General features: G+C 47.2%; 4 protein-coding genes and 1 long non-coding RNA gene across 10 annotated transcripts; 3 read left to right on the top strand and 2 right to left on the bottom strand.

Moving 5' to 3' along the window:
- Positions 1 to 253: 253 nt before the first annotated feature.
- On the top strand, positions 254 to 1,583 carry LOC1273328 (uncharacterized). The gene is made up of 2 exons (XR_009764752.1): positions 254 to 1,228; positions 1,312 to 1,583. It is a non-coding gene; the product is annotated as an uncharacterized LOC1273328 (long non-coding RNA).
- A 269-nt stretch (positions 1,584 to 1,852) lies between these two features.
- Positions 1,853 to 2,250, bottom strand: LOC1273329 (uncharacterized). Of its 2 annotated transcripts, none has more exons than XM_312295.5 (2): positions 2,146 to 2,250; positions 1,853 to 2,060 (listed from the first exon to the last, which is right to left on the bottom strand). In XM_312295.5, exon 2 carries the CDS (start codon positions 2,055 to 2,057, stop codon positions 1,878 to 1,880), a length of 180 nt encoding a protein of 59 aa, XP_312295.4. In that variant the 5' UTR covers positions 2,058 to 2,060; positions 2,146 to 2,250; the 3' UTR covers positions 1,853 to 1,877. The 2 variants fall into 2 exon arrangements, with proteins under 2 accessions (XP_312295.4, XP_061499715.1); XM_061643731.1 differs by having other exon boundaries at positions 2,133 to 2,213.
- An 850-nt stretch (positions 2,251 to 3,100) lies between these two features.
- On the top strand, positions 3,101 to 3,875 carry LOC1273330 (NADH dehydrogenase [ubiquinone] 1 beta subcomplex subunit 2, mitochondrial). Its single transcript, XM_312296.6, has 3 exons — positions 3,101 to 3,326; positions 3,483 to 3,606; positions 3,689 to 3,875. The coding sequence occupies exons 1-3, from the start codon at positions 3,217 to 3,219 to the stop codon at positions 3,761 to 3,763; spliced, it is 309 nt and encodes a 102-aa protein (XP_312296.5). The 5' UTR covers positions 3,101 to 3,216; the 3' UTR covers positions 3,764 to 3,875.
- A 32,605-nt stretch (positions 3,876 to 36,480) lies between these two features.
- Positions 36,481 to 133,159, top strand: LOC1273332 (hemicentin-1). 5 transcript variants are annotated; one of them, XM_061643728.1, is made up of 11 exons: positions 36,481 to 36,608; positions 70,339 to 71,221; positions 95,678 to 95,794; positions 103,158 to 103,358; positions 116,360 to 116,500; positions 116,635 to 116,766; positions 122,871 to 122,968; positions 123,489 to 123,869; positions 124,705 to 124,913; positions 126,290 to 126,348; positions 126,802 to 133,159. In XM_061643728.1, exons 2-11 carry the CDS (start codon positions 70,858 to 70,860, stop codon positions 126,930 to 126,932), a joined length of 1,833 nt encoding a protein of 610 aa, XP_061499712.1. In that variant the 5' UTR covers positions 36,481 to 36,608; positions 70,339 to 70,857; the 3' UTR covers positions 126,933 to 133,159. The 5 variants fall into 5 exon arrangements, with proteins under 5 accessions (XP_061499712.1, XP_061499710.1, XP_061499713.1 ...); XM_061643726.1 differs by having other exon boundaries at positions 36,481 to 36,748; positions 70,342 to 71,221; XM_061643729.1 differs by having other exon boundaries at positions 36,481 to 36,748; positions 123,492 to 123,869.
- LOC3290656 (retinitis pigmentosa 1-like 1 protein) lies at positions 56,989 to 60,715 on the bottom strand. Its single transcript, XM_563520.5, has 3 exons — positions 60,502 to 60,715; positions 60,170 to 60,419; positions 56,989 to 60,103 (listed from the first exon to the last, which is right to left on the bottom strand). The coding sequence occupies exons 1-3, from the start codon at positions 60,544 to 60,546 to the stop codon at positions 58,152 to 58,154; spliced, it is 2,247 nt and encodes a 748-aa protein (XP_563520.5). The 5' UTR covers positions 60,547 to 60,715; the 3' UTR covers positions 56,989 to 58,151.
- Positions 133,160 to 144,179: the final 11,020 nt, after the last annotated feature.

The raw sequence follows: 144,179 nt of genomic DNA, 5'->3' as shown, positions 1-144,179 counted from the left end.
GCCATTACATGGGGAAGTGAGGAAAAACGTACAGGAAGAGAGTGTGGAGGGAAATTGTTTTTCCGCTTACGGTCTCATAAAATTAATCGTTTTACAGTCCAATAAAATGGATCGGGTTAAAATTTCATCACAAAATGCTTTTTGAACAGACAGACGCTAAAGAGAGGGGGGGGGGGGGTGGGAGAAGGTTGGGGAGTTAGTATTTGTGCTCATTCACCGATCAGCTATCATCGCCGTAGTTCCCCTTTCTCTCTCTCTATCACTCCACAGTGTGCAATCGTCCTGTTTCCGCGAGCTAGCAAAACCAAAATTGCATTATTCATTTGGGTTTAGTTAATCCAAACTCGGCGTTGCTGCGTTTTCATCGGGTTTGCCCCTTCCCCATGCCACTCTCGCTCTCCTGTCATCATCAGCATCATCATCATCGCCACCCGGATACCACAGGCCGGAGATACATAAATTAGTTTCAAATTGATTACGGAACACACCGACACAGTGGGGGGCAGTAAGGGATGGTTTTCCGGGGCAGTGCCATGATTAAAACGATCCAAACGATCCTTTAAAAAAAGCTCATAAACACACACATCCACAACGGGGCAGAGAGAGAGTTGGGTGGTGTGTGTTCGCAACGGATAATATTACCCAAAAATGGACAGACGCTTTCCAACGGATGGGGCGGGAGGGAAAATTTGTCGAAATCAAATTTACAAACTGCTTTCCGGGTTGTGCCAATTGTGTGTGTTTGTGTCTGTGTGTGTGAGCCTCGAACCGGATTAGGCCGTTCGCGTTTTATCGCTGCCAAATCGGATCGCTTTAAGCCCGTTATCGCTGTTCAAACTGCCCCGTCCCACATTTTCGGTGCTTTTTCGTTCGCACTGTGCCAGATCCTAGTTTGTGGGACGATTAGACACGAGATTATTAATTAAAATTCGATATTGCACCATTGCCCCCCCCCCCCACACACCGTTTACTGTGTGCGCAGTATTCGGTGTTTGAAGTCGGTGTGTATGGATTTGATTGGACGGCAACAGGCGCGGAGGCTGCTGATAAGCTTTGACATTATTTTCACCGCGATTATGAGATCCGCCGGAGCTGTGCTGTGTGTATTTGTGGGATCGCCAGCTGCCCTCGCTCGCTATAAAATAAAATGCACTCGCTGCTGGGTTCGATTATTACATCGAGGTTGCAAACCATCTAACCCATTGCATCGCAAATCCATCCAGCTGCAGTAAGTGTTACGCTTGAAGAATTTCGGAATTTAGTTAGTAAAATAATCCCACCAAACTCTGTTCTGCTTGGCTGTGATTTTAGCCGAAAATGAAATTGCTGTGGTTGGTCGTGTTGCTGGTGGCCCTGGTGTGCGGCACTTACGGGCAGGAGTGCCCCAAAGGCTTCAATGCGCAGCAAGGCAAGTGCGTAGCGCAGCGCCCGGTGCACGGTGACTGTCCGCCCAACTCCAAGTACGACCTCAACCAGAATCTGTGCGTTTACACCTGAGTGATGGGGCTGATCCTTCCCGGGCTTGTGTGTGTGTGTGTGGAGAGCATGGTGTGATTGAATAAATTTACCTTTATACCCCGAAACTCAAACAGTGTCTCGCTCGAATGGGGACCAGCAAAGTTTCCGCTCACCACGAGGTCACAGTGTCCTGGGAGCGATCCGAAACGGTTGATGGAATGTTTGCAGTTTCGTTACGGCACGTTTGGCGCCGGGAGCAGTTTGATGCGATGGGGTTAGTGTGGTTAATGGATGGAATGTCTTGTCCTGCCAGCGACGGGCTGACCCAACGGCACCGTTCGATCATACTTCTTTCCTGACCAAGCAACTCCATGAAAAGAACACCGCGAGCATGTTACTCCTGTACGGTTGCTTTATTTCTAGTTGTGGACGCACAGGTTAACCTTTGCGCTGTAGGTGGATCCCTTCGGGCAGTCGCCGTGCACCGGGCGCTGCGTAACGCACTTGTTGTTCTGTGACTTGAAGCCTTTCGGGCAGGCGTCACCCGCAATCATGCCGACGAGCGCGAGCAGGAAGGTGATGAGCCACAGGAATTTCATTTTCTAAAACAAACGACAAGAGCGCGAACACAATAATGGTGAGCTGGTTGGGACTGGGGAATTCTCAATTTGCACTTGCCAAACTTACTTGGTTATTATTTTACTACTGGGTATGCGGGGAAGGACCGGCTACAATCGCTGCTGAACTGTCCAAATTTGATAATGTGGTTTATTTGGGCGTGTTGATGCTTTTATACCGGCGAGACTTGTTTTGATTGCCAAACAGCCGAAATTTACTTGGCCAACCAATGTTGTTGGTTTTATTATCAGAGGAACAGGCAGAAGAACCATTTCTTCGGGGTGGATTTTTCTAGTTTGGTCAGCTGTTCTTGACCCGCTGATAAGGGGGCGTGGATCGGCGCAAACAATACCCAAAAAAAAAACAGGGGTGTTCAAAGGGTTGCGCAATTTGTGCCATAACAAACCACCAAATACGATGAATTGGGATGGTTTTTGTGTCCAAAATATTGAAAAAAAATATCATCCACACACGCACAGAACATTCGAATTCAACGGCTTTCTCAAAAACGTTGCTACCTGTTGGTACTAAAAAGCTGTTATACGCTGCAGGGTATGCAATTTGCAACATTCAATGTATACCTGAATGTATGCAACTTGCGTCGGATAGAAAAAAACAACGACGCTAGTGCCAGCTGCCGGATAATACATGTACTACTACGCTCGAAAGTATGCAATTCGATATACTTCGTACCGCCCTTGAAGCTATGCAATCCGCACAACACTCAACGGTCAAAATTCCAACAGCAACGAAAAAATTCAAATTTCTCCGGACAGGGGGCGCCACGCGACGGTTGCTACAAAATTTGAAACCCTTTTTTGCGAAACGTGGACGTTTTGCGTAAAGTTTTAAGGAAACTGTACGTTTTGAATGAATTTCTGTAATTTTGGGTGCTGTTTTTTGAGATTTTTGAGCATATTTTGCAGTTTTTTCACAACGAACTGCTCGATCTGCTGGACTGTAATCGAGTAGCTGCCCGAACGGTGTCGAGCTGCCACTCGAATGGTTCTTGGGCATGGAAACGTCAAACGCGGGCTGTCAAAGTGGCAGCTGGTTGTCACTTGTTTGTTGTTTTTGTGAGGAGAGGAATTTCGAGAAACCGTGTTTGCGTGAAATTTTCGGGAGCTGCACGGTGCAAAAATGCTGGCTTCCCGGGCACTGCTGGTCGGAAGATTGCTGCAACGCAGCGCCGCTGCCGCGAAGGTCAACCCCACCGGTCTGCGCAACCAGATCGTGCGCCATGGCCACGAGTAAGTGTGATCCGGCCACAGTGGCCACCGCGTTCCGCATTATGTAATTATAATTACCGTTTTTCCTTTCCTGGGCGCCCGGCGTATCCTTGAAATGGTCATTGGCGGATTGCTGGAAACGTGAATCTGCATCGTCGCACTTCTCCGCACGGGCAGCTGGTCGTATCGAGTGAACGGCCCGAAGCCGGAGATGCTGGCCCGCGTCGGTGCACAGGTCGCCGGCGGATTCATGTGGTGGTGGGTGCTTTGGCATCTCTTCCACGAGTACGAACACATTACGGTACGTAATCTGACTGCGGGTGTCTCAATGCAATGCGCCAGCGGCCCCTGGATGATGTTGTGTGTTTCGTTTTCCCCTGCAGGGTGAATTCGACTATCCGGATCCGTCCTCGTGGACCAACGCCGAGCTGGGCATCCCGGCGGACGATGTCGAGTAGGGGAGTTCCCTCACTGCCTGCAAACTCCGTGCTTCAATTCTGTGCTTTTTAGAACAACATCCAGCAAGATTCGGTTGTAAATAAACAGTGGCGACTGTAGCGTTAACTGGAACACGGGTGTTGCCGGAACGTATCTATTCCCGTGTTTGAAGGCGGTGGAGGCGTGTCTCCTGGACGGCGTCGCATATCCTGCCCCTGTGTCTGCTACAACGACCGGGTATGACTGAGAAAACTTACCATCTCGCTCGGTAATCGTCTTTTCTGCTTGGCCTGCTGGATTATACGCACATTTGCTACACTCTTCCGTTGAACCATAGAGGGACCGGTACCTCTATCTCTTTACACCAGACTTCTGAGAACGTCATCGTGCTGCCCAGTCATCATTATCGATACCTCGTTGCCATTTATTTTTATAATTTATACCGGTCAAAGTTGTGCCTTGGGGCAGATATGATGAAATCCTAGAACATGATGTCGATCACCCGTCGCTCTATGCAGCAGTTCTGGTAAGTCATGCGCTTGCTTTGATCCGAGCGTTCCATGAACGTTCACCTCGTTCAGTGCCAGATCTGTGATGTCGAGGACGCTCAAAGCATCCGAAAGCTTCTCCACTCTTTACTGATTCGTTTCGCAACTTCTTTTCCTCTCGGAGGATCCATTTCCAACCGTCCATTTTGCAGAAATAGGCTCGTGATTCGACTATTCTAAATTCCGTAGCAAGACAAGGTTCATACCTGCTCTGCCTTTCAGCAATACTTCATGGACCCCTGTAACACCCGTCTGTAATACAAGGACGAATCGGGAACCAGTTACGAGTCTATGCACGATTCCCCAACCCTCAACAAACTCAATACCTTGACCCGGCTAACCCTAAGGGATTGCTTGGATCAGCCCTTCCGGGCGTGTACGAACCAACCCGTATCCATTACTCTACCAAGCTACCATAAATAAATCTCCATGTAATAGAATTATGATCGCCACATCGCTCACCTCGCCTCCGGCATCCCCCGCAGACACCTCGTAACCAATATGTCCCACCTACCCACCCGATCCGCTCAAAACTCATCTCGCACGTGTCAATCATGTGCGAAGAATGCTGACACGACCATCCCATCCCATGCCCCAGCCGTCCATCGATTAGCAAACTGTTTAGCAAATGACCACCGGGTCAAAAACCATCAAATCCCACCATCCCATCAATCTTGGCCCGGCAGCTGGACACTTTCCTGGCATTCAAGGCCACATGCCCACACGCTTGTCCATTGCTTGAAAGCAAACAACATCGTCTTCGGGGCTCATCTTTCATGCGCGCTGCCGACGGACATCCGATATCCGATTCCTCGATGAACACGACCCCGGATCCATTTTTGGGGATATATTGGCTGGCGCTGAGACCTAATTGAATAAATTACTCGATTATTGATGAGCGGACGCGAAACAGCGAGAGCCTGTTGCCAAGGGGACACCGCAATTCTGTTCCCCTGCACTGCACGTTCGGTGGATCATCATGGCCTGCTCGGTCAGTCAGTCAGGGCTTGTGTTTCGGCTATGAAAGATTGACGAGAAAGTAATATCCTCATCGTCCGGTGGGATTTGAACGCTTCCGCGTCTCATCTTATTGATTCCCGGTCAAGATGATTGTGTCCGACCCTTCTTGAAAGGCGCACACCATTATTGAAAACGTGTTCCCCGCTCAGGCTCGGAATAGAGAGATATGTCGTCAAACAAACAAACAAAAAAGTTCACATGGTTTATGTATGAACACGGACAGTCACCATCCGTCACACTGGAATTGCATTATTTATGCTTTTTTTTCCCTTCCCACGTTTCCCAGAACCATTGCCCGCTCGAAACACCAAAAAGAGGGCTCTTTGGAGTGGGACCAGTCAGCAGTCATTTTAAAACACATGACCTTTTTGCGGGACTCTGGGAATAAATTACAACTCGTTGTCGTTGCCTTACATGGACGCTAAATGTGCATCGTGGGCAAGGAAGAATTAGCCACTTTTCAACACCAATCCCAGACAGCTGACCACACGAATCGTCCCAATGGTACCCGGCACTAGTCCTTGAGGGCACTAGATAAATTACATTTACGTTTTTTGGAGTAAATTAAAATGTTCAATTAAAAGAGTCAACCGGACAACCGTGCCTGGGGGATGTGCGAGGATGTGCGGGACTCGATAAATCCTAGATAATCAATGGACACGGTAAGGTGGTAACAGAACCCCACCACACATAGAACGGCCATGTTGGGCAAATTGGAACAGCTAAGTAGTTCTTAATTTGTGCCGATCGGAATCAACCGGATGAAGGTGGCGACCACCCCATTTCCGACGGTTCCAGGTGAGCCGCTGGGCGGTGGGTGTGATTGGTGAAAGTTGTTCAATTAAATTTTGCTTTTAGTGCATCCCGTCCGTTTCGTCGTGCGGGCAGCATCCGGCTGGGTGCAGCAACACCAGAACAGGAGCACCAGATGGGCCATGGGTGCGGGTGAGCGGGGGCTATAGATTACAGGTTTTGCGGTTTCATCGGGACCGGGCAAACGAAGATAGTTTGGCCCGAAATTGGAGTATGTGTTCGGTTTATTTATTGAACCGATTTGCCATTTTATACAGATTGACTTTTTCTCCAGTGGGAGGGGGGTTCGAGACCGGGGAGAGTTGGGTCGTTTCGAGGGATCGTTTTATTCGGGTTTTCACTTTATTACGAGTTGACTGTTTGTGACCATTGGAAATCTGTTTGAAGTGGTGTGGTTTAGAGGGTTTTACAAGTTTTTATTCCTTTTTGTCAGTCTACAGCTTTCTCTAGTTTCAGTACTCGGTCTTGCAAGTGAAAGTGCTCTTTTTATTACTTTGTTCTTTGTAAAATGTTGTTTTATTATTTTTCCAGTTCTGTGTTGTTTTATCTCTATTTCTCTGATCTTCTTTTGTTATAAAAGTTCTTCTTCTTCTTCTTTTTTCTTCCTTTTTTTGATTCTTCATATGTTTTCTTCTTCCTCTTTTTCTTATTTTGTTTCGTTTCCTTCGTTTGCTTCGTTTACTTTTTCATCTTTTTTTTCTGGTTTCTTTCTGTTTTCATTACTACTATTGCTATTTCTATCACTATTTTTCTCTACTTTGCCTTCTTTTCTTCTTCTTCATGTTCTTCACCTTCAGCACGATTTTCTTATTCGACTACCACCACCACCACCACCAATACTACTGCTACAACCACTAACTTCATATTTTTTCCCCCTTTTAAAAATATTCCTTGACTGTTTTGCTTTTCAATTCTTATTGGGAGTTCTGTGCGATACTCGGAGCCGATCGGACGTGTTTACGAGAGACTCTACTGAGGGCAATACACAGTGTTATCAGCTATCGTTAGTTTGAAGCAACGACCTTCGTTGCTGTTTTTTTTTTCTGGGTGAGAGAAAGAGACACTCACCTGGAAACTGGAAGATTGAAGAGTATAGAATTTCTCTCGCTTAAACAGCGCTGCCTCTCGTGGCGCGCACAAGCAAGTGCTGAAACAGGTTTTTTTTTCTCTTTCTAATTGATATTGTAAGTAGAAACACTTTATCTAATTTTTCAAACGATTTAACACCATGGGAGGACCAGGCACTGCCTGGGGGGAATATCCCACAACTCCACCGAATATTAGAGGTAGACAAGCACCTATATGGATGGATGGAGAAGATAGACTGGGAGAATTATTATACCTTGTTCTGAGTCCCAACGAGAAGTCTGTTTTACCGAAAAATCCATTCATAATTGAAAAAAGTCTAACCAACCACGCCGGGAATATTGAACCCTGCAAGCCAATCGACAAAGGTTCGAAATATCTGGTGAAGACCAGAAGCCGAGCTCAATTTGAAAAGCTTCAAAGCTTAACAAAACTCATCGACGGTACCAGTGTCAATATTATAGCGCACCCATACTTAAACAGTGTTCAGTGCGTTATCGTATGTAATAGCTTAGAAGGTCTTTCAGACGATGATATCCTATCTGAAATGAAGGAACAAAAAGTAGTGTCAGTGAAGCGTTTTTTGCGTAAGGAAAATGGTGAAATTAAACCAACTAACTCTTTCCTTTTAAAAATAGACGCTGTTCAAGTCCCACATGAAATACGGGTAGGATGTTTGGTTGTAAAAACCCGAACATATTATCCTCGACCAATGATTTGTACACAATGTCTCATCATAGGCCACACTAAAAATAGATGCAATCATGAAACTTGTTGCGCAAATTGCGGTGAAAAAGAACACGGAGTCTGCTCTTCTCCCATCAAATGCAAAAACTGTTCGGGTAGCCATGTTTCACTTAGTAGATCCTGCCCAACGTACATAGACGAACAAATGATAATCAAAATTAAAATCGACAACAGCATCTCTTATACAGAGGCCAAATCCGTCTTTGAAAACAAAAGAGCCCATTCGGTAAACGAGAGAATACAAAACGCACAACAAGAATCTGTGAAAGATCAAATTATAGCGGATTTGAAAAAAAAAGTAGCCCAACTCGAAGAAAAAATGGACATCTTTTTGAAAGCTAATGACAAACTGCAAAAAGATAATGACAAGCTCAAACACATGTATCTGCAAACAATCAAACCAAAAACTAATACTAACACTACATCCGAACCCATCGACAGCTCAGATAACGAAAATACTGCACCGACGCGATCCCACGCACACATCGTAAACCTTGCAAGCAACCTTAACACGCAGATAGATACTGATAACGGAGACAATGCCTACGATAAACCGATACAAAAACGCAAAGTTGACTCATACTCATCCACAGACGAACAACACAGCGATAAAACTATACCGAATACGGACGAAAACAGCTCTGAATTTGTTAAACCGAAAACAACTAGACGCCCGAAAAATCGCAAAACGGACTAATTTGAAATTTATATCTGATCAGCCTTTGATAATAATGATTTGCTATTTCTTCATATGACTTTCAATTCGATTCAAAAAATAATAATATAGATATTTCTCCATATATTATTTCTTGGAATATCAGAGGCATGAACAAAAATATTGACGAACTTAAAATATTAATCAACAAACATAATCCCTCTTTTATCGCTCTTCAAGAAACAAACCATAAGCCTAATACTCTACACCATAGTCCACTGAACAATTACACGTGGAGATTTCATAACAAACCAACACTTCAACACAGCGTGTGTCTAGGTGTTAGAAAGAACATTTCGCACACACAGCTTAACATCTCATCCGACCTTCCACTAATAGCTATCTCTACAAAAGTACCATTTGATATTACCATAGTTTCTGCATACTTCCCTAATAAAATGCACCCCACAAACGAACTTTCTTTATACTTAACACAAACTCTTAACCAAATAAATGGCCCAATACTACTTGTAGGCGATTTAAATGCTTCTAACACGTATTGGAGTAATACACGAACTAACACTAGAGGAAAAGTTCTCCATAACCTTTTTGACCTGAACAATTTACAAGTAATAAAAAACTCGTCACCCACTCGCATATCTCCAAGCGACGGCACAGGATCATGCATTGATCATTGCGTTGTGTCGTCTTGTTCCACTGAACAATTCAGCTTGGTAGTAGAGGAGGATTTGCACGGTAGTGATCACTTCCCCATCCTCATTTTCGATAAGCATGGGGATACGCGGCCAAAGTTGCGACCACGTTGGAAATATAATGAGGCTGATTGGTCTAGTTATCGTTTCCTTATCGACAGGGCTATTGATGGGTCAGCACTGCTTTCGGTTGATAGTTTTTGCAGTATTATTCTTATGGCAGCAGAACTAAGCATCCCACGAACGTCAGGCAAAATTCCCAAAAAGTCGGTACCATGGTGGAATGACTCGGTTGAAAAAGCAATAACAGCACGAAGAAAAGCTCTACGGAAATTGAGGAAAGCCAGCACTATCAGTAACAACCCGAATACTTCATACCTAGCTTTGAAGTACCAAGAAGCAAACCAGATAGCCAAAAATGAAATAGAAAAAGCAAAAAAAGTAAGTTGGGAAAAATTCGTCACAAGCATTGACCCATCTCTTTCATGCAAAGAAGTTTGGAGTATGGTGAAAAATTTGACAGGAAATAGTCAGTTCTCATTTCCAACACTGTTGAACAACAACGAACCAATCACTTCTCCATCCTGCATTGCAGAACATTTTGCACAACATTTCTATGAGGCATCTGCAACTTCTAAATACTCAGCTACCTTCATTCAACGCCACAAATCTAAAACTATATCATCCATATCATTTGTTGATACAAAAAATCAATCGTATAACAAACCATTTTCCACAGAAGAACTAATCTGGGCTTTGAGAAAATGTAGAGGAAACTCTGCGGGTATAGACGATATCGGCTATCCACTCCTCAAGCAGCTTCCTGAGCGTGCATTACACTGCCTTCTAGAAATATATAACAACATATGGAGGACAGGTGAAATTCCAAATAATTGGAAAACTAGTCTGATCGTCTCAATTCCAAAGGCAGAAAAAGACAGCTTAAGTGTAGACAGTTATCGACCAATCTCTTTGCTGTGTTGTATGAGTAAAGTCCTGGAACGTTTAGTCAATCGACGACTAATTCAGGAGCTAGAGAGCAGAAATCTGTTAAGTGACAAACAGCACGCTTACAGAATCGGCCGTGGTACAGAGACTTATTTTGCTTGTTTAGAAAACGTTCTCACTGAGGCTAAAAATAAAAATTATCACACTGATTGTGCAGTTGTTGACCTATCAAAGGCCTTCGATCGTACCTGGCGTCCGGCGATCCTTGAGCAATTGAAGAAATGGGGATTTGGAGGAAGTTTACCGCGCTTTATAAAAAATTTCCTAACAGACCGGACCTGTAAAGTACTGATTGGATCATATACCTCTAACATCAAGGTTTTGGAGAACGGTGTCCCTCAAGGTGCTATATTATCACCTACGCTTTTTCTAATAAACATGGAGTCTTTATTACAAACGATACCTACTAATATAGACACATTCATTTATGCTGATGACATTATACTAATTACTTCGGACAAATCTGAAACAAAAAATAGAACCAAACTACAAAAAGCGCTCAATAAACTTCATCATTGGTGCTGCTTGACAGGTCATGATCTATCAACAACAAAAAGTAAAATTCTACATATATGCAATAAATCACACAAACGAACACTTAAACCTATAAAAATTAAATACGATATAATTCCAAACGCAAGAGCAGTCAAAATTTTAGGAGTTATCATTGACTCAAGGTTAAAATTTCGACAACACCTTCTCTACGTTAAAAAAATGATCAAAAGCAGATTAAATATTCTGCATATGTTAGGTTGTGGAAATAAGAGATCGGCAAGACGCACACTTCTCACTATTTTTAACAGTTGGTTTGTTCCAAAATTATTGTACGGCATTGAATTCATTACCATGGGCGATGCCAACTTTGGCTGCAAGCTAGCCCCAATGTACCACTCTGCTCTGAAAAAAATTACAGGTGCTTTTATCACTAGCCCAAACACCGCAGTACTTTGTGAAAGTGGACAATTACCTCTCGACCATGTTGTAGTCCTTAAAATAGTAAACCTAGCTGGCAGACTCATTGAAAAAGGAATCGAAGCAAATTCTTTTGTAGATAGAGCCAACAAGGTGTTAAAACAACTAACAGGTCACAGCATGCCCAACATAGCTAGACTCACAAGCTGTTCGACTAGACCTTGGTACGACAAAATCCCCACAATCGACTGGACATTGCAAAAACTAAGCAATCACGAACAACAAATAGTACAAAACTGTCAAATGCTCATCGCCAACAAATATAAAATATATAACAAAATTTATACTGATGGCTCGGTCTACAACAGTTCTGCGGGCTGTGGCATAACATCGCCAAATGCTCGCTGTAGCATTAAGCTTCCGGAGAACACATCAATATTCTCAGCAGAGGCTATTGCTATTATGATAGCAACTGAAGAAGCGACCGTAAATGACAGACCTAACGTTATTTTCACAGATAGCGCTAGTGTTCTGAAGGCATTAGAGAAAGGATCCTTACGAAACCCCTACATACAAACTATCGAATCACTATCAAAAGACAGGTCAATCGAATTCTGTTGGATACCAGGGCATAAAGGAATCGCAGGAAACGAAGTAGCTGACCGTCTTGCGAATGAAGGTAGGATGATCAAAGATCATGTAGATGGAACTATCTCTAGAAGCGATGCATCCTTGTGGTGGAAAGGGGTAATAAATCAGAGCTGGCAAAACATTTGGAACAAATCACCCATTACCAACCTTAAAAAAATAAAACAAACCACGGCACCTTGGAACGATCCACTAGATCACAGTGATCAAAGAGTGGTAACAAGGTTGAGAATTGGACACACCCGACTTACACATACATACAAACTAAAAAAGGAATCACCGTTAATCTGCCCATTTTGTGGGTGTGATACAACGGTGGAACACATTTTAATTAATTGTTTTGGATATTCCGCAGAAAGGCAGAAACACAGACTTGGAGATCATTTGGATATTGTACTTTCCAACAATTACAAGGAAATTGAAAAACTTTTGAATTTTTTAAAGGAAACCAATCTCTACAAACAAGTGTAGCAAATATGGATAAAAATATTTATAAAAACATAATTGAAATGAAAAAAGCACTAGAATTAACAAACATTTTCAACTTTCACCAGTACCATAATAACTCTTGTAATTTTTTTTTCTCTTTTTCTTGAACTTTTAATTTATTCTTTTTTTTGTATCTCAAATAGTATTAGCGATTTCTGAATTTTAAATTACGAGAGGCGAATGCTAAAAAGCCTCGTAAAAAAATAAAACAACAACAACAACAATTCTTATAAAAAAAAACGATAAAAATCTATTTCCTACGCCACCATCTGTCTGGAAAAGGAAAGTTCTCAAATGCAATCACAGCCAACCAATACATACACACCCACACCCACCGGCAAACCCCCAAGGAACCGGCCAGACAAACACGCTCGAGCATAAAACTTTCCCGTAAGCCCTCGCGGGTGGTACTGGTGCTGGATAACAAGTGAGAGTTTTCCACCACCCACCCATCGTTTATTGAACTTTCTTTGATAAGTACGACGAACCAACAGCAACCAACAGCACCGCTACCGGCACGGGATGAAAAAGAAGCACCCAAGACGCCGGCACCAAACCGACGACTGCTGCACCTAGTTTCCCGAAATGCAACTCCCGGTGCGGAGGGGGGGGGGGGGAGGAAGTTGCCGCTGTTCTGCACGAAACGAGAAACTAAGTATCGAATAAAATTTATGCACTTTTGATTAATTTATAGCGCCCACAGCCACCGCTACCACAAGAGGGATTGCTCCGGTGCTCCGGTGGGATTAAGAGACACACACACTCCCTTTAGTGGGTGTCTATGGAAGACCTGCGAAAAGTTCTGCCACAGCCAACACCAACCAACGCACAGGACCTCCCCGTGCCGTGGCTTATCGCTATATGACGAGGTTGCCGAATGGCGACACAGTCGCAAAAACCTTCGCGGTAATGAGAAGTAAGCGCTCGAAAGCGGATAAACACGGGACGTTGCCCCGCAATCACTGGAGAGTGAGGGAATTGGATTTATTTGCCCCGCGTTTGTCGGTCGGTCGGTGGATTTGCTTCTTTCCGATGCCGGGAGGAAGGTGGCAATTGGTTGCTGTAGCCGTAGCCGAGCGGAAGGCCAAGACAGTTTTCAATTCCACCGAACCGTGCAGACCGAACCGGTCCGGCGTGGTTGTTTGGCCGTCGCACGATAAGAGGACGCCTCTGTACAGCGGCGTTTGTTAATCCACCTCCGGAAAAGGAACCGAGCGCCCTGTGGCCGGCAGTGGTTTTGTATGGAGACGGGTGATGATTGTGCGTTCGTTGTGCACTTCGTTTAAGCTTCTCCCTCCCCCCCAAGTCCTACCAACCGGGTGACCGGGACGGACCGCATAATGAATCACATCCCAAAACCCACACACACACACACACACACACACACAGCCACCGCAGCGGGCAGGACAGGAAGTATTATTGATGGGCTGTGGGGTTTTTGAAAAACAATCCAATTTTTCATCGGCCCGTGCAGCGGGTGCTGCGGTTGTTTAAAATCATTGTTAAATATTAACACATTCCCATTGAATTCACCCGCCCCGCAGGTGCTGCCGCCCCTCTTCCCCGCCCAGGATCACCCCACAGTGTCTCCGTGTTGATTAATGTACCGGAATAAGGTCGCAGCACAACTGCACGCTCCGTTTTTCATTGCATTTAGTTGTTTTAATTTATTGTATGACAAACGATCACAATTTCATCACAAAAAGTCTACCAATCGGTTGTTTTTTTTTGCGTGGGTCCTGTTACTTCCTGCCTGTGTGTGTGTGTTTGTGTAGTCACATTTAAAATTTATATCTCTTACCGATTGTTTGTGTTGCCGGAATCAATTCGCTCGATCCGGGGACCCGCTAACAAACAACAACTGAACTGAAAATCGATTCATAAATAAAACAATCCCGGGAGCTGGGATGTGCGCGGAAATGCAATTACCTCCCCACTCAAAAAAAGAAAAAAAAAAACAAAACATGAAAGGCAAAAAGCATCCAAAACCTTTTTAAGAAAACAGCCCCCAAAAAAGAAGCAAAAACAGCAATGAGCAAATGATGCTTCGTGCGCGTAAGCCGGGGGGATGTGCCGGAGAAGAAGGCATTCATTGCACGCGGGGTAGCAACAACAAAAAAAACAGGCCGTTTGCAAAATTAAAGAGGATATTTTGGAGAAAATCCACTTCCCAGCTTCACCTAAAACCTCAAGCCAATGCTACCAATAATTCACCCACATACATTCACCCGGCGGCCCATCGATAAGAGGGCCAGTTGATTGAAGAGAGAGAAGAAGAGCACTCCTTGCAAGAAGTGTAAAGAGAAAGCGACCGAGAATAAAAAGGAAGGAACTGAATTTCCCGAAAATCTCCCCTTTTTTTCCTGTCAAAAGAAAACTTGGTGCGCACCGAACTTGTGTGCCATTTGCATTGGCCAAACTCCTCGCCCGCGAAGCATGGCAACGCGGCGGGTGGTTGGCGTACCCCGTACCCCGCATTGTGTGTCGTGGATTTCGATCGAGAATTGCGATTGACTTTTATCCATCGATTTTCTCTTCAACCTTCCGTGACCTGGCTGATTCCATGCTCTGCCATGGCCAACAACCGGGTTTTGGGCCCGCGCGTCGTGCTCTGTGCACTTATCTTTCGAGACAATTTCAACGAGAGCTCGAGAGCTAGAGTTTTCCACGGCACACACAGAGAGGGAGCACGGCATAAATAAGCCACTCGTCACGGAGACCGGATTCGTGCAGCGTACAAAAAGGCCCCGGGTTACCGAGCAGCACGTGGATGGCAGGTGCGGGAGCAAAAAGGTTCTAAGGCAGCAGACAGACACGCGCAAGGAAGCAGCGAAGGTAGCGCAAAGCACACTCTTGACGAACGCACAGGGCGAAGCAGGCCGCAAGTACGCCCGTACGCGGTGTGTACAGATTCGATCCGAAGTGATTTTTAAGGACTATCATCATAATCATTTTCTCGTGAGAGCGGTGGCGAGAGGGCGTGTAGAGGCGTTTTATGCAACCAAAAAAAAGGAAGGCTTCCTTTGCGTAGCACCGTACCCTGCGCCTTGCTTTTTTCATTTAAATAACATATTTCGAAGGTGCTTCTCGTTCTGTGTGTGAAGGGGTCGTCTGCCTTTTGCTTTCAAGCATGCTCTTGAGAAGCTGAGCACACAAACGCCCGCTCGTGAAGGCCCGTGGAGACACTGCCACAAGAAGACATTTTGCTTCAATTGTATGTGTCATGTGTGAGCGAGTTAAAAAGAAACGGAAAGAAAATGCGAAACAGCCGCCTACCCATCATTATCCTGCGAAGCGGCGCCTAAAGGTATGCAATTATTAGCGCGTGCGATACGATATTGCAATTTGCTTCTTGGAACGACGAGGCGGGGCGCCGCGATTTGTCGATTGACAGAATTATGAGCAAGATGTGTGATTAAATCATTTCCACTTAAGCGGTCTTCGGGCGAAAACGGAGCACCGGAAAACATAAATGAATCCGTGCTCGGGGCACTTGTGGGCAATACTTTTTTCTCGGCCAGGCCGGGTGACTTGTAACCGATGGACCGATGCGATACGACCCCGATGTGCACAGAGATTACGGAGAGCGCAGCCAATGAAATTGCTAGACATGACCCCTCGTGTTGTTCGACTTCTTTCACAAACACACAATGGGAAGTAGTTCATTTGTTCCCCGAGGAAAACCGGCACCGGCTTCCGTTGTGCAACTGGTGCAACAACGGCCGGGTCGAGGGCGATCGGTGAAATCAAATTATCAGCCCCACTCTTGCCAGTTGTCCCGAAATGGGACACCGGTGAAATCAGTTTTAAATTGAAAATCGGTGGCAAAGGAAAGCAACAAAAAAAGAAACAAGGCACGCTGTCCAAATGTTGCCCAGCACACCCCGCTGTACTGTGGGAAAAGGGAATCCATGGTCCCCATTTCACTGTAACATCACGTATTTTATCTATCCTCTTTGCCTCTCTCTCTCTCTCTCTTTCTCTCCGTCTTTGGTTGCATCCGGTGTGTGTGTGCGATACCAAATCTTTCCAAGATACCAAGAGAACACCCGGTACCGCCCGACAGTGCAGGACGTATCGACAAAACATTAAACACGGCGAAACAGGGTGTGCTGGGTTGGGTCGAGCTCTCCGGCGGGTCCATTGCAATGCAGCCGAGCGCACCGGGTGCACCAGGTTGGCAATAATTTCCTCCTCTTTATGGGCGTGTTCCGGGGATGCGACGGGCAGGAGTAGGAAATTGTTTTTCCAAGTGTGTCCAGCGTTCAGGTTCTATCCTTCCGTTCGGTGATCGAGTTTCGCGCCTGGTGTACGGGTGCACAAGCGATCCTGGGCTTTTCGGCTGCAAATGTGCAATCGCTTTGTGGAACTGCTGCTGCCCGTTCACTGCAACAAGTAGTGACTGTTGTTTTATTTATAAAGAACTCTCTCGCCTTGCGGGAGATTAAAGACGGCGCAAAGATAGGGTTCTGTGCTTTAAGGCATAAATCTAGGCGTAGAAGGGCAATAGCTCACCTTTCCGAATGTTTGTGCTATTGTTTCCGGTAGCGCATCTCGAAGGGCGGGTGCAAAATACGGGTTTTCTGCAGGTAAAACAATCCTCTTCTTGCTCCGTTGGGGGCTATAAAAGCGGTCCAATGTTGTTTCTAGCCGGCCCCAGCGTTCCGTTTCGCTGCCAACGCGCTTAACGCTTCACCTGACCTGACGGTTTGTGTTGTTGGTTTTGCGTCTAGTTTTAGAAGGTTTTGTGCAGCACCCAAATCTGCCTAGCTCCGGTGCTACGGCCTCCAATCGACGGGCAATTAATTCGATACACAAAACACACCCACCAACTTATCACGATCGATGGCCCGTTAATCATGGTAATCAGCAATCAACACACTACGAGAACCGGCCAAATGGCCTGCTTGTCGGCATCAAACGCAAATGTCGGTGGGGAGGGGCCGAGGGACCTGTGAGAACCGATGCCAGCTGACTGAGTGTCTTTGTTGGTTTCCACTTTTGATTTCCACCGAACGAAACGTAAACTCCACAAACGAACGACATGTACCGGCTAGCGTTGTGAGGTGTAACTGTTGCGAAAAGGTCTGCGTTTAATTTTATCAAATGATTGAGTGGACCATCGGCAACGTCCATCGGAGTCGGACATTTTCACCAACCTGATCGATTGATTCGGTCCTTTCGACACGGGATCGCGTATGAATACGATTTATTAGCAGGCCCCACTGCCCTCTTACCTCGTTTGAAGACGCTCGTTTTGGTGCGAAAGTATCGCTCATGCCTTACCGGCGAACGATGATGAATGGATATTAATTATTCTGGCAGTCGTGCAAACTTTCGCACAAAACGCGTGTATGCGTTCAATACGCGCACCCTGGCTTTCCCTTTCTTTGTGTGTCCGGCGGTGGAAAAGGGGGCAGAGAATGACAAGCGCCAACAGCAGCGCTTGTCTGACAAATCACTCGCGCAGAAAAGTGCGCTTACTTCTTCGCCTACACGCCTCCAAAAAACAATGCTCCGCACGCAAAGATAGGACGAAAATCATGCACACACACACATACACGCACATGCTGATGGTGAAAGCTCAGTGAGTGGTGGAAAACTTTTAGCCCCAAAACCATTCATTTAGCCCGCTCGCTCGCCTTGCCGCCATCTCAGCAGTTGCGGTTGACAAGGGAAGCGTGCTTTTGGCGCACTCATCACGCAACGCAAATCTAGTTGGTAAATTCGTATTCTATTGAAATCCCCAAGCTACCTTCCTTTAACGTCTACCCGTGGCTTCTGTGGCGAAAGTTCCCCACAAAGTCATCGTACTAAATACTCCCGACTGCCGATTGCACCTTAAGACGTTCAGCGAGATAGAGGAACTGGGCAGAAGCAAGCAGCTCCTTTCGGCTGCAGTATGCAACAATATACAGGGCCGGCGAAGACGAATGGGCGATGCGGGAGGGAGAGAGAGTGCTAAACTTTCCTTAAGCTCTCATTTGCAGAACGCACACTGCACGTCGCGTGGGGAACCACAGCTTCTTGGTTTGTGCAGCAGCTGCATCGCTGCACACGACGACGACAGCGACTCGACAACGGAAAGGAAAAAAGCATCTCACCGATCAAGTGGAAAGCAGGTGCAGGATGCAAATGAAAGGTTTTTGAAATAAATAACACTTTTGCCGGTCGATGCCGCGGCAAAACGCAGCAAAACGCGAAGAAAGTAAGAACAACTTAACGCGACTTACTGCACAAACTAACATGCTGCAACCGGTTCTTTCATTGCTGTGACAAACAAGCGCTTATCATTTTCTTTGAAACTTCACACACACGCACACATACACACATTTTTCTTGTTCTAAAAACACTTCAAGAAAGTGTGACGTATTTGTGAAACTGGAAATAGTTCGTTTGCGTGCCATCAGAAGCTTAATAATCCACGTCCAATCCTTTCCACTGTCGCGCTAAAACCTTCCTCACAAGTCGATGTATGTGTGTTACTGTGAGCGCCCGCTAATCATCATTAACAAACATGGCGCGGGCCACCCTATCACGCGTGATCAGAACAAATGGGCAATATCAATAAAGATATTTCTTGTCGCGCTCGGCAAGGACGATCGGCCATGTCCGGCACCGAGCTCTTAATCTGCACCGTAGCGCCATGCGACCGGCCGGAGAAAGAAGCTTCCCCGCCAGCATGAAGCGCCTGGCCCCCATTCACACCGGCCAAATAACGTGCCAGCGACGATGACAAATGGGACCTCATTCAGAAGGTGGACCCATTGCAAAAGAAAACACGGATCATTACGGATTGTTGTACACCGAAAATGTCTCGCTCGCTCCACTATCCCTCCTGCACACACACACACACGGTTTCACCCGCGAAAGATGATTGAGTAGTGCTTCGCTACACGGTGGCAAATGTTTCGTCCATTAGTCATTTGACGCGTCCATTAGAGGATCTGGGACGCGCCCGGACCCGGCCCAACTTCGCGTTTTCGCGCTTTTCCGTGCCGTCCAATGACAAACATCCTGCTCGCCGCGTACCCCGCACCTGCCTGCACCTGGCACTCTCCGAGGTGGACTGGTACATTGTTCCCGAAGCTGCTCTACCCTGCCCGTCAACGCCAGAAAGTATGCAGTATGTTTCAACAGCGAGCATAAATTAAAACTTTTCGCACAAAACTTTATCATCATCCCGAGAGCGGAGTCGGCGAAGCGTTCGCGGCAGCTCGTCCAAGGAGTCGGACATCAGCTTAACAGCAGCAGCAGCAAAAAAGGGAAAAAAGAAAACACCCTCGCTGTTCCCGATCGTATGAAAACTTTCCCCTCACCCGCAGCAGCAGAGTGTGCGCGGGACGGACGATGGGGCAAAAAGTTCCGCGCGGAAGCGTGGAAGCTTTAATTATGAACTTCGATAGTGACAAATCGCTTCCAATTTATTGCTCCTGACAGGGAAGTGGGGGGGGGGGGGCAAAGTATCGACACACACATATACTGTTGTCAGTGAGGAAACTTTCGCCCCTCCTCCATCACCCAAGGTCATCCTTCTTGGGACTTGGCACGTTTGAAAAGGACGTCCGCCGTTGTTCGTTCTGCGTTGTTGGAGCTTTGTGCTTGATCGGGTGTCGTTAGGGCCGGTTCCAAGGAATTGGTTAGTGAATGGTACAACAGCAACAGTACGCAATGGATGTAAAACATCATAGCTCGTAAGGGTAAACGATCTTTTTTGTTGCATCGCTTCGATCGGATGTGGTACAAAAACTAAGGACACATTCATGAAACTTTTCATCGGTGATTATAAGTATTTCTCCCTTTAAGCTGAATCAGCATCTACGAATACGGTATTGTTCCGAGAAAAGCATCCGCAAAAGTGTCATTTTAAAAATGAGCCCCTGCTGGGACGCGATTAGCAGTGCCACTGGGAGACGCGCGGGGAGCATTATCCTATTAAACACAAACACATTCCCCCCCGATGGCTGCCTTTGTTCTGGATGGGATTTAGAGTTTTGACTGTTGCTGCGTTTTTTTTTTGCACTGCTACTGCATCCCGCATCCGAGCGAATCCCGTCGAAAGTTGTAGTCTGTTTTGCTTTGAAGCAGCTGAATACGCCCGATTAGAGGGTTTGCTGGCAGCCGACTGGATAGTTTTGTCGGGGTTTTTGAGAGGCTTAAAATTTGCCCCAGCGCTGTTGTTTGAGTTTTGGGGAAGGAAATTATACGCCAACGAGTAGAGAGCGGGAACGTTGCAGCCGAACAGGAGGAAGAGAGGGTCTTGCAATTCTATTGTAAAGCGAGTGAAGCGATACTTTCTCGTTTCATATTTGGTTCCATTGGTTCCACTTATTATCACACATTTCGGAGTTTTCACATCAATGTTCCGCATACAAATCATACAGGATTCTAACAGGAATAGGAAGCATGCGACAAATCCCTGCCGACACTCCTACCCATAAAACAACACCAAAGTGAACTATAAACCAACCGTATGGGCTCGCTTAATATGAGCATGCAATGTCGTACCCAGCCCTTTTGCAGTGATTTGATTCAACAACCGTCTTTGAAATGTGATCCCACCCGGGGACGCTCTTTTAAGTGCTTAAAGAATGGCAAAAATGCTAATATCGGTTTATGGCACCCATCCGATTGTGTGTCACCTGCAGGGAAATCAAAGCCTTGGCAAAGAAAAAAAAATAGAACGATAATCCCTGCGTCATCGGAGCGCATCAAACGAATGAATGTGCCTTTCGCTCCTTTCTGCCAGCAGCATCCTATCGTAGGAAACTGAATACGAAAAGGGGGAAGGAAATTCTACGATGCCTGGAAACTCAATCGTACCCAAAAATTGGTCCACTTCAAAATCAGGATTCCTTTCTGAAAGGTTGGCATTCTCTTCCCCTAAAAAGGACTCATACACACGCGTGTTGGTGTTGATGATGGTCGATAGATCGTGTGCAGTAAATCTTTGATTAGGGAACGCTTTAGGGCGAGGACGATTTCCACCAAGACGCTGTCTGCCACTGGGTTCTTGCCGCTGGTGCGCACAAGATGAGGAATAAAATATTATCGTAAAAAGACAAAGGCTCACTCCGCTTTCATCCCCGGCGCGCACGACGTTTCGACTTCAAACGTAATTTCATCGCTTTGCCTCTTAAACTCTCTCTCTCTCCCTCTGCCTCCCTCCCGCCAGCTGACGCAAACGAGATTTATCACGCATTATGAATGCATTTAGTGCTTTATTAGCCATTATTGCCGCTCTCATTTTCACGGCTATCACGCCGAGCAGTAGGTGTGCCAGAGTGGTCCGTTTCGTTCCGTTCCGTTTCCGGCGAACGTACGGTCGGGCTCGACTGGGCTACAAGATTTGATGCATGGCTGAGTTCTGCTCTTTCGCCCAATCAGTTTGTGTCTTTGATGTTTTCCATCCCATCTTCCCCTTTCTACCCTCCTGGCCGGTTGTGCCGAATCACGTTGGCGGGCAGGGAACAAACGGGCTAGATGGACAGGGAACACTTCTGCCGGACGGACGCAAGCGCCGCACGATGTTCTGGGCAATTAGATTAATTATACATTCCTCGGTGGTATCGAGTTTCCTTCCGGTCCGGAGAGCACATCGATCGAGCGCTACTAGTTGGAAAATTCCGATGCATTTGCATCAGCATCTATAGATTCGCACAGTAATACAGGCAGTGTGAGGGTTTTGTCTTCTTGTTATAAAATGAGTTATAATGTTCAGCTGAAATCGCTAATAAATTTGGTTTGATATTCTCTATCAATGTATGTATTTAGAACCGTAATTTAATTTACCGAATGGATGTTGGAGAGTGAATAATGTTCAGCTAATTCAGGACAAGAACTATTCGATCATTCTGAGATGCGTTGCTGTTGCCATGCATGCGGCGATGGCTGCATTATTCAGAAGCTAAAGAAAACTTGCCAGAAGAACTCGGTGCGGAGCAGTTCTTCTGCATCGTTCACGTTCCGCTTCGTGCCAGCAAACATGACGCATCTGCACTGAAGTGTTGCTAGTTTGCAGGAACAAACGAGAAGAACACTCACTCACACGGGAGGACAAATTTCTTGCACACACACACAACGCTTCACTAGAAGAAGCAACGAGAGGATAGTGAAGTGGCTGTAAAATGGTACTAAATAATGTTTTCCATTCGTTTCCTCCCCGGAACAAGCGACAGCGCGCTTCGAGAGGGTTGCGCCGAGGTTGCTAGCCTGATGACTGATGACGACGACGACAACGACGACGACCAGAACGATGTTGATGTCGCTGGTCGGTGGGAAAGCGTGCAGATGCAAGTGTGAGATAAATTTATATTTACATGGGGCAGCGATTGCAGTGGTGGGTTATGTTGCACCGATTCATTCTGCAGTGAGGGAACGAAATTGAACAAACGAAGTTTGATGTGAGGCGGTGAGGTGGCATTTGAATGGACAATAAAATTATTTACCGTGTTAATGAAGTGTGGCGTGATTTGTTTTTATTCGGCATCATTAAGTATCGGTAAGTGATGATTATTACGTGCCGTGTTTTGATCGCACCGTCGAGTGAGGTTGCGAAGGGTAGCTATTAAAAATCTGCCATGTAATTGATATATGTTGCGATATCGAGCAAACGTGCACTTCAGTCGTGGTTTATGGTTTTTAACAATAAAAACGAACATCTTTGGCCGTCCAATCGCAACGGCCACGGCTAAAAAGTCTTCTGATGTAATGCAAATTGCATAGCTTTGGGCGTGTTGTTTGAACCATCGGTTATGTTCAGGAAACTGCCTAGTCGTAAAACATTTTTCGCATCGTTTTCGGGATACTGTTAACAGCTTGTTCATCCCATCCCATTGCGCACGATCGAAACAATAGAATGCAATAAAAACGCCATCGTCAAAATATGATTCTACGCCTATTGACCGCAATAAAACCGTCCGTATTTCAATCACCGGCCATCATCGGGTGTTTTACGACGTTGTGCTGTTGTGTTGTTTAAGATTAACTCTCCGCGCACCGATTGTCCCGATCAAATCGTCAATCACTGTGTTCGATCGTTGTACTACCTTTTTGGGCCCATTTATGTAAGAAACGCCTGGCCTTCGTATATATAGTACCCTTGTTGATTTATTTACCCCACCAACTAAACCATAAAGGGCCCGTTGCTTGCAAAAACAGTTGCTTTATGGGGCTCCACAACAATAATGGGACCGCTCATGTTTGACGAACCAATCCCACACTTGTTAGTGCAACTTCACTCAACGTCAGCAGAAGCTTTCATGCGCCAGCGTCTCAGCCGTGCCTCTCGGGGTAGTTATCTAGCCGGGATATAGTTATCTATTCATTCGAGATGTATTTCCCCGAAGGACACTTCCTTAGCGCTGTTCCACCGTTTCTGCCCCACTGACCGTCATCTTGAATGATGTCCTAATAAAGCTCACAGCACCGAAAGGACATTCCGGCAAGAAAAGAAAAAAAGAACTCCCTCCAAGCTAATGTAGCGCGCACGATGATGGTGTCGTTTTGGAGCGAAGAGAAAATTACTACCCAATCCGTTCGTCCTGCACCGCACTTTTCTCACCGCTGGCATCTCGGTCACCATTCGCGTTTCGAGGGGAAGTGCCAGAAGCTGACACCGGACTAATGGCAGGACAGGAAAATGAGCCATACACGGGTGACGCCATGGTGATCGTGATTTATTGCATTCTTCTCGCACGACAGATCGTTTCCCTTTCCGTTCATCGACACACACGCACACACACACACACACCCATTCCGAGAGTTGCAAACATTCGCAAAACTTAATTTGCCGTTTGCCGTACACAAACAGCATCGTCTGCCGTCTGTGGCTTCACTCCCGCTCCGGAAATTGGCCACCGATTAGTTGGATGTCAGCTTCCGTCCAGCGCTCGCTCGGCACAACTTCAAACACTCGTTACGACAAATCAAATACGCGCCCCTTCTCTCTGCGTGTGGGTGTGTCCTTGGATTCCTTCTTCTAGGCGCTAATGACTACCGCAAAGCGAGCTGGGTTGCAAAGTTCCGCCACCGTAAAATATGCGGCCAACTTTCATTAATGCAGCCACTCGTCACTGTCAAACCGAAGGGAACCGCTCCCCGGCAATGGTCATTGTAAATTATGCATCTCGTTGAATGGCTGTGTGTGTGTGTGTGCGGATGGGTGCGTGAGGCAGTCCCGCCGTCAAATGGTTTCGATATGTTGCCGTGACTTTTCACCGTTCAAGGCTCATTAAAATCCTTCCCGTCCCGGCTCGAACCGGCGTAAGTCGCGCGAAAAGCTTGATGGGAAAATGGAAAATGGCTCGTTTCCCTTGACGACACGACAGCCTCCGCCCGAGCGCGGTCGCACGAAAACGGGGGAGAAAAGAACGATCATTATCATTGCTTGTGTTATCTCATTAGGGCCCCCCCTTCTGTGCGCGAACGCTCCGATAGTTCCCAGCGCGTACGGTGGAAAAACGCACCAGTGGGTTGGGAGCCCGAGCGTTGGGGCAAAGAAGTGCAGTAGATTTCTTAAAAACCTCGTCCCTTCTTTCACTGGCTGATGGGGAAAGAAATTGAGAAGAAAATCAAGTACGGAAAAAGTCGTAACTAACGACGAACTATCGTCGCACGCGCAGGACATTGTGTGAGCTTTGGTAGATGAGGATGGGAGACAAAAAATCGCTGAGAGCACGCAAAAAAACGCGTATCGTTTCATCGCACACAGAGAGAGGATTTTATCAGCGCCCTTCCCCATTGCTACACCGTTGTTCCCCGTCGTACCAATGTCGACGGAAGCTCAACCATTTCTTGAAACTTCACTTTACACGCAAGCAATGGTAGAAAGGAGCACGAACGTTGCCTCATTTCTACAGCGATACAACGAACCGTTGCCCCTATTTCTATAGACACCAGCACATTACAGGATTCTATTTCCCTCTGTACGGACAGTAACTCTCCCATCTCACTGCACACTCCGGGGTTGGTGAAAGCTGCATCGCACCCGGTTGCACCCGGGCAGAAACTGCTGCAAGCGATTACGAGTAATTATCTTCCTGTTGTGAAAGGATTCCGGGATTTTCTGTTTGTATCCCACGGCTGGTCTGGGGTGGCGAACGCCTCCCCCTCCCCCCCGCCTGCTCGAGCAATCCAGGGGTGCAGAAATGTGCAAGTGCAGCGATCGATGGCGCGCGGTGCGGGAAAAATCCGGTGCAAATTTAGCTGCGCTTCGGTTGTCAACCAAGGCAGGATTTATGCTCGACCAGGTGCTCAAATGAAGCACCTGATGAATCACACTCACCCACACACATCAAATGGACGTACTAAATCAACCCGGAGTGAGTAGATGAAATGAAGCTTTTTGTCGAGGGAAATCGAATAAAATGCTGTTTTGATTTGTAAAAGGGCACTGTAGACACTGTAAATTTAAATGTAAATTTACTCATTTGATAAATTTAAGAACATTGAAAATGTAGTAAAAGACACCAATCCGTTTCTATATTGACTGATGAAACCTGCTAAACGCCAAAAGGTATGCAAATTACTGCTTGTTGCTGCTTGTTATGCCTTCCGATATGATTTTTAACAATTATTAAAAAGGTTCGACTCGATGCTACCATAACTGAACCATTCAAAGTAATGCATTCCAAGCAACGTTTTGCTTGTTGTAAATTAATCTCTACACTGTTGTTGCCGCATCCCTTTAAGGCTTAAGCCGTAACAACGAGCTTTGTGTTGCTCGATTTCCTTCGAACAGTAGTTACCTCGCTGAACTTGAGCACGTCAGCTCCATCGAACGGTTCTGGCAGGTGAAACTCAACCTTCCACCTGCCCAAGGAGTGTGCATGGTATTTTATTTTTTGCTGTCGTTTTGCGAACGCCCGGAACCGATTCGATCGCATGCAGCCACACAGAAAACTCTCAACGGTCACGGGGTAGTTTTTTCCCTGCTCGTCGGGACTTCTTTTCGCGTCCTGGACAGATGATGCCGTGTGCGACCATTGCCATTGCACGGACAGAAGTAAGGAGTATTTAACCGGTACAACGACCGCTATTCCATTGTTTTGAAGCAAACGAACGCCCTGTTCGATTTGCCGTCGCGGGATGCCGTTGGGCACGGATTAGCATCGGATTAGTCCCGCCCTACTTCTCTCCCGGCTTTATCGGTGTCCATTTTCTCGTTGCTGTTTTTTTTTTTCTCCACAACATCGATCTATTTTCTCAGTTTTGTCTCGGTTGACCAGGGGCTGTAGTACGCGCGCCGGAAGCGAAACACGCCAAAATTGGGAAATGAATTGACGTTAAATCGAATCGGTTAGCGGTAGCCATTGCCCATCCGCGTGGTCATTTGTCACAATCCGATTAGTTTGTTGGCAAACTGGGTTCGGCAAACCATTGGCGGCTGTGGTTTTGCTTGACTCTCTCTCTCTCTCTCTCTTTATCTCTCTCTCTCTTTCTCTTTCTCTCTCTCTCTCTCTCTCTCTCTCTCTCTCTCTCTCTCAAATTAAAGGGCACGCGAACCGTCATCCTGCACTAAGCTTCTCATGTACAACATCGGATCGCTTCTTGTTTAACTTGCAACCGATTCTTTGGCGGTTTGTATGAAGCATTGCCTTCATTCAACTTTCCCGTACGTACGAAGCAGATATTTCAAAATTGCCCCACACATTGACACAGGCCTTTGTGTGCATGTGTAGCGTAACCAGCCGGAATCCGGAATAATGGGTGCATTCCTGGGGCGCAACGATTGTTCCCACCTGCCGGGAGCTTTTATGCGAAACGGCATCGCCGAACAATTATGATTGAATTTTGCAGCCCTCAAAAGGATCCCATCGCCTCGCCAACGCGAAGAAAGACTTCTCCTCCACAAAGCGGTCGAGGGCTTGCCAGTTAGCTACAATGCGAGCCGCGGACAAAAGCTCGACTTGATTGAGAAAATGCAGTGTTGGAAGAAAAATAGGCGAACAGCCGTACCCCCGAGGGGACACGTGCGGGCTTCCTCGGTAGCAAGTGGTTGGAAAGGAAAGGAGCAGTGGTTGGCAGTCCCCTTCCCCTCCCGTCTCGCCCAATCGAAGCAGCTTTTCTTTAATAACTCTCGCGGAACGTGCTTCATCAGCAGCAAGCCGGTAAGGTGACGTTCGCGCGTTGGGTAGCGAACAAAGTTGCACATTTTAGCATAATACCTGTATTGTGTGGCTGGTGTAGAGCGAAACTTTTTGCCACGGAAATGGTGTGACGCCGAGGCTTGGAGCGAGCGTCATCGAGGCCACACGATGACAATGGGGGAAAAATTGACTGCTCCGTCGTGACCAATGCGAACTTGTAACGAGTGGTTAAAATATTAAGTAATGCATTGCAAAAATTAGCCATTAGATCGTTGGCCTTGTTTTTCGAAGCAGGGTGGCTTTTGTGACTCTCCATGTTTCGGGGCTTTCCACGGGCATTCATTGGCAGCTGCCAACTTTTTCCGGCATTGGGAAATGATCGATTCAAACCATGTGCTTCGTGGTGTTGATTGGGGAAGGAGGTAGCGACGCGATGAGTTGGCAAAAAGAAGGCTCGCCATTCAGCTGCTTCTCCCTCGCAGTGGGTGCAAAGTTGGGGAAACAAATTTTTCCTTGCGTTTTCTGCTGCAACCCAATCACACCCTACCGGGAACTCTTTCCCGTATTTTATTATGTTTCGAATTTTATTTTTCCGCTTCAAAGGAATTGTTTGAGTTTCGTTTCCCACTAAAAGCGACGCTAGGTTGAGCATTATGTGAACAGTTCTTAGAAGCTCGTTGGTAAAATACTTCTTACGATTTCGGGGCGAATGTATTCTTTAACCTCGTTGCATCTAAGCGACAAGCTTCGCCCGGTTTTCGATTCACGACCAATCGGTTGCGGACAACGCCGCGATAAAGACGCGTATTTATGGTCTCCTAATTCTGGCGTGATTTTTATTATAGCTGATTTATTCATGACACTTTTGCTGCCCTACCGTTCGGTCAACTCGCGAGCGAAGATGGCGAAAGTGCACTTTTACCCCCAGGCCAAAGGGAAAACATCGATGAAACCCAGAACGAGAGCCGCCACGAAGCCCCATCACTTTGCGCTCATAAAATATACACACAGCACACTGTGTCTCGGTAGAATAAATCTCAATTTGATGATTGACGAGATTTATGTAGCGTTCTGGTCGGTTGGTTGGTTGGGTGGCCTTGTAGCAGCGATTTGTTCCGTTTGCGAGGTAATGGTTGTAAAATTTTCAATCTGCACCCCAGTCTAGGTTGGTTGCCATTTCGCTGGAGCCGAATCACCGCATTTAATGTGGCGTTGGCACGCATTCACTGTCTAGTTGAGGCTTCTTTTGCAGGAATCGTTTGCTATGCTTAAAAGGCAAAACGCTAAACTTCGGACTGATTTGCATAATCCTTTTGATTGGGAGCGGGGCGGAAAGACAAACAGCAAATCAATAAACACGAATATTCTTCAAAATAAAACTTTTTGGTAGGTGCTTTGCAGGGATGAAAGCGACAAATAATAGTCGAACGTGGTTGGATTCAAAACTATGGATGGGTTTCTCATGAACATTGGAAAAGCAAGAAAGAAAATGCACGCTGCGTATACCACTAACCACCGTCGCTAATGGAATGCGACAAGCAAATTAACTGTTTTTTATTAGAATGAGGATGAGTTACATCAGTGAAGCGTAAAAGCATCGAATAAAGGATACGCTTTGAATGGTGGATAATCTATTCAGGACTCGCATTAGTATTGAAATAAAAACCAGTTTTACAGCAAGCCGCCTTCCAGTATAGTCAATCGGAGCAAACTATCATCAATTTATAGCTTTTAACCATTTGCTCCGATGTCCATTAGCTTACTGAGCGCTGAGATGGAAGCCGCTCAGGCAGGCACAAACTGGAAACCTGTTCGACGTATTATGTTGCTTCCATTCCATCCATTAGCGAGCAATTGTTGCTCTGAAGGACTTGTGATAGTGTACTGAAATGGGATGAAATAGATTTCCGATACATTTTTAAATCCCATTTTGCATTCGTTTCAAACGACTCTGTGGGCTCTGTGGTAAGCATTACCTTTTCGCATTGTACTACGCTTTCTTGAATGCATTAATTAGAATGTTCCAACGTAAGTGTGATATTTCTAATTCTTGTTTTTGTTTATAGCATAAAACAGAGGCAGCTTTTTGATACTGTTTTACTATATCCAACTACGTCTGGGAATAATAATTTATTTAGGAGTGAAACAATTATTTGTAACTACATTAATAAGACGCTTCCACCGCTGCAGCTCTTAGTGCAAGTTGTTTTCGCAAACATCACAAATGCATCTGGCTTCCTGCCTGCAAAGGATTTAAACTGACTTTGGTCCATATGGGCTCCTTCGTCATTGGCACTAGTCTCTTTTCCAATTGGATTCCAATATTTATCTTTTCCATTCTAGAAATGAGAATTAAGGCCTACATGGATCGGTAGGGATGGGATGACAAACTCATCATCATCTGATCATCTGATAATGAAAACTAAGATTTGTTTCTGCTTTTAACACCGCAATAACTTGCATTATCTTGCTCTTGAATGTATAATAGTTGCTGCATTTATATCAATTTAAATAATAAACTATGCTTCCCTAGCACGATGTACACAGAATGACGGAGGACAGATCGGCTACCGGATAGGGGCAAGTACAGTAATTAAATCGATATTTAGGTCATTGTGACAATTGAGATCGTTAGCGGCACCGTTAAAACACGAGCTTTGCAAACCATTTTGCCTGGATTTAGCCGATTTCGCAATTATTGTTAACCTATTTCGTGAAACATGTTTAAGTTTGTATGATACTCCACGCTTTCAGCGGGCCAATTCAAATCCGCCCAAACCGTTCTGTAACGGCGTCATGTATTTACAGCAAAATGGATGTAAAATAGACCACCAGATCGATTTGATCCCGAGATATTGTTTTTACGTGACGAGATTCCCATCTTCTTCCCGCTAGAATTTGTCTCCGCTCAAGTCGTCGCAACACAGAGCAGCTTCTTTCACAAGCTGCCACCTAACCAAGGTAAGGTAGATACCTGAAATCGATCTGTGAACACCATGCACTTACCTGAAACGGCTATTACGACCCTCGCGTAAAAATTACACCGTCCATGAATGTGTGTGTCGCGGTTTCAAATGACTACCAAAATAGAGGGGAAAAGAGAAAGCGAAAAACGAAAGAAACATAACGAAAGTTGCACACCAAAACAACGCAACCGAAGCAAACCGATGCTGAACGGAGCACTTATGTGGTTGAAGAAGGCACCGACCCCTGTAACCACAGGGAACATCCCCCCCCCTCCCCCCAAGTCGCATCGGGTGATGTGGAAAATATTGAAAATTCATGTACTAAACAACTTTACCGACGGGAGTTTATTGTCGTCACTTTCGATGCAATAAAGTGGCGAAAACGGTGGGTTGGGTGAGTGGAAGTGATGTGTCACACGGTGGCGTGGGGGGCATGGGTTTGGGCGTTGCGAGTGTGTTAGCATAATAATAACAATGATAATAAAATAACACACCAACAACGTGCCCCATTCGGGGCGTAACATACCCATTGAACGAGGGAAGCATGAGAGGAGAGGCAGCATGAACGGAGCGGGGCAAGGTGGCAAAAATAATAGTAATAATACTAAAAAGTATGTGTAGCACACTCGCGTGCACCGTTTGCGTCACGCGGGGCAGGCGACAGCGGTACAAGAACGCGCCGTTTCTCGGGGATGGTTTTCAATTTTTATAGGTTATGTTTAAGCTCCATTTCCGCCCAGTGCTTGGTTTATTTTCTCTCATCCGCTCGTTTTCGGCTTCTTCTTGGTGGTTGGTGTTTGCGTTCTTAGCGACAATAAAGCGTCTTCTACACGCTGTTTTTCTTTCTGCCAGCACTGTTTTTACCAGCACTTGTTTTGAGCACTTTACCTTTTCCCGGATCTATAGTGAAGTCGTTCCATTGGAGGGAAAAATAAAAAAAACGAAAAAAACAACACACTCTCTCTCAAAACCTACGCACACACACACCGCACCGGAAGATAAAGCCGCCCCAAATCCATCCCATCGGAACGGTTTTACGGTAGGTGAAACATTAATGGCTCATTTGCAATGACTTTATCATTATGGCGAAGCAGCGAAGTCGATTTAAACTTTGCACCAGCCGGAAGTTAAGGAAAAACAAAGCTCCCTGGAAGAAAAAGAAAAAAAAACAAACACAGACGACAAGTTATTTGTTCAGTTCGAGCAGTCGCGACAAAATTGGACAAGCGGGCGGTGTTGCAAACCAAAAAAATGGATAACAAAAAAACAACAACAGCAAGCCCAAACTTCATTATGCAGCGTTGAATTTGGGGGGATCAGCTGCCCGAGCGGGTGGGAAATTTGTAAATGAGATTTAGGTGTTGTTCTTGTTGCTGTCGGTACTTTTTAAATTTGAAACTTTCCCATAACTTTACTTGTTGCTCCATACGAGTTGTGTCATTTTCCGGACAGTGTAAAGCGCTACACGACGCGGCTGCCGTATCACATCAAACACCGACGCGATGACAAATTGTCGTAAACAGCAAGTCGCACGGAATTGTGCCGCTTCAAGCAGGGATCGCAGATAGGATAACGTTTCACAAACATTCAACAGCACCAGCTAAGGAGTAAACTTTTACAAAAAATAAACAAGTAAAAGAGAGGATTTATGTAAAGCGCCTAAAGGGGAGGCGCATTTTTTCATCTTCGGTTAAATAAAACCCTCCAAGCAAAGAGTGCAAACGGAATGTCGGTCTGTGTGCGTGTGTGTGTGTGTGTGAGAGCGCATAATGTGTTTATTGCATCATAAAAATAAATTGGTAATTGCTGGCAGAAAGAAAAACGGCTCCGAAAGGAAATGTTTTGAGAAAATGACACCCTGCGATGAGGAGAAAGGGCGGCAAACGTACGCGCGGCGGAAAGGGGGTTACCGTTTGTCGCGATTGTCTTTCCGTTGGACGGCTAGATTGGAGACGATCTGTAGCTCTGTGTTGCTTCGACGAATTATACGGCGTCGCTAACGAGCCTGGAGGGCAACAAATGGTGGAAGCAGCAACAACTCAAATTTCGCCCTGCCGCTGCTTAGCTGGATTGTTGGTGCGTTTTGGAATCGATGGAAACAAATTCCAGCTCCACCGCACTCTTCCCCTTTTCAGGCCACAATCACAATTCAGGCATTCAATCATTTCCTTGCACGCACTGTTTCGAAGAGTTATGCTTTGGCAGCAACAGCAGCAGCATAAAAAAATACACATTTTATTGTTTTACTACCTTTTTGGCCTACCAGCCAAAACCATTCAAACGTTGCTTTGGCGGTGAATTTTTCACTCGCCCCTTCCGCCCTTGCTTTAATGGATTAAGACGAAACATACCGAAATGGGCGCAGGGTAGCTGAAGATGGCGAGCAGCGAAAGCATCAAACGGTGGCCGAAAAAAAGGAAACTGGGACGGGTGCGGAAGGGGCAGTAAAAATGAAATCGAAAGTTGCTTATGATTCATGCTGGCAGTGAAAATTTGTTCGGCTAAACATAAAGCCACGGTGCGATTAGCGGCGGCGGCGGTGCCGAGCTTGTCTTGGGGAGGAAAGGACTTGGAAATAAAAGACGAAATAACAAGAAGGGAAAAAAACACACACACAATCATACACACCAAACCTAAAAAAGAACGCCAGCAGCCGAAATGTTTCGCATGTTTTAAGGCTTTGTTTTGCGGGCGTGATTTATCCCGCTTAGCCGTTAGTTCCGTTTCCCGTCCTGGCGCATTTTTGAGGTGAAATCAAAGCCGAAAATCATTGACGCTTTCCGTAAAGCCGGTTGGGGTTTGTTAGCCAGTTTTTGCACCCGCCCATTCGAGGGGGAGGGGATGGAAAATAATGGGAGAGCGCTGGGAGAGGGAAGAAAACGCTAGCTATTAAACGATTTCGGATAGAGGCAAGAATTTATTGCTCCGGGTACTGTTAGCATTCCGGACGAGATATCCGGTAGCCGGGGAGCGAGAAAGCGAGTTAAAAACGGGTTTTATTTCTTAGCCGCTTTGCTCGACCGAGGATTGAGAAGGAATTTGGGAAAAGTTTTTCCCCCCTCAAAAGCCCGTTGATTCGTGCGCGCCAGCTTCGGGAGGGTTTGGTTTTATTTCGAAGCCAAAGCGGACGCATCGGATTCGGGCAGGAGTTGATAATGTTAACGCGTTTATTGTCGGTCGGCAGGAGCCGGATGGATGATAAACTCGCTCGCCCATCTTATCCGATTGGGATAGAGCTGAGCAGGATAAGTCAGGTTCTGATTTTCTGATCCCAGCCCTGCAAATTATTTTGTGTTGTGTTGTATGTTCAATAATAAACTAAACCAACTGTGTGAAGACAACAATGCTCATTGAACGTGTAAAATGAGGTTGAAAACACTGCCCATTTACTTTTCATGCAAAAACCACAACCATCATCGATTACGCACACAAACGCACACATCATGCGCGTTGTAGAATCGTTTAGGCACAGGCCAAGCGTGATACCACAGTTTCCAATACTTCGTCCAATCGGCCGAACAATGTTTCGACAGTGAAATTGACTGTGGAAAATATTATTTGCCCAAACAATAATACCCAGCCGCACCGTTTCCTTGCGCGGCGGTACAATGGGAGGGTGCCCGGATTGGTGTTTGATTTCGCGTGTAACTTTGCCTCTGCCGCACATCAAACCATTGCATCAGCCCGTCGTCGGTAAAAAAGCGTATCAAACAAGAAAGAGAGCACACCAAAAGTACGGTTCGAATAAACAAAACCCATCGCAGCATCGCCGTCAACGGGTGCCGGTGTTGTTTCCATCCGGTGGTGGTGTGCCTTCGGTGCGTTTGCTGCCGCTTTGTTTGCTCGCGCAGCGGGTAACACGCGTTAACGCACCGATTTATGCTGTGGTGAATGATTGAAAGTGTGTGTGTGTGTGTGTGTGTGTGTGTTTTTTTTGTAGCGCTGTGTTGTGAACAATGCTCGCCATTTGTGGTTTCGCCGCCATTGTGGTTAGAGCTGATTCTCTAATTCTCTGGGCACGAGGCGGTTCGGTGCGCGGCAAACCAAGCTCATCGATGTCAGTCAGTGGGTTTAGTTTGTTAAACATCGTGCGGAAGAGAGAAAAATAAAGAAAGCGATAGTGTGTCGGTGCGGGCGTGTGATTCCAGTGTGCAACTCGAGCCACAATAGAACGTTCGCCGGTTGCTGTCGGACGGCGCTTTGTTTGCGATGCAATTTAAACTAAATTCAATTTCTAGCAGTGCGTCGGAATATGGTTGAATTTACTGGACAAGTGGGAAAACACATGCATTTATGGAGTGCCTGTACGAGGGCGAAGAGGAAAAATATTATTTTGATTAAGCGCAAAAGCAAATCTCGAAAATACGCCTAAATGTATGCAATGAAATGTGATTGCAACACGTTAAGCGCAAATGGGCGTGATTTTATCTACCATCACTTGGCGGGCCAACATTTTACAACCTTTTTCAAACACTTTCGTCAGATATAAACACAGCACCGATTGATTGTTTAAGCTTCGAGCAGGTTTTGATTTGTTCCTCCATAAAACACCAGGCTGCTCCATCGCACGCCGTCGCCCCGCCTGTAGAATGTGTCCACGGGGTACATTACCGATCTACTTGTGCGATGATCAAACAAAGCTTTATCGCATGCAAAATGGCAAAAAAAGGCGGCCACCAATCAGCACCAGTGAGGGAGGGAGGGAGGGAGGACGGTGGACGCCACCCCGCCAATGAAAATCCACCGATAATGATCAATGTGTGATCGGCGTTAGCGCACCAAAAAAAAAAAAACCGACGCGTTAAGTACCGCTGGCGGCGGCGAGGAGAGACACGCAGAAAAAGAACACGAAAACACCTCTCCTCTTCTCGCTCCCCCAGTGCTTACACTATGCAGGGATTTAAAGCTTATTTATTGAATTATAAAATATATGATGCATGCGTTTGCGTTCGCACTGCACCGATGGTGGTGGGCGCGTGTGTGAGTGTGTTTGCTTTCGGCGCGTGTTTTATGGCTGCTGTTGGCACGGCGATAGCTGCAGTGTGGTACGCAAGCAGTGGGTGAAAGGAGGCGACGGCTTGTTTGCTTTATCAGATTGCAAGCTGTGATTGAAATTATTTACTCGTGTTCGTAAAAAAAAAGGTCCCACTCCACGCTTCGTCCGGTTGAGCGATAAGCCGCGAAAGCCGGCGGGGATGAGCGAATATCATTTAAAGGAATTGGGGTAGTGTGGGGGATTCTTTTTTTTTTGCGACACCCAGCTGTGATGCGGATGCTTTCTTTTGATGCCGGCTCGGTGTTGATGGGAGGATTTGCGGTGTGTTCAATGGGAACATCGGATTAAGAGAGAAAGGGAGAGCGCACCGAGTGGCGCCAGTTGCTGTTCTTAACCGCACGCACGGTGGCTATAATGATGCTGAGCTGCTGATAAAAGTGGGAGATTAATTTAAATTAAATGTTACCTCGAAAGAATACCCCGAGCATTGCATGCATGTCCATTAACGGCGTATTATTTCAACTCTTTACGATTCTCTGTTTTCCGTAAAAAGCTATTCCATTTTACACGCAACAGAACAAAAGATAATCATACCGGGGTTCAAGATTGATGCAACCCTTATCAAAATCGACCGTTCACTTTCCCCTTTTTCGAACAGCAAGGAATGAATCGTTCCGCCCCGAGATGAATCGTTCACCGTTCCGATTCATCTTCCTACACATTGCGGATGAACCAAAACAAGCGAAGGACAGGCAAACGCTTCCCGAACGGCATGCGCACATTTTCCGAAGCGCTCAGTTTCCGCCCGCCTCGCAATTCGCAGACTTCGGCTTTCGCGGAAGCAAAATTCCAGCGCGTGAAGCGTTGCGCTCTCCCGCGTGCTCCGTTTTCACCTCGGCAGTGGACTCTCACGCCAAACGCGTGTGCCACACACACACGCACAGCACATCGTGCCGTGGTCGGAAAAATCTCTTCCCTTCGGGAAAAACGCGTACCCGACACGGGCCACTGGCAGTGGGTTGTTTTTCCTCCACCAGCTGTCAGTTGACGTCGAAACGTTCGCCGATACGGTTCCGCCCGCGTCAGTGCGCTCAGTGCAAAGCGAAAGCCATTTTTCCCAGACGGCCCCGTTCTGGCCCCGCATCGGACACGGTCCACCGTTGGCCAACGGTGTGGTACGCGTTCCTCGCCATAAAGTGCGCCCGCTGTGGCGTCTCATCCACTATCCTTTGCTCGTTCTAATGTATCATCGCCCTTGCTAGGGTAGCTAGTAAGCCGATTTTCTCCGAACACGGTAACGAGCTGAGCAGTGCCGGTAAGTGTGGGTGTGTGTGGTAAACGGTGAAAAGAGTGTGTGCGATACAGCGAACAACCCTAGCCCAAAGTCACATGCTAGCAAACGCTAACACGACACAAACTGACACGGCAGGCGACACGGCGCAAGGGCGGTGGGCGGTACTCTCTACTCAGGGCACAGGAATAATACGGATTAAGTGATTAAGCAAAGTGTTGCTTCGGTTTGGCAAAGCAAGGTGGGCGGGGGGATTTGTTTTGCCTTTCACCCGAAAAAATGGTACCGTTTGCCGTGCACGAATGAGGGCTGGGCACTAGGCGGGGTGGAATAGAAAAAAAAAACACGCAGAAAGGTAGTTGCTTCGCGCCAAAGGAAAGTGGAATATTTACGGATGGAAATCGAGTCTGAAGTGGCGATGAAAATCATTTTCTTTGTACCATATTCCTTACTTGATTGTGCGATTGTGTGTGTGTGTGTTTGCGAGTGCGAGAGTGTGTAAATCTCGTCTGCTAGTGCTTTTCCGGTGGTTCATAATTCATCTGCTCCGTGCGCTTTCTGCCAACAAAAACACAGCCCGCGCGAAAGCGACCCTCCTCACCGAGGAAAACGCGTTACGCGCAATGCGAGAGAGGGCCAGGGCCGCAAGACCCTTTTTTGCAACGCAAACCAAATTTATCAGGATGTGTATCAGTATGTGCAAGAGTATGTGTGTGTGTGTGTGTGTGTGTGTATTTGTGCTGTGCGTGATTTATGGAAGGAACGTGTCCTGCGGTCGCCGACCATGCCATGGTGGTGTTGACGACGAGCGTGGGACCCGCCGCGTAAAGTGAATAAGTGAACCCCATTTTCCAACGCACGTGGAAAATCTGTCAACACTCCTGCACCACTGCCGGCGGCGACCTTCGCACCGCCCACCCGCTCGTGTAAAGCAATTTTCATATAAATCAGTCCCAAGCGCTGCAGGACCGGGAAGCAGAGCCACTTTCCTTGCAAGTTTGCGCTGTCGTGGTGGAGCATGATACGGGCATGATATTACAATAAATTTCCGACAAAACAACACGCTTCGCAACTGGCGGGTGAATAAAACATGCATCGGCAGAACATTCAACCAAACCAACTCGCACGAGGTGAGCATTCCCAGTGCGTGTGGAAGCATGGAAGAAAATGCCGCTGGAAAACACTGGAGAACAGCCGTGCCTTGGCGCAGTTTGCTCGGCAAAGTGAAAGCAAATAACTTGCCGAAAACCATTAAGCACACTTAAAACGACACCATCCGTTTTTGGAGAAGAACACAGTACACCCCCGCGCCTCGCTGTGTCTGCGTGCTGTTGCGCCGTCGCTCCGTAATGATGATAATAACTTGCCGCACGGACCATTTGTGGTGGTGGGTGTAAAAAAAGAAACAAAAGAAATGTTTGAAGTGAAAAGTGGAACCCAAATTAAAAGAAAACAGCTCAAACAGGGACCCGAGTCCCCGTCTCTCTCTGTCCTGTGTGCGGTCGCGTGCCTTCGCGTCGGCCCCGCAGCACACAACAAAAAAAAAGCAGAAACGTTCGAAAACTGTAAGACACGCAGTGGAGTGTAAAATTTCATCGCAGTAAAGCGGTTGCTGTTGCTTGCAAGCTGTCCTCTTCCCCCTCGCCCCCCCCCCCCCTCCCCTCAACTAACGCGCACAAATTGTTGCGCGAGCGATTGTGCCATTTTGCGTGTGGCGCTGTGTGACTCGGTCACCAAGATCGTTAGCATAAACAAAAGTGCCCCCCGTTTAGTGCGTGTGCGCGCGGGTGAATTTTGCGAGCCGGCCCCACCCCGTCTCCCTGCCTATCGTCCTCGTTGAATTCGAAAGCTTCAAAGAAAAGGGGGAAAACGGCCTCAAGCTTCCTGTCCCTTCTCCCCAACGATTTGCTGCCCAGAAGCCCTGTTCGTTAGTGCGTGGCACTTTCTTTCACGCTTGTGTTTGTGTTTCGGTCGCGTTTACGGTCCGTTGCGTTTTTGTTTTAGTTTACTATCCGTACCGTCAAATTTGCGTTCCTTCATCCCCTGCTTGGAGCGTTTTTTGCACTTTTGCCAAGCCAGCCAGCCTGCGGTCGATAGCGCTTCAGCCGAGGGGCGATCGAGGCGATATGCCAGCGGCAGCGTTTTCCACGAGAGAAGGGGGACAATCTGTAACGCGGAGATTTGATTTCCGGTGCCCGCAGCGACAAAAAGTCATCGCCATCAGTAGACCGCAGGGTGGAAAATTGCGATCAAAAAAAAGGTTAGTATACAAAAAGCGTGAGCTGTTTGATTGAATGAACGGGCAGAAACAATTTTCTCATTACAAGATCGGTCAAATATGCGTCTCAAAATAGCTTGAGCATGGTGTGGAGCAAAGAGTATGGGGGTGACACTTTTCCTAAAACTTTCAACAAAGTTTCAAAAACCGGTTCCAATCGGGTTAATTTTGCTTTGGTTTTTGTTGTTGCTCTGCTGCACAACGATTCGCGGAAGGTTAGGCTAAAATTACACCGCTTTCCACTCAACTCAACCGGAAGCGGTGCGTTAAAATAGATCTTGTTTGTTTTTAAAGGGGCGGTCGTTTTAACTGGAGCAATGAAAACGTGCGAGCGCGTGGTGCGGATTGCATACCTCAATCTGGCACCTGTTGTTGGCTGCACGAGAAAATGGTTCTATTTTCGTAGATCCTCCACCAACCTGCTTGACACGTTGCGAACACTGTCTTCATTAGCACCAAACGGCAAAGATTTCTCTCTCTCTCTCTCTCTCTCTCTCTCTTTCTCTCTCTCTCTATCTCTGCCTTTCTCTCGTGACACAGCCCCGCATATTTACAAAGCGACGTTGTGCGCCGAGCGAAAGTCAATTCGTTACTGGCATGTTCCGATCCTCCTCCACTAATCGCTCAATTTCACTTGCAAAGCGACTTCCCGAAGCGCTGAACAACAAACAAATAGGCGCACGTACAAAAAAAAAAAGAGAAGGAGCAAATAACTTTGCTCCATCATTGCGCGCCTTGATTGTTTGGGCAATGGGGGAAAGGCAAAAGTTTAAACAGATTGCCTTTAAGTCGGATACACAGCCGGGACGACGGGACAGATAGTGATGGCGGTCCGGTTGGCGGAGAAGAACGGGCCAAAAAGTTCACCTGAGCAAGCAGCGAAAATGCCAAATGCGGGACACACACACACATACACACTCAAAGCACACTCCTACACAGTGGGGCCGGTGTTGAGTCGCTGAAAAATCAAAAAGCCATCGGCTACGGGCTAAGCGAGGAGGCGCGCTTAAGATGATGATTGCTCCGCCTGCAACTTGTTGTTTTGCTGCCTCGCGACGATCAAGGACGGCCATCAACTTTGGCCGTAAAATCAACAGAACACCACAGGCAGCTCAGTGTGCTCACGAATTGGCTTCACCGGTGACCGATTTGCCGTTTGCTTTCGCCATTTTTGCTATCCCTCAACGTTGAACAATGATTGGATAGGCGCGCGTTTTTGGGTATGGACGCGAGAGCCATAAAATGTTGCACTCTTTTCGTTGGAGCGCACTTTAGTACCCGGGGTTGTGTAGGAAGGCTTTTAAGGATAAATTTATGCAAGCAAGTTACAAAGCCTGAGGCGCTCTCTCTCTCTCTCTCTCTCTCTCTCTCTCTCTCTCTCTCTCGCCTGCTCACGGTTGCGTATTGTTTTATGTAACCACTTTCGGAAAACGAAAAGCGCCCACTTTGCATAAGCTTTTAAACAAATTGAAGTATGATTTGAAGGAATCAACATTTCTTACTTTTTACATCGGTACCTTCTCTTGCCACCGGTTTCCGCTACAGGTGAACAATAATTAGAGACAAACAGTGTCTTGAATCTCGACACGCATCATTACCGCCGGTACAAGGGCATGCTCCAACACCGATATCTATCATGGCGCTACTGGCATCAACTCTAAGGCACGTGTAGTTGTAATGGGAACGAAGGCATCACAGTTTACCCACCATCCCATTTACCATTCGTATCGTGTTATCTCGCGAGCAGAACGTCAGAAAATGGGTTTTCTTACCCAACCCACTCCGCAGCAGCGCAAAGATAACACGCTAAGTGAAGACGGCGCCCTGACGGCTCAACGAGGGAAGCCTGAGCAGACTGCGACGATGCTAATTGAAAATTGACATTTAAAATCATCAGCCTTCGTGAATCAACAAACTGCCAAGCATCCGGCCGCCGCACGCCGTGTGCTTCGTAGCGAACGTTTTCGGTCGCAGGGACGTAATCGGGAAAAAGTGCCACGCAAGTGCTGGAGGCTGTATTTGGGAGGGGTGAGGAGTGTGGGCGACCTAGGTTGCGCCCAACTTGGGCGGACATGTTGAGAATATACACACAGTTGCTACGTTGCTTGTAGGCGAGCTTCGGCAAAAGTTGTCCTCTGCCGTGCTGCTTCATCGCGTGCGGCTTGGCGCAATGGCTCGAGGCTTTCTGTGAGGAGTGTTCTTGTGCCTTCTCACTACTTGCAGGGTGAAGTGGTTCGGTGTAACAACTATGACGCTGCCTCAAGACGGCCGCGATGACGTACGGGAGTGGTTTTGTTGTTTTTGCTTTGGAGTTGCGATGGGTTAGTTTGCACGCAACACAAAGACATCGCGCCGGTGGTGCTGCTGCTTGCTTAAATCAAGCATAAAGACGCTCATACGGTTGTACTGAGAATGGCAGCATGGTTATGGCACAATTTCGGTAGAGATTCTTCACCACAGTTGCGATTCAATCAAGGCTAGGGCTGGAGGTGTGTTGAAGGAAGCAGTTTTTGGCAGCAGGACAAAACGCTACACCCGCCAGGCGCGAGTGTAACCTGTGCCGTGTATGAATATTATGATGACGTGGTTGGCATGTTGTGGCATGCTGTTGCGCGCTATGTCGTACATGGGCATCCGATTCAACGATGCTAGTGATACTCGTATCCTCCATATTCTCTTGTTTTCGAGGCATTCAAAGCATTGATGAAAGCATTTCCCTTCAGGACAGACTGTTTTTTGTTATGGAGGGAAACAAAAGGAATGAATTTACTGAGAGTTTTAAACTACGATGGATTTTGTTTCAACTGACACATCGATCAACACAAAAATACAAAACAATTGGCAATATTTTGGTGGGATAAATGTACGGTGCAATTTGTATCGGTAAAGATTTTTTTTTAATTCAATACAATGCTTAACAAAAGAAAAAAGGAATGCATACGTCAACATATTATGATTTAAATGCACTATACATTTTCAAACACTTCTCATGTTACCATTGAATACTACTCACTATCGAAAACAATACATTTTTCCTGACAGCTCTGATGAACGCATAATAATGGTGTTGCCCTTTTGTGTTAAAATGATAACATTGAATGTATTTCTGGTGCTTGTGTCTGTGAGAACAATACGAGTGCTCAAACATATCATGATTTTTTTTTTAAATTATGAAGATTATGTGTGAACGTGTATATTTTCTGTACCTATTAATGGTGCCATCGATATAAAAGAGAAAATAGTAAAGTGTGTACATCAGTTGCATTTTATTACATTTGTGGAGAATACACATTTATTAAGTTTGGTAGAACTAGTTAATTTGGCCCGGTTGCAGGGTTTCGCCACAGAACCTAAGACGTCTTCAGACTGACTGAAGGACACATTTAACTGTTTTCATGCAAACATGTAGATAAGCAATCCTGCTCTCTTTTGATGTCTTTTTACTTATATTATAACCGTGTTGCTATCTTGGTATAGGTTTCCATCCAATTCTTATCCCGGTTTATAGCCCTTCCATATTTTTGACTTATTTACAAATGTTAGTGTTTCCATCACATTAGCAATCTTGGTTCACTTTCTTTTTCAGTATGTTTGACTATCGGCTGGACTCGTGGTGCAGTCGTCAACTCGTTCGGCTTAACCACATGCCGATCATGGGTTTAAGTTCCAGCATGACTTCCTATTTACCTGCTATGGGTTATCAAAAGGTCACTAAAAACCAAGCCCAGGCACAGGCAGGCCTTGGCCGACAACGGTTATTGTGGCAAAGAAGAAGATGTTTGACTACTATATCATACTATTAAATGTCGTGACATATGGGTCCGAGTCTTCCTTCCACAGGGCTCACTGTTACGGCTTATTATTGACCCGTGCCCCATCTTCTGCAAGACTATTTGTGTACCAAGCAACCATGGATATTCAGGAGTGCTAAATGCTAATAAAAACAATTAAACTAACTTAATTGAACTGTGTTGCTTCATCATGTGCGCATGTAAAAAAAAAACCATGACCCAGGAATGTCCTTATTCCGTGTATATTATTGTCCCATTACTTTTCCCAATAGGAGTTGCAGTTCATTTCAGTTTTACAGTGCAGTTCAGTTGTAATGACACTGCTGAACCATAAGATTATTTTTCCCGCAAGATATACTTTCAATTGATGAATAAATACTAGAATTCAATAAATAATTTTTTTTATAATGTTTAGCACACCTTGTACTGAGCCTTATCCACCCATCTGCGTATAGAGGCCCGATTTATGGGAAATATAAATTCGCTATATGCATCTTTCAAAGTTGTTCACTTAGTTCTAGTTATGCAGCTCTGATAGTTTCACTATATTGCATTGTTCCATGCGTTTTTGGGTTGATGTACCATGAAAAATTTTAATTGTTCTACGTTCATAGCGAACGATTTTGCAATCCTTTCAAGCATGCATTTTACTGCACTTGGATGATGGTTCGAAGCAAGTCTGTTTATTTTAACGTTTTGAACTATACAATAAAACACTGCTACGCATGATAAAATGGATGGAACGAGTCAGAATCTCCACCACAGAATTATTTAGAATCACTGGGAATAATTTGATCATTATTGATACACTTTCAACAGGTGTGTAGAAGAAAACAATGATGTCTTTTGATCTGAATGTATCAATGATTCAATCACTCTACCATTGCTTATTGCTTCGGAGAATGGAAACACCGCAAAGAAATAAAAATCATCCAAGCACCCATAGTTGATTAGCAAAACCGTTCTATAGTGAGTAACTTTTTCGTACAGGAAGATCCTATAGTGAGCAATCGTGTCACCTATGAGCGTAACGTGAGCGTCACCTCTTACTTCGTTTTGTATAGGGAGATACATTTACAGCGTTGATAAAACATGAATTATATACTATAAAATTCAAACAAACACTAAGCAAAAGATTGGAGTTTTCGGACGTTTATAAAAAGAAGAATACAATTCAACTGTTGACTCCTTTGCATAAAATCAGTAAACATTTCATAACTTAAACGATTGATTCCTTCTAATTTATCGTATGGCAAGTATGTTAGTGCTCTACAACCACTATTGTTACGTTTACCCCGAATCGTTGAACACTCAAGCACAAAAACAAATAATAATATAAAGTGACAATTCATTCAATATCAATTCATATATAATCTTATATAATAATAGTCTTATGACATAAATTCCTACCCAAAATTTGCTAGTTTTGTTACAGGCAATGCCTTGAATTCCAAAAGTTCGCAGGATTATTTTGCATTCTTACTAAATATCTTGGAAAAAAACTCCTTTATGGCCAAAAGGATATAATAAAAACAGTTGTTTCAATAAAAATTCTCACAACGCCCCGTTGATGTACTTCTGGGAAAATGTGGAAACTAAGTACCTAAATTACATTACAGTCGCATGCATTTTTACGTACAATCCGACGATTTTACATTATCTGGTTGTGGTTGCGGTTTTATGCGTAATATTGTAACAATTTCTATTCTCAATAAATTGAAACAATGTTTCCTACATTCCACCCCAGTCCACCCTCACGCATCTGTAATCGCTCATCGGCCGCATAATCCTGGCGCCGCACAGCTCCCGTCTTTCAGAAGGTGCAGCAAAAACCGCCCGACAAATATTTTGCATTTAATCCCCATTCGTATGAAATCTCAATCAGCAGCCGGAACACCAATGAGCACCTAGTTTTGCCAGCTGGCACCGGATAAATAGCACCGTCCAGGCGATGGGGGAAACATTTCGCATGTTAAAACTTCCCCACCAACGGTTCCCTGGCCGCTGGAACTCACAACTTCCCTTTACTTCGGTTCCTTTAATATTTTTGTTTTGCCTGTTTGGTGCATCCCTCACACAAACATACACGCTGATGCATTCCATATTTCCGGACAAAGCGCAGTTGCAGCGATTTACTCACCAGGCCGGCGATTAAACACGAACCGGCATTACGATTCGGTGCTGTTTGTTCGCCAGATAATGCGTGCGTGTGTACACACGGCCGCAACAGCGGCTGGATGCCCGCAGCATGATGTGCCGCTGGCGGATGTAACCGGGCTTAAAACGCAACTGAGCAAAACGCGGATCGGTCTGTGATCGACACTGCTGTGCCTGTTCCTGTTCCACGCTGGTCAACAGGCACATGCATCAACAGGCCCCCATCGGCGCAGGTGCAGCGTGTCGCTGCGTTGCCGTTCCTGGCCGCTTTCCGTTAGCGTCTAGAGACAGAGCGGGGAAAGATGTCATCGTATATCAAACATAAATATCACCCTATCCGGTGGTTTTCCGCGGAGTGGAGCGATGGCTAGTGGAAGTGTGGATGTGTATGTTTCCGGAAGAGAAAAACATTCACGCATTGCACCATGAACGTTGTACCATCTACATGCGTGCCGTGCGCTTTTTTCTTCTCACACTTTTTTCCCCAACCCACATCCGATCGTTGGGGCGGCAGAATCGTTCTTTAACGGGTGGTCCATTTTTTTAAAACACTCAGTGTTTTTTGCTCCTCTTGCCAAAAGGGGGCAGTGTTCAGATTGGACAAAAATGTTTGTTGTGATCGATAACGTCCCGCCTTCGTGGGGTTGTATTTTTGCATCCTTCATCCGTACAACAGCGACACCGCAGACACGCACAGACAAAAAAGGGGGGCGAACATCAAGCCAAACAGCGGCAGAAAACATAAAACATCACACTGGTGGGCGTTAAAACCGCTTCGGAGGAAGGGACGTAGAGGATGTGATGAGAACTTCTGCTGGGGAAGTTGCTATTTTCCCATCAACCATCAACAATCAGGCAGGCATCTTCCTCGTTGGGTCCGTTTCCCCCTTGCGAACAAGCATCAGCCGGTGTCCTCGACTCTCGCCTTTTTTGTGTGGCATGTTTCGCTTGTGGTTGTGGAAAGCACGAGCTCGGGAAAATTGTGCTACCCATGTAGTCAATTGCGGCACATGCCTTGTGCGAGCTTTTTCCACGTTTGCCGTTTGCCTTGCCCTTCTTTCCCGGTCGCGCCCGCCCCAAAACGCTGTCGGCGGTGTTTGATGTAATCAATCAATTTTAATTTTATATATAAATTTACAGCACCGTACCTCATTAATCATTCGATGCTGGGACCCGAAAATGTATCGCAGGAAGCAGGCAAATGCGATGGGGCGGTAGGTCGACGAAAGAGAAGTGAGAAAAGACACGGGGAAAAAGGTAAAACAACCACGTAACGCGTGTTGTAGCGCGGTTCAATGTGTTCCGCAGCAATACATCGATTAGTGTGAAACTTTTTACTGTACCTTTTGCCCGTTCGTTTCACGTGTTCCCTGTTTCCAAATAACCGAAACGGAAAGCTTCCCATTTTGTTTTACCTTTTTTAAACGCACCATCCTGTTTGGGGTGGAAGATGTTTTTTGGGGGAGGAAGCCAATCCATCCAATATCGATGTCGAACTTCGCCCCCCAAAAAACAGCGGGAGCCAACGGAACGGGAGGCTGGAAAATATATTCAATTAACACGCACCGTAAAGCAATCAGCTTGGGGCCGGCCAGTAGCTCATCAACGTTGTTTCGGGGGTGGTCGGAGATGTGTTGATCGGTGTGTGTGTGTGTGTGGGGTACACATTTACCCAGGGATGTCGATTGGAAGTTGATTGGAAAGTACACCTGTTGTAGGGTAAAGCAGCGAATCAACAAGAGTGCTTTTCTCCCCGGGTCCTATCAACGCACAAGCTCTGTACACGTTGATTGATCGATTCGATTTGGTTCGATTGTGGGGTGGAAGCTTTTCTGCAATATAAATATATTTTTTGCTGCTTCCGGTCATTATGTTTCTTGGAATTCATCTTCCCATCTGCGATCTGCTGAAGAAAAAAAAAAACGATACACAATCTTACCAGCGAAGCCAACTTTATCAAAAAGCACCCTAGACGCCCACGAGCTAATCGTCTGGACGATGGTGCAGGAAAAAAAGCACACAGCAAAATTCGCTTTAAATTGCTAGCCCAGATGGAGCCACGTCTATCGGGGCCGATTCTGTGCTTGATTGATCGACGCACCGTTCGAAGCTGGTTCGGAAACAGGACAGACGGAGACGGTTTGGGTGGGAGGGAATTTTCTGAGGTAGATAAGAAAATTCGATGGCCAAAAACCCCAGCTAGTTGGCTTCGTCGTACGTGAAGGCAAGACTGTTGAACTACTTTTTCCCCTCTAGAGTGTGTGAGTGGCTACTTTGGCGAAGCAAAAATTCAAATTAATTTCAAACCATGGTCCACGGTTCAGCAGGTGGAAAATGCAGGTGCAGGAGGGCGAGAGAGAGAGAGAGAGAGGGCAGAAAAGACCGCTTGTTTCCAAGCGAAAAGTTCCCAAGACAGCCGCCACCGACAAACAACCAACACGTCTCGGGGGAAGGCGCTGTGTACGGAGGGGAAGCTTTGGCCCGTAAGTGAGGGAGGACAAAGTTTTGCTGCGTCCAGCACCGACCAGCTCGGACTTTATTGAATCGTAACGAAATGAATATCCCACCACCATATTGCCGCGTCGGAGCAAAGTGGTCGGCAAGGAACGGTTAGTCGCTCTTCGTCGGGGTCTTGCTTACCGGGAAGGGGAAGGTCTGCTGCTCCATCGTCCTCAATCGTTCGTAGCGGTGGAGGCTAAAAAGGGCATGACAACTTTCGGAGACCCCGAACGCCCTGAACTAATAAGCAAGAATTTTAGTGAATGCTTAAGTTGAGCCAGTTGTGCAACAAATTAGGAAAGTTTCAACCGATACGGTGGTGCTGGGAGGGAAGCGGCGGTCTGGCAACGGAGCAGCAGAACGTGAGAAGCGGTGGTTTTTTCAGTGGTCAGATTGGTAGTTCGTTTGAATCTTTTTTCTCTCTTTTCTCCGTTGGTAAAGCATTTTCCACTTTCGAAGTACTCTGGGCGCAGGACGTGAAGTGGTCAAGCATAGTTGCGGGGGAAAGTTTCGCAAACGTTCGATTGAAGTGTGTGAAAGATTCGGAAATACTGAAAGCACTACGATTTCTTTAGTGTTCCTCCCAGGAACAATCTCTAATGCGCCTCAAAGTATGCAAACTGTCAAACATACATCTCCTTGGGTAATAGCAAAGCCTGTTTCCATTTCATAACTGCACTGTTTGCAGTCTGAACGACTTTATTATTATTTCCCTTTGGTTTCTCTCGCTTCATTCTGTTTCATTTCTATGAACTGAAAGCTTCTACAACTGTGACAAAAAAAATATCTCTCACTATAATGGTAGTATATTTTCCTCGGGAAAAATGGCACGGTTACATTATTAAAGCTTCGTTACCCAACCGCCTGCCAGCCGGCGGCCATTAACGCCAATGTTGATTTAGGAACCGGAGAAAGGAAATGAATCGTACCGTGCGCGGGCCCAAGACAAAATTGCCCAAAATGTATACATGTTGTCCGCTCCTCTTTCTCCTGGAAGCTCAGCAGAATGATTCATCTCATTCTTTCCATCTTGCAGAATTTTAGGTGAGTGATTCATGCATATTTTTTCCACTTAAAAACTTTATGCTGTTTGCTGGCATTATGCATTATGAAATAGACAAAACAAACTCAGAAAGCGTACCGTAGCAAAATGAGAGATGTAAACGACGAAGCCACTACGCCCGCCGCTTTTGCCTGGTTTATTAATTAATCTCGAGCAAGATGCAGCCATGGCCATCTTGCTCGTTCGGGCACGTTTCGTCGTGTATGTGTGCTTCTGTGTACGAAACAATGCACCGAGTTGGGTTACATCACGGTCACGGGACGCTATCCTGCCTTTTTGTATGTATGTGCATGTGTATGTACAGCAAAAAGCTTCCAAAGCTGCACGAAACCAGCCACGGTGAAAGCCATTAGCCCGTAAGCCTTGCTTGCCCGCGAACCCCGGCTCGGAAAAGCCCGAGCACGGAAAAGCTTAAGCCTTAAACAGCAGAGTTTTGCGGTTCAGCAAGTTTCGTACACTTTGTTCCGCCCGGCTTGTGGTGCAAAATTCTTTCCTTCCTGCTGCTGTTGCTGATGGTGGTAACAAATCTCCCAACCAGTGCAAATGCTGCACGGAAAACAACGTAAAAGTACTGCCAGGGAGAAGGGATCTCTCGTTAGCTTTAATACAACGCTGAAAGCCTTCACGCCTCCGTGATCTGCTACTATTGCTGCTGCCGGCGGTGATGATAATGATGATGGCGACGATGATGATGAAGACCGTGCCGTACCGTGTGTCATCCGTTATCAGCGCCGGTGTCTTTGAGCGCGAGGCACGACCGGCGGCCCCAGTAAATCAATCAAAGTTCGGCTAATGAACGAACGATGAACTGACAGACAGATGCGCGCAGACCAGTCGTCTGCATTATGAAATATTAATTACCGTCCCGAGCGCGTCAGCCAGCGTGCGCCGTGCGCATCAACGCGACGGTTGGACCTCCATTAAGGGGTTCCCTGGGCGGCTGGGCTGATGATAGATGGATGGCGTTTGCGATCGCACCGTCCTGCCGTCGTCCGATAATGACTTCGCTTATCAAGGTGCGCTCGGTTTTGGGAGGGACACATGTTCGGGAAATGCCGCGGAGCACTCGAAGCTCATTAATGCAGCTTCATTGTTTGCCTGCTGCAGAGGGCTCTGATTTGTGATGTGTGTGTGTGTGTGTGTGTGTGTGTGTGCGTCAGAAGTGAATGCCTTTAGGGATTTGCGAAACGCAATGTTCGGAATCTCGTACCCATTTTGGTGCTCGTAGAAAAAAATAGCACGCTCCCGTCCCCACTGTCAGTGGATTAGTATAGCAAAAACGATGGAAATCATATAGCCGCACAGCAACAGGCCCAACACGGACCTGCTCTACCTTGCGGGCAGCACTCGCAAAGCGCACCTTTTAGCACGAAACAAAGCCGATAAGTATAGATTCCATTTATGCTGAGCCTCCCGTGAGCAGCAGTTGCAGTTGAATGTGAAACGAAATTTTCAAAATCGTACTCAAACGGTGAGCGTGTGGTCCGCACTTCGCCGTATTATCGCCCCCATCGCTCGAAGCAAATCCGGCTGACCCAAAAGTGAAGTGAGCAGCCTGTGCAGCCTTAAACTCCTACTCAGTGGCGGGAGGATCTGATTATCACGCCATTAAGCTGAGCTGGCTGAGGTGGGGTCGCCTTTAAGCTTTATCTTGAAGCGATTTTCCAACGCCAGCGCTGCCGATTACTACTTTGGCGGGGTATTTTTCCACTCTAAAGCCGATTTTCCCACCTCCCAATGGCACTCGAAGCGCGTAATCGGGTTTTCGCAAACAGAACCCCAAATCGATCTGATTTCGTGTTGCGAGCCTTTTCTTACAACCGCTGATTACATTTTGTTATCAAGTTTTTTTTTGGAGGGTCACAGCTTCCTTTTGGACCAACAATCATACAAACACACACACACACTAACGCACGCGTATGTATAGCTGTACCATGTGCCGGGACTGGGGGTGGCCACTTAGTCGTAAAATGCCCACGCCGAAATCTAATTTCCTTCCATCAGTTAGATCACGCCCGTGTCGTCCTTCGGGATGTGAACCGAGAATTATGGGCCTGTCTGTGTGTGTGTGTGTGTGTGTGTGTGTGTGTGCGTACGTTTGTGTACCGAATCGTACTCACACGCGCGCCGTAAGCGTACAGGCGAACGTAGGCGAAAAAATATTGGCGCAAATGTGGGGCTGTACGTACGTTCACCCCAAGGAAGGGTAAAATTCAATCAATAAAACCATCCCCCACCATATCGGTTCGGCCATCCGGTTGCTCGGGCGGCTTTATAGTGTAGCCCATATAAAGTAATTCCATTTTATTTTATAGCAAAGCCACCAACCCAACAGAACCAGCCCGCCAGCCCGAGCGGTGTGTTTGTGCATGGGGTTTTTTTTTTTCTTGTTGTCGTTGTTGTTGCTTTTCTTTCCTTTCACGGCAAACCGGGCCGGGCAATGGACCGGAAGTCAAAATACCGTTCCGTTCGGAAGGAAACGAATTCATAAAGTGAAAATGTGAATAAAATAAAAGACCTTTTGCTTTCCCGTTTTCGCACACGGCACAACACAGGGGAAGGGGAACGGGAAGCAAAAAGAAAGAAAAAAAAACCGCCGTCCAAAACACCACACAAAGCCGCCTCAGCCGAAACAGGGCGCAAACCGGGCGGATCGCACGGACCCTCGCACGAAATAGGAACGTTCGAATCGAACGGCATCTTGGGATGCTATTTCGGCGTGAAAATGAAACGCTCGGCTGCTGAAACTGCTGATCCAAGCGAAGAATGTCGCACCAACCCAGTCGAAGGCGGCTATATCGATGGTCGCACGACAACACAGTGACAACGACGGGGACGGACTGCACAACGCTCAAATTGCTGCTGCAAGAAACGGATTCGAAATCCGAGCCATCCTTCACAGTACAGCCCGCCTCCTCAGTCGTGCTGCCGCAACCCGCAACCGGTGGCACGTTGAATGGCAAAGTGCGAAAATCTAGACAGCAAATTTATGGTAATGCTCGCTCTCCTTCCATTTCGTTGGCGCTCGGTCATTGCGTTCCGTTCCGGCGTGGTAGTGGATTACTCGCCCTTCGATGGCGCAAGTGGATCGGGTTCGCAGTTGTTTTATCTCGAGATTGCATCGCATTTCCGGGAAGCATTTCGTTGTTTTTTTTGTTGTACCGGTCGAGCTTTCTGGCGCACTGGGGCAGCGGGTCGATATGTGTTGTGCCAGGGGGTTTTGGACCGTACGCATACACCGCCACCGCCAACCAGTCCAGCCCGCAGCGACGCTGTGCGCAGTTCATTTTATATCGCACTAACTTACCAAACCCACAAACCCACACATGGGAGGGATTTTCCGACACACATGCGGCACCATCGAGGGGAAAACTCATCGCTGTGGAATGGTGAAGGGTGACCAGAATGTAGCCCTCGCTGTCCCCTGTTTCCCAGGTTGCCACTCTCGTCAACCCGCTTTTGTTTCTACCGAGCGCCGGCCGGGACGGAAAATCGTACAGAAAATATTTACGAGCGTGTATATTGGCAACATAAACATATTTGCCGGTCTGGTTGTTTTCCGGTTAGTGCTACGCGCATGATGGTTGCTTTTTCGGTGTCCATCCTAGGGCCTGGCTCCCCCGGATCTTTTCTCCCTGTTGCCCATTTGTTCACCGCTGACCATTTCTCATCGTTTGTCGGTAAAGCCCGCTAAAGTCAGTGTCGAGCCCCGAGTATCGGCGTGGAAATGGAACGGAACCAGCACGTTTTCCCTATCAGCCGTATACCCGGTCCGGCGTCGTGCAAAGAGCAGTGAACTTTTGACCCCTCCCGTGGGGCGCTGGGGGAGTTCCGGGCACTCCGGGAAGGGGGGATGGAAAGAAAAAGAAACCGCCCTTCCCTTCGGGAGCGTTGCACGCCGTTTTCTTGCGTCCGGAATGTGGCAGAAACGAGCAGAGCGATTGCTTTCTTGCATCGATGGTGAACTTCTGCTGTCTCTCCCCCATCCGGCAGAGGAATTGGTAAAAAGGGGTGCTAAATGTAAGGTCCCCATTGCTGGCTGGCCAGGACATGTCCTAGCGCCCTGCCGAACGCAACCATGTGCGTAATTTCACTGTGCCGTGGACAGCGGGCAAATGGGGTTTAATTTATGATGATTTCGGGATCACTCGCGTATAATTTGATTGATGGAAGCAATTTCGGGTACCGATAAGATGATACGACTCCGCGTCCTCTGTGGCCTTTCGTTCTCATTTCGTCGTGCCGAATCGGGTCAGATCCCCGCCCGAAAAAACGGGTCGCATCCGGTTGCCGCCATGTCAAAACGTTTCATTTCACCCTAATGACCGAAATTGAATAAGTTTTGATGGATGGTGGGGAGGGTTGGAAGTTCCAGCGAACGATTTTTCGTGTTGTGTTGGGTGCAAATCGACAGCGTCAGTGCTGAGAACTGAGCGGCGAACGAGACTAACACTACCGAGAAATAGCCCGTCCATGGAGGAGGCGACACGTACTCAACATCGACAAAAGGATATCGAGTGTGTGTTAATCTTGCTTTGTCTAATCGACGAGATACATTTGTTCGAGATGTTATGACTCGAGTAACGTAATCTTTTTTCTTTGATTCAGACGTAAATACATGGTATACATTCAGGCGGTTGGAAGTGAATATGTAAAATATGCGGAATAAATACGGATGAATCCCAAAGCGCTTGACTTATTTGGCTCAGGCAGTGGAAAATTCGCTGAAAACACTACCTCAAGTATGATGGAATTTAACACAAACACACATACCCATGAATAATTGAAATCGTGATCAAATATGATAAGACACTTTACCACACCTGCTAGCCAAAATCTTTGCTGCACCCCTTTCTGCTTTCGCACGTGGAACCATTCGGAGAAACACAGCCATACATCCAACCGTTCGCTGTTGGGCAGCCTCGATTCCGCTTCGGAATGGCTTTGCAACCACAAACTTTTCCCGCTTGGGCGGTAAGCCATTTTCGCCCTAAACGTGCACACCTTTTTGCATCACAAACTTTCCACCATCGTGTTACTACTGCCCGGCACCAAAGCTCATCAAACTTCGCAGCCACAAGCCTCCCGCTCGTGCCGCTCCTTCTCGACTGACCGTCGCAGCTCTTCTGCTTCTTCCGGGAAGTGTGTGACCCCATAAGTGCCCTCGACCCCTTTTCGACGTGGCAAATGTGACAAATTTTGCGGTTTGCTCCTGCTCCTGCTTCCACAATATTCCAAAACCCGACCCGAAAACCTCTGCCCCTGCGATCCTATTCCCTATGGATGGCTGGAAAACTCGTTCAGCTACTAAGCCGTTTGCCAACTCGTACGCTCAGTTTTTGTGCATGCGCGTGTGTGTGTGTGTTTGTATCGAAGGGGCGGAAATAAAATTATATTTTCATACTCCCAGTCCATGCATTATTCAGCGTTCGGAAGCGACGGGTCACTCTGGTCGAGGGGGTAGTGGCCTACCAGCGAGCGAACCGAGTGGGCGTACAAGTGCCAGGGCGGGAGTCCTTCACCATAATCCAATTTCAGTAACACATCGCTGAATTTGAGAGGCACTCACTAAACAAACAATGAAGCACAATGCCTTAGACACACACACACACACTCACGCGCAAACGCGCGCGCCTGCATGGGGACCGTATGCCTGTTGCCCTGCAGGGAATGGCTTCCGCACCGACCCGCACCATCGGGTGTGACCGTGCGAGTGTATCATTTTTACTTCGTCCTTTTTTTTTTCATTGGTTTGGGGGAAAACAGCACCACCATCACCACCGGAAGACAGGTTTTCCGCATATGTATCCGTTTCCGCTTCCGCTCGGTCGACCGTCGACCCCCCCGGCAGATGATTGGCGTATCCATCGGGAGGCGTCCAGGGAAGCGAAATGCGTTTCTAATCAAGCTGGCGGTCGCTAGGGTGCCGCCGCACAGCCGGATGATTGTGTCCTGCTTCCAGGAATAGAAAGAATACACAGCCCACGGGCGCACCAAGTGCCATAGCGTGCCGTACGGTGTGTAATCCAGTGTGCGAAAAATTCTAAAAGAGGACCAAAAGCCACACACATACACACACGCACACTTATGGAGAAAAGTGAGGGCAAGAAAAAAGAAAAAGTCCCGAGAAAAGCAAATACCCTCCAACGGAAACGTTACCGCGCATCTCCGTTTTGTGACTGTGGTTTAAGGCCGTGACCGCATTCGGGAGCGTCTTCAATCGTCGTTCGCATTGTTGACTTATGCTCGCGCTTTTGCCCCGATGTGTGTGTGTGTGTGCGTTGGTGCGTGTGCTAAGCAAATCCGTCTATTTGTTGTTCCACTTTGTGCGGTATGCGGTGTCACTTCGACCGCTTCTTGCTCGGCTTTTTCCCCATCCCGTAGAACGCTTTGTTTGCTTTGGCAACTGTGAACAGCTTTTCTCTGGTGCCGTCCCCGCGGCCACTGATTCGTGGCCGTGCGTCCCTCGTGTCCCCTGTAAGATGACACAGGCTCTTCGGCGAGAGAATGGCACTGCTGACGCAAGCAGACACGCCGGCATATCGATCGGAAGCCGCTGAAACATCATCGGATTCCTGTTACTGAACCGTAAGGAAGGGCATTCAAATATGACAAAGTGTTCTGCGGAAAGGTCAACTTGCTCTTGTGTAGTCACGCACGACGTCACAACGCATGAATTGAAAATGTATTGATGATACTTCTCCTCGGAGTTTCTTGCGGTCGACTACATATTGCTTTGCTGCACCGTTTGTGTTATTTTAAATCGTTTTCAACTTAACTATCGTTCAAAGGATGAAACGATTTTCCCGAAATAATTACGATTGGAAAAGGCATTCGTGTTACCCTTGGGGCAGGGATTTGCTTGCGTTAACCGTTGTCTTTCAATTAGATTTTATGCCCCCCTATTCATGACCTTTTTGTCGTAGTGGCTTACAAACAAAGAGCCACCACGGGAGCACTCGCACAAACAAATCATATTTCATGGCTGACGGGTAGGAAAACACGGAACGATGGTTATACCGCTAGCTACACCACCGTAACTAGCATTATCCGGGGATTTCCTGTGGACGCTCGGTGAAAGATAACACAAACCCTTCGGCAACCGTTTCGCTTTACCACGGTATCGCTTTGCCATCATGCAAAAAACGATGCGCACAGTGAGATAGGATTCAGACAAATCAACCGGTTGGGTATATGCTACTGTTGAATAGCGGATTCAGTGGATAAGCTGGGAAGGTATTAAATGTAGAATAAAATTTAGCACAAAATAGTATGAAAAAGGGCTGTATAATTATCCATATAACCGTTTGCGCCTAAATGCAGGCAATGATTCATACTTTTAGCAGTTTCTAAACCCAATAAGCTTGCTTTATGTATTTAGTTTGATAGAGTTTTATATTATACGTAAACCTAAATACGATCCAATTCTATAAAAAAAAGCAAAAATCTATACGGTTTAAATAATACTAAACAATGATGGTTTGAATCAAATGGAAAAGGGTAAAAGCCCTAGTACTTCCACGAAAGTGATGTAAAATATTATTTATTTTCATCAATCCCACCCTTTTGGCCTTATCTGCCTTCACATTGCGATGGCAAAACACCTCGCCAGATTGCTTCATCCCACCGTGTGTGTGTGTGTGTGTGTGTGTGTGTGTGTGTGTGTGTGTGTGTGTGTGTAAAAGTGATTGTATCCCCGAGATGAATCGTAATTGAATTTCACCGTCGCTAAAGTTTGAATGATTTATTTAACATTCGTATTTTGGCTTGCTCGTGTGCGCACCGGTACACCGCAATTGTCCCTTCGTTGATCCTTTTAAGCAGGGATGTAACCGGGCAACCGAGATCCGAAAAAGGGTGGTGGAGGTGTGTTTTTTTTTCGTACGGCGTACGGCGCGTGCACGGTTGAACGGATTCGTTCTTTCAATCCTTCATCAGAAGTCCCTAGCCCCAGCGCGCGGAGATACAATTCGGTGTGCCAAAGTTTCGTCGCGTTCCTTTGGTCGTGTGGGATTATATAGCCCCGTACATCACCTCCTTACACCATTCCCTGCCCTTTACAATGGGATGGACTATTCGGAGGAAGGCAAAAACAATTCCAACGCGAGCTCTACCCACGCCGGGAGATTGAGGATTCGGTGGGGCGCGAATTATGATGTTTTGATTGGATTTTGTTTTTCCCAGACAAAGCACAGCCGCAGGGACCGTGGCGTGCGCGATGGTGTCGATGGGTAGTTGATTTGATGGAACCCTATGTAGTACCGCCACACTGTGGAGTGGAGTTTCGGGTGTCCCGTAGGTGTCGGGGACAATCAACGCGCATCCCTTTGCAGGGCCGCGAATGTGGTATGTGTGCTGGCGGCAGTACGATAACACCAGTGCAGTAAACATGAACTTTACAATCGCGCCGTGGGAAAATGTTTACCGAGCATCTAATTGGCTGTTGGGGGTTTTTTTATTCGTTATAACGTGGGGGTTTTATGCTACATTTCACCATCGCTATGCATATGCGTTGCGTGATTATTGTAGGCAATCAATTTAACGTTTTATTGTTCGTTTCGTAAATTCCAACGCCCGCTGATGGGCATGTCTGATTAAAAAAAACACACACACACATAAACAAAAAGAAAGTTATCGGAGAGAGCAGCGATTGGGACGATAAGAAAAAACCGACACAAACCGGGTGAACAAACTGAGCAGCGGAAAACATGATAAAACAACAGCGCTACAACAGGCGACGGGAACAAGCGTAAGCATCGAGTCCGCCGCGGCGATAAAATACACAATCAATCGTGAGGTGGGTGAGAACGAGAAAAAAAACACATCACCCACACGAACACCGGTCCAATAATTGTCATCCGATAGATTGAGGTTATTTTGTTTCCATTAAAATTAATTAAAAACACGCTTCATCAAATATTTATCCACTGCACGCGGTGGCGCTGACACTGCGCCTGAATGTTTGCACACCGCTAGAACTTTGAACGCGTGGAGCACGGTGCACGATTTTTGTTTTCCATCGCTCCCGCACATACCGTGAGTACACACACGCGTTCACACGCTCGTTGGTGGCAACACTTCCGGGTGAGTGATTGCAATTGTGGTGTCATTTGCAAGTGCACTTTTATCACACCATACTCTCCCGGGTGGGGGTTTACGAGGAAGGTGCTCGAGAGGCTGAGCTGGGCGAGGATTAGAAGTGTTTGAAGTTTTATCACTTTTATCTAACACTCTAACCTCAGGCATTGGTTGCCGCTCCATTCGCTCTCAATCAGTCGCAAATGTGGCGTAAAATTAATGTTTGCCATTTGCGCGTAATCACCTGACGAAATTGTTGCCCTGAAACATGCCCTCGGTCGGATAATCGATTAATTGAGGCGAACAGTTACAAATTGAGTTGTTCGGCACATCTGCTTGTTTACGGTGAACAACAACAATGCGCTCAGCTTACGGCCGAATGCTCTCCAAACTGCAACAGCCTGTCATCAAGTGGTTTGCGGCAATCAGCCAAACAATCAGATTTGTCGCTGTTTTTTCTAACTTGCCTGGGTTGAAAATTAATTGATAAATACTTTATTCGTGTACGAAACCATTGCCACTACACCGCGCGTTTAACTGGGGCTGCCATCCGCTTGCGCACTACTCGCACAACGCATCTAGGTCGGGAACGCACATGCCCATCAGCGGATCGAACCGCTCGCCGACAGCGCACTTGAACTTGCTCTTCTTGAACTTGTCCAGCTTCTTGAGCGTGCAGACGAAGTAGCGACCGCAATTGTTCGGATCGGCAAAGGTGCCCTCCTCCAGACACTGGAACTTTACCTTCAGCTTCGGTTGCTCCTCGGCTACCGGGGCGACGGGCTCAACCTCCGGTTCCACCGGCTCCACCGCACTTTCGACTTCCGCTGGGTGCGACTCCTCGGCAACTTCAGCCGCCGCTAGCTCGTCGTCCAGCTCATCAAACGGCAGCGAACGTCCCGCCACCGCAAAGGCACACCGTCCGCGGAACGCATTGTACACCTGGCCCATCGGGCACTGCATCTTGTACTGCAGGTAGCCACCGAACATGTTCCACACGCACCAGAAGTACGAGGTCGGATCGGCCGGATCGGGGAACCGACCCGGGCCCATGCACGTGAACTCCCCGGGGAAGCAAACGCTCTGGTCGGCCGTGCAGCGTTCCAGCGACGGATTGTACGCGTACCCGGCCAAGCAGTTCTGCTCGAGACTGTACAGTCCGAAGGGCAGCCAGAAGCAGACGTAGTATTTGTGACAGTCGGTCGGATTGGCGAAGCGACCGGCAGCCGGACACACAAACTCGCCCGATCCGGGTGCTTGCGGGTGGACGGTGCTAGCCTCGTTTGATTCCGCGCCCGATTCGGCCGACGGAGCCTCGGTAGAGTCTGGCGATGCGTTGGAGCCTTCGTTCGAGCCCGACGCTCCTCCGTTGGACGCTGAGTTGTCCTCCTCGGTGGCGGTTGTGGTGGGTGCGGTTGACGTTGTTTCAGCCTCGGTTACAGCTGCAGTTGTTTCGGGTGCGCTGGAGGCTTCAGGAGTCTCTGGTGCCTCGGTGCCGGTGGGTTCAGTAGCCTCTGGTTCCTCCGATGGTACGACGGGGGATTCAGGAGTCTCCGTTTCCTCAGCCGGTTGAGAAGTGGGCTCAGACGCTTCGGGCTCTACCGACGGTTCGGAGCTAGCTTCCGGAGCCTCAGTCTCCACAGGCGATGCTGGTGTCGTTTCCGAAGCTTCAGGTTCCACGGATGCTTCCGAGGTAACTTCCTCAACTTCGGCTTCCACCTCAGGCTCTGATGGTACCGTTTCGGAACCCGTTTCCTCTTCTACCTCTGGGAGAACTGGTGCTTCGGTTTCTTCCGGAACTTCCGGTCTCTCTGTTTCTACCTGCTCTGGTGTTTCTGGAACTGCGGCTGTAGAAGCGTCCTCCGAGACTTCGGTCTCAGCAGCTACGCCCTCCGTCGATTGTTCGGACTGTACACTTTCTTCCGTCGTGACAGCTTCGGAAGCGTCCGTGGACGATTGTTCCTCCACTTGCTGCTGAGTAGTCGAGTCCGGTTCCGAAGCTTCCGTCTGTTCCGTCGCTACAGCCGACTCCGTGTTTTCGCTGGCTTCTACCTCGGCTGCTTCCGTTGCAACTGATTCCTGTCCGGATACGCCTTCCGATGGTGGCGCTAAGGTGGTTGATTCTTCTACTGCCGGCGAATTGTTTTCTTCCGGCAATTCCGTTTCGGCGGGGGACTGTTCCTCTTCCGCATTGGTTGATTGCGCCGTTGTCTCTGCTTCTGGGACCGATGTTGACGGTGCAGATTCTTCCGTCGGTACGGTTGTTTCCGACTGTTCCGGTAATTCGGTGTCTTCCGATGGTGCTGCCGCTTCTTCTTGCGGAGCCTCGTTAGTCTCCGCTTCTACGGCTGCCGTTGACGATTCGGGTGCAACCGTTGTGTTTTGTTCCTCCACTGGTTCGTTTGCTGCTGGCTCGCTCGCTGGTGCAGATGCCTCTTCTGGTGCTTCTGTCTCCTCTTCTACTACCACTGGTTCATTTGTAACGAGCTCTTCATACTCTGGCTGTGCCGTAGCTGATATTAAAACAAAATATCAATCAAATGATTTCTTCTGTGCTAAATTGTAAGCCCTCCACTTACCTTCCACTTCCACATTAACGTGCGGCTCAGCAGTGGTCGACAGTGCTACGAACGAGTCGCACTCAAACTGTCCACTGTTGCTGCAGAACGTCCCGGCCGGGCAGAGCTGCACCTCATGGTTAACGGTCGTCGGTTTCCCGTCACCATAGTCTACACAAAGTTGAAATCGGACATCGTCCAGACACAGGTAGTCCTTGCCGTGGCAGTCGGTTCCTCCGGTTTGCGGTCGTACACCTGACACCAGCAAACCCTGTAGCAGATAAATAGAGAGCAGCAGAAACTGCCTATAGTTCAAGACACTAACACGCCATCCCGCCCCACCGAACACTTACGAATAGAACGAACTGCAAAAAGAACACCCTGAACACAAAATCCATTCTGCACGCGGTCGTTGTTGAAGTCCAGATCCCAAAGACTTGACTGTGGGCTCGGGGTCGTTTCGTTACTGATGCTGGCCGGGTCTAGGTCGTGCTTATTTAAGCGCGCTGTTGCAACTTCCTGCCACCGCAATCGTTGCGCCGTCTTCTCGGAAGCTTAATCCAGGGCCATCCACGCGGGCTTAACTTAGTGGCAGATAAGGGCCTGGTGATAGTTTGCTGCACGAACCTTGCTGCTACTACTAGCGAGATAAAACGCTCCAGTTAGTGCAACGGAGCGGAACTATCCATTGTTTGGTTGTGGAATCTTCCCTCTAATCTCTCTGCAGGTGTTCGAGAACAGATGACTCAATTGCCGAGCCCAAGACTGATGGAAACTGCCGCAGAGCCGGTATGGCTTTCAAGATGAGATGTGTCTGATATTGGAAAGTAGAATTCTGCCTTCTTATCGGCTATCATTTCTGAAGAGTGTACAGAAAATAAGCCATTATGCTAGATCGGCTTTCATCCCCAACTGCTCCATTCCAAGAAAGTGGCACACTCACACAATAATCTCCTAATCTCTAGCTGTGCATCTTCTCATCCGGTGACGGAAGGTAATGAATTGGATGTGAGAACCGCCTCTGAAAGCTTATAATCAAATCATAACAAATCTGTTTCACTAGAAAGGAAGATGAAATCAATTTCGTCGGTATTTTTGATTATCTACGCATTGTAAAAGGGGTCCGGATTCGAATTGCTTGGGACACAATCTTATTAGGAATTCTTAAAATCTTGAGAGCAAAGAAATGAGTCTTGCGCTATCTGATCCCCGCTCCCCAATGGGGGTATAACGTAAATAAGTGACAATCGCTTCGGATCTTTCCTTTGGAGCGGAAAAATACGCCCAGCAGCCGGTGAAGCAGAACCGGGGGAGTCTGGAAATCGATTTCCTTTCACTCCATTTCATCGGAATCGGTTGCAAAATCCCGAGGACTAACGGCTACCGGGCTTTCTGCTCATGGCAGTCAACCCGTTTTTCGCCTTGCTAGAGCAGTTTTTTTCCTCTGCGACTACAGTTCCCACACTTTGCCAATAGTTTAATGGAAGTGCTCCGTTTAGCAGTTGGCGAAACGGTAAAAATAGACCGTTCCGTCCATCCGACCGGGGTTTTCCAACCCATTCGAAGCGCTGTAACTATTCGATTGTCCTACCCAAACCGGCCTGAAACGCATCGTTGGCGTCTGTGTCTATGAAACCCCTGAAAACACCTCGAACCCCCCGGGGGCGGTGGATTCCGGGTTTGAAGGGTTTCGGTCGCCCAGTGTCCCCCAGAATCAACGCGGTGGAAAATATCGATGATGAGCAAGTTAAATAAACTGCCCCGAGAACCTACCGGGACTGCTTTCGAAAGCCGGTGCAAACGACACGCTCGAGTGGAAAGTATTTTAGCTGAGTAAGCGAAAATCGGTCACATCCTTTTTCGTTCACATCGGGGCGCTCGCGAGGACCGGCAAAAAAGCGGAAAGTGTTTCACCCTTTTTGTGGGGCGGGTTTTTGAGTAATGATGCGAGAAAAGTTTTCCGCAAAGAAATTCCAAATGCGACACTTGCAGGAATGTTTCGCGAGTATTAAAGTGGAAATATGGTTGGAGGTGGGGAGGGGAGATTGTTCCTTACTATTGGTTGCTGGAGCTGATGTTCCTGAGAAATTGGACTGCAATGGTGTTTGGGGTGCGTCGGAAAATGATTTAAACGGATCTTAAAGCCTTCGGGAATGAAGTGAGCGAATGCGAATGGAACTGGAATGAAACTGAAGAGCATGATCAAGGAAAACACAAGCAGAAGAAGGCAAAGGCACTTCTTCTTCCTTATGCCCAACAGTCATGAAACTCATCTGGCAAAATCCAATTCAAACAATCGCTTGTCATTCGATCTAATTTGAAATTCAGCTCTGTTCCGTCGCGTCACTCCTTCTTGTATCACATTCCGAGTACACTGGTACGAGTTGAAATGCCACCCCGGAGATGTTGTTGGGCGGTTTCGAACGCTCGTCAGACAATTTAAGCTTGTCTGTTTTTTTTTTTTTTTGCTACCTTTTCTCTATAGTGTCTCACGATGGGGATTGATTATGTGTCCCTACAAGCGCCAACGACACAAAACGGGGCTTACCTAACTCGACTCTACACCAACACGCCCACAAAACGTGTACCGAGCACTTACATTCAGGTGCATGATACTTCCCATGAGTAAACGAACCGCCATCGTAAGAGTTTATCCCGCTAGAGATGGGGGATTCGGGATGGAACTAGAAATCCGAAATCACAACCCTTTTTTACTATTTCCACCAACCTGTCGACACGATTCTTCATCGTGAACAGTGAACCAGCTCGTGATTGCCGTCATACCAAGTGCACACCGTTCGATTTCTCAGACTGCGATCCCCGCTGGATGTGTGTGGAGTTTACCAGATGCATTGGTTGTGCAGTAACTGTGCAGCACGACGTCTGTGCAAATGCAACCACTCGCAGGAAGTAGCTGTAGTAGCTGCTGAACAGAAGTTTACTGTTTGAGTGCAATCAACGATCGATCGGGCTATCGCTTCGGAATCGGTGTCTCTTTGGCGGTTTGTTTGAATGTGCTGCACACGCTGCACACATACACACCCGGCATGGTCGGCTCTTGTTCTCGGATGTTCTTTGTAATTCAGAATCTGGTTCGAAAACATGATGATTGAATTACGGTCCGCTGCTTGTCTAGCTACCCGACATAACGAGCAAATCAGTATCAGAACTGTTCGGTGCGTTTGAAACATGAGTTACATACCATGTGGGGCAGATTTCAAGTAGTTATTATAGCGAAATTGCAACGTTTTCAAAATTTGAGCTCTTCCTTTGCAATGAAACCACATGTAAAGTTTGAATAAGCACGTTAAGAACGTTTTGTCGTGCGTTGTGCTGACTTTTAGGCGCTCAGCTTTTACGGCACATTCAGAAATATGGGTTTTGCACTAATGACATGTTTAAATAGAAATATTGATTGATCTTGCTTCAGAAAACTGCCATCGTAAGCTAGATAGTGAAAATAAACAGTATATTTCATTTCGATTCGAGTCCAATGGGATATATTTCTTCAGAAAAGGTCACTAAACAAACAAACGATTCATATTCACATAAACCTCATACATCGATTGGAACCTTCTGTTTGGAAGGAAACTCCTTTCCGGGCCCGATATTCGGTCTGAGCTGAGAAAACCTCGATGAGTGAAATTATGGTTCATCTGACTCAAGCTGCCGGCAGGCTCTTAAGATACATCCATCCCGTTTCGTAACCAGCCCCATGTTCCTCGAAGGCTACATTTGCCTCACTCAGCATAAATGATGGAAGAAAAATGCACTTAAAAAAATTACTCACACCTCTCCAAACGCTTCTTTTGTTGCACACCCCATACTGAAAATGGGGTCTTCTCTTCCTATCTGTCTTTGTCTCTCGGCTTGGCAAACTCGTTCCAAAATTCTCGACCATGAAAATGGCATAAAACTGTCGTCCTCGATCTCCAACACACAGACACACACACACGCTTACCAGACAATGGAAAAGTTATGGTTGTTGCGGTTTATCGGTAAACAATAAAATTTTACGAATTTGCTGCTTGCGAAGCAGTTTACGTTTCGAAACGACTGTCCCATTTTGCGAGTGTAACGGCAATGGAACGTCTTTTACTGGATCGGATAAAAACAACGGATCCCGGATTTTTGTTACCGTCCCGAAGCCACAGCTGGGTCATGAAGGGCTTTAAGGTTTTAAAATGCCCTTTTCACTCACTTCTTTCCCCTGCGTATAGCCTCGCCCGCAAGAGCAACAGATTCGTGCATTGGCATTTTGTCGTATTTCCACTAACACGCACAATGGATGCCACGGTGTTGGTTATACGAGGAGGCTTCCATAATGCGGCTGGTCAACGCCCAGAAGAATTATTTTTCATATGCGGATTTTGTATGTGTGATTGCGTCGGAGACCGGAAGTGGCTGGGCGAGAAGCGGAAATGTTTGCAATTAATAAGTGCTAATGGGAATTCCAACGTAAGAATGTTCAATCGAGAGTGTAATTTGAGAAATTCCATCATGGTGCACACCGCTAACCCTTTTAAATACCATCAATTTTATTGAATAATTTACAATTAATTTGCACAAAAGCTGTCTCTTTGTGTCTGCTAATACATGTATGTAAGCGTGTCTGTGTTTGTGAAATTGGTCAACGAATTTAACATAACTGACTGCCAAATGGGGCAAATAATCAACATTCCAATAGAATTCCCACACACAATCACAATCCGGTCGATAACTCCATTTTTGTCGGTAAAGCATGCTTTTTAGGAATGCACAAGGTGAGCGATCGTTTGTGTTTGCGTATGGTCTACACTAGGGTGTATTTGTGTGAGTGTGTGTATGTGTGTGTGTGTGTGAAGGAGAGCACACATGTGAGGAAGGATTTTGCAAGCGCAGACCAAAACCGCACGCGTTGGATCATACTTTTATTTTGCGCTCCACTTCACACCGTAATGTAATTAGTTCTCGGGGGAAATCAAGCTAATGCTGGGGTTTGGCTCGCCAGCAAACTTCACCGCGATGGCCTTGGGGAAGGGAAAATCCTGCCAAACGCTTACAACCCAACTAGCGATGCTTTATTCCGTGATATTCGTCAATACCTCGAGGGAAAATAACACTTCAGTATGGTTTTGTCTTATGGTTGCCGAATGGGAACGATAATGTAAGGACAATGGAGTATGTGGTTGCATTTTCCTGTAATTTATTGCCTTTAAATTAAATCTGTGAAAATTTAGAAACTTGGCAAATGTTATTGAAGATGAACTCATGATCGTATTGTTACAAAGATCCCTAAAAACATAAACATAGGTAATAGACTATAAATCGGGTCAAGGAACCCCTAGCGAACACTTCACACAATAAAAGTGAAGGTTATAATCTACATAAAACTAATCACTGTATCTTATTTTTTATCGCTCCTCACTAACGATTCTTCCGTCAGTAACCCCTTAAAACCCCCCTAAAAGATTTCCACTTCAGTTCTATCCCGTTTCAGTATATTAGTATCTCCGATTATAACAAAAACCAACACAAAATGATTATTACGCAAACATTAACAAAAGCGAGAGGAGAATAAAAAACGTTCCACTTCACGGTACAATTTTTCCATCCCGTGTAGTGAACTAGCGTGAAAACACTAGCACTTCGAGCAGCTCGATGAGGGAGATCCGGATACGCTCGAGAGAAGGAAACCGACCAAAAAAAAAAAACGGAAAAATTCGACCGAGCGGAAGTTGAAGAACAAAAAAACCCTCAGCACAAAAACATCCATTTGAACAAAAGCGCTTTTCCGCTTTAACAAATTCAATTAATTATAAGCCGCTCTCCCACGCTTCCGTGGCCATATTTGTGACGTCGTCTGTGGCTGCTGCTCCTGTATGCTGACCCGTACTGAGCCCGATATCGAAGCGAGGTGGAATCGAGCGGTGGAAAATGAAACATTAGAACGATGGACCCACGCCATCTTCTGCTGCTGCTCCTCCCACTCCCTTTCCGATCCTTCCCGAAGGTCCGTGGGATTCTTGACCTACTAATTTTTGTTTGCAATTATCCTTCGTCCGGTGCGCGCAAGACGTCAGGCGTCAGAGACCTTCGATTTCGATGTTCGCCCTGTTTTGCAGCATGTTTTGTGGCGGAACACGGCTTCTTAAAGGAGCCTGTTTTGCGTGGAATTTTTGTTTTTATTTCTGTCTCTCTGTATGTGTGTGTGTGTGCGCTTTTTTGGGAGCAACAAAATGAAAAATGACGTCGTGCGCCCGCACAGAAGGGGTTAAAATTGAACAGACAGCAAAAAGCGAAGAAAAGATTTGCGTCATCATGGCCCGTTTTGTTCGCATTTTGCTGTGGGGATTTTTATTATGTGACGGGTGGAGTAAATGAAATAAATATCAATCAAAGAGGGTTTTTTTTCTCTCATCTTACTCTCGGTAACATCATCCCACGAAGAGGGTTTTATTTTAGAAAAATTGCTGCAACTGAGCTACCAGCTGCGGTAAAGGTTCTTGCAAGCAGCGCGCTTGTCTTTGAAGCAGCTTTATGGTCACAAATTTCCAGCATGAAAATATACCCATCCGTCCAATAGGGGCCGGGCAACCGTCGGGCTGGGTACGAACGAATGGCTCCCTGGTGGGTACAATTATGCTGACCCTTTCGTGCAAGCATGTGTGCTGGTCAGCTTCATCCTTCCGAAAGTGGCGCCGACTGTAGATGTAGAGCCGGCTAGAAAGCGAACGCCTCCGAGCGAGCGTCAGCGCCGAACCGTTTCTTTTTTATTGACACAAATTAATCCCCATCGTAAGATAACGACCTTCTTCCAGTACATAAATCACGAACCTTCGGTTCGGTGCCATATCATGGCATGTGTATGTGTGTGTGATCTTCCATTTTATTTTTGAAATGGCTTTTTCAGCACACACACACACACACAAAGACACACAAACCCATGTTTGCCAGTAGGACACGCTGCTACTTTGGGGAAGCCAAAGTGTGGAATAAATCTGACCACCACTTCCCGGGCCATCTGGTAAGCGGGGATCATAAAACCTTCCAACCGGATAACTTTCGAGAATGTTTCACAAGTTTAGAATGCGTTGCTTTTCCGGCTTATCAAAACATTCGTCAGCCGTCGCTTTCTTCCCAGCATTCCGCTTCAGCGTGCTGGTGTGCTCTCCTGTACTGCCTGCTACGAGTGTATCATTTCCTCCAAAAACATTGTCACACGCCTCAAACGACCCGGTGCATGTATATGTGCATGTGTATGCGAGTGTCACAATAAAAGCGACGATACAAACGATACAAAAACGATCTCCTCCACCATTTGTTGAAGTGTTTTTGTTTTGCCAAAAACATTAGACGGTCGGTTTCATTGCTCGTGAGCAAACGCTACCGTAATGAGACGTAGCCGTATCACGAGAAGCAGCACACTTCCCCGGAGGTTGTTGATACCCCAGCTGTACGCTCTGTGCAAACGTTCTGCTGGAAGGTGTGCGCTGGCCGAACCGGAAGCGACAACAAAATATTTATCATCACAACAAGTGCAGCTAGCAACGTCTTAGCACAACGGGCAGGAGAGATAGGCCACAGTTCAACGCTTTGTGCTTCCGAAGGTGGGCCACTGGTTCCGGGTAGGGAGGGAAGAAAGGAAGAAACCCATGGGTGAGTGGCTGCAGTGCTGCAGTCTGCTGCTGCCAGTTCTAAGACCCAACTTTGCACAGGCATCAGTGGGCAGGCTTACGAAGCGGAAGCGTTGTACAACAACAAACTGCATGACGACGACGACAACGACGTCATTGAGCGATGGTTGAGTGGATGCTGCACTGTTACTAAGAAGAGGGAGGCTCACGCGGGAACACCCGGTGCAACCGAATCCTCCATTAACCCTTCGTCCGGGATGCGGCAAGATGCCCTGGCCCTGCCCCGATACGAGAAAGTTCGAGCCGTTGTGCGTGTGTATGGGTGTGTTGTTCTCTGACGCTTGAAAGGTGTTTGTTGATGTTGCTTTCAAACACCAGGCACAAGAACACAGCTCACAACTGAGACGGCAAAGGTTGAGATGAGTGTGTGTGTATGTTTATGTGCCTGTGTGTATTTTGTTGGGTGCTGAAACACGCTGAAAGGCGCTCTAGAGAAAATCGATGAGCCAGGACACGGTGATCGATCCAAAGCATAAATCCAAACGAAAGTGCAGCTACGAGCTATAATGAAAATTTTCTATCCTACTACTTGGTTCATTCATGAAAGGCCTTTTGTTATTAGAATAGCATACTTCTAGGCGTTTACCCTAACATGCATGATGTTGCGTACCAAAAACGCCTTGAACGTATGCTAATAAAAAACGAAACCTGACTTCTTAGCAGGCGTCCACACACTGAAAATCTCAAATCGTGAAAAAACGTGTTTTGATCTAAAAATTATCGCTAATACCGACAGCACGGATCAGATACGGCTGGTCACCTGCGCCCGCAAGAGGGTGGGTTGCAGGTTTCATCTTAAAGTTGACAAATTTAATCACTGACCCTTGTCACCGTCACGTACCCTCGTAATCGCTTTTCGGCGGTTTCCCTTTCAGTGATTTCTACAGGTTTGTGAAGGAAGGAAACAGAAACCTTGTTCTGCGACACATTCTCGTACCAAAATTGAAGGTAGAAAACACGCGCGCTAGATAGAAACTAAGAGAGAGAGAGAGAGAGAGAGAGAGAAAAAAGGCAAGCACCATCCAATCCTTGTGGCAAGCCGTCACGAGCTTGAATATAAAAATTGAATTTCAATTTTCATCGCTCTTCCTTTGGTACGGGATTGCATTCTCAGTTCTCGGCACTGAACTTTGATGGTGAAAAATAGACCCATCGTGTTTGGTTCTTTTTTGGTGGGCAAGGTGGCAAAGACGAGGATCGGGTGGATAAGTTTTGCTTCCTTCTTCCTCCAGCTTCCTCATCGATACGGTGCGCAGAATGTATTATGCTTTCTCTACCAGTTTTTGAAACTTTTATTCTACCTTTTTTTTTTTGTTCAAAGACGGATGTTTTGTTCAGCTTGGTTTCATTCTTTCGGCGCTTTTTTGTGTGCATTTGTGTGTATGTGTGTGCTGCTCATACGCTTTTCAACTCATCTATTCTATTCTACCTTCTTACTCTTTCTTTCATTCCAGACCATTTGCACTTGGACGTTGAGCAGTTGATATGAGCGGGTCGATCTGCAGCCGGGCACTAACAGCGAGTTGCAGCCAACGTGAAGAAGCAGAGCACAAACACAAGCTCACAGGGCACCGCGCCTCCCCATCGACCAGGCCCCGCGCAACCCGAAAGCAAACCGAGGAAAACCAATTATGATGTGAGAAAAATCTGGACCGGGTTGGCTGATTTCCTTTCGCTCGCCTTTTCTAGTTGTTTTTTTTTTTCGGTGGTTTGTTCCACTCCGTTTTGTTTTCCGTGTGGCCTGCGGAAAAATCGCGCACGAATGAAATTTTCAACCAAAAATGATCTCATTTTTTTTTGCGCGCAGCGTACTGTGCTGAAGGGTGGAAAAATCGCACAGCCAGCGCAAGCTCCCTGCCAGCAGGCTACAGCGAGCAACGATGCGACGGAAGGCAAATAAGGACGAAAGGATCCAAAAACGGAGAAGGGCTCAAAAGTGCTGAAGCAAAAACCTTTTGTTTTTTGTTCGTTTTTTGGTTGGTATTTTTCTTCTCACTCCCACTCCCTTTTGCTAGCTTAGTCATTGTGCTCTCCTTTCCTGCTCCCCGCATCATCACTTTCCACCTTGCCGCGGGGAAACTTTATGTGAAATGGATTGTAACGAGTAGAGCAATTAGATTTGCTGGCGCGTGAATAACATCACCAAAAACCCTTCTCAGCGCTGATGGGGGGGGGGGGGGGGGAAACGGGCAGCAAGAACGACAAATGCGCCAACGCCCTCGCAACGACCGTCGCACACAGAAACATTAATTCTTGGTCGTTAAACTCGTGGTCCGGGCGAGGCAAACAGCGGTTTGGCGCAGTGCCTTCAGCGTGAGCGGAGATTTGTTGTTGCCCTTGTTGCCCGACGGACTGTCCGTGTGCGTTAGTAGTTTGTTTAAGGCTAAAACAAACCTCACCCCCACCGACCGCTGGCGAATAGTGTTTATGTGCGGAATTCACCTTGAATTACTCAGCCCGAGGCTGTGTGCCATTCACACCCCATTTGGATTATCAACGTCTTTCTTTTTCCAGCAGATGGTGATGGATTTCCATTTCGATGTTGCGACGGGCTTCGGAAGTGCCGGGCCAAAGCGCTAGCTGATTTGTGTTTGTGCGTGTGTGTGTGTTTGTGGGTGTGCAGTGGTTAGGAATGTTGATTTGCTAGGCCAAAATAGAAGTGTTACACAGTGATTGAGTTGTGTTTGCTGATTTTTTTCCTCCCCAGCGCGTGTGACGACGATAGGCTAATAGTGTACCGGGCACAAAACGATTTCCCTCGTGCCGCTCGCAGTTAGTAAGTTTTATGACCGTTTGAGCCGGTCTCCCTTCTTCCTCCCCGCCATTAACAGCACGTCACAACAAATGCTTACATTTACATTAGTGGCGAGCGGCAAAACGCACCAAATCAGTGGGTGAAAAAGGTAACAAATCACGGACCCCGTTTAATAGCCGAGGTGAGGTGACGATCGCCGGTCGTGCAGGTAAACCGAAAGCAGGTGCGCAGCATAAATAATCCATTCTCGGGCGAGTCGGGGCGTGGCACGCGGCAGGATGGAAGTTTACAACCGCCGGCGGTTCGGGGCCGCTTCCGCCGCGCCGGCAGTGTGCGAACCAGTGGAGCAAGACCCGACGGCTCAGGATGGTCGCGGGGCGGCACCGGCAGCAACGGACAGCGGATGGAGCGGAGCGCAGAGCAGAATCAACGGCAGTGCTGGCGAGGAGGTGGAGGACGAACAGGCACACGAACATGGCACGCGCAGTACGAAGCCTTCCGCACCCGAGCCGGCCTGCACAGACAGTGCGGCGAGCCGGTGGAAAATTCGCGGAAGGACCATCTACCATCCCCGGTCCCACCTGCACCTGTTGCTAGTCGCTGCCGTGCTGCTGACACACATGCTTGTAAATATTAGAATAGGTAAGTGGCATCTTTCTACGCCGGTGTATGATTAAATGATGTACACGGTGGCTGGCTTGTTTGTTCGGCCGGTTGGATGTACGGTGTAATTGGCAAACCGTATGCGAGCGGCTCAAGCTATACGTATAAAGAGGGACATTAACTGACGGGTTAGTTGATGGAACAACGTTCACAGACGATCATTAATAGATACATTCGACGGCTTGTTAACACTGGCTCGTGCAACGGACGATATTAACATCAAACACGGTAAAGAAACTTTTAACAAGCTTAAACAACTGCAACAGCCGAGTTGGTTGCATAGATTCAGGCGCACAGCAGTACCAGCTGATACATCTCTACCACCTTTTAGGGCTTTGTTTAACATTTTAGTCTTTAAATCCCTGTTGAAGGCTTCCAACGCTAACAATGGAATGGGTTCGATTCCTAAACTTGTATCCCATTTAATAGAAAAAGCTCCCATCCAATTAAGTCCATCAACTCATCCACAACGAATCCAATCGAATCGGCAAACAACCCCATATCACTTGCCAACATGCAAAAGCAATTATTTTGCCGCAAAAAAACCCGTCATCGCGCCACATCAAAATTAACCAGCTTTGACACATGCCAAAAAGCGACCGCCACAAACGGTTTGCCATAAATTTTGACACGATGCCACCCTCGAGACTCCCAATCGTGCTGGCTGGCCCGACGCCACCGACGCCATTCATCGCACTAATTCGCGTTTGGCTCGTTTGCATCAAAACTGTCATCACATGCCGTTTAACCAGGCCGCCCCGTGCGGGACGGGGGAGGTGGTTGAACAAACGCTAGTACGACGTGAGTGATGCGATCACGAGGGAGTCCTTTGAATTCACATTCATAACCCTTTCAGGCGGAATGTTATACACCCTTCCACTCCGATCTCCCACCGTCGGACCAAACCGACTGTTGGTTGTGGCGATGAATTGGGTTGGTTGGGCAAGTGATTTCGCGCCCTGACACCTTGATGGACGTGAATTTGTCCCGAATATTTTATGACAGTGTCGTTAGTGCTATCAGCCGCGGCGCTATCTCGCGGCCTGCCACCCGGTGACTAATATTCAATTCAACATCGCTCATTCACATGGCCGCTGCTGTCGTGATTTTGCACAACCCACACACATACACACACACACACTATGGAACGGCTAGGAATGAAGCGTTTGTCTGGTTGAGCAGTGTAAAATGAAGGTTGAAGTGGGCGAGTTCACGGCTTTATATTAGCACAGTTTATGTGCGTGTTTGTGTGAGTATGGTAGCGCATTAGAACCAGGTCGGCAACAAATGTCTCTTCCTAAGCTTTTCTCCGCACATGCAGACGCGCCTTTTTTGCCGACGCCCATCCGTCAAGCAGGCGCCATCTCCAGGCGGCCTACCGAAGCATCTTTATGCGCACACGTTGCGCACAAGGAAACTGTGCTCATTCAATTAGGAGATTGATGAGTATGATCACAGCGAAGATATTTAATGAGTTTTTAATTTTACCTCTCCGGTCGTGACGGAGCCCACACGGGACCGGTGCCAATCTGGCAACTGGGGTCTCGGTAAAGCAAGCGTGAAAAGTTAATCTGGTTTGTGGCAAGGGCGCACCGAAGGCGACTCGTTTTAATCGTCACGTTGCATGTACTGCTGTAACCCAACTTTTCGCTGCAAATCGTTACGGTTCGTTTCGCGGGGTGCAATTAAATGGCGCTGCGTTTTCAGTGCCTTCCAGCTACCGCGGCTACTGTCTACAGTTTGCAGACTCTCCTTCTTTTCTGCCAATGTTCACGCTCATCGCAAGTTTTCTTTGAACTTTACCAAGGGTGTGTGTGTGTGTGTGTGTGTGTGTGTGTGTGTGTGTGTGTGTGTGTGAGCATTAAACTTCTCCCAAGTGGGTTGTTCGGATCCGGCGAATTAGTGTTATGCCCTTAGTACGTGGGCAGAAACTTACCCTAGCAGAATCAGCGTTCCATGCCCATCCTGGAAATGATTGTTGATGACGCAAGATTGAATCTTTACTTAAAGCAGAACAGCACACCATTTGCAGATCGTTCGACAAAAGAGATGTTGTAAATTTAAGTTTACAACTTACTGCTTTATCGTTTAAACTATTTAAGAAAATGTCATGTTATAATACAACATTTCATTGGGTGTTGTGGTTTGTGAGAACTATTTAAGTAATCATCAGCTCAAATTGATCAGCTGATTGTTGCATTTAATTTTTTATTTTCACAAAACATTTAATATATCTTCAGAAAAAATAAGAAAGATGTTCTAAACAAACAAAACAACTAGCTGTTAGAAGCACCGAGTTCGTTTGTTGTAGTCAAATACGTCAGTGAAGTTATACTGATAGACTGCGAAATAGTGTGCTGCGATTGCAAATTCTAGTAAAAACGTGGTCAAAGTCCAAAACCGTATAGTGCCGTTAACCTGCCATACACAACATTTCTGTTCAACGTTGTTATTTTTGCGAAGACAATGAATTACCATTTAATCACGCAAAGATATATAATGCGCGAGAGTAGATTAAGATGTATCATCATATAATGATTTGTTATATCATTTATTTAAAAGTTTTGAAGTTTGAGTGTTCATTGTGAACCTTGGGCAGTTTCATCTTCACCATCTTATCAAATACATCTGGATGACTGTATCATTTGCTAATAAGCTATTGGGTGGACTATTTGCAAAGTACTCGTGTCACTCATGTCGTCAACTGTCAGCCAGCAGCTCCTCAAAAGAGTCGCACACACATACACCAGCTCAGAGCATGTGTGTTCACGTGGGTTTTGTGCCATCATCCAAAGTGTGAGATTTACGACCCGGTAATTATTCACCGCCTCAAACACCGTTTGCAATATTGATGCGTGCCAAAACGCACCCGACCCATTCTCTGGCAGGCGATCATCCACGCGGCAGCAGACAAACAAGACACACATTCACACGCATCCCTACACTCCAACGTCCCGGGTAAGTAGAAGGAAAGCGGACAGATCTGCTCCCGCAGCAAAGGTTCGCTCCGCTGATTAATGCTGACGTTTGTAAAAGCATCCCAAGCGAGACGGGGAAACCCCCCCCCCCCCCTCCATCCGAGTAGCAGATTAGCGACCGTTTCGGGAATATGGGATGTGCTTTTAATTGATTCCCTTTCCGTGCTGGATGCTGAGCATTCACCGCAGTGAGTAGTGCTGCATCACGTTTCACGGGATATGCCCAGTATGCCTGGGCGGAGCAGCAAAACCGAAATGCCTTCAAAAACGCATCCTGCCCGGTAGCGGCGAAAGCTATAATGGTGGACCATGCTGCATCCCTGGGAATGAAGCGAGACGGGATGAAATGCCGGCAAATGAATGGTTTGCTACCGTTACTTAATTGCATATGAATATTTTATGCCGTGCTGGGTTGCAGAACGGTGAAGCTGCGGCTTCCGTAATTACCGGTTGCCCCTTGGACTCCCCACTCTGCCCCCGAGTACCCGGAAATTTGTTCTACCGGTGAGCGTCCATTTTCGGTCCGTGCTGAATGGTTTCGAGCTGCTGCTGAAAGGCCTGTTCGAAGGGAATGGTAAACCATACGGACCATCCTGAAGCTTCATACATATGCCGCGATGAAAGGAAGCGCTCTTTCAAGCGGGATTTAAAACGTAATGCAAGGACGTTTTGAAGACGAAAAAAACCATATCAAAACATCAACTATCACAATCGATTGCTTTACAGTCTGCTGGCTAAGAGGCTACTCACTGTCGCACAGGATTAAAGTGCATCCAACAAACAACCGAGCGCGTTGCTCGCATGGCAGGTGCCTAAGCATGGCTTCAATCAATGCATCGAACCGTAAACCACCACTCACGGTGTAGATGTGTGTCAATACTGTCGCACGGTACACACGCAGCCGTAAGGTGCAGCTTGCACTGCTACGATAACGCATTTTGCAGCACCCAGAGTAATCCGTTTCGCTTCCTCGTTATCGTCAACCGTCGACGTCGTCGTCATCGTCGTGGTTGTGGTCAGCTATGCCTGCAGCGCTTGCGGTAAGGAAGATGCGATAAGAGATGCAAATGCGACCCACTCCCACCCGCCCAACACCCACGCAGGTACGCGGGAATGGGAAATTTACACCTGCCGATCGAGCACACGGTCAACACACGACACGACCGTGTGGGAAGTGGATAATTGCATTTCACCTTGCGCATAATCAACATCTCACAAGACGTCAACTAGTTTGCTGTTTCAGCGTGTGTGTGTGTGTGTGTGTGTTTATGTGTTTGTGTGTTGATCGAGGATATTGATCGGTGTTAGCATGAACCTGCCTTTAATACATTTAATTATATCGAACCGTTTGAGCGGCAGCGAGATCCTGAAATTCGCGCTGCGAGCAAATATGGTTTCGTCGCGGAATTTATGCTACCGAAGGTTACCTCGATAATTTAATTGCAATGAGCAATATGTTTAACGACACACTAACTTGCCTGCACGGTGTAGCATACGCCTGCACAAAGGGGGAGGATGTAGGCGAAGCACCTTCGCATAATGGTTTGCATTGTAATTTACGCTTAAAATGCCATTGCTTTAAACATTCACCCCCCACTCGAACCTTCGCGGAAGAATGCTGATGCGTGTGCGTGCGCGTATCGCGAAGCAAGTGGACCGATTTATGTTACGCCTAACCGCTTATCATGTCGCCGGGGAAACGGGGGAACATTGGCGCTTAAAATATTTTCAAACATTTTGTGTGTGTGGGTTGTGTACAGCAGCTTTTTTCTTATTTCTTTATCGCTTCACTCCACGCCGCTTCGGCCGCCGTTAACCGAGACAGCAAAGTGTAAAGGTGTGTCGGCGGTGCAGATTTCATCTTCTTCCTCTTCCTCTTCTACGTAGAGAAAGCTTTTTAGCTCACCTTTTCCCCTGGGAAAGCGGCGGTGGCGGTGGCGGCACTCCCATATGGTTTATGTGTTCGGTGTCACCCTTCGCGCGAATCATTTTCGCGTACGTGCCCGCCCGGAGCATGATGGTTTTTAATGTGCACAGGACAGCCACGGTGCCACAGCGTCCCGCACGAACCTTCCCTTTCGGCACCCACCCATCTCATTAAAAATAAAGCAGTAAAAGCGGTCCCGCCCTATCTCCCACCGAAAAGCGAATCACGTACCACCGGTTATGTTTCATTGGCGAAAGTTTATTAGGAAATAAAACGTGAAAACCATCCTTCCCATTTTCCCATTTTCGGACCTACGTTGGCCTCCCCCCCCCCCCCCCTTCCACTCCTACCCACGCGTGTACGTGTGTGCGTGAAGGTGAGTGCAGCAAAGCAAGGTGGCCACAGGGGAATGCTGTATCTGTGGTAGCTCTCAAGGCAGCCCCGAGAAACGATCACTTTCCTTCACTCCCGGGAGGAGATGCTACAAAAAAAAGAAATAAAAACGAAACACAAACAGTGAGAAACCTATCCCTCTGCTACTTCTTCGTTGGGTTGGCCAAAACCGAATCATGATGATTGGGACGGCCATTTCCATTCGGTGGCCTTCCCCACGGTGGCAGAAGACGTTCTCATTATTTTTTTTTGCCAATTTTGGGACGTTTTTCGACGACAAACACGGACGCACGAAAAGGAAATAAAGCACACGCTCGGTAGCCGTGGTCAGGTAGGTGCTCCATAGGGGGAAGGTTCTTCGCTTCGTGTCACATTCCTTGCCGTGGCTAACATAAATTAATGTAGCGAAGGGGCTTGCTTTCTTTCCTTCTTTTTTTTTTGTTGTTGGCACGGTTAGCTTTTTCCTGCCGGACGTTCGCCGCCTGCCCAAGCGAACCCTTCGAGCGATGACGGATGATTTCCGTCCCGGAGCGCTGCTAGGCACGTGCGGGTCGCACAAACCATATTGTCAAGCGCTAAGGATAGCAGGGAGCGAGAGACAGACAGAGAGAGCGGTGAAGAAGGGGAAGAAAAAAGATGTTTTCTACCCCGCCCCAGCTTTCGCAGTGGAAATGTCATTTTCATGGCGACTTGAACAAATTGACCGGCCGGGTTTGCTGTTGTTTCACGCTCCAGCATTTTTCCACTATTTTCTCCCTCAAGCAGCCGGAAAAAATCCTTCCCCAAAAAACATTGCTCACATCGTTCACCGTAAAGAACGATAATTACATAAGTAGCAAAAGGTGGCCAACAATCTGCCTCCCTGCTCTCCGTTTTTTTTTCCCGGACCGCCCGCACACAAGGGCCCCTGTCCTAGTCAAACAAATTCGTGAGCAAATTGTGTAGCCCACGCCTCATGGGAGTCGTCCCGGGACGTAACGGTTACCGGTGCCAGTGTGGAAAGTTTGCTTTCCACCGTTTTATTTTCACGCCTTGAGCACATTTTTTTTTGTTCCTTTCCTGTGTATTCTTTTCACCCTTCGCCAACGCGTTCAATTTTGAGCCAAAGTGGTTGACAAAATGCTACAACGCTACCGAAACCCCCGTACGGCGCTACGGCAACATTAACGACACCGAGCCAGATTGAAGGCAAACAAGGAGTGAGTGCAGCGGAACGAAAGAGAGAAGACAGACACACACACACATATACACTCGAATCCAGAGGAGCAAAAGCAGCACTGCGGATTGTTGCAATCATGCCAATGATAATGATAATGGTGATGATGATGAAAATGTGAAACTTTTGCTGCTGGGAAAGCGAATACGTAGCGAAGCGAAAACTCGCTCCCAGCCCGAGCTAAGCCGATGGCTCCGATAGCGGTGACTGCCTTTAGGTTCTCATACATGCGGATAAACAGACACACACACACGCACACACTCACACACCCGCTGGCTCATACAAGGGAACGCGGAACTGGCTCCAACCGGAAGGACCAGCGGAGTTAATAAATGAATCATTACAAGCGTGTCCGACGGTTTCATGTCTTGATATCCCTTACGACATTTGGCCAGTTTGGGTGGGGATATTGCAATGCCACCATGTCGTTGTCGTTTTCCGTTTTCTTTACTTTTTTTGTTGTATTCACCCCTCCCCGATGGTATCGTACACAAGGGCTAGTAGGCCGGTCTCGTGTCATCCGATACGATTATCGTCGTAATGATGATGTTTACACGCCGCTGGTATGGCTCGGGAAGTTTGGGGCCGTACACGATTAGCGACCAGGTCCGACCGGTCAAGCAAAAAGCTGTCCCCCAAACCACACAATCACCGACGCGATGAGAAACTTCTCAATGGGAAGAGATGACCGGCCGGAAAGAGTGGTCAGGGACAAGAGAGGGCTCGGATTTCGTTCGCGGACACACACACACACACATACTGTGGTTAAGTGAGATGAAAAATGATCCACCATTTAGCGCGTAATCTTTGGTGTGGGATTATACTTTCGGGGCCGGGTGGACGGCACCGTGGTGCCATCTTGCGGACCATAATTCAATTTATTGTGTCCCCGATGCCGGATGTGGCTTGTGCTACCGGAAATGTTATCCCCGCGCCGTTGTCCTCCGGTCTTAGATGTCTTAGTGAGGTGGGATGATAAAGTGGAATTTGTGGCCCATTATGAGCAGGATGAAGTGGTCAAGCGCGAATGTTGTTTGGCGGCGCGGACGAATTCGTTTTGTAATCCTTGGCCGGCTGGGAGTGGGAAGCTTCGCGTAATGAAAATACTAATTTAAAAGCAAAAGCAACTACAGCGCTACTTTTGAGAGCAAACTTGTTAATAAAACCGAACAAGAAAATTCAAACACTAGGAGTAGCGTTAAGAAGCGAAACAAAGCGTAAGTCTCGAATGTTTCTTCTGAAAAACGAAAACAAAACGAACAAACGACAGCCAAAGATAAACAGCTTTATGGAAGAATTATGCAATAGAGAAACTGAAGTTCGGTCGGTGTAACGTTCCGTTATCTAATCATGCTCCAATGTCGCTACGGTCGTCACAAGTTTATCATCAGCAACAGCAGCAGCAGCAGCAGCACCATCAACCAAAGCCAGCGAATGGAAGACGTTGGGAAAGGGCAAAAGCGGACGAAAACTTTAGATTGCAGATAGTGTCGGGGCGAAAGTTTGCATCGAAACGAGTTATTTTATACACGGGACTAGTTCGCCCGTCCGGTTCTTGTTTCTCAGCATTGGTCGTTGTCCTAAGTCGACACTAATATCCTTAATATTAAATAAAAAGAAAAGTTTTACAGATACAGATATTTTCGCTTCAACCCTGATTCATCGGAAGACACATCTGAACCATCAAGCTGATGGGAAATAATGATTTATTGAGCATTGTTTTCAAGGAAAGGGCGTGTAGTATGACAGCTTACAAATGTTTAATGTTGCCTTTTGCCCTTTGCAAGATGGATGTGTTTTTTTTTCATTAGGATACTTTCTTCCCCATCTGTCAACACACGGCTGCAAATAGGCTCGTTGTTCGATCAATTACAACATTCTGCCGAATACATCTGTCAATCTCTTCAGTTGCTGCGGCGTGAAATGAACACAGACTGACCGACGAATACATAGTACTCCTCCTCGAATTTCCTGGAACGCCTCTGATAAGGTTACAGATCGTCGGACGGTGGGAAAGTGACAGATTTCACACGCTTTTTTCCACTTAGCGTGCCCAGTAACTGTAGACCAGCGAACAGGTCCACTCTTGTTGGTGGAGATGTAGTTACAGAGAAGTAGACATTGTGATGAAGACATCACAATCATCGAGATCGACATCGGATTTAGAGAGGACGAGGAAGATGAGCATGATAAGCGCGGCGTAACGAGAATTTAATCCCACTTTAGCTGAATGCACTGTGTGAAGGCTGTCAATCACAGTTTTCTACGCCGATGTGCTAAATTTAGACGTGCTGACAACGGTGCATGTAAGAGAAAGATAATTTGTAACATTATCCTCCTTTGTGCTTTCCACAGCTCGTACTTCGATGCTTGTTTGCTGTTCGTAAATACTTCAAACTACCATATAACGCTCCACAGCGCCATAAACCCTTTAAGATTGACAATCCCAACCAAGTGCACCCTTCACACCCCGGCTCAATAGCGTTTGCACGGAACACACCCATTCCCATCGGGAACCTAAGTCGAGCGAATCCAAGTACCTGCCACCTTTGGCAACGCCTGGAACCGGCAAGATTCCGAAGAAACACCGTGTGCTTCCCCTTGTGCGATTGCCTGTTATGAAGGCACATCGTATCCCTTCACTCGAGCACGCACAACAAAAGAAGCAAGTAGCGCCTTGCCAACGCGAGCCCATTTCGAGCCCGTTGGCATGATGTCCGGTTCAATGATTTCCTTTCCTCCTCATTCCCCTCATTGAAGGGTTGGTTTTCCGTTTTGCTGTTCGCCGGAGAAAGACAAAAATAAAAAGGCAAAACTTCACACCGATCTTAAGGAACCCCATTTGCAGGACATTGAAATAGCTGGCGACTCGTTCGTGTTCAACCCCGTTGACTCGCGTTGCCGTTGACAGATTCTGCTTTGTTGCCGAAATCTTCAACATCCCAGCGTGATTGTGTCACCGAACGCGGGCGTGTGCATGTGTATGTGTGCTGTGGAATCATTTTCCTTCAGCTCGTGGAAATACATTTTCGGGCATCTCGCCAATCGTCAGTTCGGTCAGATGACCACGACCAACCCCCCCACTCACCATCTTTGTGGTGAAGTAGTTTTCGTTTTCGCTCCTTTCTATTTCGCTCCCATCCCCCGCGGTGCTTTCCATCTTATCTGTTAAATGCGAGTGGAATTTAATTTAAAATGCTTCTCTCGCCTCGTTCGGCACATTGCGCCCGCCGGCTGCGGCCATCATCGCTGTGACCCGTCGTCAAACCGGTCGTCGAACGGTATTCTTTTTTTTCCCTTTACTCCTGCCTGCCCTGCATCTCACACTCCCCGCGCTCCATCCAGATCGTCCATTTATGATCTTAATTAAGTGATAAAGCATTTTTTCATTCACTTCAGCTGGGACCGCTCGTATATTGCAGTTCCCTGCACACGGGTTTTGCGACCTAGCTCCGGAGAACATTGACAAAGGCGACTACCAGCAACTGCTAAAGACGGCGACCGCTTGCGTCCTATCTTTCGATCATCCATTTTCCGAACCGCTTTCCTTGACCATGTCTTTATCCTTTTCGATTCCCACTTTTCCCTTTTGCTCTATTTGGATGAGCTTCTTTTTTTAGTTTTTGCTGCTGCTGTTATTGTTGTTGTACTTCCGCTGCCAGCTGTCCGGTCGGCCTCGGGAACATCAATCTTCGTTGCCATTTTCTACTCCTGTTGGTGTGTGTGTGCTTCACAATTTATCACGATCACGTGTAGTTCCATTTGCGAACTTCTTCGCAAGAGCTCGATTGGAATGACGGCCCTGGCGTTTCAAGCAATATGACCATTCTTCTGAATAGTTTCCATCACCTTCTCCATCCCCTGATCGATGGGCAAGGAGCTTCATTGTTGTATCGTTCGGCCGAGTCTTGGGGGGAATTGGTCTTTCGACTGCCACTAGGGAATTGTTGGCATTATTTGGTGCGATGGAATTTTTCGCTCTTTCCCACTGTTTGAAATTCTTGGCGCGAACCGATTGGAACTGGGGGAGGAGGGAAAGCAGCTGAGCATTTCCTTTTTCAACTTCAGGACTGCAGGCGTGCTTTGCGGTTTAGATTGCAGGTCTCGTCCGCATCTTAGCTCATCGTCAATTATTATCAGCATTACCAACAACACCCTCATCACCGCTACGGCAGACCCTTCTGAGCAAACGGTACGAAAAGGAACTTCTACGTCGTGCTCCTGTCCCCAGAAGGCCCCCCAATTTCGATTGATCCATGATACTAGGAGGAAGAATTGGAATTACATGCAAATTGGCTCACCCGAATCCCTTTTTGCGATAGTGAGCATTCACACGATGAACCCTTCCATCTTTGACCTTATTACGGTGTCATGGGATGAGACTTCATACTGACCGTTGCCCTTTTGTGATGCAACGAGCAACCTTGGTCGTCGTCGTCGTGTGCACTTTGATGGTACCGTCCTTTTGACTATTGCTAGTACACAGACGTACGCATTTGCATAAAATATCAAATTTAGTATGTAAATATGTTTTTGTTTGTCCGGAAGTAGTTGTAATTCAATTTTTGCTCTCCCCTGAAGGGAACCGCTCGTACCTGCACCGGGATGGATTACGAAACGAAAAGTTCGACAATGTTTTAAGCTCCGCATCCCGAGGCCGAGATAAATAGTAGAGGGTTTGGTACTAAATCCTAACTACCAGCTGGGGGAACCATGAACCAAGAAGAAGAGATGCAACCGTGGATGCAGATTTCCCATATCTTGAACATATTTTCTGGCTCGCTTGCTTAAGAGGTATTATGTGCTCAGGGAAATTGAAAACCGAACCAAGTGCGAGTGGAAAGTCATCAGGATGATGCATTTTCGGAGCACACTCTGTCCCACGGTGGTGAAGCCAAACTGCAGCAACATTCTTGACATATCTACCCAGTACTACGCTTGCTAATGCAAACTTTGTAATCCAACTTTGTCAAAGCCCTTACCGTACGGGAATGGAGAAGGGAAAGAGATGAGTGAACTCGATGGGGGATAAAATTTATGAGCCCGACATAGAGAGGCATAACTATTTGGAAAATGAAAAATAACTCATCCCCAACAGGCACGACAAGCAATGGCACGGCGCACTGCCAAGTTCTCTGCCACTCGGTGGTATAAAACAAAAAAGCAAGCACAAAATACGAACCCTGCACGGCCGGGGAATAAATGAGAACAAATTCGTTTATCAATTATGAGATCACTTGAAACTTGCGCAAGCAGCGGCAAATTCTTGGCCCCTCATTTTTCCCATTAACTGCTAACTTCATGTGCAGAGGAGAGGATCCCTCCCTGGCGTCCTCTTTGCCAGATCTACACATTACGGCTGCCAAAACAATTGGGCAAAGTTTCGCGCAAAGATTGCACCATTAAACATGACAATGAAATTGCACCCCAAGGCCCACTCGGCTGGTGGGCTGTGGACGAAGCGGGTAGGTGCTTGCTGATTTTAGCGCTATTTAGCATCGATTGTTTCGTGTACCCGAGCATGTCGGGTGGCGTAAAAACATCTGCAAATGGGCCACGGCTCTACGCCCTTTGCCCTTTTTGTTGCGTTGGACGGACGGCGGAATGCCCGGGCCTGGGGGAAAGTGTTCCCGATGGTTGTTAAAATTCTTAAAACTGTGAAACAATGGGCTGCGAAAGTCGGAGTGGCAGAGGGAAGCCCTACTGCTGGGTGACCTCTGGTGAAGCTTTTGCATTAGCGATTGACATTTACGGTGACATTTTGTGCCCTCGGATGTGATGCAGGGTAGTTTTGATTCATTTTATAATTTTGTGTCAGTTTAGTTTGGCTTGGCTTCCTGTCCTTTTAAGTAAAGCTATTTCTTTGTTGTTGAAAACAATATCGTAATAAGCCCAAAGTGAACTTATAACAAATATAAAAAAGCTCATATTGGCAGGTTATTTTCACGGTATCAAGTTATTTCTGCAAAAGTAATAGATCAACAGATACTTAAATGGTTCATTGAACTCCCTCTAACCTCATGTTCGCTAGAATAGGACGTGATAAAAATAATTCATTAGAAGCTAAAATATACATTCCTGGGAAAATCATACCTGCGCTAATGATGGCTCTTATTAATGATAAGCCCATCCTCACGCCTTACCATTTCCAGCAAATTTGCTGCTGTGTTGCAGATAAATGACCAATAATTAGCATCGATCACACCATGCAAAAGCAAGGCGGAACCCTCCCTCCAGTAGAGTGGGAGAGACAGAGCATAGAAGGAGATAGAGCGATAACCTGTGAGCCAAAATAAATAACGGCCCATTGGCAGCTGTGTTCGAGAAAGTTTCCCCCACGCGCCTCAATCGGTCCGATCGAAGATGCAGAAAGGACGTAAAGTAATCGAGTCTTTCAGCAAGTTACCGCTGGTGCCACGTTGCCACGGCCAGCACGAGCCGTAAACTTCGAGCAGTAATCGTCTCCATCCACATGTAGCCCGAGTCGAATGCGGTCCGCTTAAGTAGTCGGAACCGGATAGACAAGTCGAACAAAACTTCCACTCATCGGTTGCTTGCGGTTTTGCCTCGCTCTAGTGTTGCAGCTGCTGGACGAACCGAGATGCCAGGGATGGCAATTTCTCCGCTCGGTTCGATTGCCAAACGAACAACAACTGTCGAGAAACGGTATCAGATGTAGTTGCCGTTTCGCGTCGCACACTGTTACTCTTTTCTTCTTCTTCTTCTTGCTGTCCATTGTTGCTTGATGCTGCCATTTCACTCCACTTTGCTACCGTTTTTCTTTATTGGAAAAGTTTTAACAAGGCATCAAGCGATACAGGAGATTGTGAAGATTGCTTTTCCCTGCCCTTCCTTTACACAAGTTTTGTTTTTACTGGACGCACAATGCTGGACGAGTGAAAGTATTTATGAAGTAAACTTAATCTATCGCTGCTAGCGTGCCGTTAGCTAACGACCAGAGAAGGGGGTGCTCGACCCGAGCCCGACAAAGCAGCGGCCATATTGTAGCACTTGTTTGCAACGACCTGGTAAGCTGTGATTGCCTGGCGAGTGCAATTGCTACAACTGCAGCTTCATTGTGGTCGCTAAGAAACTGGAAAGAAATCAATTAATTTATTTCCTTCGCTTAACAAAGAAATACAAGTATTATAAATTCCTTCTTCACCTGCTATCCGACCGGTATGGATTGCAACAAAAATCGAGAAAGAAAGTCAAAACTAATAAACTTTTAAAGAACCTTTCTCCAGCACCACTTGGTATGATGATAAATTGAACATTATGACGGTGGGTGTGAGACGAATTGGCCGTTCACTACATTGGCCGTACTGGAGCGCAAGAGAAGAAAAGAACCCACTGCTCCTACCTCAGCAGAGATAAACAGAAGCAACTGATGCAGAAGCAATACCCTCCACCGGACGGAGCCTGAGCTCCATCGCTAGATTGAATTGCAGAATCAAAAATGCGAAAATGATTGCGGGCAAATAATCCTCTAGCCAACGACGCAGAATGCCGAGCGCTCGATCGAAACGAACCGCTTCGCGATGCTGAACCGATCGAGTCTCGTGGTGGGTTTTGTTTCGCTGGCACGCAAGACAACGCTTCCCACACTGGTTGGATGATGTTCAACCCTAATCCATACTGCAGCAAAGCAGGCTCTACGAGCTTTCCGTTACCGGGGTGGTGATATTTGTTCCACGGTTTCTTCGTTACTTTAAGTGCCACATGTTTTGAAGTAGCCTTCTCTTCCTCTGAACTGAGCGAAACGCGGCGAGCGAGCAAGGACCAGCAACAAAAGGAGAGGACGGGCGGATGAGTGAAAACGAAAACCGAACGCACTTGGGCTAGCTCCCGATAGTGAAGCTGGCCTTATCTGCACAACCACTCCTCGCAGCAGTTGGGTTAGTGTGGTCGTGGGTTTTGTTGGTCGTCCTTTTTCGCTTACACAATCCCGCCAGAACCAAATTGAATTGTCGTCAGATGGGACTAGATGGGTGTACTTGTGTGTGGTGTTTGGCTGGTAATAGAATTTTCGCAACCAGTGTTTGCCGGTTTCCATTTCGTGATTTGGGTTGTGCTTGTGTCACATTGAACGTGTCCCTACCATTTTGGCACTTCCTATTCTTACGCTACCATTCACCGCCCAATCGAACTCTCTCAAGCAATAGCAAGTGAATAGCAGCAGCACTTTTGTTGATTCGACTCTTCAGTTTACTATGGCCGCTGGCACGATGGACCAGCGGTTGTCCCTTGCTGTAACTGGATTGATAGCTCGCCAGTACCAGTGAGTTTACCATTAACCCATATTGGCCGATTAAAATGTTCCACAAACTCTCTCCGTTTGGAATGCATCGGAAATGTGCACTGATGCACAGCCAATTGTCCATGGAGCGTAGGGTGACGGTGTATGAGTAGAAGTCCAATGAAAACAATATTAATTGCTATAATTATCACAACGTGTGGTCGGACCGCGCAAGCCGTGCATCATAAATTGATTAAATGCCATGAATATGCATGATTTATCGCTGATGTTACTGTGAAAATGAAAGAAAGAAAAAAAAAACACCGGTCAACCACCTCTCACCCCGCAATCACGGTGCATACATTTCCGATGCAGTGTTTGTGCGATTTTCTTTTCACCTTTTAGCCTTTCCAGGCCAATTTTAATGCTCGGTCCCTTTTCGCTGGGTGGGATTTTTTTTGCACTCTGCACTCTGTGATGCCCTGTTGTCGTTGCCCTTTCCGAAACATGCCACGGATGTGGGGGATGGTAAATTAAATTTACTCCTCCACTTTGCTCCGCTCAATCCACCCGCACCGATCTGCTGACCCGTGGCGTGAATATAAATATTTCATTGCGTTTAAATTTCTTCCCGACCGGTGGTCGAGGGCCGGCGAGCGGTGTGGAAGGATGCATCCCGCGATGCAATCGGTAAGCCACGAAGAATTTAATACTGAAACATTCATGGTTTGCAGTGAGCCATAAACAGCGGGAAACATGGTGAGAGGGGGGGAGGGTGTCTTAAATCGTTCAGACCGATTGTGGTTTCACTTCGTTAAGGCAGGTTTTTAATGTTGAACGGAGAGTTTTGGTTGTTTTAGTTCAGTTTGTTGTGAAAATACACCATCAGGATGGTGTACATCATGCATGATATTGTTCTTTATGCGACAATTGTAATAGTTTTATTTTATTATTACGGCGTTCGCTTTTATTCCTGCATGTTGGGTTTGTTTGCGAAAGGAAACCAAAAGAAAAAATAACCAGAACGAATCGCAGATTCAGCAACTAGTATGCGAACGAAGCATGTTCAGCAATTTAATTTATATGAAAAACACACCCACCAGCTTTCCCCTGGTTTATTTTTTCCTCCCCACTAAGAAGATACCTCTCAAAGCAATCCAAATTAGCATACCGTATGAGTGTCTGTGTACGCGTGTACGCGGTTGCACGTGTGCGTCTGGGAAAAAGTGGTTGCTTCATTTGAATATTTTGTTTCAATTAGAACGTGACACGGTTTTGCCTACCGGGCACCGGGTCGTGACATGCGATTAAAATTAGTCCACTTGTTTTTGATTTGCCTGTGTGGTCTCCTTTTTTTCTCTCCCTCCCCACCTGGCTACTGCTGTTTCCCCGCTTCCCACCCTAACGGAGCCACCTCATTCTTATGATCTCCATTTTCTGATGTTTGGGAGTTTAGCGTCCGCAGCCCATTTGCGTTCGGGTGGAGCGAATAGCGCAACAGCGAAGAACAGCAAATGTGTGAAATAAATAATGAATAATGAAATGGAGGATTTCAAATTCATTGCCTGCTCGCAGTTGTGGAAACGGTGAGATAATTATACTGCTGACAGTGCGGGTCACGGAAGCTTAGGAGAAAGGTTTAACCGCTGACAGTGCGTGAATTTAGAAGGAAATTAACATGTTTAATTAAAACACTTGCTTTGACGGAGTTAGCGCGAATAGAACAAAGATCTGCACATCCCCTTTCCATTGGAAGCCGCGTTGATGTACAGATTTTAAATCACATACATTGCCTCACACATAACATATCACATTGCTTCATAGAATTTATTTAAAGAGTTTTGGATGCTTGTTACTCTTGAGTTTGGAAGAGGCTCTAATGATGATACATTGTTAACCTCAAACACCAAACGGTTCAAGAATCGGTTTAAGAATGATGATGAAATATAGAGTCACTATTGCTCCTTGTTGAATATTTCAATTATTAAATACCTCATTGCTTTTCTACTCAGCTAAACAAATATGAGTTTTGTCGTTCAAACGGATTTAATACTGCGGACAAGACATGTTTTCTTCCATACGTTTTGCAATTGCCATCTGATGCTTGTGGAACATTTCTAATCCCATCCGTATTTTCCCAAACTCAACATTTCCTACGACTGCTTCCTCGTGATATGAACAAGCAGGCAACAAAAAAAACAACACACACACAAGCAAAAACCTTTGATTTGATTCAGCTCATGAAACGTTGATGCGAAAGCTGCATCAGAAATCAGCCACACAAAAATCCAAGTGCCTGCAGTTGAAGGACCAATTCCAATTTAGTCAAACGTTATTTTGCTGCCGTGTTTGCTGAGTGAGCTTCAACTGCAGCAAGCTTTTGATCGGATCTTCCCGAATCGATGCGGGTTAGTACTGCAGGTGGATTCTGCTGCCGAGATTCTATTCTGCTCGATTCACCTTTCCGTAAAGCGTAAGTCACCGTTGCCGTCCGCTTAGGTTCGAGATCTGTACAGCCAGCAGAAGTGAAATCACTTATTGTAGAATTGATTGTTACAATACTTCAAGAAGATCGTTTCTTTTTGAAGCGAATTCTTGCTGGTGAGGGTTTCTCAGGGCAATTCAAGAAATCATCTCACGTCCATTCATAGTCTACTGATGAAGACGAAGATAGAACCGTTCTTCCACCAAACGGGAAACGAGATCAGTGGCAGGTATGGGTGGCCTCTTCCCGGGAACGCGGGTTTGCTAGGTCGGCACTTACTTCGAGAGTGTTGTCGTCGATGTTTTATTATTGAAGAATATCGCCCGCTATACAAGCAGGAGCCGCTTCGGCAACGGTAGAGCAATTATTGTTGTTCCGCAAACTATGCTCCACTTTCGTCGATTTTTCGAAATCCTACTTAAAACAATCCCTCTCCTACCACCAGCGAGGGTGGCAGAAACCACCCGGCACCAGAAAGGCCATTAAAGCGCTCATTGTAACCGCCACCAAGACGCTCTTTGATATCGCTTGATCCACCCTTGGCTTTACATCGCATTTGGTCCGGGCTTAAGCGCTTCCGATGGGCTGTTATTGTTTTACTTTCAGAATTCTGAAGTCGCGATACCACAAAAGGGGTGGAGGAAGTAAGGAAGGTGGTGGGTTGGTGCTTTGACTTCATTTTCACGTCGGCAATCCGGCTAATCCGCAGCTTTGCACAGTTTGCGTCTGTTTCCATTTTCCATTTGAATAGACAACTTTCGGCAATGACGCTGTTACCACACTATCCATCTTGACCCAGCAGATATGAGGGAAGGTTGGAGGGGAGGTGGAAAAGTATTTGGAAAACTGGGAATAAATAACGTTAATGGTACGCCAGTAAGAGGAAGAAGCAACGGCAATGTGTTTAGTACAATTAACGGGCACTTGTCTGATTCCGTTCTTATACAATGGTTGTTTTATGCAAATTTTGTGGCTTATTCTAAGGTTAATATCTTTATTTGCTTCTTCTTTTATCAATTCAGAACCTTAAGGTTTTTATTTTAATAATCAGTTTTTATTCTTTACTTATCGAACAATCGCGGTCAAGAATAACTTCATCAGTCACTAATCCTACACTGATCGCGCAACACTAATCACACTTTTCTTATCACCCAACTTCACAACACGCTCGCAGTGCGGCTCGAGCGCGTTCAGCACCATCTTCCTCCCAACCCTCACGCTCACAGCCACAGATTTAAATATTCATTCACTTTTACACAAATCAGCGACTCGGGCGAGGATTAAGCGGCTTGAGCAGCGCCGGCCTGCGGGAAGCAGCATGCAAGCGGACGTTTTTCGGCTGTCCCATCTCCATCTGGCCGGAAGAGATTTCCGGGCGGCCCGGAAGATTTAAAATATAATGAAGTTAGGCAATTCATACCGCATGGCAGCAGAGCTCGCGGCATGGCCCGAAAGTACCCCAAACAGGCGTGGGGGTTGGAACGGGAAACGGAACCTATCATTACGGTCACCCCCCAGGCAACATTCGTCGTGCTTCACAGCATCCCTTCCAGAGCGCGGTGCTACGTGTTTTGTCCGGAAAAACCACACCTGCCAACGGCAGAATAAGGAAAAGCAGAGGTGTGTGTATGGGTGTGAGTCAAGGAGGCATAAAAATATGCTTCATGCGCGTACAAAAGGCCCGTCGCTCGTCTCTGCTTAACGGGAAGAAAAAGAGCAGAAAAATCGCGCGCATACACACAACTGTTAGCTGCCATCTTTTTTGGGGCGCGGGGTGGGAACGATTTTCGCGCTTCTTATTATTATTATATCGTAGAATTTATGAGATAATTAAACTTTGTGAACGATAACCACATTTTGCGGAATCCGGCTACTGCCACCACTGGCATCGCCTCGTCCTCCGCCACCGAATGTGCGAAACTCGGAATAAACTCCTCACGCTTTTCCCAATGTTTTGCCACGCCATGGCAGCGTCTTATCCGGTGATAAGGGACGGGGATGATTTCCGGCTGCCAGTGAACAATATTGCACGACGAATGGGATGGGCTGGGCTGGGAGCAAGTGCCAAGAAACAGGCTCGTTTACGGGCTGATTTATCGTTGACACGACCCGTCACGCCAGACGGGTGCAGCGACTGTACATGAACCTGACAGTTCTTTATTTTTCGACCCCTGCGCTCTACCCTGCGCTGCCTTCGCATTAATTTGGTTACGCTAAAATGGGAAGGAAAATAACTTTTCCCTCGGAACCTTGCTTGTGTGTGTGTGTGTGTGTGTTGAGCTATAGAAAACTCGCTATTTTTACGACGCACTAGCACCCAACCGCTGGCAAAATGCATTACACCCACCCACCACGCCCAAGCTCATTTTTTAGCGACTCATTAACAACTTCCATCGAATTAGTTGCTGGCGGAAAAATGTTGATCGCTTTTCGCAATTCCACCCCCAAACGGTAATCGGTGGGTGGAACAAGCTTTAATCCGGGCATTTTCATCGCTACGGCTGAAGCTGATAATCGCCAGCATAAACCGTCGTATTAATGCAATTAAAATCCACTCTCGCGAGCATCTGAAATAGCGCCCGTGTTTGCATCGGCCGCTTCGCGCAGCTTTTATCTTAATTGCACCTCTAGATGCGTCCTGTGTCCACAACTCTGTGTGTATGTGTGAGTTTTAAGCGGTTAATAAAATTTTCATAATTCCAGACATGATTCAATTCTCAGTCGGGGCCTGAGATTCCTTCCGGGCGACTGATTCGGGCGTGTGGCACACAAGGCTATGGCGGCCATATGCCTGCGCGTTACGGTCTGCTAACTTTGTGCAAATTCAATCCGCTTGCCGTGCCGGCTGGCCTTAGGAGACTCATCAGGAGAGTGAGAGTTGGAGGATAACGCTTTCGCTTCGCGCAAAAAGGAGTGCACGGGAATTGTCGCGCACAATATTATGCCCATCAGCCCAATGACAGCGAGTCTCACGGCTGGAGCACAGATGAGGGTAATAATACTGATGATGCTGATGGTGATGGGCTTTGGAGTTGGCGTATGGGCCGCAGGCGACACTTTTTAAATGTCAGGCAATGCGGTGGTGAAAGCTGGTAGGAAATGGTTGTGCAAGAGGCAGAAGTAAAAAAAAAGAACGAACACGAACGAAAGCCATTTGCCGTCACTGAAGTGATGCAGCATCGTTTGATGTTGCAAAGCGCTTGTGCCGCTTATGGATTTCTATCCCCCTCTGGCAGCATTCCCGTAATGGTGAAGCGAGGAAAATGTCTCATTACGAATGGTTATGTCAGCTTTCGGGTTCGTTAAAAGCTTAATTCTCTCCATGCCATGCCTCGGTAAGTGTGTGTGTGTGTGTCTCCCTGCTATCGCTAGCCTGGCTGAAACGCTTTCCTATGGTCGGAGGGTGGACAACGATCGGGTTGATTAAAATCGAATGGCCAACGGCATCGCCGGGCGGACGACGAGCAACAAAGCAAAAATTCAATAGCGAAAAGCTTTTAAAATGTTCACACACACATTAAAGCGTACTGGTGCACACACACACACCCAGGCACACATACACACGTGTTTGTAATGTTTGTTTTTGTAATTAGAAAACTATTTTCCGTTCTCCTCCCCCTGTTCGACCTGACAGGCACGCTAATCCCTTGCCTCGCAGTGTCAGTATCTGCTTTCACCCACCCAGAAGTACTCGGCTGCGCTCTCACTCCTGCCCACCCACCGTGGGCCGACGGTGTATGGTTTTCCCATTTTAAAAGCAGCTTCAATCGACAGCAGATGGTGAAAGCGATAGCGCCCGGGCCCATATGGCTGTGCGAGCAAACGATGTTAAAGCGCTCTTTTCAGGACATAATAAGACGCAGCGAAAGCAAATGGTTCGGTGGGTTGCTTTTCCGCCGTGCCTTACGATTGTGTGGCACAGCATGTATGTGTATGTTTATTTTTAGAGCCCGCTTTGCATAATTTCGCAAACAACCAGCCGGGGGACACATGAGCGGGATTGTTTCGCTGGGAGCCGTGTTTTTCCACGGAACTGTCGGTTAAACGATTACAATTAAGGGCGAAATGATTATTGCCTACGGAATGTTCATGTGGAGCCCGGCAAGAGGCAGCTAATGGTTGTCACTGTTTTTGCATCGATTGCGCGAGCCGACACAATCAGTACGGTACGGTGGATCGTTTGAGCGATGCTGAGCTTGATGTGCTGTCTTATGAACGATGGAAATCGAAGAATTTTCATTTTTAATTGCCTGGAAAGCAGTTTTAAGCTGCATTCGAGCACTTGTTGGTAGACGAATGGCAGGGAGTACCGTTCCACGTGTGACTGAAAGCAAACAGCAATTAGATTACCTTCTCGTTCTTTTTTTTTACGAAACAGGATGACACCAAATTAGCTCACGAACAACTCCTCCCGAGGGGAGTGCGGAAGGCTTGATGAAAGTGAAAACGATTTCACATTCTTCGTGGCTCATTTGCTTCTTGCGGTTAGCATGGTTCTCCCTTTAACTCAACAAACATCATCCGGGCTGTGCATGGCTGTGGTATAACTTCAAAAACCTCCATCCCAAAAAATCGACACCGACCGACTCGGTGCCAATTCCCCAAGGGCAACAACTGGGACGGCTCCTGAGTACGGGAGCTCTGAAATTTATGACACTCATTTCATATGCTACCGGCGTACCGACGCGATGGCCCTGTCCCGTTTCAGTCTGATGGGAAATGATGCCCGCTGGCTACGGGCTGCGGAGTGAAGGAATTCTGGGAAAAACTCTGAATTCTGCAATCTTCGGCATCGAAGCAAGAAACCAAACACGACTGGCAGAAGGGGACCAAATCTCTTCACACAGTTCGCAATACCCTAAAGGAAAAGGAATCCATGAAGTTAGCCGAGTGAAGCTGTCTCAAGCAAATAGAAAAGAAAGGGGTTTGAAGCACCATACATCCTACGGTCCTTTGGGAGATAGTTTGTTGAATGGGAGTTTGTTTCAGTTTGGATATGGATTTCATAGAAGCAAAAGTAAGATAAATCATCACACATAAGCACACTATTATGCAATTGTTTCAAAACCATTGCAACATGCTGACGTTTGCTTTATAGATATTGTTATGTCTTCAATTTTTTCACCCTAAAACTGTCATTAATCATGCACCTACTGAGCGTGAGTAAGCAATCTAAACCACTAAAAAAAAGAAGCTTTCGCTCCAAATTCCCTAAATTCGATTGAGCGAACCTTTTGAACCTGCAGGCTTAGCGCCCTGCTGTTGAAATCCGTTAACGATGTAAGCGGTGCAAGCCACTGTAAAGTAATTTGTGTGCTTACCACTACTGCCACCAACGCCTGACGAGACAGCCGGGGCTAGGTTGGGGACGCATTTAGGACGTGCTCTGAAAGCGACGTTTTTCACCGACAGGCAGTTTCGCAAAACCCTTCCGGAACAGGTACATCCGCAGACCCGCAGTAATGTTGCTGCCTGATGCTGCCACAACGGAGCATAGCTCCACACGCCACTCACCAGCGTACGGCGTTTTCTCTTCAAAGCGATGAACCTGATCCCGGTGCCTTCGTGAGCAACCCGATACCCCGGGTGCGTCAAACCGGGTGGAAAACTCCACCTGTCATGGCATGGCAAACACAATTATAATCCACACTCGCCTGCCAAGGCCAACGAAGTGTTGTGCTTCGCGTCGTGTCTTCTTGCCGCTCTGGAGGAAGCATCTGTGGTGCGGTTTCGGGCGAAGCTCACCGTGTGCTCGGCACGACTCGGCACATTAGACGGTGTGGTGTGTTGCTGGCCGTATGCGAGACTGTGGTTGAACCAGGGCCGACCGGGATCTTTTACAAAATCAACCAACTTAAACGGGTTATAAATAGATTTATCTTCTGCAAATGTCTCGACGAAGGGTGTGTGTGTCGTAAAACAATGCGATGATTCCACATTTCCTGTGGGTTCAGCTCCGCTTTGGGATGGTGTTAAATAGTATTCATTTGGTTTTTTTGACACACGTGTCACCAATATTTTCTAAGAAATTAGCTCAAATTAAATTCGAATGCAAAAGAACTTTAACTTGCTGTTATTGAATTAAACGTGAAACTTTAAGTCCTACAGGACACGCTGAAAGAGATGCATAAAGCGATATCAGTATTTTTTCTACCTAACTCCACAAAGCAAGCAGCTAAATCTTGCTCATGCTTCCCACCAATCATGCCCGACCTGAGCTAAGCCAACCGGGCACCAAACTAAGCCGGCCAATTAATATGAGAGCCCAAAACTTTCCCGTCGGAGGGAGTATGCGCTCGGATGAATAATTTTCGCCAAGTGCCATTTATTATTCACCCTCTAGCTCTAGCTTTTCCTTCTGGCCGGACTGCCGGACAGCTAGCTACCGGGGCTCTGGTGCATGTGGTCCGATACTGGTGGCAAAGGATATTGCATCAGATTTCAGAACCTCACCGAAAGCTTTACTGTTTCGGGGAGGAAGAAAAGGAAAAGTTTTCCAGTTTTCTCGTGCCCATTTCTTTCTTGCATCGCTTCGCCAGCACCTCCAGAACATCGTGGCGAACGATGACCACCTTCGTTAGTGCAGCTCCGGTTTTGTGCATAAGTTGGAAAAACTATCTTCGTGCGGGATTGGGATGGGGATTGAGGGAAACGCCAAAAGCAGAGCTAAGAATAGAAGCGATAGAAGAACGATAATTCTGATGGCCTGATTCTGTTCGGGGAAGTATCACCAGACAGAGCCGGGTAGCGAGTGTGCTTGAGTTGGGCAGAACGAAAACGGAAAACGAAAAACGACACGACCGTGAGGAGCTTTTCAAGCTCAATTGCAAGCTATTCAGAGCCTCTTATATCACCAATTAAAAATGGGTATAAATTATTCAGCAAGAGAGTGCAAGGAAAGCAAAGTTTTTCCCACCGAACAAGCCAATCTGAGGAAAAGTATATCTCTCTTTCTCTCAACCTTAGCTCGGATGGGTCACGCAAGCTGCAGGGTGTGGTTAACTTGAATATCTGTTCGTTATATTAAAAATGCAATGATAAGTTTTGTTCCAATCCTGACTTGAAAGAAGCAAAAAGAACACATACACACACCTGCAAGTAAAGCAGGTGCCTTAAACCATGCACACGAACTTTAAGCACTGACGCCTTCAATCACGTTCTAATGGGTTTCCCCACTCTTCCCGATGTCTTTCGCAGGTGAAGCAGCTAGTCAGATACTCAACAAAGCGGAACCACTATTCATCTCCAGATCGGAAGCATTCAAGTTCGCTGTCGGCGATACGATTACACTGCCCTGCGAAGTAGCCTCTCCAGGTAAGGAGCAGAACAGAAACCTGAACCTCCAGCCGCAGCCACACTGACAATGCTCACACTTCAAGCACCGAGCATAGCTTCTCGAGCAGTCGTTGTGCCCAAAAAATCCCCCACTGCACCGCTCTCGCCAACGCGGCACACCAATCGCCCCAACGAATGGCGATTCATTTCTTAGATTATTTTTTATTCCACTACGGGCGGGAGACCTCCCCAGGGGAGCCATAACTATGTGGAAATTATCCACAGGAGTGCTCGGTTGGCCCATCCTTTTCGTGTTCGAGAGGGCGGAAAAGAACCACTGCGAAAGAAAAAAAACCGATCAACCACCAAACAGCTTATTGAGGGCTGAGGCCCTACCTTCGTCCTTCCAAACCGCCTAATTTGTACCAGAACTCTTCCACGGGCTATGCTGCCCAGCGCGTTCACGTAGGGTTTTATGAGACCTGCAGTGGTCAAGCGAACCCATATGCGGGGTACGCCAAGCCAAGGGTATGCTGTGAGGCTTAGAATTGAGCCAAATAAAACACAAATTGATTTATCCCTCTTTTTTGTGTGTTGCTCCTGCTGTGCCGTTTGTTCTCGTAGGCGCACATTCGCTCTGGAGGATAAGGGACAACCATCCCAAGGGAGATTGGGAAGGGGGAAATCCTTTTTTTTGTTGGTGCTGGTAGTGCGTTGATGCTACGTGCGGTACATTAAAGCAAGGTGAGCACAATCCAGACACACACAAAATCGCAATCTCTCAAACATGATCAAACGGAGCAAAACGGGCTGGCAGAAAGCGGAGGGTACGCGGACTGTCCGTGCTAGAGGTTTTATTACATTATGAAACATATTTTTCTTGCGATCCAAGCCCGAAAAGGGGCTGTATTTGTAAAGGGGATTTCCACTCCAAAGGCATTCATTCTTCGGGGTTGGCTTTTGTTTTTGCGTTTTTGTGTGCGGCTGGACTGAAACAAAGAGTGGGTTTAAACCATTTTTTGGCAAGGATATCTTTTGATCCCTTTCTGTTCGCCCTCAAACAGGTTATTTAGCCATTTTTTGGACCAAGAATTCACTTCTTTTACGGGGCTCATTCAGGTTTTACGCAAAAAAGCAAAGCAAATTGCTCGAAAGCACAGCAAAGAAATGCCGTAACCTGGTTGGCTGAAGCGTTGTTTATTAATCGACGAATGGGGCTGGGCAAATTGAGAAACCGAAACCCATCCCTATGCCACAGTTTCGCCTTTCAGCAGCTCAAAGCTCACAGCTCATTGTGCTAGCTTTAAAGCCGCACAAAAAACCGGTCTGCCAAAATTGGTCTGCCCCACAGCAGTCACAAAAGCAAACACAGCTCAACCCGACGACTGTCAATAAAACAAAGCAATTGCTGGGGCAGTAAATCAATCGGGCAATCGGGTCGAGAGGCTCCAAACCCCGAACCCCACCGCTGCATTGTTTGAGCATTATAACTTTAAACCCCTTTGCCCCAGCAAACAGCGCCATGCCATTGAACTGTTTATGGTGCAGTTAAATGGAAAATAAATTACAACTCTTCTCAGTTATCTGGGACGTTCCGGGGACGTTGAAGACGCGCGTCCCGTTCCCGTGCGGTGTGAGCGTGAGAAATGTCCACGGTCCGGGTGAAAAAGCCACAGCACCTCGACACACAAATCCAAAACCTCGCCCAGCACCGCGGGCGGGATCCTGCGGGAACCGATCAATATTTAATGTCATCGTTATGGATGGCAAATTTATAGCGACGGTGGAATTCGAAACCACGACCAACCTTCACCTCCCTGTTCCAGCGGCCTCAAGCCGTGGAAGAATGGTTTCGTTTGATTTTGTTTGGTTTCAACTGGCGGAAAGGACCGACCAGGCCCCGGTTTGTGCGGTTTGTCGTCCGTGCCCGGTGGGTGGGATGGTGAAATTTGTCATATTTTTGAATTCATAGCTGTCGTTGGCTTCTGACTGGTGACGAAGGATGACGGTGACGGAAGGCGGCGGGACAGTGCGGGAGTCTGCTGCAACATTGATGAGGTGGAGATATTTGTTTTTCCTTTTGTGCGGTGTTGTACAAAACATTCAGTCCGCTGCCGCGTTCTACCCCAACTAAAAACGGCGCTCTCCTGCAACAAGCGGCCTCACCCGTACAAGCTACTGCTGCCGTAGCTTTAGACTCAAAGGAAAACAGGATAGGCGGGGGGAAAAATTATTCATTGACCAGCGCAAACCAAAGCAACGGTGCCAACCAGTGAAATCGATCGAATCCGCTGTTTGTGCTGGTGTCTGGAGGCAATAAATTTTCCCTCGCACACAACGCTAATATGCAACAATACACCGTTGTGCGCTTGTTGTGCCCGGTTGACCATTGGGCAAAACAAGCAAAATAAAGAGCTACGGTACGATACAGGCCAGCGGTTCGATGGTGGAATGTTTTGCTGTAACGCGCTGAACCGGTGGAAAAGCGGGAAGTGAAAATTTGTTTGCGATCAAGCGTAACAAAATAGAAAGCGCCATTCGCGATCAATAAGTAAGGACGGGGTTTGGCTTTTTTTTTAGGCGAAACAATATGTTGGCAGCACCGCAACATATTGATCAGCGGCGGAATGTTCGTGCTTTTTGTGTGAGGGATCAGTTGCAGCGTTCATTTTAATTTTGGCGATTGGAAATTTGCCAATCTTTCGTTATCTCTACCTAAATAACATGAGAATAGTATATATTAATACATGATAGAATTGCATCTAATGAACATTAAATGAATAACGCTACAGCCGTAAACTTTTTCTCGACCTGAATGATATCGTTTTGAAGCTTACCGCACCTTTTTTTTCACTGAAAGATATTCATTAGTCACTGTGACTATGGCAAACCATTCTCGTCGTTCTATTTGTAACATTCTGGTTCGCGAACGTCCCCCACCGTGTGTGTTATGTTTGAGCAAAATTACAATACAACAATGTTGAGCTTGCTAACCTATCTAACCTCCGAGCCCATCTATTATCATCGACCACCACCACCAACAGGCGTACCATGGCCGTATAATAATATTAATTTGCCCTGCTTGTTTTCGTTTGCAACTCGAGCAGCGTCCCCGACTTATTAGACGAGAATAAATCAGTGCTCTACAGGTGATGTATGAACCGGGGCCGTACCAAGAACTCACGGTATGTTCTGCATTACCGATACATGGTTACACCTGTGTGCCGAGCGAGATAGAGAAAGCGAATGATACAGTGAGAGCGAGAGAGAGAGAGAGAGAGAGAGAGAGAAAGAGAGAGAGAGATATGCACACTTTATAAATGGCAGCGTGAGCCAAAGGTCAGCCGAGCCGGTCGACACTTCAACCATCCGCATGCCCAGTAATCAGCGGCCATTCATCAAATCCCCGCAACGGGCAAACACGGCCCAAGCCACAGCCGGGCCAGCGGAAAGATACACATCCGATTGCAAAGCCCGAGGCGAACCGCTTCCTGTTGCCTTCCACGAACGCTCCCCCTTTCCGTCCGAGCGAACGGCCGATCCTGATGCGCCCTGATCCTGACCTATTGCTAACGACATTAATCGATTTGCTTTGACAGTTGGACATCGAGCGCACACAGAAGGCGATAACTGTCGTGGAATCGAATGGTCGGCCCAACCCGGGGCGGGAGTGTTTCCGACCCTGTGGCCGAGTTTATTTTGATTGCAAATTCAATCAATATCCCGCTGCGGGGGTGCAGGACGCGTGGTTGCCACAAGCCAGATCGACACACTTTCGGTGAAAAGGTGCAACAACCGAGCATGGACGGGATGAAGTGAAAATGGTAATGATGGGTTATAAGCAGCCATCGGCAGCAGAACAATTGTGCGACAAAACTGTGTGGCGAACTGTCATAGACACTATAACTTGCTGGGTTGGAAAGGAGTTAGTTGAACTGCAATACGATGTCTTCTTGGGAGTGCTGAATTGGTCGAAAGTGAAAGTCCATTACTACATTATTATTTTGCAATAAATGTATCAACCTCAATAATTCCTGTCCAATCCAGTAGCTGCAAGAATGACAAGGATGGATCGCATCCGCACATCACATCAGGCCACCATCAAGTTGACGCATCGAAAAGGTCCATTCCAAACGTATCCACGATCAGTCCAATTTAATAATCCCTTTTTAATAAACCCACGTTCTTTGCCGCTCTCCGGGCTCATCCTTGGCCAACCTTGCCGTTACCTTGACGTCAATGGCAATACCGTGCGCTCTGTTCATAATTCAAAAGGACACTGTCCCTCCTGCTGGCACTGCACCGTGCCAGCGCGAAATTGGAATGACCTTTTTTATCGATTCTGCCCGGTGCCGGTCAAAACGACTACGACGACGACCGTGCGCAACCCCTAGCTCGTGGTACAATTATTTATGACAATCAATCAACGACAGGCACAGCCAAACCGCACCGTCAATAACGCCGATGACGCCGATGAGCTACATGCGAACGTACGGGGGCTGGATTGACGGCTGAACATGTAGCTTTGAAATTTTATCGATTCGGTTTGGGGCAGCTCGAGCGAGAGTTTGGGCCGCATGAGGACCCGGTTACAGCGACCAACTCCGAATGGACGCTTCCCCCATAGCACTCCCCTTTCCCGGATGAACGGTAGCTTGAGACGCAATTTGAATTGTGTCAAAAGCAGATCCCTTATTGGATGTGTTGTACACGCGGTGCAGTGTCTGGTCGGCGCTCCAGTGCCGATTCCAGTGCCGCCGTACCATTTCCATTGCGTGGTGCAGCACACATTTCTTCACATTCACAGGTGTAGTTCCCAACGGTACCTTCCAAATGGGTCGGATACTAACAGGACGTGCGACGTCTCTTCAATCTGATTGCGTCGTATCGACCGACCGCTTACCACGGACACGACAGCTACGGGACGTTCGGCAAGCTTTCCCATGCACACATTCCCGCAATGGATGGTGATGGAGAAAGCGAGAAACAGTAAAGAGAAATGGCAGCTGAAAAAATCCGAATGACCTCACATTACTCTGCTAGAGAGGCTGTCTTACACGCACGGTGGTGCCACAGCAAGACTGCACGCTGAAGCCACTGGTAGGCAAACCGGAAAATGATAGCCAGCCGTTTGCAGTTTGCGAGGAAGTCAGGTCCGTTTTCCCCGCCGCTCGGCTGATGCTGACAAGCTTGGCGAAATGTGAAAGAACCGCAAAAATGACAGGCGTGCAAAACAACGGTGCGCAACGGTACGCAACCGAGCCATGGCCCATTCCATCGCCCAGTGGGAACAGAGCGGTGGGAAAACAAGAGACGATGGACGGCAGCGTCCATCCGAGAGTGTACATTTGTTTCCGAGCCGGCAACTCATCCGACCGCCGTTCGTTTGATGCACGCCGGATCTCGAAGGGACAAGGACGTGGTAACGTGGGCACGTATCGATTTCTTCACATGCACAGACAATATGCCAGCATGAAAGGCTACGACCAGGGATGAAATCAAAGGCCCGGACAACAATAAAGACTCGCCGGCTTTGGGTGATATGACAAACGAGCGAGCGTTATGCGGTGTGATGATTGATTGGAAGGACAGGTGCAGATGACTTCGGGCATGATCTCGGAGCTAAAGTTGCGTTTCTAGCTTCAGTTCGACCACTTGTAGTGAGTGTCCTAAATATAATACATTTCCCAAGCGCATTAGATCATGTTGAAAACTCTCAAACAACACTTTAATTTGTGAAAACTCGAATCAAACATGTTTGGCTTTCCAGATGGTACTAAAAGATGTATCGTTTCTTCCATTTCAAAATATACACTATCAAGCGAAACAAACACAGCATTATGACACCGTTTAATGAGTCGTTAAAGTCTTTGGACTAAACTTGGTTTCCCGAAAGCCCACCCAAAACCCATTCATCTTAACCCGGTTAACAGCGCGAACCAACTTCAACTCACATAACCGCTTCGATAAGCTACACCGTCCTCCACGGCTATTTGACAGCATTTACGTACCTCGCCCGATTTCGTTGCGCACTTTCCCAAAAAGCACTTTTCCGCTATCAGTTCTGCTTCTGTTTGGTTTCTGTTCTACCACCATCAGCCCAAATGCCACCCACGAACGGTCGGTCGACCGGGTAGGCCGGATTGCCCATAAAAGCGGGGAGCAATAAAATAAAATTTGTCTCAACTGAATAAACATTTAGATTATCGCGCGAACTGCCGGACGAGTTAGCGGGTGATTGGTCCGCGGTGTTGCGTGACTTGCAGTGGGAAAGCTCCTCCCAGTATGGCCACCACCCGGTACTGGCCAGCTATCACATAGACCGTGGGTGACCCACCGAAGAAACGCGAACCGACGAAATTACCTATTCCAAAACATCGTCAGCTGCTAGAACACTCTCAACGAGCTGGCTACAATAATGAACCATCGCTGCAACTCTCCTCTGTATGCCCCTCAAGCTCGGTATGCCCGTTTAACAAACAACTCGAACATTGGTGTGTTCTAGTACCCGCCGGCAATAACATTTCATCGACCAGTTGGGTCCAGTTTTCCCTTTTTTGCCACTTTGGATCTTCCAGTTTTTGTCCGTCCCCGGTACGGACATTCATTTAACGACCCGATGGAACAAGCGCTAGCCGGCGCGGGAGAAAAAGAAAAAGGCCTCCTCCACATCCCACCCACCCCCTCCACTAACACAAGACGTCGACACTTTGGGTTTTCGGATCAATTTTGCATGTAATTTTATAGCGAAAGACTTCATTAATTTTAATTAGGTTCGTTTTTCGCGTCATGGGATTTACGGGTTTTCGCAAGCGGCCCTGTCCGGCGCGTGGCCGATACCGTTTGATGTTTTGGTACGCGGGTACGGGCCAACCAACGTGATCTCAATGTCCGATGCGTAGTCGCCGTTGTTTCGCTAGCATTAGATCACCGTCCGATCGGGACGGAAATCCGAGCAGTGTGCCTGGGAGGGCTGTAACAATCAGGAAGGAAAATAATCATCACAGAGGACCCACGAACAATAATCGAAACAAGGCGACCGTCTTCTCCGTGCCGAGCACCGTTTGCCGTGGGGCGAATGGTTTTGGGTGCGTGCTATCAGTTTTATTGCTAACAAGAACTCATAAAAACTTACACTTTATTGCCGTCCTTCGATAACGCTTCGAAGAACTGGAGCGGAATGAATGGGTAGGCCGCGTAGGCCGACCCGGTTAATGGTGTTCGTGCAGTGTGCTGTAGCTGAGATTTTTGGGGGCTAGGCTATACTAAACAACGGAACTCATCACATGTATCATCGGTCACCTGCAATAGATCACGTTTCCAGTGACCCAAACGCACTAAAGTACGCTAATCAAATTTCCGTTTACTCACGCTTTCACCCCTTTTCCCCACGCTCTTGCAGGTACGTACGTGCTGGCCTGGAAGCGAGGCATCGCGATCCTGACCGCCGGCTCGGTCAAAGTCACTCCCGATCCGCGCGTGCGGCTGGTCAACGGCTACTCGCTGCAGATACGTGACGCGGTGCCGCAGGATGCAGGCGACTACATCTGCCAGATAGCGATGCTGGATCCACGGGAAATTACGCACAGTGTGGAAATTCTCGGTAAGTAACAGCAGGACTATTTCGCATCGATGAATGCCGCTCGGGGGGGGGGGGGAAGTTTCAGCTTTGGAGCTTAGTCTATAAGCCTTTCTCTCAAGTGCGGCCAATGAAGCGGTGGTTCACGTTAATCAAGTCTTTTACAGGGAAGTCTGACGAGTGCTTTTGTTTGGTGGTACCACTCAACAAGGAGAAGATGGGTTTGTCAATCGATTAGGATTTGTAATGTGATTGCAACCACTTTGCCATGAATTCTGTTCCATGAACGACAGCACTGTCAACTGGAATTCTTGGTATTTTCACCACATTGGTATGCTAAGCATTCATGTGAATTTTAATTAACTGTTTTGCCGTTGGAAATCAAATGATTGATTTATTTGGGATACAAATTACACTAAAAATCACATACTGTATTGTATTGCATACCTTCAGGCGCTTAGTAAGACCATTGGCGGATAAACCGTACTTGCAGCAGTAATTGTTTTTCTTTAGCGATGCTATGCTTCAAACTGTGACTTTTTATCATAGTCACCCCCTTGCACCATGTTAACAAAATGTTTCCACTTTCACGGACACGTTCCGCACGATATCAAATCTACCGCCCATTCCTATCGGCGATTATCAGCCTGCTACAACAGCTTTTGCCGCTCTTTGCCGCCACACACACCCAGCGTAACAGTTGGATGAAAAAGTTGCTGCTCTTTTGTGAGTTGTTTGAACAAATCGCCGATAAGCTCTTCCGATCATCTTTACAACACATCATCTCTCGCACACCCATCCATTCCGCTTAACTTCTCTGCGTCCTTCTACCGCACGATACGCCCATTATTATCATTGCCTGCGTGTCAGTAGCACTTGTTCGCTTTGGCCCAACAAACTTTCTTCCTACCGAAGCCCCGACATGGCACAGCCCTCGTGATGAATCATCGATCGTTTTCGTGCCCGAAGGGCAAAACTGTTTCCCATTTTCCAATCCAGCACCAAGCAGATCCTTCGCGCTCGCGTTCGATCCACCAATCGTGCCCCAACACCGTTACTGTACCATTTTGAAGCATCCCCATACGACCGCTAAGCACACCGCCGTGTACCCATTGCGGTGGATCGGGAGGAGGGAGGATGGTACAAAATCTTTTCGCAAAGAAACTCGCTGTCTCGCATGCTGATTTATGGCGGGTTTTTCCTGTTCGCCGGCGTCACCGATTTTCTCCCTCGTGTGCACATCCTTATCTTTGCCACCAGCGGTTGCTGTTCCCGCTTGCTGCCGAAGGGGGGAAGGAGCAAATTTTGAGTCCTTTATCGACCCGGGTATGCTTTTCTCCGAGCGTTGGTAATCGGAAAAGGAATGTGAAGCGAGAAGAAGGACACACAAAACGACGGCGGCAGCGGTATGGCCATGAAAAGCAAAAAGAAAAAAAAGGAAGAAAACTGTCAAGATCAGAAAAATCCGGAGACAACCTTTCAACTTTCACCGCACGTACCGGCACAATCGTAGGTTATTAAATCTTTTTGAGTGATTTCATTTGGCAAAGTGAACGCTTAGAAGGTGTCACGTGGTGGAACAACTTTAGCTCCAGGGTAAAGGGGGATATCTCCAGTGAACGAGGGGTAGTGGGGAGGGAGGAAGAGGAGTAGATCGAAGGGTAGAATGTGGGATGTAACAATGAAAAAACTTTCCCCCTTCCGCACACTCCACAAACAGGGGCCCCGAGCGGAACCATCCTGTGTCAGGATTTATTGGTCGAGTTCCGTTTGGGTTGATTCCGCGCGTAAAGCAGCGAGGGGGCTATGGTGGGCATCGGCACAGGGGGATTTACAATTTCCTGGAAACAGTTGGTGGGATTGGAAACTTCAAGGATGTTGCGGGAAAAGCATCCGCCTTAGGGTTGAAGGGTGTTCTCTGCATTTGAGTTACTCGCCTTGAAACGCTGCTTTTATCAAAGCATACTTTCAGGCGTAATTCAAAATCCGATTAGTTCAATCCACAGACAGTTTGAATTGCACCGATCATAGAAATTTGATCGATTTGCTTTGCTAATTAATGGACTAGAGAAGGTAAATTAACTTTAACTACTTCTTCTTCTTCTTATTCTTCTTCTTCTTCTTCTTCTGTTTTGGCTCAACAACCGTCGTCCGTCAAGACCTGCCTGTACCACTTGTGGGCATGGCTTTCAGTGACTTATGGGTTACCCCCCATAGCAGGATAGTCAGTTCTACAAATGCCAGCACGGTTAATTTGGGGCTTGAACCCATGACGGGCATGTTGTTAAGTCGTACGAGTTGACAACTGTACTACGAGACCGGCTCGTAGTAACCTTAACCTTCACGATGCCATAATTGCACAACTGCTCGTTACTGTTATTGATCGAACCAACGATATGAAAATCTCAATTACTTCCATGCAATTCCTCCTCAGTGCAAACCATTGCATCCGTTATCGACTGTGGGCAAATCATTCTAGTACCATTCATCATTTGCATCGTTATTTTTCTATCAATTAGCGAACGACTGCAGTGGCTTCATTGATGAAATTACGTTCATACATTGCACGGCAACAAATATGAGCACACATACACAGACATACACACACATATACAAAGAAAAGCTCAACTATAGTGGGTAACCATTTTGGGATTTGTTTTAGCGCCACAAATCAAACAGGCAACAGCTTGTATGATGCTGATGTTAAGAGGCAAATTTCTAGAGAATTGATTTTTAGCAGTATTCAATTAAAAAGAAAAAAAAAAGTTATCCATTTCAATACGAAATCACCGATCGATCCCACCCCGTGCGGCAACGTAGCCCTAGCAAAACGTGCACGGATCAACTACTAGCAACCGACACAGGCGTACCTTTCATAACGAAGTCAAATCTCGCAGCAATTGGAGTTTTGCTAAAGAGTCAAATCAATGCACCCGTTCAAAGCCTTCCGCATTGCCGTTTCTATGAAAACGCTGCATCATTAGTCAGCCATTCGTCCAAAGTCAGCTCAAAAGCGGGCAGCTCCGATCCGAGTACCGAGTGCTGCAATACACCCACCCTTGCTGTCCACCCGTGACAGGTCGTGGGTATCACAACTCCTAGAATGAGCCAAATTTGGCCGGCTGAGCAGTTTCGATTGAAATCGAGCGATGATGCTGATGATGCTTCTGCCACACGGCGATCGGAAAACGGATCGCTTTTATGGCTGCTGCGAGCATGTTTGACCAGCGTGAGCGTTGTGTATGTCCGGGAAAATGATGCCCAAACGGTTATGCCTGGTTGGCATTAATTAACCCGCTAATACGGTTCAATTAGGCAAAGCTCTGGCCCGTGACTGCACCTGCTTCAAAATGTATTGACGAGGGCTTAAATTTGAGTACGTCACAGCGTCAATGTCATGGATTAAATCTTTCCAGTGAACTTTGATGCGCTTTAAGAAACCGGGGTCAATGCTTTTATGTTTTTTGCCACCCACCAAGCATCCATTTATTTCCCAATCGTAACAAAATCCCCCCGTCGGTCAACAGTAAGACGACAAAACCGCCCGGAAGTGGGGCGGGAAATGAGACGAAATTTCGCTTCCCGCCTGCGCCTTGCCCGACCGACGTGGGTTGAGGTGTTTCCTCCCTTCCTTTGACAGTCCGTTGTCACATCGTTTTTTTTTTTTCTTTTCGTATCAGAGTTTGTTTTCTTTTTTTCGGCAATAATTTTGTTTTTCTCCGTTCACCTTCCCTGCGACACACTAACTTGGCGACGTACTTGACGCATGTATGTGTGCACGTTCGCTTTGCTCACACTGCTGACCGCATTTTCGCACCCAGCACATAACCGCCCGTCCCCATTACCGTCGCAAGAAGCCGTTTTCCGCAATGCGCTACCATTCGGACTCTCCTCGCAGCCCGCACCCAAGAGGTGAAAGTGGTCGATTGGGCCACGGAGAGAACGGAAGTCAGCAGGAAAATGAACTTCCACACGAGAGTAGATTTCCGCCGGCTCAGGAAGCGACGGAGAGGACACTCGCTCACACACACACACACACACACACGTACGGACGTACTGTGGGACGTGTGGGACGGAAAAGTTTGACTACTCAGTTCCGTGCTCCCTCCCCCTGCTTGCTGCTGTTCGGGCCAGGCAAGTGGATGAGCGGTTTAAGGACTTTTTTGGTGGTGCAAAAGGGCCAATACACATACGGGTCGCCTATATCATCCCAGCAGAAGCGCACCCATATCGGCGCACCCACATGCGCGGGGGGTTTATTTTATTTTCAGTTCTTTTATGCTTCGGAAAAGCACACACGGTGTGGCAATTGGTGGAGAAGGTACAGGAAGCCACAGTGCGTCTCTGTTGTGGCGGGGAATTCTTCACGGGGAAGATTGGTTGGTTGGCGGTGGCAGTGAGTGGCTCTCCCCTCGGCGATCCCACGAGTCAACCGGAATGACTTATGCCGCACTGCCGCCCGTGGCACGGTGGAAAGCGTGGCAGTAGTGTTGTTGAGAACGGAAAAGCGGACGACATTTTGCGATTTCAGCTGAGCCGTGCCGTGCCAAAACAAGCCCGGGAATGCCTTCGCAACGGAATTTGCCCCACCCGCACCGGTTCCGGGGGGTTGGCAGCGAGGTGGGATGGAAACTTTCTGCGCTGTAACGCGGCGATGCTTTATGTGCTTTTTGCTCAGCTTGAGCCGAAACTCCCTTGGCTGAGGCTTTTTGCCCAGCACCAACGTGACAACAGTTCCTTTGGGATTTGCGGAACGCGTTTTAGTTGTGTGTTTGAGTGTGTTAGTTTCTCCATCCTGTGGGAGAGCCGGTACTGAGGTGGTAGGAAATGTGTGTTCCCGTACGTATTCTGTTGCTGCTTGCAGTTTTTTTTTTCACGCGTGCCGAAACTATGCTCGATGGGGTTGATGCCGGAAATAATAAACTTTTCAGAACACAAGTGTCGTACGCTGTACGTGTGTGTATCTGTGTGTATATCTACGTTTGCACGATTACGATTCTGTATGGCTGAGATGGCCGTGAAATGTGGCTGTACGAGAGAGCAGTTGGAGGAAGGGAAATGTGGGCAGGAAAAGTAGGGAGGATGGTCCCAGATCGCTGCGGGATAGTTGGAAATGGATAAAAGTGGAATTTATTTCCGCCCCAGAACAATCCAACTACGTGACGTGTCACATGCGTCGCTGCCGGGCGGAGGGAAAAAGGGAGTTTGGGCAATAAAGATGCGAAACCTCCCTCACAGTTTTGTGCGGAAATTCGCAGTACAGTTCATTGAGGCGAATAATTGTGCCATCAGGGATCGAGCCACCTCTCCTAGCCCCATCCAGCAGCAGCGCCGTGGGGTTAAGTAAAATCTGATAAAAGTAATTAGCAGCAACTTTCTTTGGTCGGCTTACTGTCATTTTGGAGATTGTGTTTAACTGACAGCGGGAACGAAGGCTTTCAGTCAGTGTGTGTGGGTGTGTATCACGATGCAAAGCAGCAGTTGATGGAGGGAAATGAAATAGAGTTATTACCAAAGTTATGGCGAAGCAAAAATTGGTTTAGCGTGAGCAAGACTGGGGAAGGTTGAAACTCTTCAAATAAGACAAGAATTATTACCTTCTGCCAAGGTACTCTGAGGATCTAGTAGTTATTGAGTTATTCACAAAGTTATTTTGAGTTATTCACTTTGAGTAGTTATTCAAAAACATTATAGTGGTGTAAAATTGTATCATATTTTGACAAATCGTTTCATTTTGTTCAAATTGTAATTTTAAACAAAATTGATATTTAAACAGCGAAGCAGAATCTTAACACCTCAGTTTGGGTCTTCTCTGTCCTAGTGGACAGCCTAAAAAGACTTCGAGGTCTTGGTCGTCCGTTTCCATGCGTAAAACATGGCCAGCACACCGTAGATTGCCGTCACAATATAAAATTTCAATTTGTTTATTTTTTATGATGTTATCAAAATAAGCTTACTTAAAGAATATCCTGAAAAAGAAAATATATTAAAATGACATTTTGCCAGTGACTATTTCAGTATCGATGTAGCTCAAATCCAGTGTGTCGCAGGATCGATAACACCTCCTAGATATTCGCCCTTCAAACCAATGTCTAACGCATTTCCATCCCATCCCAAAACAGGGACACATCCGCACTAAAACAATAAATTGCTTCGACATCTAATCCACACTCGCAATCGATTTTCACCGAGGCCACAGAATAAACTAAATACACCAGCTGGAAAGCAGGAAAAAAACTCTCACACGCCCTCAGCTATCGCACACACAATCACATTGCCCAATTCGTGTCAAATCAACTGATCCCCGGTAGCGCGCGACGAATGGTACGAAAAATTGTATCTGCACCGGAAATCGGCTGGCCACTCTCCTGGGGAACGGCGGGTGCTTGAGAGGGAAGCAGAAAATTGCATCTCCGTTCATACGCTCGATTGCCGAGACCGTGACAGTTGCAGCGCTTTCCACCGATGTTCCGCTATTCATATTTCTCCCCCACTCTGCCAGCCCGCCCGCCTCGCGCCTGAGCGAATCGTGCAAAACAAATGTCCTCGGAAAAGTCGGAAATAAACGACCAGCGTTTTTTTGTCGTGCTTTTTTTTTGCTACCCGTCTTCTCTAAAAGAATAGTCAGGTGGTAGCGGTCCTACCGCGCTAGTCCAATCTGTATGCTTTTCCCCAATGGCGGGAGCAAATAATGGTCACTCACCAGGCGGAAAGGAGCATTGTACAAAAAAAAAACACACACACACACACACACACACAACGCAACAGGCAACACAAAACACGGATCACACACATACGAACAGCGGGGTGGAAACAATGGGAAAATTTAGACTCATTGCGAACAAACCCCTCCGCATGCATTCGGGCCCCGGGGCACTCCGGAAGCCCTTGCGCCTAGGTTTCGTTCTTCGCACATTTCAAGAGCGAGAAAAGGAACAAAAAAAGCACCCAAATGCAGTGCAATTGTCACTGCCAGCTTCAACTTCAGCTCGTTTGCATTTGTCAGCGCCCCACTAACTACCAGGGCAAGCAAGCAAGGAGAGTCAGATGGTCAGCTGCGCCATACGAATGTCCGACGCCGCAAGAGGCTCCAAATCAAGCGACACGGGAACACGGGATACCATCCCAAGCACACAGACACACACAAAAACGAACGAATTAAAAGTTCAAATCCATTCCCTGATCCCGTGCAAGCTCCCGTGCCGGATTTTATGCAGCCAACCGGTGCACGGTTAGGACCTGCACCGAAAATTCGAAACGTGCCGCCAGCCGGAAAGTCAATCGCTCGAAATGGTCGGAAAACCGGGAGCAGCGCTGTCACTCCACTCGCTCAGCGCACTGGGAAGGGGATAAAACTCGCGCTCAACAATAGAAACAGGACTTAACAAAACAAGCAAAAGGGAAATGAGAGGAAGATAGAGCAGAAAACGAAACCAACAATAAAAAAAAAAAATGGGGACATCCTCCCGCTCCGGGAATGTTCGGGCCGCAGCCGGTTCCCCGTTGGGAGGTTCACATGTGACACATCGTGCCATCGTTGTTCACGCTCCGATTGTTCACTTCCGTGGCGCGCTCAGTGCGGCACAAAAATATGCGCCCGCACCATTCTTACGGCTGCCGCATAAACCTTGCAGCAATTTAAGCTGTCTTTTTTCCTTCTCTATTTGAGTTTGTGCCACCGAGTGAAACCAGTGCAAGAGCATAAAAATTTACATTTTGATAAACTAATTGCAGATATAACTGGCCGCTTTCATGCGAATGCAAATGTTTGCGTTAAAAAAAAAGATAGCAGCAGTACCGTCTGTCACACAGACCAAGGGGGCAAAAGCTGTAGCAAATGAAACAAAGCGTTTGAAAAGTTTGAAAAGCATTAGCAATGCAATAGTGGACACCGAAGGCAAATATTTGCCACCCCGATAGGGTGGATCAGTTTCCCGCCTTCCCCTAACGATAATGGAGATTAAATTTGCTCACACACATTCATTGCCGCCTGCACGGCGGAGGAAGGTAGGGAAACATATGTTTTTCGCTCGAGGCCGTTTGTTTCTGTGGCCATGATTTTTATTGCAATCAACGGAACTTTGGGCACGGGCACTTTACAACACACATGTAAAAGGGACGGGAGGTGAATCAATTTTATCGTCAATCGTACACCACCACCATCCCGAGAAACCGAGTTGTTCGTTCTGGAGGAGAGTTGTTAAAGATTAATGTGTTGGGCCATATTTTTCCCCCCGTATCCGGACGGGGCAACTGGTTCCGGTCCGGTCGGTGCGGCTAAAACAATCTCTCCAGCAAGCTCACCCACTCCACCAGAACACTGCATAGGGTGCGCCTAGAGCACGCGGTGAGTTTTATTGGCTCACATTAGGGACACCCAATCAGCCAATAAAGCCACCACTGGTCGCTAAACTGCACTGCCATCTCCCCCAGGTTTATAGATGCCATTCTAATCAATAATAAACAAGGTACTACCTGTTAGGCGAGGGAACGGGCAAGAAAAAGGACTCTTAATTTTCCAATAAAATACCACTCACCCAAGCAGCAACAGTCAGCTGGGAACGGTACGGTACGGCAAAGGAGGCTACAGGCAAGCAATACGGGAAGGGACAGCAAAGCAAGTAATGAAACGTATCGAAGCATATGAAGAAAAATCTCATCCCTAACCGGTTGAGAGGGGGGGGGGGTGGTTTCTTGATAGCAACGGTTAGGAGAAAGCAATCTCAACCGCCCTACCGACGGGTGAGCCAGTCCGTTTGTGTGGGCAATGTTTATGCTCTGCATGCTTTGCCGTACCAATCTCCTGCACGGTACACAGTGTCCCTCTCGATGCGGAGGAGCAGGGACCGTGCAGGCACCGTGGACACATAAATACACCCACCCTTACCTGGCTCGGGGCAGGCTTTGGCTGGCAGCGGGGGGGGCCCGTGATAGGAGAGCCGGATAGCCCGGCAACCGGTGCAAAGAAAATCATGATCAGCCCCCGAGGCTCTGGGGGAACGAGATTTATGTGACTGCAAAACTAATCCCAAACTCCTCGCTGCCAATAAATCACCATACCGGGGAAGCTAATAAATAAAACATTTCCAAAAACGGAACGATTCATCCCGCGCGGGTTTCGTGCCATCGGTTTGCTGGACGCTAACGATCCGTCCAAAATTTCACGAACCGGTACTTCAGGTCCAATCAACCGGGTGTGTGAGAGAGAAAGGGAGAGGTGCAAACGCTTCGGAGAATTCCGTCAATTCATCGTAAAGTTGGAATTTTTCGGCCCTTCTTTATCGGTTTCGGCCCAGCGGCCGGTTGGCGGGTGGACGTTCGCACCTTTACCACCGCTTTACTGACCCATGAAAATAGGGGAATTGGGGGGTGGAAGCTCAGCGCTCCTGTTCTTTGATTATCTCGTTATCAGTTGCGGTTGGAGAAGCGCTCGTTATTTGTTCTGCATATTCAACCGCGCGGGTCGAGCACAGTTAAAGGAGAGCGCCCGCAAACCCAACCAATAAAAGCTACTTCGTAACGCTGTAACGCTTTAATCCCGCACGGGTTCCAGTACGTGCCGTTCCAATCCCGCACCCGATTTTGGATCATTATTATCGGATCGGCAGTGGCATGAAATATTTGTTGCATTGCAGTCACAGCTCCTGCCCGTGTGTGTGTGTGTTTTTTTTTCTCAACCAGGGACGGACATTTCGGGCCCGGGTGGGATGTAACAAGGGGGAGAAAGCCGTATAAATTATCTACAATCGTGCGGTCGCTGTCTAACGCAGACCGCCCCAGCAGCTGAACCAAAGAGAGAGGAAATGCAGGGAGCAATGAGGTGGCACTAAAGTCATGTAATGGATATAAATTTCCCACCACCACATGGCCACACAGTTCCTCACACCCGCTCGGATCGGTTTGCGTAAGCGTTTGGGGAGTCAATGAAAAATCAACAAAATATGTTTTGTGCGGCTTGTGGGACGAACAAGTGATACAGTGTGGTTGACCCTCGGGGTAATATTACAGCCTGGCTAGGTAGATGGAATGTACACACGGTGGTAAGCTGTGTGTTTGCTTTGGAGTTACTGTACTTTTAGTTGCATTAAAACGTCATTATCTATTTATGATTATCAGCAACAAAGGCACCTGGAGAGTGATGGAACGTATGATTGTTATTGAATATTTTACGCTCCACAGCAGGGAGACACAGCTCGTGCAAACGGGAGGCAAATGAGTAAACCCACAAAGATGATATCTCGGTTTTTATTGAACTCAATCAATTTACTAATGGAAATGCAGAGTATAAACCTTACACCATTGTTCAGCAAGCATTTTACGTGGTATTGACTTTGTACAGGAGTGTCCGGCCATTGATTATGGACCAACCACCATATCCAGACTGTTGCACACTGCAACAGGATTCTTTCTTTCAGCCCAAGTAAATTGTTTTTATCAAATCAAGCGTTTTTAAGCATCGATATTTGTATTTGCGAAGCTAAAAATCCTTCGCTTGTCTCGGGGTTAGGAGAAAGAATGAACTTTGTTCTCTCCTGCAGCTCCGATCGTAAGCGTTCGGGAATACTCGGCCCGATCAGTGTTGAACGTTGACCACACTAAACGAGGGCCGTGTCGCCCTCTATCGATAATTACTGGGAACAACACCTCGCGAGCGAATCGGTCATTAATAATAATTAACACAGACCATCTTGGTTTAATCCAATCCTCATATAAATTAGGATCTCGATGGTTCACTCGAATTCTAAGGCTAATCTACAGTAAATCTTAGTACTTTTTAAAGAATATCAGTGGCTTACGTCAAACATTTCACTCGAGCACATTCTCTTATGAAGCTATCTTTAAGATCAGATACGGATCATTGTTTAAAGGATTTGGCAAGAAAATGTCTATGTAAGAAGATTCTTCCTAAGCTTCACGTTGATTCAAAATGGTACATTGAAGAGTCGGAACACACTGACAGCCCCTTAATTGCGGATGTAATTTCAATAATTATTGAATATTGTTTAAACTACGATAGATTAACATCAAAATTGTAACTCAGAACGTGTCATCAAGTTAGTAAGATGCCACCAGCAACAAAATTCCTTGCACCAGAAAATAGCAAATAATAACCCCATATTTGATTTGATTAGGATGGATAACATATTCCGCAATAGATGAATTCACAGAAGCATCTTAGTAGAAAAAGAAAGCTAACACCATACTGAAGTAATTTATACTAAGCTACACAACAAAACGTATGAGAGCATACATTTTCCAACATTGGAATCTCGCCATCGCCATTGCGATGAAATACCGGTATCATGCATTTCTGTGGTTTTTCAGCAACAGCTCCATTAACGCAAGAAAACCTCAAACCCTGCGCGTTTGGAAAATGATCCATAAAGTTTCCCCCTTCCCTCCCGAATGCCAAAACTCTGACACAGTCTGTCACGCCAGTACGCTGCTCTTTTGCACCTTTTATCACCGGCAGTCCCGCATTTTGGCACGGTTTCTTCATTAAATGTACCGATAAAAACACGACCATGTCGACCTGCTAGGTGTTACATTAATATCAAGAACGGCGGTAGAACCGGAAACAAAAGAAAGCAACACATTCACTTCGCACACACACACGCACACACACATTGCAATACATAAAGCAGCGAGCAATGGAGGCACCATCATCGTCATATTGTTACCTCACTTGGAAGCTGGTTGCAGGACAAATAAAATCAACGATCCTGTTTATTCTTTACCAACATCGTAACGCTGCTTGGCGCCGCTCTTGGAAATAAACACGAGCGCACACACACACCCCAATTCGCGTTTGTAAATGTTGCTCGTTACATTTTATTTTAAAACTGTGCCAGGCTCGTGAAATGTTCGCTCGGTAAAGCTGAAAACAAATTATGTCTCTGGCACACGCTTCACCGCCAAAGATGCCAGCCCAACCATGGCGTAGAAAGAAACCGATCGGGGCTGGGAAGGGAGCAACACACTGTCCAGGTCTGCAGCCCTTCCTTCGGTGCGCCAAACATTACAACCAACAGTGCGAATGAATTACGAAACAAAAGGTTATTAATAGAACGAATTGCACTGACACTGGAGCGCTACATTTGGCAGCGGGCAAACAGGAAACAGTTGGCCAACGGGGAAAACCCCCTCGCACGTTTCAGAATAGTTGGCCGAACCGGCGATTGCCACTGGCGAAGGCCGCGAACCAAAGTCACAAAACGAACTACTACAAACGGCCAATGCGGCGCACGAACGCCAAACCAAACCCGACACCACGCAGCTGGAATATGTTCGACAAAGCCTTTGAAAGCTTTCCCCGCACGATGTTGGCTGGTGTTGGTGTGTTGTTTTTCAGCCTTTCAGCATTCTCCCAGCCTACACCACCCAGCCACCATCGCCGGCAGATAGACCACGCCGAGCAGCCGGGGCAAAACCCAAACACTCTTTAATTTGAAATTAATTACTTGAAAACTCAACTCGAGCGGCATGGCGAACCGGCAGGAAATGAAAAGTCGTCCGGTCGATGGGAAGGAAATTACGCGCTTTTTGACTTTCGCCGGTCGGTTCCGACCGATGGATGGCCGACTTTTCCGAATGGTGTAAATGTTTTCCACCCAATCCCCCCTGCCTCACCCCCAGGATCGAAGGCCCCGCATGGGTAGAGGAGGCTCGAACAAGGGGCAGGAAGCAAATTTATTCAACTCTTAATTTAATTACACTTTAATTGATTTCCACTTTCGTGGCTACCGGGTGTGGTGTATGAGGGCGGCCGGGTGGAAGGGTAAGCATTCCGGATGTCTAGGCACCCGGAACCATCGAACGGTAATGGGGAAGGATTGCGTTTTTGATCAAAAGATTAAAAACGTTTGCCATGAAAACTTTCAGCCTGGCCAGTGGAACGGCATCGGAGGGATGCGTCTGTTAAAGCGTAACAGAGTTTATTCAGATATCATTCCTGTTACTATTACAATGGACATTTGAATGTTTCCTAACCTTGTTTTGTTGTGCTCTATGTTTGTGTATTTCAGTTCCACCGAAAATTACGCACGTCACATCCGGGGGACATCTGCAGGTCCGGAAGGGTTCCCCGGTACGGCTGGAGTGCTCCGCCACCGGCAACCCGATGCCCAACATCACCTGGACCCGGAAAAACAATCTGTTGCCGAACGGTAAGGCTGCTGGTGGTTTATGTTTGTCCTGAACCCTTTTGACCTTTCCAGAGACGGCGAGAAAATCTTATCGTTGCGTGTGCTTCTCTCTCTTTTATTTGCCGATCTGGCCCATAAATCTGACACCACCGTAGGCGAGGAACAGTTCACTAATCCCGTGTACGTCATCGAAAACATGGACCGGCACAAGGGCGGAACGTACATCTGCACCGCAAACAATGGCGTCGGGCAGGTGGCAACCAGCCAAATTATTCTGCATGTACTGTGTAAGTAATGTCTAAAAAGTTGTCCCATGTCAAACCTCCGAAGCGTTGTTTTAATGGGGAAAAAAGTTCAAATTACTGTTGTCAAATATTAGTGGTCAATTATTCAAACATTTCACTGATTTCTCATGCACTATGCATCAGATAAAACTTTTGTTTAGTGAACTGCACTCCATCTGATCACAGCGAATCTGCACTGCAATCTAGCCGTGTCAATTACCGCCCACAAACTTCATCAACTATTTTCATGGCAACCAACATACCCGTGGTACAAAAAAAACACCCCTATTCCACCTATTTTTGGAATCTAAAATAACTCGCCAAATTCCCAGAACTAACCTTATGTTCCGGTAGTTCCGCGAAACAATCTCATCATCGCCCTTGAACGCCGGACAGTGGACGTTCGCTGGACGGCCGGCGACGTTGCATATTGGTTGTGTGCTGAAAATGAATGTCCTGCTCATTTTTGTGTAATAGTCAACGTGCAATCTCCTTGATAGAGCACGTGGCAATTACAAGTTGCAAGATTACAAGACTGTCGTCATCGCGCTTCCAACGAGAGCAATCAACGATGGGACTGTTTTTTCGTGTTATAACTTGACGTGTTCCGGGGAAGACTTCATTTTGGCCTTTGTATGTCAGTGCTTTTAGAACCACCGATTGCTACTGTTGCTGCTCATTTCTGTGAAAGCTTTTGTAACTTTTTCGCTCATTTTGATGAAAGGAAGGTTTTTCGGCGTGGAAAAGTCGAGAAAAGATTTGCTATTAAACGAACGGACCATGTCTCCACGAAAAAGCAAACATTGTAAGCGTGTAGCATTAATGCACCGCTCGACCGCTGTAGACCGCTTGATACCAAATAGAGTCATGACGATACATTTCCCATCCATTATCGCACACGAAACAAACAAGACGCTGTTTAAAGTGATTGCCGTTGCAACGCCAACCGGGAGTGTGCCAAGCAACCATTAAGCTTCTAACGCGTCCAGCTACGCGTGATCTGCCCGTTCGTGCGCTTGTTACTCCGTCCTGTGCAATGCAAAAACCACTCGCTCGTTAAAATCATACCTTCGGTCGGGTCCGGAAGAGTGCCGCGTCCTAGGGCACTTGACAAACGGCCTCGAACGGTTCCGCGTGCCCGATACCGTGTCGTTGCGTGTTGCGTGCGCAAAAAAAAATGTCAGAATTTAAATGTTTAGCTAGCAGTTGTTTTTTCGTTGTGTTTTGTTCCCCTTCTTCGTAAAAGCGTGAGTGAGTACAGTGACGGCGACTGTCAGAGCTATCGGACTGTACCAGTGCGGGCACACTGTCGGAAAGTTTTGAAGACACACGGCCACAAGTACAAATCAGCCCCCGGCGTGCCTAACAAGGTGCTCCCCCGGGGGGATCCGTGCAGCGCCCGCAAGCATCATTGACTGCAGGTATGGCGTTCCGTATTAATCTGCATATGCAAATGCTACCGGCCTGGGCAGCAATTTTCGTCCTGCCCCGGGTGGAAGATGACCCGAACCCAAAACCCCTTGCGCCTTGCCGAAGGAGTCCCGGGATCGGAACAAAACCGTGCATTTATCACATAATCAGACCGTACCACGCACATACACACACACACACACACACACACACACACACACACACAGCGAGGGAACTAGCTACGTTGATAAAACCCTTTCATTATTTTTGCTCCCCAGTGACCGGAGTGGCACCGGGGGTCAGTTCGTGTGCGGAAGGTGCGGAAAGGCATTCGTGATAAATGAGATTCCATTCCCAAGGGTGTACTGCTCGCAATCCTGCACCCGGAATGGGCTCTGGTCACACGAACCCGCACGGAGACATTCCCTGGCGCCGGGGGCCGACGGGTTGGGAGCGGTAAAACGCCAAAGTATAGGTCGAAATTTTTCCCCTTACCTCGCGCACACAAAGAAGCACACACACACACACACACACGAACAGGCCGATTCGATCTTCAACCCGTTCCCGTCGGTGAACGTGACGCCGGGAAAACCAAACACATACATACAAAAAAAAAACTACTTCTCACGCAGGTCGTTCGCGTCGTACACCACCACCGGTCGGATGGGCGTGAGGGCATGAGCATAGTCCTCCACAGGGTGGTGGACAACTAGAAAAGGATCGTCAACACACACACAAACAGGCTGAACGGTGGTTAAAAAAACGTTGCAGCGTCGAAGATAAATAAGGTGAAAATAAATTGGAATTTCCACTGACCGGATGCGGGGCAATAGGGGGTTGGAAAATGCTCGCGGCATTGTGCTGCATAAGTTAGCCCCTAACTGCAAAGCTCTGGGGGTTCGGGATGGTGGTGAAGCCACATGATGACAGATTATGGCGGCACGTACCGAGTTCAAACGAGTGTGCAAGCGAGTGTGGGGGGGGGGGGAGCGATAATCATCCGACAGTTTGACCCTTCATCGTCTTCGTTCGTGCGGTTCAATTGGACCCGTGTCCCTTTTTTAAAGCTCGCCTAAGCTGCGGGAACAAACCCAAAGCAACAAAAACAGCAAGTTCACATTCAGTTGCACATAAAAGAAAACGAAGAGCAGTTTTCAGTGGCAGGTTGCATTACTGGAGGCTTTTATTTTACGCCTCGCCAGACACGTTTAATGAATGGCTTTTAGCCGGCTTTGGCGTGTGTAAGCGACACTGTTTGTTCCCTGCACATCTGCACACAGCTGCACAGCATTTATTCCAATCACGCTTGCCCCTCAAGTGGACGGTCTCACCACTACACCGCTGTTGAATATCCGAATGGCTGACGAGCTGGGGGGAAAAGCCGGATGAAATGCGACTTTCATGATGAAACAACAAATAATTGTAATTTTTATGGGCTTTCCGTGCGGGCGAGTCGTTTATTTCGACCCCCTCAAACCCCCAAACCGGTATGGCTCCTGTCAGTGGTTGGCTGTTTTTTTGGCACACCATTCTTCTGGCCACGGTGCTACTTTTGTGTGAAATCGAGCCTGTGTGAAAATAAGCTTTACGTTCGCAAACCGGAGCGCTCGGCGAGGTGCTCCGCCATTTAACTACGTCAAGGTGAAAAGACAGCAATTTCCCGACATTCCCCTGGGGATGTCGCCGTACACCACACGGAAGAGCGCCTGAAGCAGAGGAAAGTATTTGACGGTGACCTTGTTCGTGACAGAGGAACTTTTTTGTTGCTCCGTTTCTGTCTTAGATATTTGTTGTTTTTTTTCCTGCCCGTCAGGCTCAATCATTCCCACAGTCTGCTCCGTCTGCAGCACCCAAGGGAACCAGGTGTAGATTTGAATTATAGCACAAGCGTAAAATTAAGCGCTGAAATCCGAGTGACAGCTGCTACCTTTTTTCCGCCTTTCTATTGCTCCTTTGCCCCGCCGTGTTTCGCCTCCCCGTTCCATTCATTTGAAGGAAAGGAGAAGGTTGTGATGGGACTTATAAGCAGGGAGTCAATTTTTAGGAACAGATCTAGCAGGGATCGCTCCGTTCGGTGCGTGGTAACGAGCTCTTGGCACGGAAAGTCGATTTCACTGTGTGCTGCTCCCCTTTTGCTCGTCCAAGGCAAGACTGTCGGGTGTCTATGTGCCGGCCCGCATACGGCATACGCTGCTGCGAGTGCGTGAGTAAGCGTTTTATTTTATTCACATTTTATTATTTCGCCTCCATGATTCCGGCACCGTAATGTGATGATGGGTTCACAGCGATTAGCAATTAAGATAAAAATCAGACTGGCTCTTTTGGGTGATGGGGAAGGTTTGGCACGATACGGTGGAAGCCAGGTAGGGTAAAGTTTCACACCCTCAACGTTTGTTTGTGTTTGGCCACCCGGGGGATGGGCGTGTGGGATCGTTTCTCGGTGCTAGGAATCTCTATTCATGCTGAATACTTTGAATTGCTTTCGGCACGAATTGATGTGGTTTTTCAACGCATTTGCATACATTGTTGTCTGAATAGACACGAAAGAGAGAGAGAGTGAAAGTGCAGTGAGAGGAATTAAACAATCATGCTGTGATGGACGATGGTCAGCACACGTGTGTAAATCAATCGTTCATTGTTCTGCCACCGGTGCAGAGGACTATAATGGTTACTTTGTCGAACGACGGCTTACGCGGAAGCTGCTTCGCTGCATTGAAAAGAGCTTTCTGCCCATTAATGTAACTTAAATTGAGTTTATGGTACAGCGCGTGTTATAAAACCGTCATAAACCCGACGCTACTTAATGCTGAAACAAAAGCCTTGCAGGAAATTTCTACAAATCACTTCCTATTCGAATAAAATTTACATTCATTCTACCCATAAAGGCTACCACTCGACTTTTTCACTCAAAATAAAGCAGATTTATCGCATCGCTGGATACAGTGGTAGCAAAAGCAAAAGCGAGCGAACAAGTTTGGCACTGATCCAGCATGGGTTTTTGCTTCCGGCCAGCTTTGCAGCGTGAACCCTTTTGCTTTTAAAGCTATTTCTTAGCCGAAACCGGTGCCGATGTCGGTGACCATTTTCTCGGCCTTCATCCATCAAACGCAGCACAGGCGCTTTATTTCGCCGAACCACGCACTTCCTGTTGGCACGCACTCGTACACTCTAATTATAATACTCCTTTTTTGTTGGGTGTTTTTTTTTTTGTCTCGTTTTGTTCGGAAAGATTTACGGGCCCGGAGCCTTTGTCTATGTCTGTTCTGCTTTAAGGTTAACTTTAACCCTCTCCTCGCATAAGAGGGGGAGGAAATTTAAGCAAGGGTGCGAATGAAGGCAACAAAAAAAACAAACAGAAAATTAAGCGCCCCGGGGTGGAAAATAGGCACAGAAGGCACCGAGAACAAGTCCATTACCTTTATGGAGCAGCATAAAATTATGCTATTTCCTATTCGTATTTACCCGGGCGTGGGAAGTGTCGGGACCTCTACTATTATTCTCGTTCACTCTCGGACGGGTATGGAAAACAAACTATAAGAACGAGCGAGTGAGAAAATGTGGAAAACCCCCCAAACGTGCACGTACTATACGTCGAATAGACACGCCGAGCGAAACTTATTGACCACGGGCTCATTGTGAAAACCTACCACGGACTACGTGGCCATTTCGAAACAACGGGGTGGGGGCGAACGAACCCCCACAGGGGGGAGAAAGCAGGATGAAACTTTTACGAGCATTAGCTTGCCGTCCCGTTAATAGGCAACTAACACACGCGTCACCTTCACCCCGAGCGTCCCTCTGCACGCCGAAGCTCACTCTATGCTGCGGTTTTGTCCTTCCGACCTCGCCTGTTTGGGGTTTTAGTTTCGGCCAATTAGCCATGCGATGGTCTTGTATTTCCTCCACCGATGGCGACGGTGATGACGGAAACCCTGCCAGCGGCTTAGCTTAGTTTGGGGGGGAAAATGAGCGAAAGTGAGCGTGAGGTGTTAGCGTCATTTGACATTTGACTTCCTGATGATGCCACTTGGCGAGTGGTACTGCCGCCGCACGAACTTCCGGAAACTTCATGGAACTCCCCAACGGCGCACACACACACACACACATACATAGATACACCCGCGGGCATGGCTTCCGTATGAGGTACGCAGTCCGGTAGAAGTGCAGTACAGTCACAAGTTTAGAATTAATTTAATTATACACCAGTGGTAAGGTTGATTGTTTCCACCTTTTCCGTTTTCTGCTCCCGTGGCGGTTTGTGAAGTTTCTTACCGTGCTGCTCCCCCCCCCCCCCCCCTTACCACGGTTGGCCATTTGCATTTTCGTGCATTAAATTCAATTTTCCTTCACTCACTGCTGCTTGTTGTTGCGGTTTAAGTGCGCATTTCGTTTGAAGTAGTCCGGAAAACTCGACACCAGCAACCCGCAACCGACACAGGGGAGCGTGGGCCCGCTTTAATGCTTCATAAAAGCGACTAACAGCCAACATAGGGCGGAGGGGGAGTGTTTGTGTGTGGTTCAATTGAAGGCAAACAAGCGTTTATTATAGCAGTAGTTTTCGTGAATGTGTCCGCGTTGCAGCATGATCGTTTCACTCTTGAACCAAAACCACACCGTTCAATGGTATTTTAATGTTGTTCGTTTTTTCTTCTCTTTGTCTCTCTCTCTCTCTCTCCCGTCCTCTTCCACCATTCCAGATCCACCCGAGATAAGCGTCGAGAATCCGACCGTATACTCGGGCGAGGGCCAGGAAGCGATGCTCGTGTGTATCGTGCACGGTGAATCTCAACCGGAAGTAAGTAGTTTTCCGCGCCCGCCCTGGTGCGTCACCAAGTGCTTTGGTGCGCTTGCTGTTTTCCGTTAACTAGCTTACATGGTTCTTGTAAGGCATTAACGCTTATCGGCAGGATTTATTATTTCCTTTTCAGTTATGTTTCTCGAAACGCGAACTTTTACGTTTGTTTACTTTTTCTGTGAAAGTATGCATGCAATTAGAGTAGACGGGCCCAGTGTTGAGTACCCTGTTAATGAGTAATGCTGCAGTTCTTTGTGTTGAACTTTATAACACTTTACTTTTATTTTAGTTTCAAATTTAACACGCTCTCTTGCCCGTTTTGTACGCTTCCCAACGCTAGCTAAACCACTGTTTTTACTATTTTTACTTTTTTTATTCTTCTTCTCCCACCATCTCTCTTTGCTATCTGTTTCTCTCTCCTTTCTCTCTCTCTCTCTCTCTCTCCCTCTATTTTTTCCTACCTCTCTGTGACACTGCCTCTTGGCCACCACTCACAACATGGTCCTTTCTAACCACGCTGAAGGTACTGTGGCACAAGGACACGATGCAGATCGATCAAACCGAGCGGCACGTGATCGAGAACCGGGGCGCCCGCCACACGCTCATCATCCGGAAGGTGCACCCGCAGGACTTTGGCAACTACTCCTGCATCGCGGACAACCAGCTGGGCAAGACGCGCAAAACGGTGACGCTGACGGGCAAACCGAAGACGGCCGTCTTCCGCTCCGTACCGAACAGCCAGTGGAAGGACAAGTACAACATCTCCTGGATCGTCGACTCGCACTCGCCGATCGAGGAGTTCAAGCTGTACTACCGGCAGGTGGACGGGGACACGCTGCAAGCGCACGACGGCATCTTTCTGGACAACCGGAAACTGCACCACAGCTATGCGGGTGATAATGTAAGTAGTGGCAATTCACTTGAAATCAAAGAAGCAGGCTTGTTTGGATGGACTAGAACTCGTCCTTTTTGTGCACGTGATTGCCTACTCCGTAGGCGCTTTCTAGCTCTTACTAGCTGAGCTGTCATATTCAATAATACTGTCATCATAAATGTCAGTTCAATTTGCTTTCCAATCGTTATCGGATTGTGTTTGTGTACGGTCTGTCTCGCTGGTTCCTTCCCTTCTCTTTCTCTGTGCGACTCATCTTGTTCGAAGTTGGTTCCCGCTGCTATCTACCATTGGAGATGACATTTTCCATAGGCCAACTGGAAACCGCTCCAAGTGCCTCCTCTAGCCAATCCACACTCATCCCCACAACCGCAAAAGGCATGGAAGCGAAAGAATTAATTCAATCCCATCTGGTTCTTTCCTTTTTCTCGTTCTCGGTGTGATTCCATTGTGCGTCACATTCATCATTCGGGGATCCTGCTGGCTGAAATCGGGGCACTGTGACGCTGCCCATGGAACGACCCTGCTGCCGCACTGCCGTTGGATGGAAATTTGCGGTTGAATGTGGCCTCCGAAACGTGGCACAAAATGAACGGCACCAAAAAAAACCCCTTCACACTCACTCACACCAACCTCACCATGACAACCTTCATCTTGCCATCAAATCCCGCAATTTGTACGCACGGAATACCAATCGAAAAACGATGTCACTTCTGCACGTTGCGGTCGGCCTTGCTGTACCAATACACACACACACACACACACACACACATGGAACTACGGCTATCTACACACAATACTGCCACCGCCGCACACAACAATAATGCCAACTAACGCTCGGCAGATGCTAGACTACAACCGGAAAATCAACTCGTACGATAGCTACTCGTACAACAATGGCTACCACAATCTGCACCACAAGTGGTCCAAGACGGACTGGCGGGACATTGTGCTGCCGGCCTTTCCCTACTCCCACCACTACACACAGGGCATGAGCTACCTGATTCGGGGCCTCGAGCCGGACCAGCAGTACGAGGCACGGGTACAATCCAGGTAATTATTGATGAGTGATCATCCAGATTTCCCGGGCTCGGCTCGGTCCTTCGGGACACACTAGAGTGGAGTGCACCTTTACGAGCCGCCCCGTCGAACCCTCCTGCGCCCCACTGCACCTCCCGTGGGCTTGCAATACTTTCCTGAAACCTGACCCTTGGTAAGAACCTTTCTTGGTAAATCTTGCTTCGAGGAGCTTCTATCGTGCGGAGCTTTAGCTTTTATAATCCGATTCCTGCCACAGCGCACCACAGCGGGGCACACGATTCGATACAGCAGAAAATTAATGGTTTCTGCTTTCAAACATTACCCACCACTGCAAAAACTCTTCCCGTAGCAGCGATGGTAGCTCCTAGCTTCTCAATTTCTAAAAGCCTCGCACCACCCGAGCGCATCACGGGAATGGCACACAAAAATTGACAATTGAAGACTGCTTCATTGGGCTTGCAGGCTCACCCAAAAAAAAACAAAACACGCCGCTCCAATGATCTCGTCCCGTAGCGTAAGCCCCTGTGCACGAGCTGTTGCTTGCACATCGAAAATCCAATCTTGTCGTACGAAAACAGGAGAACATAATTCTCGCTCTCCCATCGTCCCCTTTCTCTTGCCTCGTTGCTGTGAATCCTGCAGGCAATATTCATGTTTGTGTTTGGTTCCAGCTAGCTTCTTAAGCTTGAGGGATATCATACCGTGTCCGAACACGTGATCGAGTGACATCGGTACGAAGATGCTAATCTTCTTACTCCTGTAGGGTAGAAAAAAGGACCCCTATCCAGCCTGCGGGAGATTGGATGTTGCTCTTCATGTGAATAAAATTGATTGCTTCTAATCGATTTTTAATAATGGTGTCACTCCTGCGGGACTCCTTTGACGTCGATACAAAGCCCCGGCACGGGCGAAACGTTCTGTACGATTGACGATGCAGATGCGCTTTCGTGTCGGAATGGTTTGCCCCCGGGAGGGTAGCCCTAGAATCCTTATGTTCCCACACAGCATCTAACGCGCTTACCGGTGGGAATCTGTTCCAGACTTCCCAGTGGCTCGTAAGCGGATAAAGCACTCCACGCTGCGATGGGAAGTGGGCGGCCGGGTGACATATTCTTAAATTGAAATTTAAATTAAATTTATTTTAATCAACTCACATCCCGGTAAATCCATCGTTTTCTCTGTGTTTTATTCTCCCCTTTATTCGCTTGCTCTTGCTACGAATCGGGACGCTGGCTGGAACCGATTTTCCACCGTGATTAAAACCCATTACCTACCGGGTGTGCTGGTGATGGTGGAAAATCGCACTTTGCCTTCGCTCGACAACTCGGCTCTGCGGTGGACATCTTGCCGACTCATCCCGACACGGTTGCATCTCGCGCCGTCGATAGGAACCGGTACGGTTGGAGCGACTTTTCCGAGAGCTTTCTGTTCACCACGTCAAACACAGGTAAGTGGATTGGGCAATGTGGCACGAACCCGGGGTAAAACACACCGTACACCGAGGGATGAGGCGTTCCCTTTAGTCGATGCAAACACTTGACATTTTCGTACGAAAAACGAACTTACGGCAAGAGGAACCCCTTCTTACAAGTGTTTACGGTGCGCTTCAGTGCCATTGATTATGGTTGGTTTGTTCGCCTGCGAAGAAGTTTGTTGATCTGTAAGCGTACTGGGTAATTTCCCGTAGAGTAAACACACCGGCGAAATACTTTGTGTTTAATTTAAAAATGCAAAATACTTCACCCATTTCCAATGGAAACTGATTACAATTTTGCCGTAAAAAAAGGGAAGGAGCCCTTCAAGAAAGGACACAAAAGCAAATCACTTAATTAATGTGTTGCTACACTTTACTTTTTCTCTCTCACTCTCTCTCTCTCTCTCTCTCTTTCTCTTGTTGCAGACACCGAAATACGTGATCTGAGTGTCACCCACTACAGCTCCTCCAGAGCGTCCGTCATCTTTGCGAGTGAAATACGATGCCTGCTGGGCGCGCTGGCGCTCGTTGCCGTGTGCCGTTTGGTAAGCTTTTGAAGTTGACCCTCCTTCTCCTAATTGACGTATCACCGGCGCACGCAACATCACGGCGAAAGGTGCCCCGCTGGGATGGTGAGAAGGGTTGATTTGTGATTGCGTAGCCAATTCAGTTATCATCAACACTTCAAGCACGAATTAGGTTCCCTTTTCGGTACAGTTGCTAGAGAACTTCCCCTGAACGATGGGCTCCGTTTTTTGGAGAATCATTATGAATTTATACGTTCGATCGAGCTCAGCGAGTTCACCTACCACTACCTTTTGTAAGCACAGAAGAGAAAAGTTGGGTAGAAGGAAGGTAGATTTATTTTTTTGTGTAGCAAAAACCAAACCATACGTTACTTTGCGCCCGGCAACAAGCAACATTATATAGCAGACAGCCTCAATGAAAAAAAAACCAGAAGAGGTATGAACGCAAAGAACAACAAACCCCCAAACTCCCAACACGAAAACGCCGAACGCGGGCTGAAATTGATTAAGCTGGAAGGACTATATTTTTGGATGAAATTTAATTTACCCTGATAAAATAAACAACCACTCAAATTAAACCTCCGGCCACGCCACCGGGCAAAGATGGCAATTTCAACAATTACGCGACGACGACGACGATGATGGCAATGATGTTGATGATCATGGTGAAGATCGTGGTCAGGACCTTTTGCACACCTGACGGGTGCCACGTCCACTGATGGCCCCGCGAGCACTGCGCGCACACAGGTGGCCATAATTTATTACGATTCGCCTCCCCCAGCGGGAACGGGCAAGAGGACGCGCAAAAAGGAAGAAGTAGGTTAAAGAAAGAAAAAAAAACAAACGCTCACTTCTCTGCTCAGCTATCGAATGAAAAATTCAACAAAAAGCACTCCAAAAAATAGCAAAAACCTCTGAAATGATGAACTACCAGACGGGTGAGCCAGAATGGCAAAGGAAGAGGGGAAGAAAACAACAGCGAGAAGCAAAACAAGCCAACCATTGCGCGCGATGAACAAAAGTAAGGAGCAAAAATTAAATTAATTTAATTGAAATCACACTCCCGTTGGCGTGCGTTCGATGGCTCCTCTTCCCAGTCGCCGCAGTCGTGGGACAAGGGCAATGTGCTGCTCGTTGGGCTTTTATTTCGTGTGAATGATTGCTGCGTCCGGAAAAGTGAAAAGCTGTCATTTCAGATCTGGTGCTTACAGTGCCACGCGAATCACAATTGAGCACAACAAAAGGGCACGCTATGGTGCAAGTGTACAATTATTTAAACGTCGTTAGGGTAAAAATGACTATTGATACGCCCCAGGCCAACAAGCTGCACAAAGCTTTCGAATGGACGCCGTCCTGAATCGTGTCAAAACATTGCATACATTCGGGCGTCCAATTAAAGGATATGCATGCCATTAAACGGAGGGCATAATTCCTAAGCATTGTTTGTAACGCTCACCACATCTCCCTGTAGGGCTCAATCGAATGGTGCTTGGCCAAGGGGTTTTTTTCTACTGTTATGATGCTCCATTTCAAATGCTGTCCAACAAAACTAGCCCCCTCCTGGCACTCATTTGCGGATGCAAACCATTATGAGCTTATGAATATGGAAATAGTCATCTGTATCGACGCGTTTTTTGTTGTTGTTGTTGTGACGGTTTCGGTCTCCCCGGTTCCATTTGCAGCCGAAGCATATTTAGTGGCCGGCAATTAAAGGTGCATAAAATACAATCATTCCCATACTGCCGGTCAGGAACGCAGCCGGTAGGGGAATGGCCACCGCAAATCGACCCAGCAGTTGACCCCAAAAAGGATGCTAAATATGCATCACGCGCTTGTGTCGATTCCACCCACCTTCCCCCTTGCTGATTGGGGTGGATTTTGTAATTAAATTCAACGAAACGAACTTCAACTAATACTCTTTTGTCGCAGCTCGGACCGCACTCCGGGACTGGGACCGGTCCCGCCGGAACGGAAAGGCGCATCCAGCTGTGTTGCTGTGCTTACGCTGTACGCTGGTAGGGGTACATTACTTTTATCGTGCTGGTAGGGAAATAACCACCCGGGTGGACCTATTCATGCGACAGCCGGCCAACAGTCGGTGTAATTGGTAAAACTGTGGATCTTTATGACGGTGCGGCATTTGCGCTCGTAAAAATAAATCGGTGGAAAAAGGTGTTTGTACCGTTTGTAAGTTTACAGTATTTTGTTTGTTTGTGTGTAAAACGAATTTTACCCATTTAAATTGACTTCAAGTCTCAGTTGGGCCAACTGCTTATTCCGGATCCGCAGTGTAACAAACAGGAGTGAAACTTTCCTTCAAAGCTATATCAACAATCATTCGAAGGTGTTGATTTTACCAGTTTGCCCGTCAAATACGTCAAACTCGTTTCAAATATCTTGCACCATTAATGTCTTCCCCATGATCGTTCATTGCGATGCACGACCCATCTTCACAACTGGGGATTAGACCAGAAGGCTACAGCTCCGGCAGCTTGTTCGCCGACGGTCAGCAGCAGCAGCTGTTCGTATCCTCAGGTCCCAAATGAGTTTCACGGCGGGCTTACCACTCACATCTGGAAGTCAAACAAAAACCGTTCCCCCTCCCCAGGACAGCTGTGCTCAGAGGCACAAAACTTTGCCGACCTTTCTTTGCGAACCATCTTCTGTTAAGGCCACTAGTAAGCGTCACTGGCGTGAAGCTGGCGTTCCGGAAGCGCTTTGTTCTGGCCCCGTTTCCTCCCCCAACTTTTTGCTAGGTCCAAATTGGAATGGTTGATAGGAGCATGCACTCGCCTTTCTTTCAACCCTCGGGTTAGCGCCCCCTTTAGACAGTTCAATCCGAAACGCTATCCGATTGTACGAGCCAGTCAAGCAACAGGGCTTACCGACCGACCGAGCGTATGTTTGTGTGTGCGCGTTTGAGTTTCGGCTTAACCGAGATACAAGACAGCACCGCACGGGATTGACTTCCCTTTGCCCCTTTGTGTGTTCCGTTGCGGTTTTCTTTATGCGGCGTGAGTTTATCTTCAGGCCCACATTGATTAGAGCGAGCGGTGCAGCACTTGCGGAGGCGAAGGCCGAGCGGAAAGTTTTACCAACATTCAACTCGACTCGGGCCCGACAAGCAACAGCTCCCTTGAGTGGTCCTCAGGCTGGTGCGCCGTTTACGGTAAAGGCAAACTAAAGCGAACCGAGAAGTGGAAAAAGCGGGAAAACATCCTCCAAATAAGGAAGAAAACCTGACAAAACTTCATCCACTTCTAATCCACTGGTGGTGGTGGTGGTTTTCATTTGCTCGAACCAAACAAAAACGGCACCTAAGCGGGTGGTCAGAGCATTGAGTTTTATGGTGAAGTGTTGTCGTTTTTTTTTTTTGGAGTGCTTAAAATATATGCCACCAATCGAAGAAAAGCGTCTGGCGGTGGTGATAAAGGAAACAACAACATCATCATCGTGCTGGCTGCATCTCATCATGCACATCATCGTCGCGTTTCGTAATCTTGTTGTGGGCGAGGGTGAATGTGAAAAGTTTTCAAGCACACACTTTTCACAAACCACATGCACCGAAAATGCAACTGCCAAATCCCGCACCGTCAGCTGGCACCGCAGAATGGGGGCCCAAGCTTTCTTTGCGCAAAGTTTTGACTGGCGGAAGGCGGAAGTTTTGCGGTGATGCTGGTTCACCATTTGCATACCGATTGGTAGGGTACGAGGGCGGGTGAGGCCGCGGGTTAGCAACTGTTTGTAAAGTATTTGTTTCTGGTTTCTGGATCCCGATCGTTCGAGCAGCGCAAATGGGTATCGTTTGTTTCCGCGTACGATTGAGTTTATCTTGTACGGGTTGTTTTCATAGTTTTCACAGCAGCTCACCGACATGCGGGAAACACTTACTGTAAATATGGATGTGAATGTGCTGCAGAATATGTTCCACTACTCGGACCGGTGCGGGCGTCCAGTTCGGGTGGAACTTTTCACGGAAGCGTGTGTAATACCCTGATAGAGGATGGTATTTAATGGGCAAAATGAGTGCGGAAGTTAGGACAAGCCGTTTACATGAACTAAAGCGGCACAGTGCTAACGAACGGAAACCATCTTCTTCTACGAGCGGAATAGAGAATAGTTTAATGAAGAGAATGAAGCAAGCAAACACTAGGAAAACAGAAACTGAATTTGTTGTAAGTCATAGCACGGCCCCCCAAACACCGTTTCGCCCTACCTGTTTCTGTACATTTGCTAGCGCCTTAGATGTGTATCCTGTCTGTGTTGATCATGCTTGACCATCGCCCACCTGAGTAGGTGGACACAAGCCCCTTCCCAAAAAGAGAGTCGTGTTACTATTTGTGAAAGAATATTTATTTACCCCCACGGAAAGGATGAGATAATGTATTTTATTTACTTTCCCTAGCAAATGCATAGGAGTCGTAGCAGGTTATGTAGTTGACACGCATTAGCAAAACTGTGCATTAGCGGCGCAGAAGGAACGCAGGCAACACCTTCCTTTATCGAATGCCCACACCCAGGAGCAGAATAGGAAGCAAACCGAACATGTTCACACACTCTCCAGCTCAATCGCGCTCGATCGCGTCTGTCTCGCGTCTTTTCCCTCCCCTGCTGCGTGCAGTTTGCTGTGCTAGTAAATGTAAATGTTTAGAGTGTAATAGCTAAACCGAGGAGAAACACATGATCGACAAGGACACACTCACTGCTAGTCAAAAAATATGGGCGCCTGCAGTGCTTCTGTTTCCCGGTATAGGTTAAGATCATCCAAAATTAAAGTGAAAGGGCGTACTTCTTAAAATCACATCCTCCTAAGTGTATTTAGTGTGTGTAAAGAAACCAGTCCGGGGCGTCATGTTAGCTTAATCACATGGTGTCACCATCCAATCACCCTAGCATACAACGAGATTCATTCAAACAAGACTCAATCACGTGGCGCTAGAGTAGATCGTGCAATAGGGAGAGGAAAACTGAAATCAATGTAATATTCCCTTTCCTAACTTAACAGTCGCCCAGCACACGCTACACCATGCCATGGACATTTCATTTCCCACTGAAGGGAGTAGGAAAAGGGAATGAAATCATACTATGTATGGGGCATGGTGCAGCCGATTCGAGCAAAATCATGCGAACAAAAGTAGCGAGCGAAAGAATGGGGTGGAAAAGGTCAGCAAAACCTACATGAGTAAAATGATACAAAACAAACAACTCTTTATATGATGACTTATACTTTTTATGATACCTATTTAAATAAAGCGAAAACAAAACCGAAACATGATTCCGCTGCGGTGTGTGCGATGCAAAGAAAACCCCCAATCGCACATACTCGAGGAGGAATGGAAAACAAAAACGTAACGTAAATTGAAACAAAACAAAGACAGACACAAATGTAGCAAATAGCTGAGCCGAAGGATAAGCTGGTGAACTTCTAGATGCACTTTTTGTATATATCTACACACACACACACACACTCACTCACTCACATACATAAACCCAGGCCAGCTATCCTAGCAAAGTGCGGCAGGTGTACGATAGCTGTAAGCAGTAAGCACAGCTCCTGTAAGATCGAAGACGAAAATATTCTCACTGCGTACATTTGCAAAGCATATCGAATGTGTCGAATAGTTTATTCAAAACCCAAACCAACAGAACGAGATGTATGTTACACGGGAATGCAAACTGCGCAGTCTTCAAGGAACGGGAAATAGGGGAGGAGCAAACAGAAAGGGAAAATATTTTCATGGGCAGCATAAATAATCCAGATAGAGAAGCAAGCATACGGCAAAGGCAACCAGAGAACAGAACTCTGTACACACACACATACACAAACACACACACTCCTTCTCTCTGTTTCGTTCGAGCTCGAACATTTCTTCAATGATATTCGCACACAACTAAAAGCACAGGTGTAGAGATTAAGTATGAAACCAATCCCAGCAGATAGCCAACCAACAAGCTCAAGGTAACGATGATGGTGCAGTGCAGTCAGCGTGTAAAAGAAAAAAAAAACATATACAGGATAGCTTCCCTGCGGCGGTTGCGTTCACCTATCAATAGCATTCATGCAATAAAAAAAATCATACTGCAATGCCAAAACGAGCGCAGCAAAAATGGTAAAAAAACAGCATGAAAGCGAAAGCAAACACATGAATACCGAGTAATTGATAACACTTTATCTCAGTGCAGAGTAAGCGCCGTAACGAGTTTAGGGCAGAAAGAAAGTCAAAACAGTTTATGAAAGTATTTGTCAAAAAAAGAAGGATAAAGGAATACAACAAATCGTACATTTAAAAACAAAGACCCACAAACGAAAAAACAGAACAACCCATTAATGTGTAACAGGAGAAGAAGCAGATGAAAAAAAAACGAACATACACAACTACACTTTGTCCAGCAGAAGAAATAAAGTAAATTCAATAAAAACTAATAAAAACAACATGATACTTGTTATGTCTCTTCGTATTGGTTCAATCCTGTTTACTATTGTTTTGAGACATCTTTTATGTTTGTTTATATTAGTTTATTATTCGCTTGTTCTTGTTTATATTTCTTTCACAATTTTCATTGTTCTATTTAACGGCAATTTATTTCACTGTTTTGTGTAAAAGCTGTAAATGTTTATTAAAGTTTCAATCATATCGTAACATCGTTTTCGCTAAATTTACAATCCTTTATTGCTTTCTATTGCATGAATTACTCATTTCACTAAACACAAAAGCTTTATTTGACCGTTTTTTTCCACTTCCGTGTAAACAAACATTCGTGCTCGAGCGGGCTTGGTTGAGAAACTTATTTGCATGTGGCATATCGGATGAAAATATCATCACAATTAATTATGCACGACAGCCATCGGTCCGGGTATGGTAAGGCAGGCACGATGAAAAGGCATGAATTTAGCACCGAAAACCTTTGCCTTTGGCGGAGAGCGCAAAGATTGCGCGTCGATCAATTAGCTAAAAAGACGAAAACTGCCAAAACTAATCAAACGCACGCCTCACGCACCATTTCATTAGAACGCCGGCTTCCTATTTTATTTAATTCACCCCCCCCCCCTCTCTATTCTCAAAACCGACACCCTTCACGCTCCTGCAATCCATTACTCATATGGTGTGCGCTAGAGTCCACACGTCAAAAAGTGCCCCAAAATTAGCAATTCAATTCGGAAAGCTAGTTGTGGCAGCACGGGTGACACAGCAGCAAGCGGGGCTGGAGGGCCACAAAAAAATCTACGCTCACACTTGAAACGCAACTTCCGTTCCGTCCAACAGCAGGTAAACCGTTCCAAAACAGGGACGCCAACGCCATCGTGTGACGGTAGCGTGCGATCGCGTCGTTTGGTGCGCACGGAAAGAACGCACGGTACGACGTGCGCGGGAAGATGCACGGCTGCCAGACGGGTTCGGGTTCGCAAATTAAAACAAATGAAACCGTCCAATCTCAACATCGGCGTTGCGTTCTGGAGCCTTTTTGGTGCGCAATCGAGGTCTTGCGTTAGCTCGATAAATTTACGCCATATGTTGCCTCAACGCCGTTGATGATTGCGGTTTACAAATAAAACGCAATCACTACCCGAGATCCCGCACCCTTGGTGCAGGTGCGGTTTAGTGTTGCTTGCAAAAAAAAGAGATTTCAGCGGAGAAAGCAATCGTGCCAAGCACCAAGACACTCCAACCGCGGACGGTTTGTATGCATACGGGGAAAAAGCCGCTACTAAGTTTGTCCATCATCAGTAACCCTACTTAACATCGGCGTACCCGGGGGTTAATCGGTCTTTAAGCACGAAGGACCTGTGCCACTGTTTCTTCAGGCGCTCTCGCATGGTACAAAGTATTAGAAGCGCTTGTTTCACGTTCACCTTCTGATCTCGGTTTCAAGTTTCTTCCCGCGACACCACTAAGCAAAAGACAATTTATGAACAGTTGGCTGCTTTTTTCCGTTGTGCTACTTCGCTCCACAGAAAGGCATGTTTTTTACGCCTTCTTCTGCTGCCTCCTTCCAACGCCCTGGCGTCGGTGCACCCCGGAGAAATGTGATCCATGGCACACTGGATTGTCGTGAATTTTTTCAAGGGTGATAACGACTGGCAGGAAACGAAACGCTTCAACAACCGCAACCACCTTCTGCCGGGCGAACCGGCAACAAAGGAATGAGTGGAACGGAATGCTTGTTTCTGAACCCACACACGCATACGCACACACACACACACACACACACACATACACTGACAATCTCATCCTGGTTCGCATGTTTTTTCGTTCACCTTCCACGCACACCCCATCATCCCCTGGCACATGCTGCTAGCATCGGGCCCGCAAGCATACGCGTCGCATCGTAAAGACTGTCACATTTCAGCAAATTATTTAAGAGATTACCGTTCTTTACAATGCAGAGCGGCCCGAGCGCTTTATCGCCCGTGCGTTGCTGTGCTGGTCCGTGTACTTCCCGTCGGCGCTCGTTTACCGGATTTTACCGTGCCTGTACCGCTGCCCGGTCCCCTTGCATTGCTGCCGCCCATCCCAGCCTCTTGCACATTATTATGGATTATGCTCGCCAAGGTGTTGGAGGGGCCCAGGTAGGGCCCGGTAGCGATAAACGGCGCACCGAGTTTTTGCTTTCGTTTTTTCGGTTTTCTGGGTTTGAAAATTTTATAAACCACTTCGTTGAGAGAAAAACCGCCCACGGAAGCTCCGCTGGTAATCTGCGGCTGATAAATGCGAGCTTCCAGTTTCATTCATTTTCATAAGCGCCGTCGAGAGTGAAATTGAAAATATGAAATACGAAAGCCCACGGAGTGCTTACGCGGGCGCGTAAGGATTGCGCCGGTATCATTTGTTTTCATTTGGACAAATGTCTAGAACGCACTTGAAGGGCTGGCAGGGTGTTTCGGCTGTATCGGCAAAACGAACCCAGTAATGTGTTCAATCCAGTTAGTTTCTGTATTAATGCTATTCAATTCGAAAACGAAAATGTAGTATTAGATAGTGTAGTTTTGATTGTCAACTCCTACCTAAAAAGCACTGAAATGCACAATCTATTGCAGAACTTTAGGCGTTCAATAGTACGAATATCTCCTTACATAATACAGTTTACAGCAGGATGCTACTTTTGAGTGCTATACTACGTTAGACATTCGCTCAGGTTTGCATAAACTTTGATACACAGTACTGGTACACACAGTGGTACTGTGACTGGGACATGACCTTAATTACCTCTCAGACTTATACACGTACGTCACCAACGGTGATAGCTCATCCATAGTACCGAACGGCTCATACAACCCATCCCCAGCTAATCTCACCATTTCATCGAAATTCAAATTGATCTCACTGGACCGTACTTCCACGTCCGGATATCGGCACACTTCCGCAGCAACGGTTCATCACGACCAGCTCCAGCCGCACAAACTAGCCGGGCCAGGCTGCAGCAGCCACAACGGACCAGGTACCGAGGCCGCTTTTCCACTGGCGAATGAAAAATTAAGCGCTCATAAAAAAAGCCCAGCCTCACCTTACCAACGCAAAAGCACACGGTCCGGCACGTAAAACGTGTAAGATCTGTTTCCTGCCGCGTACGCGCACTTGAGCGCGTTTCATCTCGAGAATTTATGGGTCCTCTTCGCTCTACCCTCGTTGCTGTTTCACCCCGCTAAGAAGCCTACGAGTGTCCAGGGACTCTTTTCTACCACCCCGCGACGGTGGCAGGTTTTGCTTCCAGCGTCGGTGTGCAAAGTATGATGAAATAAAATAAAGCCTCAGCCCACGGTAGAAATGTTGGGTTGTGGCGCGTTTCCAGCCGAAGAGATCGGGGCCCCCGAGATCAAGGTAAGCCGACCGAGAGGGTGGTGCGTGACGCGGGCACTGTAAAGACGACCGTGGTGAAACCACTTAGAGCACATCTTATGTGCTGGTGCTCTTAGCGAGTCCCGGGCAACAGTATGGAATCTTCCTTCGGCACGCAACAAAAAGCCGGCACCGGAAGCAGACCGTCACGGTTTGGTACACACACACACACAGCGCGTGGAAGGGGGTGGAAGATAACGGAAGAGCAGGGGACGAATGAAATCTTGCTTCGCCTCCCACAGCGTACGGCATGGCGAGTGAAAGTACACTGGCCGGAAAGCACGTAAGCTTGATGCGAAAGCGGATCATAAATGAAAATAGCACGTTGCCTGACGCGCATTGGCTCGGGAGGTTCCAGAATTTATGTCCGCCGAGTTAATTGTGTTCTTGTGATTGAGAGGACACGAAAGTGACATTCTTCGCTATTCCCTCGACCGCACTGTATCTCCTGCATCACCGTGCATTGGGGCTCTCTGCTTCTGCTAAACAACTCACACATATGCACACACACACACACGTGGGAAAGTGTGTGGCGCACTTGCTTTCGGACTGCAAATGCCATAAGCTCGGTTTGTGGTTTGCGGGTCAGTAGCAAAGGCACATGACCTCACGGTTGTGGCGCAGTTTGATGGCATACTAGCTCTTGCCCCACAGCATTCCGGGTATGGTTAATGGACGTATTTTGATGTGTGCATCCTATCCACTATCGTCTGCCTTCGAGTGGTTGCGTTTGACCGGTTCTAGCGCGAATCTGAAAACTTCCGGCGAAACTCGGGCCAGCACACGAACAATGAGCGAGGATTTGTTGGCATCCCAATTTTCAGTCGACGAACTTGGCTAGTCCGTCCCGTCCTTGGTGCCGCACCAATGGTCTCAAGTGACAGATTTGAGGTTGGGATTGCGTGCATGAACAATCGGATAAGGCATTCCTAGTGTGATGTCTTCGACAAGCACAAACGATGCATTGACGGGATTTTGAGGATTGCAAGGGATTTTGAAGGAAATGTTGAATGAAACTAAACGAGTTGAATCGCCTGTTAATCTCACAATTGATTGGTTACTGATAAAACAATTGAGATACTTAATATAAAGTGCTACTCATTGGCTCAATACAGCAGTATTTCGTATAGCTGTTATCTAAAGCTCTCTTTCCGACACTTTACTATTGAAAAAAGACTTTTTATTGCCCATTATCAAAGCAACTTCCGCAACATTTATTGGCCCAAAAATCAAACTAAAGCTTCTAAGATGTAAAGCTAATCCATCTTGCGCTTCTTGCGTACTAACCACCTTCATTACTCATTGCCTCACTGGCTAGATATCGCCACAAACATAATGTCCGTACACTAAAGGCTACAGGAAGGACCTTCTTTTAAAAAAAAGCTTTACACGAAAACAAAGACCGTTGTTTAACAGCGCCAGCCTCACAGCAACACCATAAGCCACCGTTCACCGTTTGCACAATCCGGGCATCGTCCGCACGTCTTAAGTGACCAAGAAAACCACCACCGAGATGCAAACCATCCCTGTTTCGGGATGGGAAGACCATCCCGTTAGTCGGGCGTTGGCGTCTGCATGCCTGCAAGTGTGGCACTCCTCGCATCGTGCACGGAATTGCTTAAGAAACCGAAACCACACACCGTCAGCGCTACTGCTCAGCAGGGAGAAATTGAATATCTTATAGCATTAGCATATGCTTATGTGTGGAGGCGTGTGCGTCTGTGCCTGCTTGACTGTGCAGCACAAAACGTCCTCGTTGCATGTTTACCATCCAGCAGCATCCAAACGCGCCGGCCACTTGCTCGATCGTTTTATCGACGTTGGAAAGAACCAACTAACAAGCGAGAAAAAGAGAGAGAGCGAGAAAAAAGTACGCAAACCAAGCCCGCACGGGGCAAAACTTCATCCGAACGCACTTTTCCCGGTGCCCGGCAGGTTGCTGTTGAGAAGGGCCCAGGATTGACGAACCCCGGGCGCTGAGATGCATCCAGCTAGTGCTTGGCCCACAGCATATCGGCGGGCGAATTCGCTTATCATTCTCGACTCACCCACCTGCACAACCGACACAAACTCAGAAACTCATGTTAACGAAACTTTGCGGCGGACAGGTGTGCAAAGGGAATGTGTTTGCACACATGGAAAGTGATCCTACCCACAGCCCCCATCGCCCCACCCAAGCCGGGTTCAATGAAGGATGAAGAGATGGCCATAAAATTTAACATAATTTGAAGCGTTTTACCAACTTGCTCCCGTTCAACCTTTCGAACCAGCCTCGGCCCCTCCCCCCGGAGTACCGAGGAGTGTTCGAACACTGCCAGAGTTCTGTTGTCCCATCTACCTGGGTCCCGGGCAATTCTCATAAATAGTACCGTTCCCGATGGTGCCATTGTTTCTGGCAGCGCAGCGAAGTTCGAAGGACGAACATCGTGCCGGCACACGTTCATCGGTTCACTTTTATCGACGAAAAACTTCAATCCACTGCTCTGTGGGGTGTCGTTTCTTGAAGTTTTTTTTTGTCTGTGTGTGTGCTTGTTTCTTACGCAAAACTCAACTAGAAAGCACAACCTTTATGCGCTGTACATTATCCAAATGTGTGTAAACGAAAAGCACACATTAGACGGAGCGAGCGAGAGCGAGTGGGTAGGTGGGTTGGTTGCCATAAAGTGGGTGGAGCAGATCGCCTTGTCCTCCAGATCATCTTCAGCGCTCGGTATCGTCTTTCCGCTCGGTTTATCCTTGCGCACCGCCACATTCAGGTTGATGATGTTATGAAATGTTTCACGCTTTCGCACCACAGGAAACACCCCCGTGTTGATGAAATGTTGAATATTTCTGCGAAAACAACATTACCTTGCCACCCCGACCATCGGCACAACCGAAACGATGGTGGATTCACGAAAGACGACTTCATATTTCGGCGGGCTGGCGCTGGTGACGGATCCCGGCTTTCAGGGCGTCGATTCGATCCGTCCAACAACATGCGAAGCGCAACGGAACGCTCTTTCTTCTCGGGAAGTGTTGATTCTTGTTGCTGCGCTTCGAAACGTGCCCTGCCCCGGGTTGGATGTTGTCTTTGACGGCATATCAATTTCCGAAAACGCAGCGGGCGCCTGCAAGATGGATGCGCGATGGCTGCTCCCGGAGTGTCTGCCGCGATCCGAAGATGGAGAGCACTTTTGATGTGGTAGTTTCGTGTTAACTTTTTCCACGCTTCTTTTTTTGTTTCGTTCTGCTTTTGCTACATTTGCTACGAGAGTCAAACAAATGCATTCCATCTGCACCGGTGGCTGGGTGGTTTATGCTGCGCCACAAATGGAACGGCGCTATCAGCTGAAAAACTATGAAATGGGCTAGTGAAACATCTTACAAGCGACTGGAATATGAAGTATCGTCTTTAGAAAGTTTTTCTTTCTTTCTTTTCTTTTATATAGCTTATACCTTGAGTTCCTTTTGTGATATCTTTGCTCCACTCGGGAGTGAGACGTTTGGGAAAGTCATCTATTTCGCTAAAAGGATTTGCACCATAGTTGTTGGTTCGTACATCAGCGTGCCAAGCGATGCATCAAACAGAACGAAATGGAAATTGAATTTTTACCACAGGTTTTGCTATGTTCTTGCTGCCAACAAAGCATTCTGTTTGTATTTCAACTTCTACTTCATGCATAGTTCAAACCTAGCAAACCTAGCGAAATGTTCAGTTTGATCCCTTGGTGTACCAATTCCATTCGAAACTAGACTAACACCAATCTTTTTCTAATAGTAAATAATTTCCGCAAGTATTGCTCGAACATCTTTTTGTATAGCTTATTTAAGCTAATCTTCATCACAATACAGCACGACATTTCAATCATTACCTTAAAGCTTGGTAAAATTTATTTATTACTGCTTCTTTGGCTCAAGGCCTGCCTGTACCTCTAGTCGCCTTGGATTTCAGTGTCTTATTAATAGTCAGCCCTACGTATGCAGGCACGATCGATCCGAGGCTTGAACCCAAGACCGGCAAATTATTAAGTCGTACGAGTTGAAGACTGTACCACAAGACCGGCCGATTTTATCTGTTTATATCGCTGTAATTTAAAACCATTGCGGTTGCCGACACTATAAAGAAGCTCTTTTTAAAGGTGAACCTTTTCCTGTCTTCTCTCATGCTTGTCATTGTCAGTTCATTTATTCATCTGGTGCGGTATGATAAACTAGCACACCAAGCTGACGTCACCCGAAACAGCAATAGTGGCACGACTCCAACGAGAAGAAATTAGACACCTCCCGAGCCGCCCCACTCCTCTTCACACATGGGCATGGAATTCAAATATGTAAGGGCACGGTCCCATCATATTCATATACACTCATGTATAGATATTGCCGATGTTCAAATATAAATAGATTACTACTCCGGACGCACACTTCCTTCTAGCGCTCCGCCAACCCAGCTTCACCCCAGCTGCTCCGGCTCCATAGATCACAGTCCACAGCATCGAGCCATGTTTGAACAGCCGAGTGAACTTTAACGATCCTTTAGACGCCTTGCCTTCGGACACAAAGCGCCCACGGAAACCATTCCTATTCGCTCATTCCGCCTCCGTAACGAGGCACCGAAAACGGCTCCACACACAAGAGGAGGAAGAATGCGGAACGAACTGTGTTCGTGTGTGTGTGTGTGTTAGATACAGGGAGCAATGGTAAGGGTGAATGTGCAATCATGTGGACATTTTTCCAGCGGAAGAGAATCCCGCACCCTCTCCCGGCCCGCACGCTCGCCGTGCAAGGAATTCAGCACCACCACGGGTAAGACGTTGCGACCCGGTTGCGTGAAAATGATGATACGATGAAATGGTGCAGAAATTGCATCGGATGCCTTTCGTTGCTGAAATGGGGCAAAGAAAACAGCAGCAGCAGCAGCAGCAGCAGTGCCGAGGGAAAAGCAAAGAAATTCCGAAAGCTGTTCCGTCCCGAAAACGGAAACCATTTCCAGATCGACCCACTTGCAGCGCTGGAAGCGTATTTGTGGGGAGAGATGGGTTGAGGGTGGGCTGGGATTGAACTTGTTGAAGATAATACTTCTCCGATACACAAGCATCGGGCCCGGCCCGATAGTGTTGCCGAATGGGATGAAAGGGTTTTAAAATATTCATACAAATCCCCGGGAATCATAGTTTGTGCAGCTTCGTGTATGGCCTTACCATGGCGACCATGGCCTTACTGTAAGGTTCTTGTGAATCATTTTTTCACTCTCCTTCACTTCTAGCAATCGGATGCACTTGACTCACGTCTTGAGCGTGTTACGAAAATGGTTGTTCGGTAATACAAAATCGGACACTGAGCAAGTGCTACAACACTTGAAGCTGAACTTGATACAAGCTTGCCAGGAGGTTCTTATTTACCATGCAGAAACTCTCAAACCTTTACCTACACCAGCCCGACCGGTTTCAAGGGGAAAAACAAACAATCTAAACCAAGTACCGAGCACACATTCTGGACATTGATGCCCATTTTCATGATAAATCCTAATGCTTTATGTACCAAGCACTCTTCCCTGCGCCTGCTCTTGCCCACAATACGTTCGAAATTAACTTGCAAGCGCTACATTTCCTAGCGAAAAGCGCCAGCCCCAAACAGGCCACGAGTTGACGAGTCAACTCGACTTCATCTTTCGTTAATCATCCAGCACAATCCACCCTAATCCGTTCTATTTGAGCTGAAAGTCCATCAACCGAAACCGCGTCCAGACATGCACCAGAGTGCTGCGCGCTGCACGCTGCAGTGCATCCGCCATCCGCACGAGTGTGTCGTGCGCGCTGTGTCATATACACAAGTTTTAATAAATTCACCCAATCTTCCCTTTTTGCCTCTTCTCCCTCCTCTCGCGCTTGGTTGGCACCCGTATGGATGATGATGGAGCTGCAGCCAGTTCGCCAGCCGCCCCAAGCCATCCCGGCAAGTTCAAACGAAGGACATCTCTGGGGCGGGCGTCATATTGGGAAAGCTTCACGTGCAGTTTTTGAAGTTGACGTTACGGCGGTAGCGCTGCATCCAATCCGGGATCCGCTCGGTTGACACTAACAAGAAAATGGCTCGGTTCGCCCAGGACGCGCCCTGAGCTGACAGCGACATTCATGCGAAAGGCACCAACACGCAGGCACAGGAGGACACGGCAGCAGGGAAGGGGCGCCCAGAAGACGCCCTGACATTCTGGCGACATGGTGTGAGTGCTGTGCGCGATGGTACGCGATGAATAATGTTAGGAAATTATGATTAACTGCATACTGTGTGTGCGCGCGCGCTCGGTTGCGTCCACTTTCCCCGTGCCGTACTGTCCCCTGCCAGCTACCGCAGTGCATCAACATCCTCTATTTTATACTTCAAATATCCGTCCGGAATTCCCGTTCCCACACACACACTCACACACTACCAGGGTTGCTGGCTCCATCATGTGCGATATTTGTTTGCGCTTCCGAAACGCTGTCGCTAAGGTCGCTCCCCGCTAACTGGGTCCGCGGAAAGCTTGGCACTGTGATGGGGTAGTTGTTTTTTTTGTTCTTTGCTTTTTTTTTGCTGCTCCATCCACATCCATTTTGTGGCTTACCCCTTTCGTTTCTACTCCTAAGAATGCAGTGCAGCGGCGTGGCTTCACCATCCTGCAAAAAGGGCATATCGTTCACATCCGTCCGTCCGGGAGTGGACCTCTTCCTCCACCTCCGAACGGTGACCGACCGCACGGAACGCGCACAGAATGTCCTTTGTAATGATGAATAAATTATAGCGTATTACAAATGGCGCACGAGGGTGGCGCAACCGGCAGGTGGGATAATGAGTGACGAAGGGCGCGTAACAGCAACAAAAAAGCATACATTTTCCACCGACTTCTCACCGGTTGATGGCGGACGAACGAGTGCTAGTGTCGCTAGGGTCAGTCAAATGACCGAGGGTGACATTTTCCGGTTCCGTTTAGCCCCGTTGAGGTGCCGGGTGGTGTGATGTGACCGTGGTGCGGAGCGTGATGGTTGAACGTCATTTACGCGGCTTGTGAAGCCACTGTACACTCTACACTGCCGACCATCGGTGTGGACTGTGGATTTTTTTTGTCTTTCTGCAAGGGTGGACAATCTCCCCCAGATCTGCTTCTCTCTCCACACCAGGTCGGATGAATGACGAATGTTCGGACTGCGCTGTTTGACTTGCAGTGTGGGATACGAGCGACAACACTGAAAGGGAAAACTGTGTGCAATCTGTAGATTTTTATCCAATGTTTTAAAAAAAGTGTCCTTCATGTAATTGTTCTTAAACGCACAGCTACTCTTAAAAGTAAAGCTTTGCAGGGAATATAGTATAACTTTAGGAGCGTGCTAAATATTTCTTCCTAACACCTAACTCTCCAATTCGCCTTAAAGTATGTATTCCACACAACACAGCTTTGTCTATCTTCCTTTGAATGGGTTCAGTC

Source organism: Anopheles gambiae, chromosome 2, assembly GCF_943734735.2.
Source record: "Anopheles gambiae chromosome 2, idAnoGambNW_F1_1, whole genome shotgun sequence".
Classification (NCBI taxonomy): Eukaryota; Metazoa; Arthropoda; class Insecta; order Diptera; family Culicidae; genus Anopheles; species Anopheles gambiae.
This window is presented reverse-complemented; position numbering and strand designations above follow the sequence as displayed.

Excerpts from the sequence above, each read along its gene's own strand:
- LOC1273329 (XM_312295.5), bottom strand. The coding sequence starts at position 2,057 with ATGAAATTCCTGTGGCTCATCACCTTCCTGCTCGCGCTCGTCGGCATG.
- LOC1273330 (XM_312296.6), top strand. The coding sequence starts at position 3,217 with ATGCTGGCTTCCCGGGCACTGCTGGTCGGAAGATTGCTGCAACGCAGC. Across the intron at positions 3,327-3,482 it reads ATCGTGCGCCATGGCCACGA|CTGGTCGTATCGAGTGAACG; the intron begins GTAAGTGTGATC and ends CCGCACGGGCAG. Across the intron at positions 3,607-3,688 it reads ACGAGTACGAACACATTACG|GGTGAATTCGACTATCCGGA; the intron begins GTACGTAATCTG and ends TTTCCCCTGCAG.
- LOC3290656 (XM_563520.5), bottom strand. The coding sequence starts at position 60,546 with ATGGATTTTGTGTTCAGGGTGTTCTTTTTGCAGTTCGTTCTATTC. Across the intron at positions 60,420-60,501 it reads TTTTGCAGTTCGTTCTATTC|GGTTTGCTGGTGTCAGGTGT; the intron begins GTAAGTGTTCGG and ends TATCTGCTACAG. Across the intron at positions 60,104-60,169 it reads CGTTAATGTGGAAGTGGAAG|CTACGGCACAGCCAGAGTAT; the intron begins GTAAGTGGAGGG and ends TTTTAATATCAG.
- LOC1273332 (XM_061643728.1), top strand. The coding sequence starts at position 70,858 with ATGGAAGTTTACAACCGCCGGCGGTTCGGGGCCGCTTCCGCCGCGCCG. Across the intron at positions 95,795-103,157 it reads CTGCGAAGTAGCCTCTCCAG|GTACGTACGTGCTGGCCTGG; the intron begins GTAAGGAGCAGA and ends ACGCTCTTGCAG. Across the intron at positions 103,359-116,359 it reads GCACAGTGTGGAAATTCTCG|TTCCACCGAAAATTACGCAC; the intron begins GTAAGTAACAGC and ends TGTGTATTTCAG.